The 144,179-nt window shown below is 39.3% G+C and overlaps 7 protein-coding genes and 1 pseudogene across 12 annotated transcripts in view; 3 read left to right on the forward strand and 5 right to left on the reverse strand.

Annotated features, from left to right (window-relative positions):
• Positions 1-44,089: 44,089 nt before the first annotated feature.
• LOC147222213 (dihydropyridine-sensitive L-type skeletal muscle calcium channel subunit alpha-1-like) lies at positions 44,090-75,720 on the reverse strand. 2 transcript variants are annotated; one of them, XM_086168298.1, is made up of 42 exons: positions 75,425-75,720; positions 74,772-74,877; positions 72,271-72,410; positions 71,899-72,041; positions 70,338-70,490; positions 68,377-68,582; positions 68,121-68,224; positions 67,884-68,029; positions 67,061-67,139; positions 66,265-66,425; positions 65,809-66,034; positions 65,117-65,324; positions 64,704-64,824; positions 64,485-64,599; positions 63,329-63,431; positions 62,736-62,805; positions 62,505-62,637; positions 62,158-62,287; positions 62,007-62,066; positions 61,677-61,783; positions 61,496-61,583; positions 61,293-61,400; positions 61,157-61,209; positions 60,657-60,803; positions 60,207-60,408; positions 59,773-59,931; positions 57,473-57,583; positions 57,003-57,086; positions 56,661-56,708; positions 55,878-55,904; positions 55,666-55,791; positions 55,009-55,074; positions 54,348-54,439; positions 53,609-53,768; positions 53,113-53,240; positions 52,843-52,939; positions 51,864-51,966; positions 51,450-51,551; positions 50,413-50,543; positions 49,809-49,931; positions 48,762-48,881; positions 44,090-44,800 (listed from the first exon to the last, which is right to left on the reverse strand). In XM_086168298.1, the coding sequence occupies exons 1-41, from the start codon at positions 75,610-75,612 to the stop codon at positions 48,765-48,767; spliced, it is 4,971 nt and encodes a 1,656-aa protein (XP_086024424.1). In that variant the 5' UTR covers positions 75,613-75,720; the 3' UTR covers positions 44,090-44,800; positions 48,762-48,764. The 2 variants fall into 2 exon arrangements, with proteins under 2 accessions (XP_086024424.1, XP_086024425.1); XM_086168299.1 differs by having other exon boundaries at positions 74,772-74,951; positions 75,394-75,558.
• LOC147222214 (uncharacterized) lies at positions 44,822-48,754 on the reverse strand. Its single transcript, XM_086168300.1, has one exon. The coding sequence runs from the start codon at positions 46,352-46,354 to the stop codon at positions 45,995-45,997; it is 360 nt and encodes a 119-aa protein (XP_086024426.1). The 5' UTR covers positions 46,355-48,754; the 3' UTR covers positions 44,822-45,994.
• A 1,199-nt stretch (positions 75,721-76,919) lies between the features above and the next one.
• LOC147222215 (sperm-associated antigen 6-like) lies at positions 76,920-81,637 on the reverse strand. Its single transcript, XM_086168738.1, has 11 exons — positions 81,607-81,637; positions 80,192-80,287; positions 79,941-80,107; positions 79,647-79,830; positions 79,316-79,521; positions 78,947-79,120; positions 78,717-78,869; positions 77,990-78,181; positions 77,793-77,909; positions 77,570-77,715; positions 76,920-77,176 (listed from the first exon to the last, which is right to left on the reverse strand). The coding sequence occupies exons 1-11, from the start codon at positions 81,635-81,637 to the stop codon at positions 77,113-77,115; spliced, it is 1,530 nt and encodes a 509-aa protein (XP_086024864.1). The 3' UTR covers positions 76,920-77,112.
• Positions 81,638-84,747: 3,110 nt separating this feature from the next.
• Positions 84,748-86,928, reverse strand: LOC147222216 (kinesin-associated protein 3 pseudogene; annotated as a pseudogene).
• A 2,412-nt stretch (positions 86,929-89,340) lies between these two features.
• Positions 89,341-96,889, forward strand: apobec2a (apolipoprotein B mRNA editing enzyme, catalytic polypeptide-like 2a). Its single transcript, XM_086168975.1, has 4 exons — positions 89,341-89,691; positions 92,365-92,589; positions 93,992-94,300; positions 96,503-96,889. Exons 1-3 carry the CDS (start codon positions 89,474-89,476, stop codon positions 94,293-94,295), a joined length of 747 nt encoding a protein of 248 aa, XP_086025101.1. The 5' UTR covers positions 89,341-89,473; the 3' UTR covers positions 94,296-94,300; positions 96,503-96,889.
• Positions 96,890-118,602: 21,713 nt separating this feature from the next.
• elf3 (E74-like factor 3 (ets domain transcription factor, epithelial-specific)) lies at positions 118,603-122,425 on the reverse strand. Its single transcript, XM_086168397.1, has 9 exons — positions 122,265-122,425; positions 121,928-122,088; positions 121,172-121,405; positions 120,950-121,057; positions 120,716-120,862; positions 120,511-120,597; positions 120,297-120,413; positions 119,951-120,146; positions 118,603-119,566 (listed from the first exon to the last, which is right to left on the reverse strand). Exons 2-9 carry the CDS (start codon positions 122,079-122,081, stop codon positions 119,455-119,457), a joined length of 1,155 nt encoding a protein of 384 aa, XP_086024523.1. The 5' UTR covers positions 122,082-122,088; positions 122,265-122,425; the 3' UTR covers positions 118,603-119,454.
• A 7,005-nt stretch (positions 122,426-129,430) lies between these two features.
• LOC147222219 (carboxypeptidase O-like) lies at positions 129,431-139,919 on the forward strand. 3 transcript variants are annotated; one of them, XM_086168611.1, is made up of 11 exons: positions 129,431-129,760; positions 131,430-131,509; positions 131,662-131,701; positions 131,785-131,886; positions 131,983-132,087; positions 133,213-133,329; positions 133,641-133,734; positions 136,704-136,906; positions 138,010-138,094; positions 138,247-138,510; positions 139,727-139,919. In XM_086168611.1, the coding sequence occupies exons 1-10, from the start codon at positions 129,758-129,760 to the stop codon at positions 138,504-138,506; spliced, it is 1,089 nt and encodes a 362-aa protein (XP_086024737.1). In that variant the 5' UTR covers positions 129,431-129,757; the 3' UTR covers positions 138,507-138,510; positions 139,727-139,919. The 3 variants fall into 3 exon arrangements, with proteins under 3 accessions (XP_086024737.1, XP_086024736.1, XP_086024738.1); XM_086168610.1 differs by lacking the exon at positions 139,727-139,919 and having other exon boundaries at positions 138,247-138,640; XM_086168612.1 differs by lacking the exons at positions 129,431-129,760; positions 139,727-139,919 and having other exon boundaries at positions 130,709-131,509; positions 138,247-138,640.
• A 1,824-nt stretch (positions 139,920-141,743) lies between these two features.
• plekha6 (pleckstrin homology domain containing A6) overlaps positions 141,744-144,179 on the forward strand; it is an 84,373-nt gene continuing 81,937 nt past the window's right edge. For all 3 annotated transcript variants that reach the window (XM_086168594.1, XM_086168598.1, XM_086168603.1), the window contains exon 1: positions 141,744-142,049. The gene's annotated coding sequence lies outside the window, so the exon portion shown is untranslated. The remainder of the gene's footprint in view (positions 142,050-144,179) is intronic.

The raw sequence follows: 144,179 nt of genomic DNA on the forward strand, positions 1-144,179 counted from the left end.
ATACAAGGACAAGTCTTTTGTGAACGACAAAGATCCCTGAATAACATAGCAGGCACATTTCTCTCAATACCTTATAATTAGCAAAAACATAGAATACAATAATGGTAATTTCTTCAGTCTGCTGGGCCTAAAACAGAAACTCAGTGGGGACACAATCTCCAACTTTTATTACTTTAATATTGCAATTAAAAAACACTAGTTGAGATGCATAGAGATCAGTTAACAGTTAGCATTTCCCAAGGATAGAATATAGAATTCAAATAACACTGTCAACTGTCTAGTTAATTTCATCACAACTCATGGGATCACTGACATTAATTCCTTGCCCCTTAACCTTTTCGATGATGAATGTCAAGTCTGAAAGCAAAGTTAACACCGTGTCAATCCCAAAGTCATCAGCTAACTGCAGTGCTCCAACCTCCTTGTCGTAAGTTGGGAATTATTTAGTCAGTAGTTATTTTGCACGACATGACCAAGGGGCAACAGTGGTGTCAAATAACATCTTTCACCAGGAAAAGCCCTTGAAGAATCTATCTTGTCTCAAAACTATGTTTAGTCATGAAAATGTGATGAAAACAGATGAAAGTAACATTGAGTAATATAATAAATTGAATGGTTGTAAAACACTGTTTATAATGATAAAACTTGACATGATGGCCCCATGAGGTCAGCACATCAGAAACCACCATAAAGTTACTGTTAATTGAGGTGTATTTATACAGAAACTAGTCACTTCATAATCTGCAACATTATTATTGATGTTTACATGCAGAGCAAGACAGAACCCCACTTAGAAGTAATAGAATAGCAAATTAACATTTCACCTATTATGTTTCAAATGTGTATGTCAATGTGACATCTGGAGGATGTGTCGTCCCATTTAACAGTTTGGTGTTCATTCATTGTTAAAATTAATACTGTGTTGCATTTTCACAACATGCATCCATCCATCCATCTTCTGCGGCTTATCTGCAGCCTATCCTAGCTGTCATCAGCCGAGAGGCGGGGCACACCCAATCGCAGGGCCACATATATAAACAAACAACCACCCATTCATTCATTCATTTGGGGCAATTTTTGCAAATTCTCCCAATTAACCTGCATGTTTTTGGACCGTGGGAATACAGATGAAACCCATGCAGACATGAACATGCAAACTCCACACAGATTTTCACAAAACAATATATTAATCATGCGCAGGATATTGCCACATTTATACTTTTTCGAGTCCTACTGACCCTTTATGCAGTACACAGAATGAAGTAAGGCTACATGAACTACAAATATCAGATATCATGAGTTTGAAATACCTCAAAGAATCAAATAATGTTTTTCGTATTTGTAATTTATTTTCAGTATCTTACAATAAAATGTTATGGTGCAAGTGGATTCTTTTCTTCAATTAATTTTGATTTATGCCCCTGCTTGGATTTCTGCTAATCATGATTTTTTTCAAACATTTGCAGTTAAGTTCAACTCCATCATATGTATCATATTCCATTGTAAAAAAGTTGTACTTTTTGTTTGTTTTTCAAGCAATTAGCAATTTCTTTCACTTTAAGCTAGGTTTGGAGAAAAATAAACTCACAAACAAATATATCCCACAATTACTTCAGAAAACAATTACAAGATATAACATCTATCTGTAATTGCTGTGAGCTCAGCTGTTTCCACAGATATTACATGTTTAATATTACAGCAATCAATTTTGTATGCAGGACTAGTTTGGATATATCCACTTTTCTACAGCTGCAAAGCAATTAAAGTCTCATGAAATATTTAACACTTTCACTGTGAATAAACAAATTGAATAATGGGCTAGAGTCATGTAATGTATATAAGTTTTCAATCTATTCTGCCACAAAGGTCAAATTAAACAACTGAGCTCGTAGAATATTCTTATTCTTATCTTTTTGACTTTTCCCTTGAGGGGTCGCCACAGCAACTAAACCTTCTCCATCTAACCTATTCTCTATATCCTCCTCTCTCACATCTACTAACTTCATACCCTCACTCACTATGTCCATATATCCTCTCTTTGGTCTTCCTCTAGACCTTCTGTCTGGCAGTTCCAATTCCAGCATTCGCCTACCAATATATTCACTATCCCTCCTCTGTACATGAGCGAACCATCTCAGTCTAGTTTCTCTGGCCTTCTCTCCAAAACATCTAACATGGGCTGTTCCACTGATAGACTCATTCCTGATCCTATCTGTCCTTGTCACTCCCAAAGAGAACCTCAACATCTTCATCTTTGTGACCTGCAGCTCTGCCTCTTGTATTTTCATCATTGTTACTGTTTCTAGATCATACAGCATCACTGTTGTCACCACTGTCTTGTACAGCTCTCCTTTCATTCTGGCTGCCATGGTCAATAGTCCAGAGAAATGGTTAGTGTGGAAAAGAAGTAAAGAAGTTTGGAATGGGTGGAGAAAAGTGTCAGGGTTACTATGCAATAGAAGACTATCAGCAAGAACGAAAGGAAAGGTGTACCAGACATTGGTGAGACCAGTGATGCTGCATGGTCTAGAAACAGGTACAACGACAAAAAGACAGGAGGCAAAGCGGGAGGTCGCAGAGATGCTAAGGTTCTCTTTGGGAGTGACGAGGCTGGATAGGATCAGGAATGAGTCTATCAGAGGAACAGCATGTTAGATGTTGTGGAGTGAAGGTCAGATAAGCCAGACTGAGATGGTTTGGTCATGTACAGAGAAGGGCTAGTGAGTATTTTTGTAGAAGGATGCTGAGGTCGGAACTGCCAGACAGGAGGTCTTGAGGAAGATGAAGATGTGTTTATACTTAATCCTCACCCAACCCAATCGTCTCTTTGGCAGTCTCCCCATCACACTTTGGCCCCTCCCCCTGGCACCCCCACTCCCACTCCCCCACAATCCCACCCACTCACATCTCCAACTGCTTTCTCCCACATAAGCATCCTGCTCCTGAGTCAAGGAGTGGCCTCACTACTGACCAGGTTAGAAAAGAGCTTATGAAGATTAAGGCTTGAAAAAGCGGTGGGTCCGGATGGGATCGGCCCGAGGCTCCTGTCCAGATGAACCTTGTGGGATTGTGGAGCATGTCTTTAGGCTGTGCCTGAAGCTGGAGAGAGTTCCACAACTGTGGAAAACATTTGTCGGTGCCAAAGGAGCTGAAACCAAAGGACCTAAACAGCTACAGGTTGGTGGTGCTGATGTCACACCTAATGTAGACACTGGAATGGCTAGTACTAGCCCATTTACCCTGGTGAGACCATCAATGGACCCTCCACAGTTTGCCTACGAGCATTGGGGTGGATGATGATGCAATCATCTACCTCCTGCATCGTGCAGGATCACATTCTTTGATTTCTCCAGTGCCTTCAATACCATTCAGCCTCTACAGCTGAGGGACAAGCTGGAACTCATGGGGGTGGACAGCCACCTTACCAAATGGAAATTGGACTACCTCACCAACCACCAACCGTATGTGAGGTCAAAGAACTGTGTCTCAGACATAGTGGTCTGCAGCACAGGGTTCCCACAGGGAACAGTCGTGGCTCCTTTCCTGTTCACCCTGTACCATGTGGACTTCATGCACAGAATTAAGAATCGAGATTTCTAATTGTCATTGCGCAGGCACAGGAACATTTCGCAAACAGAGCTCCTGCCTTGTAGTATGTACAGGATTAAGATAAATAGACAGACAAGTTATATACATAGTGCACAGTTATGAACATAGTGCGGATGGCATGAAGGGTGATATGAATATGACTGTGTTTAAGGTGCAGCTTCGTGCAAAAAGGTGTTGGGCGAGAGATTGTCAGGTGGGTGTGATGTTGCCTCTGCGGGGGTCTGAGGATGGAGTGGTTGTCAGCAGGGGGGCATTGTGTTTGTGTGTGGCTGAACAGATCAGGGTTGAGATGTGAGTGTGAGAGCTCTGCCGGGGCATGGGGTGTGGTAGTTTGGAAGGGGGGATGGTTTGGGGGAGAGATTGCTTTTACAGCTCTTTGGTAGCAGATGTTTTTCAGATGAGATGTGTGAGTATTGATTGTCCTGTACTGCTTTCCTGATGGGAGCAGCAAAAACAGGCTATTGCAATGTTCTTGCCCTTCTTCTGCAACCGGGCGTTGTAAATAGAGGCCAGATCTGGGAGAAGGCTGCCTACAATACCCTGTGCTGTTCTCACCACCCAGGAGGGCTCCTATCTCGTACCGTGCAGCCACCATATCACACTGTAGCACTTAGACAGAAGGTGGGAGTCTGGAACTTGGCCTGTCAAGAGGGGCAGGACTCTTTTTTTATTTTGGAGTTGCCCCCAGTGAGAGGCGCCGGGCAGGTGTGGGCATATTGATTGCCCACTGTCTCGGTGCCTGCACGTTGGCGTTCAATCCGGTGGACGAGAGGGTAGCCTCCCTTATGGTTATGACTGTTGTCTGTGGCTATGCACCCAACAACAGTTCAGTTTACCCACCCCTCTTGGGGTCCCTAGAGGGGCTGCAAGAGAGTGCTCCTATCGGGGACTCCCTCGTTATACTGGGAGACTTCAATGCTCATGTGGACAATGATAGTGCAACTTGGAAGAACGAGATTGGGAGGAATGGCCCCCCTGGTCTGAACCCCAGCGATGTTTTGTCATTGGACTTCTGTGCTCTTCATGGATTGTCAGTAACAAACACCATGATCAGGCACAAAGGCCTCCGTATGTGCACTTGGTACCAACACACCTTAGGTCCACCCTGGGTTCCTCAAGACTCTGCCAGATTGTGTGGATGTCACGGACAGTGCCGCTGGACTGGCAGAATGTGGTGGTGATCCCCCTTTTTAAAAGGGAGATCGGAGGGTGTGCTCCAACTACAGGGGGATCACACTCCTCAGCCTCGCTGGTAAGGTCTATTCAGTGGTGCGAGAAAAGAGAACCTCATTGAACCTCGGATCCAGGAGGAGCAGTGTGGTTTTTGTCCGGGTCGTGGAACAGTGGACCAGGTTTATACCCTTGGCAGGGTCCTCGAGGGGGCATGGGAGTTTGCCCAACCAGTCTACATGTGTTTCGTGGATCTGGGGAAGGCATGGTGCTCAACCAGAAATAGGTGGAGTGTCCTCTCTGGCTCGGAAGAGACGTTTGAGAGACTATGTCTCCAGGATGGCCTGGGAACTAACCCTAACCCTAACCCTTGGGATCCCCCCAGAGGAACTGAACCATGTGGCGGGGGAGAGGGAGGTCGGGGCCTCTCTACTCAAGCTGCTGCCCCTGCGACCCAACTACAGATAAACAGGGGAAGATGGATAGATGGATGGACATTTTGTACATCTGCAGGACTCTTGGTCAATCCAAAATGTTAACAAACCCTCAAACCTGAACATCTAAGTTGTAAAAGTGAGGTTTTGGCTTTCTGACGAGAATTTCTGTATGTACACCATTATTAGGCAAATATTAGTTTGCAGAATTATTATGAAACTAAGTAAAAAACAAAGAGTTTCCCATCTCATTTGTTTATTCTCACCTTTTAAAGAATAATGACCAAACTCAAAATTGAAAATAATCATAAAAAAAAAAAAAAAAACAGAGACCATTATAGCCACCCTTCTCTTCGTTAACAGTCACGAGCCTTCCATTCATGGGATCAGTGAGTTTGTTGTTCTGGTCAGAATTAACTTTTTGTGCAGCTGCAACCACGGCCTCTCAGACACTGTTTTGAGAGGTGTACTATTTACCTTCACTGTAAATTTCCTGCTTGAGAAGGGCCCAAAAGTTCTCAATAGGGTTTAAGTCAGGCGAAGATGCGGGGCATGTCATTAGTTTTTCATCTTTAAGGGCTTTACTGGTCAGCCATGCAATACTTAAATGCATGTGATGGAGCGTTGTCTTTCATAAAAGCTTTTATGCAGACTTTTTCCTGTACCACTGCTTAAAGAAAGTGTCTTCGAAAAATTGGCAGTAGGTCTGAGAGTTGATTTTAAGTCAATATTCAACTCAAAAAGGTCCAACTAGCTCATCTTCAGTAATACCTACCCATACAAGTACCCTATGTCCACCTTGCTGGCGTCTGAGTTGAAGTGGAGCTTTGTATCTGTTACTGATCCAACCACGGGCCCATCCATTTGGTCTGTCAAGAGTCACTATCATCTCATCAGTCAACAAAACCTTTGAAAATCTAGTTCTTGGCCTATTCCTGACATTTCAACTAATGTGTCTTGTTCAGAGGTGGTCGTGTTTCAGCCTTTCTTATCTTGACCATGACTCTGAGAACTGAACATCTCTTACTGGTTGCAGGAGTGGAAAAGGGCAGCACTGGAGGATAATGGGCTCCAAGTAGCTTCATGTTTGATTCTTTTCAAAGTTTTGGCAGTTAATTTACATCTTTTCAGGGTCGCCACATGCCTGGCGACCCTGTTGTCTTTTTGCAACAGACTGATGGATCTGTGATCACACCCCAATATCTTAGATATTTCAAGAGTGCTGCATTCCCATCAAAGACTTTTTACAATGTTTGACTTTTCAGAGTCAGTTAAAGTTATTTTTTTTCGGAAAAAAAACCTGCCTAATAATTATGCATGCCTTGATAGAGGGTGTTGATGTCCTTAGGCCATACCCTCCCTTGTTACACAAAAACCCATCACCATATATGCATTAAATCCAATAAGCATTCATGTTTTTACAGCTTGGAGTTGGAAATTATGGATAAAATGATGATCTTCTTCTTTCGGCTTTTCCCTTCAGGGGTCGCCACAGCGAATCAACTGTCTCCATCTAACCCTATTCTATGTATCCTCCTCTCTCACACAAATTACCTTTATATTCTCTCTCACTATGTTCATAAATCTTCTCTTTGGTCTTCGTCGAGACCTCCTGCTGGCAGCTCCAATTCCAGCATCTGTAAACCAATATAGTCACTATCACTCCTTTGTATATGTTTGAAGTCTGGCTTCTCTGACCTTCTATCCAAAACATCTAACATGTGCCGTTTCCTCTGATAAACTCATTCCTGATCCTATTCATCCTAGTCACTCCCAAAGAGAACCTTAACATCTTCATCTCTGCGACCTCTAGCTCTGCCTCCTGTCTTTTGGTCATTGCAACTGTATCGAGGCCATACAGCATCTCTGGTCTCACCACTGTCTTGTAAACCTTTCCTTGCATTCTGGTCAGTAATCTTCTATCACATAGTACCCCTGACTCTTTCTCCACCCATTCCAACCTGCTTGAACCCGTCTCTTCACCTCTTTTCCACAATATCCGTTGCTCTGGACTGTGGCCGCAAGTACTGGTACCTTAAAATGACAATATGGTCACAATAATCACTTACTTAATAATTGTACACAGTGTATTGTTGATAACTTCTCTTGCACTGTCCACTTCTGCTGTATGTGGTTGAAATTTCCCCACTTTGGGATGATTAAAGGAATATTGTATTCTATTCTATTCTGAAGCTTAGGTATAAGAGCAGATTATTACATCAAAGTAATTTGAGGACACAAACCGTGTGTGAATCAGTCTTTCAAAACCCCATTTTTTCCCTTTCCACATGCATACTACATTATCCCTGTCAAAGCCATGACCTGACAAATATCAACATTATTTTTTTGGTCTTCATCAGGTTAGTAGGTGATTGTTTTTTTTTCTGTTCGTAGCAACCTTAAAAAATTTCAGGTCTGCAAAAAAAAAAAAAAAATACAAAGAGCATATCATGCTTAGAAATTATGTGCATAGGCTAGGTATGTATGGAGTTTGTGTTTACTTTCATAACTAATGCATAGAATGTGAGCCAATAAAGCTTCTGTTCAAATCTGCAATGACTGCAATGAGCACTGAAACCCCAAGGAAGGTACTGTGAACAGTCACATTTGCTATTGGTGGAATCTGTGGAGGAACAAGTGAAAGTCAAACGGGATCAAAAGGTGAACCACACAGCAGAGAAAGTGAGCCAAACAGAGAGGAAGCCAGGATGAGATTGAAGAGGAATGCCATTAAAAGCAGCTGGTGAGAGCCCAATAAATAAATAAATAAATACAATAAAAATTACCCTGTGGCTTCAGTTGGCTTTAGACAACATGATGCCCATTGGAAGCTCAGAGAGGAAGAATTCACTCATCTGACCCTTTGTCACAGTGGATTGATCCAAGGTGACAGCACGCTGACACATACTGTTTCGGCAACACTGATCTCAAGCTTTTTACCACGCACAACCGCTGCCATGCCAAACACAATGTCCACTATGAAGAGGAAGGCAAAAGGATGAGGAATTACCCAATGAAAGTAACTGAACTTGCATACCCAGTGGATGGCTCGCTTTCTCTATATTACAACGAAAAAGCAACCAATCGAATAATTTGATAGACATTACAAGATGTAAACATTTTTCAGAATAAATAAATAAAACAACCAAGTAAATGCATAAATGAATATATACATGAAATACACATGTTCATATTTTGAAGAACCTCAAAATCTCATAGATCAAACCTATTTGATTTAATCAAGTTCAGAAAACTGGTCATTTCACAATGGATATGGCAATGATACTGATTTTTAACAATTGTCTATCGAGAAAAAGTGTTTAATCCTGATGACCAATGTTATCTTTGTAATATTAATTCTTGCATTTTTTCATTTTCTATATAGCTTATCCTGCAATCAGGATTGCAGCAGGTGTTGGGGTCTATCCAAGCTGTCATCGGACGACGGGGGTGTTACACCCTGGGCTGCTTGCTAGTTGATCACAGGGCCACATATTAAGATGTAACCTTCAGTCAGGCATCTTGGCATTTTAGGTTCCCTAGTTAACTTATTTCATGGGTTTGGGCTGTCAGAAGAAACGGGAGATGCTGGAGGAAAACCCATGCAGACACAGAGAAAACTAGTAAACTGTGCCACCATGTAATAATATGTTTGGTCTTAGAAAACTGCTACTGCAACTGCCAATGACTTTTAATTTTTTAAAAAAGTTTTAATTTTTGTTTGCAAATTTCTCTTCATTATAAAGACAGCAGTTTCACTGCCCTTATAGTAGTTTCCTTGTACTACTTTATGGCTGTGAGGTCCCATTTTCATTTACTCTTTCATCATGTTAGAAATACAGATCCCGGTGAGGTTATACCAGTTAGTAGCTATATAAATTATGTATAGATAATGTATATAATGCTTCACTTCCTCCAGTGAAAACAAAGATAAAAGTTTCTGCTTTCAGTTGAGCCCCTTAAACACCTAATGTGTATATTTTGGTCAGGACATCAGAGTATGAACCTCTTAGGACCAAAGTAAAGGAAACCAGTTGAAGAGGAAATACTGTTTGAAGCTTTATTTTCTATACACACTATTCATCTTACACTTATCTTATCTGGCTTCTTTGCCACCACGCCGAGCCAATATCCCCAGAGCAGTCATTTAAGTCTCATCTCGTCTGGCTTAACTAAATCTGCAGCCCCGTCAAGGCAACAGTCAATTCCCCTGCTTCCAATGGTTGTCATCTTTCCTCATCTGGCCACAACCTCAGTGACACTCAGGGTGGTGTTCACCATCGTCTGGAACAGCATCTCCCTTTCAATCACACTTCCACTTGCGATCTTCTTATTCTCTACGACATATTGGTACAGGGTGAAGAGGTGAGACTTGTCAAGAGAAAGGAGGAAAAAGAATACCTTCATTTCATAATGCATGGTTGCACTTTTTCCTCAATGAATCCTCCCAGCCCATCTCTTCACGTCCACTACCTGATGGATGATATTCTTATTACACATCATTTTGATTGGCTTCCTATGCCCTTTTTATTGTCTGAGTGACATGGATGGAAGGTGTGATGAGATGTGTGTATCTGTGTGTCACTCCGTTTGTGGTGATTCATATACACATCTATATGTGTGTGAGCTAGTGGTTATGTTGTGCAAATGCTGGATTTTGAGGGTTTATGTAAAGAGAGATTAGAAATGCAATAAACCTGTCACTTTGAGAATGCAGCTGTCATGGCGCCTTGAGTGCGCTTGTCATTCCTATCTACTCATTTTACTCATATTTTCGAATGTGAACAAACACGTGCGTATGCACACACAGACCCCTATACACTAACACAAACCCATTTGATAAGGAAAAGGAAGACGATTGCCGCTCAGTATTGAGCCACCTGCCCCCCATGTCATGATGGTTGCAGTGAAAGGGTACAATGTAATGTGTATTTGTGTGTGTGTATGCTAGGAAACAGTGTCACATGGGCTGCTGAACAGGCAGCTTGTGCCCCTATTTCTTGCAGTGCCACATCTTATTTCATGGACCTTCATCCTCTGTTTGCGTGTGAGTGTGTATGAGTGGCCTCCCACTAAGAGTCATTTGCCATGCCTTTGGAGCTCAATTGTGTAGATGTAAGTATGTGTGCACACATGTGCATGTGCCATTGCCAAGGCCCTGATGGGTCCTTAGACACAGAGGATGAGGTAGCCTCTGCCCTGGTTTCCATGGCAGCTGCTGGCTTTATTACTCTCACTTCAGCCTGCACAACCACACTTGCATACATCATCGTGTAGTGACAAGGCGACATTGCCAACCCACCCTGAGGCATGTTTGGGAGCAGTTAAGAAACTTGTCAGGAATGAGAGATGGGCGATGTGTGGCTAAATGAAGCGCAATGGAGAAACCATCACACGATTTCACACTTGAGTAGCCTCAGGCATTGCTGCCATCCCACACACCATCGTGGACATACACACACACGAACAGGGAGGCAGGGTGAGATGAGCTTGAAATGAGGGCCTGGTGAACATCAATACAGCCCTCTGTATCAATGCTGGGCAAAAAGCATTTTAGATCAATATTCCACAGTCCGAACCGATGTCACATTCTATATGGTACCAGCCAGACAGTATTAGACCTGGTCAAGCCACAGCCATCTGTCCAGACTCTGCGGTGGCTCATAACAAGCTTCATAAAGGCTGTCACCATCCATGCACACAATACACACACACAGAGGCTTGAATTGGAGATCTCTGTAAGGGTATCTCAGCTATATTTGAAACTAAATCTCTTTAATATTTTGGTGAGAACTTGCCACATTGGTGTCCTATGTATAACTGTGTTATTCGCTCAAACTTGTCTTGATAGAGACTGCAGTTATCTGTGCCTGTAGATGCTTTTCAGAGCTGCATTATTGTGCCATTGACAAAACTAAAGATTTACTTATTGTACACTTCGTTGTGTAAAAATGCATTTTTTTTACTGAATGTATTTACTGAATAGATTAGCAGCAGAATATACAGTGAGAGTAAAGGCTTTATCAGTTTTATTGCATAAGCCATTATGTTGGAAAAGTCTTAACACATCCAATTTCTGTTAACTCTCTTTTGATTCAGACTAAAAATAATGATACTAACAGCTACAATCTTCTCTCCGTACTTGTTTTCATCAGCCATCATAAATCATCATCCAAAAAGTGTTAAAACAGTATTTAGGTTGACGTGTATTATTTAGGAAGTTGACGTGTTTCTGCAAATAAGGGCATCTTTTTATTGGGCTAGTGGGTCATTTTGCTGTGTAGTAGTTAGATTATGCTATTTTTGTTTGTGGTAGCGCCTAACCAGCAATGGATTTACATTGTTAAGTGTAGATATATCTATCTTTTTCATGGCTTTTTTAATGTGTATTGCATGTCAGTGTAGCTCGTAGGATGAAAGATAAAAATAAAACTTTAAGTAGAAAACAGAATGGAGAAAGGGAAAGCAGTAAAAGGATGAAAATTGTGTTTTAAAGGTAGTTAGACATTAGCACTGACAAGAGGCTTAGAAACACTTAGGCTGCGCTTAAACTTTTGTAAAGACTGACATAAAGATTGAGTAAAATACACACACACAGAAGTGACAATAGATTTTTCACAAACAAGGTGTTGCTGCTTGCCTTGAGTAAATGTTTGTTTTCAACGGAATTGCAATTCTTTTATTTGATTTTTTTTCAGGTTGTTTGGATCTCATGGGACAGATACAAGAGCTAAAACCAGATTAGAGTCTTCAGTGCATTACACTTGGCATTATCCATTAATGGCAGCAAGGTCAGAAAACTTGTATTCTTCACCATAAGCTTCAGACACATTTTTGGGGGGAACAAGGTACTGTACTGGCTGCATTAACCTGGATACATTTTAAAGAGAGAGAGGCATCCCTTCAACAAGCATCCAGGACCATTGAGGGAACCAAAAGATAAACTGCTGAAAATAACTTGACAGAAGACAATGAACTTTCCAAGAGAAACTACCTTTAGATGTGGATCAATTTATTTATTTGTTTTATCTGTTTATTTATCTGTTTGTTTCATTGTACAAGGGAAAGAGACAAAAATCCATTATTTGATCAGGGGGAATTAAGTTCAATACACCATTTACACAATTTACATCAGATCATTGTTGAGCTGTAATTTTAAGCACATCGTCTTAAATATCCACTGAACAAGTCATTTAGTTACAGTGTACAAGCTGCAGGCATCATGGCTTTTTCTGTGGAGAGCGGTGGATAATGTGAGCTGGGGGAAACGTAGGCTCAAGGCAGGCATGACTTGCTGTATAACTTTACTGTATTCCACCAATCCAACAGATTTTAATGTATTGGTCCATCAAATCCATTCCAATTTTACATCTTTCACATTAAATTTACATGTTGGGCGGGAAGTCAACCTGCGTGCAATTTATATTTTTGAATGACATCGAGAACTGTCAATCTCCTGCTCCCAGAATACACTTTGCCTTGCATGCAGAGTAATCTTTAAATTACAGTTGTATGGAATTCAGTTTAAGACACAAGTGACTTCTACTGTCTCTTTTTCCGTTTGTGTGTCGTTCATACTAGGTTAAATTAATCAGACCTCAGACACATATAATTAAAAAAACAAAAACAGCAGAAAATGAAATGAAATGGAATTAAACCAAATATAGATCAGAAAGGAGCTAACAGCCACCTCCCAACCCATGTCGGAACATCCTTTGATGCTTTGTGAAACATTAACCAAATGAAGCGTGTCAAACAGAACTTAGAAACTTGAACTTGATATTTTACAGAAAAAAAAGGAAAAATTATGTGGCATTCATGAGTAGTTAAAAGATAAATTGTGGTTTTTGATGTTTTGCCATTGATGTGCCAAACACTGGGCACAGCTACAGGCAGGTAAGAGTGCAATAACAGATTTAAGAGAAACTGCATTCAACGAATAGTTGTGGTAAATGAAATGGTCGATGGAAAAGAATAATCTACTATCCTATCTGATCAGATTTCCTACTATTGATTACCTAGACCATTTATCCTGCTCAAAATGTCGCAAGGGGCTGGACCAGTTACTGGTCAATCACTGGCAGATTTATAGAGACAGGTGTCTTTTCACGGTGACACTTACACTTAATATGAAGTCTTTCAACTAACCTATTGCAAGGTCTTAGCATTACCTGACAGACCAAATTGTAGCGTGACATGTATTTTCTGTCCAATATTACCCTGTTATCCTGTAGCCAAAGCAACTTACTGTAGTTTTAGTTCATCATCAAACGAGTGGATGGCAATAATGCTTTTATATAACCAATTCCAAAAAAAAAAAAAATGTATAATTGATGTATAAATGAATGAATGACAGCAGCATGATGGCTCAGTGATCAGCACTTCTGCCCCAGAGTATGAAGGTCCATGGTCAGATTCCAGTGGTGAGCCTTTCTTTGTGGAGTTTGTATGTTCCCTCCATGGGATTTCCTATGGGTTCTCCAGTTTCCTCCCCAAAAAAATCAATGTCCTTTATCACATCATCAGTGATGTAACCTGGGCTCTCTGGGGGTTTTGGGCCTTTCAACAATCAGATCCCTTCCCCAGCCCCAGTTGATCAAGCCCAAGGCTTGTGTCCAGGTAGTGCCGCCCCACCTGATCCACAGCCACCTCTACACTACTTGTGCTGTGTGGGTGGCTGACTTGATGGCCTTTTGCTGTCTGTTTGCTGTGGCCTCAGTTCAGAACTGAAGAAGCCTCTCGGATTAGAGGTGAAACATTTTCAAGTGACGAAAATAAAGTCCAGTTACCAAGACATAAAGATTTTGACAAGAATTCACCATGACCTTGATGACTGAGAACCTCCACAGACATCTCAAGGATCAGTGACCTCCTCTGTTCCCCCTGCATCCCCTTTGTAGCGAAGTGTTCTACCACTGCCTAGGGCAGCGCTACTCTGTGCCACTGTGCCCACCAGCACCCTTTGGCGCCATCAATAAATTATGGCAGCAGAAAATAAATTATTTGGGGTACAATTAGAACAGAAACATATTTTAAAATTTCCAATCCCAATAAAATGATATCCATTTCAACATACCCATGCTGTTTTTTTTCATGTATCCATTTATATAAAAATACAGAATTAAATGTACTCAAGTTGAAAAAAGAGGAGATAATGTTTGGGCCTCCCAAAAACACAACCTCAATGCATGATAAACGCCTGTATTCTAAAATGAAAGCTTAGCATAATTTCCTTCATGATTTCCATCCATCCATCCATCTTTCTTCTACCGCTTATCCAGGGTCGGGTCACTTGGGCTGCAGTCGAAGCAGAAAGGCCAAGACTTTCCTCCACCTGGAAGTTGGTCAAGGTATTCCTGGGGGATCCCGAGGCAATCCCAAACCAGCCCAGAGACCTGGTACCTCTAGTACTTAGTAGCTAGTACCTAGTACCTAGTACCTCTTGTCATGGATCTTCCATGGTGTCCCCTCCTGGTTGGACACACCCAGAACACCTCACCAGGGAGGTGACTAGGATGTACCCTGACCAGATGCCCGGATCACCTCGTGTAGCTTTTCTCTATGTGGAGGAGCAGTGACTCTACCTTGAAGCCCTCTTTGATAGCCGAACTCCTCACCCTATTTCTAATGGAGATCATGGCCTCCCCGGGAAGAAAACTCATTTTGCCCCCTTGGATTCTCACATTGGATTTAAACATTGTTGGTACATTTACATACCCAACATGACATTTTCTGCTACATGACTAAACTCATGGCATGTCAAAACTGAAACTGGTTATGTCAACACTTTATTTTTCCCTGAGTGTACAGAGCATGACTCACATGTAGTGTAGCTCTTATATGGTTTCCCTTTTTCTTTTAGAACTGTGAAGAGGCCTAATTATTATCCCTCTAGACTTGACACATCTGACTTTCCACTGGAACCTTGTTATGATAATTAATGACCTTTGATAACTTTATGAAACTAAATTTATCAAGTGTTCCGTTTGACATTTGATAACTTTATGAAACTAAATTTATCAAGTGTTCCGTTTGACATTAAAATAATTGATCTTTAGTGCTTCTACCTCTATGGCGGCTCTCAGTCATCAAGGTTATGGTGAATTCATGTTGAAATCATCTTGTCGTGGCAACTGGACTTAGACCTAGTTTCTTCCGATCAACTCTTACATTTACGATACATGACATGCCATCATAACTTAGACTTACCCAAAACCCCGTCAGTTATATTTTGAAACTCCCCACAGGTCATTTGAACTAAAGAGGCCTCTCAGATGAGGGGTTAAATGTCTTCAAGAAAAGAAATTTAAGTCCAGCTGCAACGGCAAGAAGATTTCGACAAGAGTAGTGCTTCCATCATTACTTTTATGATAATCGAAGGCTCAATTTGTTTTTTTACTGAGAGGTTGAGTATTAAAGAGTTTAGTATCAAATTTCATTAAAGTTGTCTGTATATAAAGACAGGTACCCTTGATTTATTTTCAAAGAAAATATGTGAAGATTGCATGATGTCATTTACCCGTTAGAGTAAGAAGTGTTAGCATAGTGACAACCTTGAAAGAACGTGGTGTACAAGGGTTAACAGGCGCTTTAAGAACTAACACCATTGCACCAGGGTAATATCATTAATGTCTCGTTTCTGTTATCCACCTGAATTCCCTTTTATTTGTAACCCTTTTTATTGCCTCCTTTCTCCATCAGCTGTTGGTTTTCTCATTAGTAACAGGGGAACAGAGGTGGGGAGAAAATCACAGGATGCAAGGATATGTGGCGTAGAGAATACAGAGCACCAATGGGTGTTAAAGACAAAGCCCTGCACAGGCGCTGTTGAACACACATATATATATATATATATACACACACACACAAACGCACATACAAATACCAAATCAGACACACAAGGACACGCATAAAGGTGGGTGTATCAGGGAATACATTGCGAAACAGCACATAAATTTGCAGTCATACATGTAAACAAACACCTCTGAGTATTAGCAGACCCTTTGGAGCTTGTTGAAGAATAGAATTCATTTGTACTTCATGCTTAAACAGAGGATTATATGGGGGATATGAATAGACTATTAAAGACTGAATAGATGCTGAAGACCTTGGTATGGACTCAGGGAGAAGTAGGCTTTACTTGCTGTAATTATAGGGAGCACAATGTTCAATCACTGCTATACAGATCACCCCTGAAATCACGTATGACTGAATAGTAATGCTTGTGTTGTGCTTTTCAAATACTTGGAGGTTAGGAGTTTCATTCATTCATTCAGTATCCATAGAGCTTATCCTGAGCATCTCATGCTCACAGGGAGGCTGGATCCTATACCAGCTGTCACTGAATGATAGGTGGGGTTCTCCTTGGACCAGTTGCCAGTAGTTCACAGGGCAGAGTATAGAGACATACAACCATCCTCTCCTTTTTTCATATGCGTTGGTCTCCAAATAACCTACTTTGAGTTTTTGCTTGTGGGAGGAAACCAAATAACCCAGAGGAAGCCCATGCAGACATAGGGAGAAAATGCAAACTCCACACAGAAAACCCTCTGTTGGAGTTGAAGTAGGAACCTCCTTGTTGTTAGGTAGAATTGCAGAAGCACTAATTACTGAGACACTGTGCCAAGCATCAAGCTCAAAACGATGCAACATGTTGTATAGCCATGTCTGCGCTTGAGATCAGTAGCAATAAGTATCAATAATAAATGCATGTTCTTTTTCAGTACTTTATTAAATGTGTGTGAAATGGATGAAATGAAGGCTCAGGACAACACTGGCCAGTGTCTCCCTGAGCCACCCTGGAGAGGTGCACAAGCCAGGGTCTCCTTGAGCCAGTCCCAAGCCCGAATACATGCATAGCGTTGCATCAGGAAGGGCACCCAGTGTAAAACTTTTGCCAAAACCAAGCATGTGATTCAAACCTCACAGTCTCATACTGGATTGATCAACGCCTGAGTTAACGACGACCGCCTTTGGTAACGATAACCTACAGGGTACCAGTAAAATTGAGCTATTCTGGGCCGAAGAAGGAGAGGTGAAAGCCGTGCTCAGAAGCGGAGAGAGAAGAGGAAAGACAAGAATCTGGGACTGAGAGTAGAGACTTTGAATATTGGGACGATAATTGGAAAAGGTAGAGAGTTGATCGACATGATGCAGAGAAGGAAGGTGAATATACTGTGTGTCCAGGAGACCAGAGCAGGTTTTAAGTTGTACTATCATGGTACTGACAAGAAGAGAAATGGAGTAGGAGTTACCTTGAAGGACTTTGTTAGGAATGTTCAGGAGGTGAAAAGAATCTCAGATAGACTTATGAGTCTGAAACTGAAATTGAAGGTGTGATCTGATCTCCTTTGTTATGGCACTGTGCCTGCCTTTTGGCTCTGCTGCTTTTGGAACAATTTTGCCAAGAAAGACCTGGTCCCTGATTTGGAGTCCCTGATTAACCAGACCTTTCGGCTTGACAATTGTTAGAAAGCCGTTCAGGGACTCCTCCACTGGCTTCGTTGCATTATTTTGAGGTCCCCCACAGCCATCCCCGGCTCCTGTGGAGGCTATGCAGCTTGGTGGATCCCGTCTTAATCAACCCAAGGGGATCGTTGGATGAGGGAATCGCTGTTGCCTTTTTTGTGGGCTACTGGGCCACTTCTGTTCGACATGTCCTGAGCTTGCGGGAAAAGCGAAGCCCTGTCTTGGGGAGGAGAACTGACTGGGACAATGCTCACTACCTGCATGCAAGTTCCCATCACAATCTTCTGGGGACATGATTATCATTCTCTGGTACCGCAGGGAATATCATGGACTCCTTCCTAGCCAGCAGATTTCGCCTCCCTCCAGTCAACCTCATGTGCCCCATCTCTGCCCTGGGCGGAGTGCATTTGGGGATGAGGCACTGTGACCCAATTAACAGCTACTGTTTGTCTACCCATGACAATGCTCTTGATAAAGTCCAGTTTATGTTGGTCTCCTCTCCTGAGTTTCCTGCTTTTAGGCTATCTCACCATAGCCCCCACATCAACTGGGATTGAATGGGGTCCTGATTGTGAACCCTCATGCCTCCTCCAGAGCCAGGTCTCTTGTCCCCTGGTCCTCTCGGGGTATCCTGAGTGCATGAGGGTGTTTTTTTTTGTTTACTTTTTTAATAAATAAAATACCAAAATCACTTCATTGCCTCCCCACAGACCTTATGTTTGTGCTATTGATCTCTTACCTGGAACCTCTCCTCCATGAGGACAAATCTTCTGTCAACAGCGGAGACTCAAGCCATGGAGATGTACATCAAGAAGCCTCTTGAGGCTGGGCTCATCAGACCTTCAACCTTCCCTGCAGGTGCTTGCTTCCTCTGTAAGGAGGATGGTGGTCTCAGGCCATGTATTGAGGTTTGAATAAGCTGACTGTCAGAAACCGTTGTCCCCTGCTTTTGAGCTGCTCCAGGGAGTGACCTCTTCACCAAACTAGACCTCTGCAACGCATACCACCTGGTCCAGATTCATGAGCGAACTGAGTGGGATGAAAGCTTCATCCCTGTGTTGCTTTTCTGATGCCGAGAGGAACTATGTGGGAGATCATGAGCTCCTGGCATTCAAAAAAGCGCTGGAGTGGCATCCATTTCTTTTTATGGACAGATAACAAGAACCTATCATGTACAAGGGGCTAAGAATCTGTGTTTGTCACTTCCAGAGTGTAGAAATGAGTTTCCCTGCACAGTGAATTCCTACATTTCTGTCTGCAGTCTATTGTGAGATGTGCTGTAGAAGAGTTTAAACATTGTTATAAATATGATTATAGATGTCAACAGTGAGTAGAATACAGTACAATAAAATGTCTGAGTGTAGCTTGGTGTGTAAGGATCAGTGCAAATTAAGTGGCAGTAGACTTTACATGTGCAGGGAGAATAATGAGTGTCTGATGGCAGTCGGATAGAACGAGTTCTTTAATGGCGTCATTCTAAATTTCACACTCCTGTACCTCCGAAGGGTAGGAGTGTGAACAGTCTATGGTGGGGGTGGGTTTGGTCCTTGGCGATGGAGGCAGCTCTCCTGTGGACTCTGCGCTGGTAGATGCTCTGCAGAGAAGTCAGTGGGGTTCTGGTAATCCTCCCTGCGATCCCAACCTCTCGCTGCAAGCGTCTGCGGTCCAGTGCAGTGGTGCTGCCTTACCACACAGTGATACAGCTGGTCAGGATGCTCTCAACAACGCAGCTGTAGAAGTTGCTGAGGCTCTTGGCGACATGTACAGCTGCTGTTGCGTCTTCCTGATCGTCTGTGTGGTGTTGATGGACCAGGGAAGGTCCTCGCTTATGTGCACACCCAGGTATTTAAAGCTGCTCAGCCTCACCAACTTGGAGGAGAAGGGGTCACAACTTAAGTATAAGGAGAAGATTGAGTCCAAGATGGAGCAGAGCAAAAAAAAAGAGGTTTGGAGGGAGGTAAAAAAGATGACGGGTTTTGGGAAAACCAAAATGAAAGGAAAGCTGTACAAGAGGGTGGTGAGACCAATGATCCTGTATGGCCTGGAAACAGTTACAATGACAAAAAGACAGGAGGCAGATCTAGAGGTCACAGAGATGAAGATGCTGAGGTTCTTTTTGGGAGTGACGAGGATGGATAGGATCAGGAATGAGTCTATCAGAGGAACAACCCATGTAAGATGTTTTGGAGAGAAGGTCAGAGAAGCCAGACTGAAATGGTTTGATCATTTATAGAGGAGGGATAGTGAATATATTGGCAAACGGATGCTGGAATTGGAGCTGCAAGGCAGGAGGTCTAGAGGAAGACCAAAGACAAGATTTATAGATGTAGTGAGAGAGGATATAAAGGTACCGGTAGTTGGTGTGAGAGAGGAGGATACAGAGAATAGGGATAGATGGAGAAGGTACATTCGTTGTGGCGACCCCTGAAGGAAAAAGCCAAAAAAAGAGAAGAAGAAGAAGAAGTATGTACAAATGAGTGGCTGAGGGCACAATCACTTTTCCCATTCTTTTTTGTTTTGGTGCAGCCTTCAGGACAGGGGATGTATCATATGGGTATTACAAGTGGCAGGACAGAATGTGTAATCCATTTTCATTTGGGATTCTGTAATAGTGTGTGGTGCAGATGGTGGAACTGTGCTTTTTCTTCCTAAACATCCAAATGTTGGTGTGTGTATGTGTGTGTGAAAGAGAGCGAGAAAGAGGGGTGGGAGGACTAAAAGTTGGCACATCTGTGTAATAACCTGGATTGGATTTGTCAGGTCATTTCTACAAGTGTTAAAGAACCCAGGGAGGAGAGACAGGCAATCTGATGAGTGGAGGAGCATCTCGACTCATCAGTGGGGAAAAATGAGGGTGGAGGAATGGCAGGATGGATTAGGGGTGGGGGTCGAGAAATAACCTGGGATGGCTGGAAGGTTCGGCCAAGGTGGAACATTGAGGATGAAAATGAAGAGATGCGCGGCATAGATGTGGAGGTGAATAAATGACTAGGATAACAAACTAGAATCGTATGTGAGGTTAAATATGGGAAGAGTCAAAAACTGATAAAACAATGTGCAGATGAAAAGAGACAGATGTGGAAAGAAAAAATAAAGTTAGAGGAGTGATGGCCAGATTGGATGGGCCCCTCAGAGGATGGGACAGGGCTTTGAGATGGATGTTCATATTCATTCTTCTTTAATATTTTAATGTTAGTTTTTTAATTTTTGACCCAAAATGTTCAATACACATTAAATAATAGAATAAACAGACTGATGATTTATGAAGTAATTTGATGCAAAACGTATTGTAAAGAGAATCAGAGAAGCCAAAATATGCCAAACATAGTATCCTCCGTGGCAGATGTGTTTGCTCGTTCCGCAGCTGCGTGCCAGCTTTTTTTCCAATTAGAGTGGACTCCTGCACTCAAAAGACAACTTTTTCTACAGTACACGAATGCCTCTACTATCCTACAGCAGGCAGACACTTGAATATTGTCAACAATCAAACACGGTGACCGGGAACCTCAGCACTTGTGTTGACAATGTTGTGCCCACCAGATGAGTCAGGAAATTCCCCAACCAGAGCCTTGGCTGAACAGTCAGGTACGCTACATGCTACATGCTACATGCTACATGCTACATGCTACATGCTACATGCTTCAGGCTACATGCTTGCTCTCATGCTTTTAGGTCCGGCAATGAGACAGGATACAAAGCTGCTAAGTACAGGTGAAGGTGGCCAGTCTTGTGAAGTGGTGTGAGGACAACAACCTCACCCTCAACATGGACAAGAATAAGGAGAGGATAGTGGACATGAGGAAGGAGAGGAGACCTCATCAGCCGCTGTTTCTCCAGTGTCTTGAGGTTGAGAGGGTGAGCAGCTTCAAATACCCGGGTGTCCATATAAGTGAGGACCTCAAATGGTCCCTCAACACCACGCAGGTGGTCAGGAGGGCTCATCAGCGACTGTACTTCCTAGGAGGCTGAGAAGGTTTGGCATGTCGCCTAAGATCCTCAGCAACTTCTACAGATGCATTGTTGAGAACATCCTGACGAGCTGCATCACTGCCTGGTACAGCAGCACCTCCGCTCTTGACCGTAGAGGCTTGCAGTGAGTAGTAAAGACTGCAGAGAGGATCACCACAGATCACCACAGAGATGTCACAGAGAGGTCTCTGCAGACCTTCTACCATCGCAGAGTCCATTGGAGAGCTGCCTAAATTGCCAAGGATCAAGCCTACACAGCTGACCCTTATTCTTCTTGCACATGTAAATTCTACTGCCCACTTATATTGCACTCATCCTTGCACCTGCACTTTGTGAGTTGCACACCAAGCTGCACTCAAATGTCTTATTGCACGGCCATAGTTCTATTGCACTGTCTATATTTTTCCCCCTATGATCATATTTATAATGTTTACACTCTTCCTATCATCACATATACAAATGCATTGCGGACAGCAAAGTAGGCAGCATTTCACTGTACAGAGAAACATGTTTCTACACTGTACATATGACAATAAACACTTTGAATCTTGAAAAGTAAAAATTATGAAACATTAAAAGAAATTAAATGACACCTCTCTATTAGAAATGGATTTGTTAAACAGTAGACGTAACAAAAGTAGATGTAACACCTTTCATATTTCAGCTTTAATTTAGCTTTATGAGCTTTTGGAAAAGTTGGAAGACAGTATTTCAACAAGCAAGGCTATGAGTAGAGGCTGAACACATTGATAACCAATTAAAATATAAACATGAACAGAGGCCAATGACTCTGACATGCTTGCTAAAAGGTTAGCTGGGATGTGTTACAGACCAACAGTCACTCAGAGTAGTTCCACTAATGCTGACACTAATTAAAAAAAATTGTGTCACCAAAGTGAGGGCAGTTGAACAGCAAGTCCTAAATCTGAGGGCCAGGCTGACTGGGCTGGGATTGGTGGAACTCTCTCAGTTAGTCTGGATCCAGGATATTTCACCTCCAGACCCACGGCCTGGCCCTCCAGGCCATATCCCTCCCACTTAACAAGATATTGCAGCTCCTGTACCATTGGCCCAGGGATGGAACCCCCTGATTTTTTCACCTGACTATGAGAATAGATGACAGTGGCAGCCAAATACACACTAGAGCGGGGTCAATCCAGTGGTGTTTTTTAATGTGGGATTTCTGAGAGTATTCTCCCTAGGGGAGTAATCAGGCTTATTCATGTTGTCTGTGATGGAAAAAAGTGCACAGAAAGTGTCTGATTTCTTGGACCTGGCATTCTGTTGGCCGTTTTACTGTAGATGATATGGATGTCAAGCTGACTGTTACTTTAAAACACTTGAAGAAGGCCTTTGAGAAACGAGAGATGAACGCCAGTTCTCTACCAGAAACTATGTCCTCAGGAAGTCCATGTGTAACCCACCTAAAGGCCACTACACAGGAGTACTACACAGGTTGAGTTATTCAACAGAATGGATGAAGAAAGGAAGAAAGCCTATGTGCAGAAAAAAGTCAGTTTTATTAAGTTATAATTCACGTAAAATTGTGCGTTCATAAGTTGATTTCTGATAAAAAAAGAACAAAAAAAAAAAAAAACAATGGCGATGACAAGGATGGAGAACCTAACAAGAAAGCAAAATAAGTGTAACTTTTCCACCCTAGAGGGAATACTAAGTATTACACCTACCCCTCAACCACAAACAAGCAACCTTTTTGGGAATTCACTCCACACAAAATGTAGCCAGATAACAATGGCAAGTGTTATTCACTGCACGGCAAGCAGGTGCCACAGCATAGACCAAACTAAATAAAGAGAAATAAACACAATAATGAAGTGGAGGTGGTTTCACAATATAGCTGGAGCTACAGGACAGAATAGCAAGTACCTGATGGCCTACAGATTAACACATACTAAACATCACAAGGTAGAGGGCTTTCGGGGTTATAACCTCAACATAATGATGGGAAAAACACATTGGTTACACTAACTGTCTTGACCTCTGTAGTTTGCGTTAGCTTTCCGCCAGATCAGTGCAAGGAAATGTTTAGTAACCTCTGTAAAGTTCAATCCCTCAGGAATGTTGTTCTAAAGTGCTGTTTTCCCTCTGTTTCACGTTCAGGCCATATCACGTTGAGTTGCTAAAATCCATGAGGATAACGCTGTCTTGGCATGCTGTTTCCTCACCGCCGCCACAGCTAAGTTGTATAGGACCTTGTCTTTTGGCGTTTTGCCGCGTGAATACAGTTTAAAAAACAAAAAAAGGAATCCTGGACTGTGAGCTACTGGTGTCACGTCATATCACATGAAAATACCGTTACCAAAAAATTAAAGGGCCAGCATTTCCCGTCACACATGGTGTTTTTTTTTTTTTTCTGGAGCCGGGTCTTCTGTAGTAGCTTGTGTCAGTTCATCCATTAGGGCCCACTGGATGGGACTGACAACCAACTGTGGAGATAGTGTTGTGTAGGGGCAATCAGTGTTCTCAGGATTACCATTCAGGCAGGATGGGGCGTCAGCCTTGCTGTTCTTGGGCTCAGAGGGGTAGAGGACGGATTTTGACAACAAATGGTCGAGACGGGTTTGGTAACTTCAGCACAGGGGAAGTAGTGAAGGTTTGTTTAAGGGAGTCAAGCCCTGCGCCAGCCTCTGAGGTCCTACTACTTTCTTGGGCTTCATTCAGAGCAGGGGGGTCAACAGGGCATGGTCATAATATTATTCAGAATAAACCGATGGTAGAAGTTTGGAATCCAAGAAAGCACTGCGGATATATTTATGTTATGAGGTCTTGGCCAGTGAACTGCCATCTCAATCTTGCTTCGGTCCAAACTGAATTCTTGAGTGCCTCTCCAAAAATTCCGTTTTGGAAAGATCAAATTGGTACTTCCCGACCATTTGTAATAGATTATCTGGCGCAGGTAAAGATGGTTCTCCACTCCCCTCAAAGCCCCCTTCCTCAACAAGCTCATGGTAAGTGCACTGTGAAGACATTGTCTTCCTGCTCCTGCATAGCTCCAGATGTCATCCTCAGTTGTACCTGGCCAATGCTTCACTCCCCAATTATTTCCTGGGAATCTGGCAAGATTCTCCGTTGAGGTCCAAGGTACAGGGAACGTTGCTTCCCAAACCAGCCAAGGCCTGATACTTCTACAAGGTACCCCCATCGAGAGTCTGCAGGAATTGTACTACACAGAGCTTCCCTCAGAGTACTCTGCTTACCGTGATATATTTTCCCTGCCTGAATCTCTTAGTTGCCCCCACATCGTCCCTGGGACTGCTGCATAGACATCCCAAACTCACCCTTCCCCATGGTCCAGTCTTTCCCCTATTGTTCTTGAGCAAGAAGAACTTGTCAAACAAACAAGGCCACAATACAATACACAATACAATAGAATACAATAAAGTATTCTGATTCTGATTGATTCTGATATCCCTTGTGAGGGGAGTGGAGAGCCAGCTGAGAGGGAGTTGGAGCTAGTGGTACAAGTTGTGAGAGATGAAGTTGCCAGCTGAGCCTTAATCCAGGAGACCTGTGGTGGAGAGGGACTCATGGGTTGTGGAGAGGGTCAGGTTTGTAACAGAGGTGATGCTATTAGTTCTGGTTGGCTGACCGTATTCCCTTGAGGCTGTGTCAGGCAGTTGGGACATGTGACAATGGCATGCCCATAACCCCCACAGCACAGACACAATTTGAAATTATGCAGTATTTCCTCTCCAGGGCTTTGATCTTCATAGGGTTTATTTGCATGGGTTTCTCAGGACTGGTCAACTGGTCCCAGGTTCTCCAATGATGATGAACACACAGCGAAGCACGCCTCTCGATTCTGCATGGCCCGGCCAACTATGAATTTCTTTAGGACTATCCAGGACTATCTTCATAGGTCAAGTCTTGCAGACTTAGGGCCGGATCCAGACCTTGGTGATATCTGGTTAGGAGGGCGCGTTCATCCCAACCTCTAGGGAAGGCAAGTGTACTTGTTGGAGAAATCTGTGATGCTAGACCACTCCTGGCCCCAGAACAGGGCCACCGTGTTGCCAGATGTGGTCTGCTCACTGAAGTGACTTTTCCGTGAGTGGAGAAATAATGTACACTTTGTTTCCTCGTGCTGTTGGGATCTTTGCGCACTACATCTCAATCGTCAGAGAACATTGCTTTAGGAATCCATTGCAGGTAGAAGGCTATCTGCAATACGGCAAGGGGTGACTTGAGTAGAGTGGGGAGACTGCAGCAGTACATGTCGAGATTCTGCCACCAATTCATTGACAGGATCTGGGTTGGAATTTCAAAGCCCTTTAATTGTTGCTAGTCGTTTGGTCTTTAATTACGGACCTCCAGATACTCATAGTAGTTCCCTTCTTCACGTTTATTGAAGAATCTACAAAATCAGCCACACTTTTCTCTCAGCATTACATAGCAAACAGTAACCTTAGACCTAGTTGTGGGCAGTTGAACAGCAAGCCCTAATCAGCTGGAGACAGGGAGCTGGGCTGCCTGGTGAGTGGGTGTGGCCAGCCTGCTGGAGCGTGATGAGGATACACGAGCTTGTGACAGGATCACTGGAATCACCTACCAAGGTGCTTGCAGTCATTACACGTAGTCCTATTATTCTGTACAAAATATTGCCTACCCCAACAAAATGTGGGGTTGTGACAATGTTTCTGTGTTTCTTTACTCCCTTTTTCAATGCTCTATCAACACAAACCTTGCCTTGGTTAGGTGTCAATAACTAGAAAGAACGGGATGCTGGAATCATTGTAATTTTTGTCTGCCTCTACCTACTTAGCGTACATGATTACTAGCGGTTTAAAAAAATCGATATGTATTGATATATCGATCCGACAGCTGACGATCCGATGCATCAACACGTCCACAAGAGTATCGATCCATGTATGCATTTTACCTGTCTATTTCTAGTTTGCTCTGAGGCGTAATTCTCACTCCGTGCTGTGGGTGGCGGTAACCCACTTTGTCTCCACCTACTTCGCTTCCCTTACCCTCTTTCAGCACAGTCTTTCAGCGGACACACCCTCTTTGGCATAGCACTCGCATTTAAACATTCGGGAGGCAGACATTGATATGGCTGAGAAGGACGTGGACTTACACACTCCTGTAGGTTTAAAATCGTTCGTGTGGAAGTATTTCGGCTTCCACAAAAACGGGAAAGAATTGGTAAAGGATGTGGCGATATGTAAAAAATGTTGAATTGAAGTTAATTGAATATATATGAAGTTATATAATATTACAGCTTCCGTTGATTTATTCAAAATTTGAAATAGTTAAAAAAAATCGTATTAAAAAATCGTATCGTAGTTAAAAAAAATCGTATCGAATCTAACCGTGGGGCATTTTTAAGTATCGAAAAAAAAATCGAATCGATCGAATCGTTGCCTTGAGAAATCGAATCGGATCGAATCGTCATGATGGCTCTGATTTACACCCCTAATGATTACATTACATTACAGACGCTTTTATCCAAAGCGACACACAAAAATTGCAATTCAATAATCGAAAATCCAAAGTACCAGTAGTTGTTATTCAGAAGTCACCACTCCACCAAATAGCCATCTCAAAACCATATACATACATACATTAATTTCTTTGTTTTGTTTTTTTTTTTTTTGCTCAATGAAATGCATTGCAAATTAAGTTTGTAACTAATGTTGGCAAATTGTTTCTGGACCTTGGCAACCATTTGTCGGCGTGTTGACAATCCACATTTTGGAAAAATAAACCAAAAAAAAAAGGTTAGCAAATGTAATTTTCAATATGGGCTTGGTATCTCAGTTTCAAGGGGCTTTTAACATATATATATTGAATGATTCTTGAAACCACTGGCTAAAAGGGTAGTGTAAGAGATAAAGCAAGATATATTATCCATAGAGCCCACTTAATTGTGGCGTGTGGGGAGCATTTGACATTAAGGTAAGTTGACCAGTGAAGGCAAACTCCCTCATATTTCCCTCACTAGTCTTTAAGGTCAGTTTGTCCCCATAGCAACAGGGATGTCAATGAAGTGTCTACCCTTCCCCAAACCCCATATACCAAATGCCACCTCCTGTGTGCATATGTGGGTGTGTGCTTGACACAAACTTTAAAAAAAGGCCACCGACCAGTATCACAATCACACCAAAACACCGTTATTGTTTTTTTGATCATGTCAGGATTGCTGTTTACAACAAAATAAACACACTTTTGAAATATCAGTTTATTTTGTACAAGTACGAACATTTCTTTGTATACAACAGTGTGTTAGGTGCCCTTCGCATATACACACCTGAGATATCATCAGGTATTGAATTAATTGGACTCTCGGCTATGTGTTCATGTTATATCAGTGTCCCTTCTCATTTGCCTGCAGTGACAGGCTTGCTTTTCTCACTAATGTGACCACGCTGCTGCTTAGCTTCTAATTAAGATGTATGAGTCACCACGCCGGCGTGTATGTGTTGTCGTCCCCGTCTGCCACACATGAATGGCGCTGTCTGCATTGTGTTTGGCAGAGCTGAGTGGTTTCACGGCCAGGAATGCTGTCTAATTTAAGATGTCACACATGCTTGATAGCTCATGTACGTAAGCCTTACACACACTCATTTTGCCATAGTGACAGGAAACACATGACGTCCAAAGGCCACACACACACACACACACACACACACACACACAAACATCATGGTGGATAGGTGATTGGGTGACATGTTTATTAGCAACACATATAAAAATCATCTGTTCAAGAACCCCATCTCAAATGAATCCAAAATAAAAATACTATACATAAATATGTTTATAATTCAAAATTGTAACATAAACCATGCACCTCCTTTTTTTATAATGGTAAGGACACATGCATGTAGACACTCAGGTTTTCAAGAACACCTGAGTTCTCGAACACGATTAAAGGGGTTTATATAGATAAATAAATATCATGAAACTGATCATTTACATCGCACAAATCACAAGTGCAGATGTATTGTTTGTCTGTTTTTAGTCCAAAGCAAAAAACTGGCTTTTAAATCACAACTACCTTCACAGATAGATCTTACAGTAATACAATCATACAATCAATACAACCAGCATACTCAGTATAAGCTGTCAGAGTTTTCCATTTCATGTAAAACTGTACAGATAACCTTATTGTGACTTTGGGGCATTTAGTGAGTGGCTACTGATCCAGCATTTACATGATAAGTTGGGTTTGGATCAAGCCAACAACGACAAATGTTGAACTTGGGTTTAAATGAGCAAATCCAATTTGAAATCAAAAAGATGGGGCTATTATCAGGGAGAGTATGTGTCAAGCCCATATCAGAGAGTGCCTATGATAGCAGATTAGCAATGTCACCTGCCACGACAAAAGCATATACAGTTCAAAAGGGCAAACAGTAGACATCTTTATTCTGCTCAGTTTCACAAAACTCTTAAGCTAATGCTTATTTTGTCACCATGACATCAACAGGAATTGTACTTTATGTGGCAGACCTAAAATCTCAAGCCGGTTTGCTGTGTCTTCAACAAAAACACATGCATTTGTCTGCAGCAATTTCAACACGAGTCTGTCTTTAAGATAAAAATATGATTACGTTTTGTTTCCAGCACTTAAATTCTTCATATCACTGAGACCAGACATCTAGCTCACACAATCAATCTTACACTATTTGAAGAGTTTTCTTTTTGTTATAGGCCCCCAGTTCACTTGAGAAAAACAAAAAAACAGAATGGAAAATCAGTTTCCGAGCCATAGTCCAATAAATCAAACTTCTCAAACCCTTCCATGTAAATCCATTAGGGGAAATTTGCCCTGCCAGGACTCAAGCAGCACGTGTATCTTTGTAACCCATACAATCAGCTTCTCAGACCCATTGTATTGAAAGATTATCATTGTATTGAAAAAATACAGTGTATCCTCTAATATTAAATGGAATGTATGAAACTTTTATAAATCAGATATACTAGTGGAAATCGTGACCAAATACAGTTTTTTTGTTTCGAATAACTAGAATTAGGACAAAATATCCTCATCGATCATATTAATTAGCTTTTTCCACACCTTTATTTTTATTTTACTTCCAATATATGAGTTAAATTGAAGCAGTCTTCCATAAAAACAAGTACAATGAAGAAATTTATTTATAATTAATGAATTTATGAATGACTGGATTAAAGAATAAATAACAGATGCCTCATTGGAATCAATAAATCAATTATTGGACCAAACGCCACTGGTTTTGAAAATGAAATCATTTCAAAAATATCTTCTAAAAACTGTGTAAAGAATGGCAGCACAAAGGTGCATTTGTTGCCGCTTCCGCCTCTGGTTGAAATCAGTTTTTTTTCTATGTGGAGTTTGCATGTTCTTTTATTGTTCTTTCCTTGAGTGTGTCTGTGTAGATTTTTTTCCCACAATCTGAAATCATGTAGGTTGCAGTGGAGTCCGCATATTGCCCACACGCGTGAGAGAGTGAATAGTTTTATGTCTTCTTATGTGGCCCTTTGATCAACTGGCAACTGGTCAAGGACAAGCCTGCCTCTCATCCAATGATAGCCGGGATATCCCATCCCCTGACTGCAAGATATACAGCATAGATAATAAATGAATGAATACATGAGATATTTCTATCCTAAAACCTACATAGATCACCAAGCCATAAGGTAGTTTTAGCAACTTAATCTTGTGTGGAGGAAAGTTAACTCTTAGATTTGATTGATTGGACGTATGAACTGCAGAGTGATTGCTTGCCAGACAGTTTACTATCCACTGGGGGACTTGTTGTTTCAACATTATGGCTGTTTTACACCTCAGAGGCAGCTTGGCAAGCTGCTGCAATGGCTGACTACTCAGTTTACCCCGGAGCCTTTAAACACGTGCACCCACACACAAACAAATGCATCCTGCCTTTTATACCATCTCCATATCTTTCTGCACTCATACTGCAAAGACTTCAGCCAGACTTCAAAAGTAATTGTATGCAAATTAGAAAAATAACTTTTTCTTTCCTCTTTCAGGCTCTTTTCTCCTTGAGACATTTTTAGTTGCTCCGCTTTTGCTACAACATTCAATCAAAGGCCCCGCCTGTCTTTTGTCATTGCACGCATGAAACACAAACACTTCAGATACTCCAAATAGATGGTGGACAAAGGGTTATTGATAAGACAGTACCGATGAAAATAACATGAATGTAACATATTAGAATATTTATTTCTTCATATGCTTTTAAAATATTTTTGTGGTACTTGATTATGATCATGTATAATGAAAAAAATGTGCTACATATGGCAAGTGTGTGTAAAGAATAGACATCCGAACAGTAAAATAAAAGTGTTGAGTCATCGCATATATTCACCTGTTCTACAATCATGGAAAGATGGAAAGGCATTTTTTTTTTTTTTTCTGGTAGGAAAAACACATCTGAGTGATGTTGGGCTGTATTTGGAAAGAAAATGAAATCAAAATATAATATTGGTAAGTATTCCCGCTAGCCTGTATTAGAGCCTGCTTTGACACCATTATTCGAGCATTTCTCATACAATGGAAAGGCATAGCCACAAGACAGAAGCCCCTTCATTGTTCGGATGTATACAGCAATACCGAGATTTTTCTTCCTGGTTTTTTGTTCCAAAAAATATAGATTCATGAATGGGTGTTGTGATCAGATGATGATAAAGTAATGTATGGTAATGATCCCTTTATAAAAACTGGAAATTTAAAAACACAAACATCAAATGTTTGGACCCCCGTCTGAGGATCAGGCTGCCCAACGCACAGCATGAGTCACTCATTGCTATGCTGCCATCACAAACTGAAAAAGCTGAACATAATGTGAATTGAATATGCGGAAAATACATGTTTCCTCTTCTCACAAGAATGTATAAATTGTTATTAATACATTATTTTTTAATATTTGTTTAATTCTCTCCTTGTGTGACTCAAAATACCGTAATATACTACTGATACATCTCTATTTTGTTCTCTGTAAAATTAAAATATTTACACTCTGAGCAAAATCAGCAAGCATCTTTTATTGATGTGCTCAGGCCTTACGTGAAAGTGTCGCAGGAGGAAGGATAGCACAGCAGCACATAACATATTTGACATGCAATCGAGGTCAGAGTTCATTCACAGTTTTCCAGTTTTTGTCTCCATTGTTAGAACTGTTGTGAATATTCTGACTGACCTTAGATTGTCTAACCAGGTTTACAAATCTGAATAATACATTGACGCACTAAACAGCTGCACTTAGGATGATGCAGTAGTTAGCGTTTCTGCTTCAAAGCAAGAAGGTCCTTGTTGTTATTTTTCTTAGATAAGATACTTCTTTAATAGCCCTGCAATTCACAGGGTTAATGGCAGCCAGGAAAGTAAAGATAGAGAATAATGATAAAAAGAAACATGCATTAATGTACAGTTTTCCCATCTATGACTGCATTTTACAACGATGTGCAAAGTACTTTACTTTAGAGAGTAATAACATACAGAAAACCATTACCATCCATAACTATTCAAAATATTGATTGTAGTTACTTTAATGTACAGTTATACCATACAGGTGTGAATGTATCTTTTTTAAGAATTAGTACAAATAATGACTATAATGGCTATAAATAGTATTTGATACTGTGTATAGAATGTATTAGCCAGAACACACACATTATGGACTGTATTAAGAATTTAATGATGATTACGCAAAAGATATTGTCCATACCTGGGAAAATATTGTCATATTGGACATAGAATGAGTAGGATTTTTACACCTCGTCTCCTGAGAGCAATACTGTTGTACAGTTTAACAGCATGAAGGAGGAATTACTTTTGATACTGCTCCCTTTGACATTTGGTATATTTCGGTCAGTCACTGAAGGAGCATCCCAGTAATGTGATGTCCTACAGCAGGCAGGGAGGATTGTCCATCAGAGATGGTAGCCTGGCTATTGCTCTCCTCCTTCCCACCACCTCCACTGAGTCAAGGAAGCATTCCAGGATCAAGGCGGCTTTCTTTATCAGAATGTTGAACCCCTACCTGTTGTCTGCTGAAACACCACTTTCTCAGCAGGCATTAGTTTTCAAAGTCCTGTATCAGTCCTTTGTACTCTCTGTTTCATCATCTGAGATCACGTTGACAATTGTAGAAGCATCAGGGAACTTCTGCAGGTGGTAGGAGGGGGTAAAAGAAATCTGTTGGGTGAAGAGGAACGGGGCCAGAACTACTCCTGCAGAGCCCCTGTACTACTGACAACCACATGGAACAAACCACCCTCACATACTAGGGTCCATTGGTTACACAGTCCACTATAAGATTGTGAAGATAAGACACTATAAGATTGAAGTCTTTGGTGTGTGGAGTCTAAGGCACCAGAAAAGCGAACCTCTGTATACAGCAGAGTTGGAATCCTGTCAGGACCTGCTGCAGAATCCAAGGCTGTAAGAGTGGTCTCAGTTTTAGGACTGATACAGGGTTTGCTGATAGAGAAACACCACACAGTCCTGGTGGGTATAGTCCATGTTTGTAAGAACAATATTATCCACATGACCCTCGCAGAGGTCTTCTCACACAGTAGACTTGAAACATTTTCTCACAGTCTTGTCAGTCTCCTCAAATATCTTCACTGTGAGGATCACAACTAGTTTCCTGTGCACCATGGATTTGTAGACAGACGGAAGAGGGTAGCTTGTATGCATCTGTGGTGTTGGCATGGAGAGGCTCTAATGTTTTATTGTGCTGGGTAAGAAATGTGACTTGCTGGGTTAATGTGTGGAGAATCGAGGAAGGACTGGCATGGTCCAAGTGTTCAGGGATGAGGAGGAGAGCCTGGAGATGCTGAGTAAACAGTCGGCTCACCATGGGGTGCAGGACATCTCAGAGTACCTCAGAATTAGCACCGGGGCCTACATGTGCAGCCAGAATTCCTGCACCAGGTAGTGTGGCCTCATGCTACCTGTTATTAATTCCAAGTCCTTACAGCAGTGTTGCTCCTTAATAGGGATTTGGCAAGAGGCATAATCATAGTCAATCCCCTCCCTTCCTCCTACCGCTCTCCATCATCCTATCAGTCCGTACAGGCTGGAATCTGCATGGTGACCATGTCTGGTTAGCCATGTTTCCATAAACATACAAAATTACATTCTGGGTACATCTTGACATACTGAGTCAATGCTGCTAGTTAATCAATTTTGTTATGGAGAGACCAAACATTTCCCATAATAATTGAAAGGAGAAGAGGCCCGTAGTATTCCCCACTTGGAATCCAGCACAGCATCCCTGTCGCTTATATTCCATGGGGGACATCTAGTAGCATCTGGTGGTGGTGCTGCCATGTAGCAGAGCGCCAACCATTGATCCCTGTTGTAAACGATGGGACCCATTGCTCGCTATGGAATCCCAGGACATTGTCATGAACAGAAAAATGTGTAGCAGAAGGGCAAAGTACAGTTTATCACATTTCCATTGTATAGCTTTAGGGGAAAAAAAGCAAAACGACAAACCAAAATATCTCAAGATATGAAAAGTGAGAGAGCAAGAGCTGCTTCAACAAGCAGCCACATGGGAGGCGCCATTTGAAAAAAAGAAAATCAGTGTCAGACTTCCTAATAAAACTTTTGTGAAAGCAATTATAAAGCAGTTCGAATGAATAAACAAATATAACACATCTTATATTTTCTGTAATTTACTTTCTGTCAAGAATGGTTTTATATAATGCTGTTGGTACTCTTGATTGAGATTTTAGTAATTTTGGAAATGTGTATTCATGTATGAATGTATCTATGTATACATACTCATCAGTCTTTTAATTCTTTTTTTATTTGCTTCTAACAGTAGAGGCACATTGACAAAGTGGTTAGCACTTTTTTGTTTGTGCCTCACAGCACAAAGGACCCTGGTTTGCGTGTTCTCCCCGTGTCTGTATGGGTTCTCTGGAAAAATTGGAAAAATTGCCCAGATGTACGAATAAGAAACAGATGATTGTCTCTCTGTTGATGCGGCCCTGCGATTTGCTAGTGACCAGTCCAGGGTAAACCCCACTTCTCGCCTGATGACTGCTGGGATAGGCTCCAGCATCCCCTGTGACCTTGAGTAGGATAAGCGGTAGACGATGGATGGATATTATCTACAGGGCAGGTCTGGATTAAGTCCCCGTTCTGTTTCCATTATTCATCATATAGCATTGAGATCTTAGCAGCACTTGTTTTGAAAAAAATATATATGTGGAAAAAATATCTCTAATGTTATAAGTACAGTAGAAACACTGCATTTCAATGGAATTGACACCCAAATCCTGGTCATATTTTGCATGATTAGCACGGCATGTAAGGTAATTAAACTTTAAAATTTTACAGCACAACTTCAAGAGGAAATGACGCTATCAGGCTTTTACAATTCAACTGGCCAGTCTTTCTCAAAATTCCAATATCTTTGTGTAACCTCCAACAGCTTGTCTATTTTTGTTTTACCTTTACACTATTCATAAGGATGTTTTTATAGATCTATTTCTATAATTAGCCATATATTTCTGTGTGCATGTTTATGCAGTTGTGTGTCTTGATACTAACAAATTATTTAGGTTGTCTGACTAGATTTTCATCTGAAAGTCATGACCATTAAAGATGTGCAGCATGAATAGTATGACAGACCTACAATTATCTCTGATTACATTTGCAATCACAATCAGACAGGCTCCATGTTGTCCATAACAGGGCTGAACTCAAACAGTGTCCTTGTCAGAGAGCAGTGCCTGATAATGATGGCAGTTTTATGCCTCAGGTGGCAGAATATGTGTTGTGTATTTGAAATATGCATGCTTCCCACAGCAAACATCAGCCATCAGAGGCAGTGATCACAAATGAAAAGTTGTTTTTCTTCCAAAACTATGAGGATTGAATGGCACCCATTTGTGCAAATCACCCACATCTTAATTGCCTACGGGTAGTTTATTACATATAAATTAATTCTGTGGCTGATTTGATTCGAGCAGCTTTAGAGATGCCTTTTAGTGGCACAATTATCCTGATTGATTCTGCTGGAGATCAGAGTATCCGACCAGCTCCTCAGCTATACCAGACAACTAAAACTATTGAGCCAAGTGAATCGCATATTTGGTTAGAGGTGATCAGCATGACTACAAATTAGGGAGTAATAGCTAATGGTGGGGGATGTGCATCCATTTTGAAATACTGCTCAGGATATAATGTGACAATGTTCATAATAATTTCTCTTTTGGCTGACTAAAATGTAATGGGTCACCAAAGATATGCCATCAGAATTGATTAGAACCAAAATTCTGCGGCTAGAAAAAGATACATTATTTAAGAAGTACATTTCAAGCTTGTATAAAATCCCTTGCTTTTTCTTTTAAATGACACACAGCAGGAATAATGCAATAAATTAATATTCTTTTTGTTATCCAACACTTTTATTTAAACCTTAGTAAATCAGACAGACGTTACACTTGCAATGTTGATATTTGTAAGTACATGTGTAATTTTTCATTAGACGATTGGATAAATAACTTTTTTTAATCATAACAAATGAACAAGAGACTATATCAGCCAAAGCTTCATGTAATTTGAGAAATATGTCTGGTTACTCCTTAATGAAATATAATTGGAAGTGCGATTCTGTGCACAATAATTAGGGTTTTGTTTTTACATTGATTAATGCTCCACTTTTCTTTTTTTATTCAAGTATTTTCCAACCAATAAACAGTTGGAAGCATTTAGGTCACACAATGCTTCCAGATGAGATTAATTTGAATTCAATACTTTTAAGAAAGGATTCACTGGGGCACTTCTTTAAATCAGTGTCTTAAAAAAAAACAACAAAAAAAAAAATTGTCTATGTAAATGTGTAATTTTCAGTCAGAGTACATGACAAGAGAGTTGTCTTGCAATAAATTTGACTACTTGGAATGGTATTTTAAATCATGTTCATTTATTTTGCAGCAAGTTGAAAAATAATATTTGATGATTGCTGGATTTGTTATAGACAGATGAAAAGATGAAATGGAACCATGGGAATTTCTCGTATATAACCGCAGGGGTTGGGGGTCATCCAAGTTATGAGGATTCATTATGTTAACAGTTGAGTTGTGCTGCAACAACGATGTTGACTGGGGTTGTTAAGTTCATGACTCCAGTGTTTTGTGTATGTCCATTGGGGAACACAAGAACAAATTTGAAGGACTCAGAGTTGGAATCTGAATGGGTATTTATATTTATATTTGTAAGGTATTAATAAGGTATTTATAAGGCTAATGTTTATGCAGGTTCATTGCCGTCAAGATTGTGATCAATATTTGTAATTCTCGGCAGTCTAAGTTGCAATGAATTGTTATGTTAATGGAGGAGTTATTTTTCAGAAACTAGGTTGAATAGGGTTAGCGTGTTAATGCAGTTGATATAAGGAACAGAGGTACAACTTCTGGGGACTTGAATTCAAATGTGAGTGGGTACGGCTGAAATTCAGATTATGAGAAAAAAGGACAAGAACCTATGAGATTATTTGGGCATAACCTTTTGACCACGAAGAAGGCTGTACTGGGATTTGTCCCAAGACAGATCAACTCACAGACATCAGGTCTATCTGCACATTCCAAACCAACCGATGAGATCTCCGCCAAAACCAGGTCCCTGTGACTACCTGCTGAGCCTCAGTCCAAGTGATATAAGAGGTTCCTCTTCTTTGTTTCACATGATCTGCATTTTTTAGTTGTCCCTATCCACATTTTAACTCAGGTAAGACCCCAGACGTTGCACCTTTGTTCCCCCTCTGTGGAGTTTCCATGTTCTCCCTGCGCCTGTGTACTCCAGGTTCTCTGGTTTCCTTCTGCAATCCCATGCAGTTAGATAAATAAGTTAAACTTGAAAATGTAATTCATTTTTCCCTTTGCCTCACTAAAGCGTCTTTGCCAAGTTTAGAAAAATTTTGCGAATGTGATTAACATGAAAATGATTGTTCCTCATGTGATTAATTCATTTACAGCTGTAAGGGTTGGAAATATCTCATATTTGTTCAAATGTTAATGAAAAATACATGCCACCTAATAGAACTAAATGTTTAAAGTTCATGCGGGTGAGTTGTTGAAGAACATTTTTGAAGAAATACTTGAAGAAAAAGTTCGTGCCCAGGACAGAAAAAGTTTTCTGCAGTAGTTACTGTTCTGACCTGGATACTAAGGCTAGATCGATAAGCAGACAGTGAACTCTCATGTGGTTTGGTTTGATATAGTAGTTAATTTGCCAAAGTGTTGCAGAGTGCAGCTGGGATATCACTGCACAAAGCTTGTGCCTTGATGGTGGTGATGGGAATGCCAACGATGATGATTTTATTATCATTTTAATGTAATTTATTTCATTGAATAGAAAATGGAAAAGGAGAGCAAGTCATTTATCTCAACTGGTAGTCTGAATAAGTTGTGCAGTCACTGATCTACAGTAGAAAGAACATGTCTTTCTAGAGACCCTTCTGCTATTGCTGTTGAATGTTGTCAACAGTTTCACAAATCACTGCAATGTCAAAGGACTCGGAGAAATGGTTAAACTCACAACCAGAAGTACAAAATGACACGTTTGACATTCTTTCACAAAAGCCATTCCTCTGAGTGACAAATGTTACAGAAGGCAAACTGCATTTGTCCTTTAAAATATTCATAGTCATATTGTATTGACAAACACACAAACAGCTGATGCAAGTGTTTGCTTTGGAATATTGGAAAGGAGAGGTGGCAGCATCTTCCCCTGGTGGGATGGGGAGATTCAATTGTGGGATTTGGAACAAATCCTGTCAGGTGAAATGGATCTGATCCAATTGCAAACGCAGTGGTTTCCAGCATTCTGTTGTTTCCCTCATTTCTCTTTGCAAGTGAATGTGTGTGGTGTTTGTGTGTGTGCATGTGTATGTGTGTGCGTGTGTGTGTGTGTGTGTGTGTGTGGGGGTGAGACTGTCGAGTCAGGGGGCGGGTTATAAATTCTTAATCTGCCAAACCCCCAGAGCAGCAGAAAGTACTGACAGTTAATGTAGTACAGTGTACTGAACTTTTATGACAATAACTTGCTTGCTCCTTCAACAGTACAGATTTGACATACAGTGGTCACATGTTCTTTTTGAAATAGTGAAAAAAAATGAAATACCTATCTTGTATTAGCATGCTATGAATCCCAAATCATATCAAAAATTCAGAACAAGAATATATGTCATCTGAAATTGAGGTCATTGCACACAAACACACATGGATGTATGTATGTATGTATGGAAAAACAATGTACTTGTATTTCCTCTCATATTTTTTTTATTTCAACAATTGATCTATAATCACATTTTTCTTCTCCACAAATTCCTTGTTATTGTTCTTATTTTTCCCTCAATGATAATACAAATGATAATAATGATAATGTATATTTTTGAATAATTTCCTTCAATATGATGTGCAATTAAAACAACCTTAAAGTGACCTTAAAGACTGATGAGGAAAGAGCCATCTGTTGTCAGTGGTTTTAACTAAGAATGTCTGTACACTCAACAGATGGCGAATTACTGTTTCCAAGCAAATTGAGGATGATAAAGCATAAACATGATGAGAGAAAATCAGGTTCTCCTCAGAAACTCTTGACCATTGACAATAACATTTTGAAGACTAAGGAAAATGGTGAAGTATAAAGCTGAAATTTATAAAATAGTCTACAGTATCCTGAGTCCTGAATTTGAAGAAATGGGTTGTGCACATTTCCATGTGAGCTGAGTTTAATCCTGGGAGATGGGAATAAGAATCTAATAGTTCTATAGTTCGGCCCAGAAATATTTGGACAATGATACAATCTTTATAATTTGGGCTCTGCATGCCACCACATAGGATTTGAAATGAAACAACCAAAATGAATTGAAGTGCAGACTTTAAGGTTTATTTCAAGGAGTTGAAAATATATGATTAAACATGTAGGAATTGTAGCTATTTTTATACAAACGCTCCTCATTTCAGGGACTCAAAAGTAATGGGACAAATAAACATAACACTCAGTAAAATGTTACTTTTCAATATTTTGTTAAAGAATCCTTAGCAGGCAATGACTGCCTGAAGTCTGCAACCCATGAATGTTACCAAACTCTGGGTTTCCTCATTGGTGATGCTTTGCCAGGCCTTTACTGCAGCTGTCTTCAGTTGTTGCTTGTTCGTGGGTCTTTCTACCTTAAGTTTTGTCTTGAGCAAGGGAACCCTAAATCGGGTTCAGATCTGGTGATTGACTCGGTCTGCAGAATATTTCACTTCTTGCTTTAAAAAAACCCTCGGTTGCTTTTGCAGAATGTTTTAGATCATTGTCCAACTGTACTGTGAAGTGCAGTCCAATCAACTTTGCTACATTAATTGGTGCAAACTTTAATGCACATGTTTTTAATGCACAAGTAGTAGAGGTGATGAAGAAATGATGGGTGGGTTTGATATCAAAGATAGGAATGCAGAGGGAAAGATGGTGGTAGACCTTGCAAAAAGGATGGAAACGGCTGTAGTGAATACTTTTTTCCAGAAAAAACAGGAACATGGGGTAACATAAGAGTGGAGGTAGGAGCAAACAGGTGGACTATTATCTCGTTTAGAGGTGGAAATCTGAAGGAGATCAGTGACTACAAAGTAGTGGAGGGTGAGAGTGGAGCCAGAAAGCATAAGATGATGGTTTGTAGGATTACCCTGATGCCAATAAGAGCTAACAGCCCTGGTCCCCCTGTCACCCACAGAAAAGTGGCGAAAGACACTACGGCCATTGAGCGGCGGTTCGTCACGTCCAAGAGCAGACCATTCCCGCACAGGAAGTTTGCAGATCTTGGGGACCATGATGATCACAAAATCCCACTTAAAATGGCGGCTGTGAAAAAAAAAAAAAAACACCGCTCTTGAGCTGAATGTCGCAATGGACGAACCCTTAGCAGTTCACAGCTGCCAACTGCATGCCCACTCACATCAGAGGGAGCAGGATCTTCTGCCAGCCAAAGTCGACCAGAAACTGTCTACCTGACCTTGAGTCCCAGAAACCACTAGCTCGGTATGTTCCCTGGCATCACTTGAGCACCAGCCTGGAATCTTCTTGGCACCTTAAAGGATCATGGCGGAAAGCAGCACCACACCTTGCTGCAGAATTACTGGTGGATAGAACAGAGGCCGTTCCTGTAGGGCCTCTGATGTCATGCTCGATGACTGGCCGACTGGTAGCTCTGCCAGAGCCTGGCAGTCACAAGTGGTCAGACACTGGGAGTTAGCCAAGACTGCGTGGAAGCTGGTGCAGGAAGATGTCCAGGAAAAGGAAACCTCTGTCGTCCGATCCGCGCGGCGACAAGTCCAAAGCAGTCTCGTCACCAGAACCAGACAGGATCAGGAGTCTATCTGTCTGCTCCGTGGCAGAAAGACTCCTGACCCTGTCTGGTTTGGGTACCTCTGGAGCAGAAGTTGTTTGAAAGCACCGTATTTACTGTCACGCGGTGGGTCGTGCTGCAGCTGTGAAACTCGCCTTGTGAGCAACTAGTCCAGCGCAGTGACATCAAAGAAGTACCTGCCGTCTTCCTATACAGTTCCCGCAAGTGGTTAAGTGCCTTGTCATGCAGGAACTAGGAAGCCAGGTCGCTCTGCAAGAACTCCACAAGCGCCAAAGCTGCAGTGAGACGGATGGCCGTAGGAGTTGGGACAATGTGGCCGAAGTGTGGTCACACTCTCAGTCCTAGTCAGACAAGTTCAAAGTGTGGGGTGAGAAGGAAGGATTTTCAGAGACAAAGGCAAGTTCTAACTTTATTCCTAAGCACCAACAACAAACTCAGTGAATATATGGCGAATATATCCCTCGCTTAAACCATGCCCCCCCCGCCCCCAGACCTGTGGGGTGAAAGGCCATGTCCATATGTGTCTGCCACAAACTCACTTATATTGACCTTTACTAATACTATATTTAGTGGCATATCATTTAGTTTTGAATGGCAATGGGATCAAGCTGCTAATTTCAGGTTTTTGTTCAATATTCATTTTTCTCCAGGCTTCAGCGCTTGTGAAGTAAACCCAAATCATTAGCTCCTTTGCACTAAGTTAAAGACAGAGACTGGATCAAATACAAGGTAGCTCCCTGTGACAGCTGTTACCTGAAGGGTTAATTTAAAGACAGACCGAAAAAACCCTGAAACACTGAAAAAAACATGTGTTTGCTGACTAATGATGAGTTTTATCCAATCTGTGGCTGTGCAATACAGATTGTTGCAGTTTGATTCATTGTGCTTTCTGTCGTATAGTTTGTCTTGCAAGCTATGTCTTGGTGACAACATGGCAACCTTATCAATTTTGCCTGGTGATTTGGTCTGGTGATGGCAGTCTATTTATTCTCAATTTGTTCTCCTTTGGGATATCAACACTCCATTGGATATCAATATCACATCAGAAATATGCCAGTTCAAAAAAGAGATTAAACTCCACTGCATGTCAAAAAATGCTACCAACCAATAAATTTGTCTGGCTCTAACTCTGGTTTTCTTTCTGTTGTGGCCAATTACTCTGGCTGCTATACATTGTTTGTCATCATAGAAGAGGATGAAAATTGAAAATGTGAGACCCATTAACAAGACAAACCACACCCAAAAAGAGCGTATCGGTGATCCCATATAAAGAATCTCATTTTTCAAAAAGCAAGTTGAGACTGAAATCAAATTTCAGGTCAGTGTTATTTTTTAGGAAAACTAATTTTGGTCGATGGATTTGGACAATAGGTGAGGATAGGAGCATTTATCAACTGGTAAATTGAGAGCTCCACCTTTTGGTTAAGCTCCTTTGTTGCCACAACTAACCGATGCAGAGCCCGCATGACTACTGACACTACATTATCCACCTGTTGATCTCCCGCCCCATCCATCTCTGACACGTGAGCAAGAGCCTTATATACTTGAACTCCCCTACATGGGGGCAGCCATCAACCCTAACCTGGAAGGGGCACTTGATATTTTTCCAGTTACGGACGATAGTCTGGGATTTGAAGGTGCTAATCTTCATCTTGGGCCGCTTCACATTCGGCTGTAAACCGCTCCAGGGAACAGCTGGGGGTCACTGTCTGATGAAACTACAGAACCACATCATCTGCAAAGAGCAGAGATCAAATCCTGAGGTCACCAAACCATAAAAATTATGAATAGAATTGGTGACAAAGGATGGACCAAGCTCTGACACCGGACATACAGGGACCAAATGCCCTGAATTACAGTACTCCATACTCCCAGACGACCTCCCACTGGAATCCCCACAGGACATGGATGAATGCTTTCTCCAGATCTACAAAATATTTACAGAACAATTGGGCAAACTCCCATGCGCCCTCAAGAACACTGCTGAGTGGGTTGAGCTGGTCAACTACTCCAAGATCAGGTCGAAACCACAATGCTCCTTCTAAATCCGAGACTTAACAATCCAATGGAACAGCATCCCTGAATACACCTTTCCATGGAGGCTGAAGAGTGTGACCTCCTATTCGTTGGAACAAACCCTTCGATCCCCCTTTCTATTTCCCTGGGTCTGCTGAACCAGAGGCACTGGCCCTGAGGGCCACGCTGCAGAGGAGTGTCATCCAAGACAGCCCCACAATGTCCAAAGCCTTGAGGTGCTCAGCTTGGACCTCATGGCCTGCCATTGAGGAGCTTTTAAAGCACCTTGACCACTTCAGCCCGAGAAGCAGCAGAACTCACAACCAAGTTCACAGACTCTGCTTTCTCACTGGAAGGAGTATTGGTGGAAATAAGGAATTCTTCGGAGTACTCCTTCTGACCTAAAATGTCTTGAGTCAAAGTCAGCAGTGCCCCATCCCAACAATGATAGTGCTCTGTGTTACCCTTGTGAGCCGTCCCTCTTCTCAAATCTATTAAAAAATGAGTGCAAGTGCCACTAAATTATTCTATAGTAAAATAGAAATCAATAACAAGTAATATGTGCAACAAGAAAGTTAATATTTTTTGGAATTGGCTGGGTTCTCCTGCATGGAATGCTTTCCTACTTCCTCTGTGCACAAACAAAAGCTGCTCAGTCTACTGACAAGGAAAAGAGCAAAGGCTGCCTTTACTTTGTCTGTCCCACCTACTTGAAGTTGTAAATGGACTTAAAAAGAAACACAATGCCAAATTAGAAAACAAACAAGCAAACAAAAAAAACAGCAAAGAAACAAATGCTCAACCTTTTTTCTTCACAAATAATGAATCAATTAAATCAAGGAAACTGTAGCTTGCCTCAGGTGGAGTATACCCAGATGTGGGTGGATCCTGATTGCCACCCAGTGGTTGAACCACAGTATCACGTTACTTGACACTATTTTTTAGCATGTGAATGTATAGAATCTTTATTGATAATTATTTATAAGATAAACTTAAACTTGTAGTTTAAGTTTATCTTATTTTATATGACTTATTTAGTCGAAAACAACCAGAGAGATCATATTAATCCATCAAAATATTCACATGAGGTAGAGGAAATTGGTATTATTTCCACATAAATAACAAGGACATAGGTCCTTTATGGTATGCAGGTCTTGGTGCATATAGTAACAACTGTACGGATTACAGCCTAAAAATCAACTGATTTGCAGCAGAGATTACCTGTTGAGGCAAATACTAAATCAAATACTAAGCCAAAACCTCTTTTGTTTGTTTTGTTTTTTTCAGACCCAATTTCCAGGCAGTGTTAAATCATGCTCTTTCACAGATAAAGGGGATAGTGTTATTATGTTGAGATACTTCCAGTAGTTGAGATCTGGTTGGTTCCTGATGAACTAGTGACTTAAATATTTTAGTGTGGATTAAAAAAAGACAATTTAGTATTTTCATTTTTATTGGAAATTTACATTGCACATTAACTTTGTATGCTTTATCTGGAATTTGAATCTTACAAACAATCAGTTGTGTTGAAGAGATAGTCAATATATCTGACTGAAAAAGCTAAGACTGAAGCTGAACTTCAAGGCAAATGTGATTTACAAAGAAATAATCTTTCACATCTTTAAACAGTGGTCAAATATTTCAAAGGGACATCCAGACGATAACTATGTTTATCGCACATCCTTTATTTTGTCAAGAGTAACGAAGCTGCCAACATGTTGCCAACTACCCCTGCTCAACTGAAGTATTTTGCTTCACAGGGATGAAGGTCATTTCTCACAAATGTCCCTGCAAAGAGAATGTAAAATCATTTAGGACGAGAGAAAGACACTGAAAAACTCACTTATCAAGGTTATCCTGATCCCAATTATTTGGAGACGTCAGCTGAAGTTTAAGTAAGTTTAAAATTATTGTTTTCTTGGGAAAATCATTTTTGATCTCCTTTGATGTAGCCTTTAAATAGAAACAATGAGCAGGAGCGTGCTCTTTCCAGCTCTTTTAATTCAACAAGGAGCTTTGGCAAAATGACCAGAGAACAAATTAAAGGACACAATCGCAATCAGAAGAGTGGCTTCAAAAAATATAGAATATGTCACTCTATGCCTGGTATAAAGACACAATTTTAGTGATGACAATGACAGGTTGTAATGCTGTAATGATTGGAGTGCATGCAATGGGATTACGCCACTGACAATAGGACATTGACACCACAGTGGAAGCCTTTCCTATCCTTATATAATTTCATATCATAATGTGTAAACTTACGTCGTTGAGAAATACTTTCCTATTTACATCTGTTGAAATTACTGAACTGTTCGAAAATGAGGCAAGGTGGTCTGGTCTCATATTCATATTTAATTTGAAATATTCTTTAGTTTCCCAAAATCTGTCTGATCACCTTTTTAGGGTGAACCTTGCCCCTCATCAAAGGTTAGTTGACCCAAGGTGCAGGATTAAATAAATAGATAAATAAAATAAGTTCAGGATCAGGGTATTTTATGAAAAATAATTTTTACCAAATTGTTTGATTGGAATTGAATCTGGAAAACATTTTCGTTTGGTGAATTGTCACCCTCCTCTCCCATGCAACAGATTGTAATATTTATGTAACAAGAGTCTCATCATTCTGTCACTCTGTGAAAACAAGGCAATTGGATTATTACAGAAACCTCTGTGATGTCTAGCATCTATCCACCCATCCATCTTCTAACGCTTATCTGGAGTCGGGTCGCAAGGGTAGCAGCTGGAGCAGTGAGGCCTAGACTTCCCTCTTCCCAGCAGCATGGTCCAGCTCTTCTGGGGGTCTCCAAGGCATTCCCAGGCCGAGAGACATAGTCTCTCCAGCGTGTCCTGGGTCTTCTTTGTGGCCTCCCCCAAGATGGACATGCCTGGAATACCTAACCCTGAGTGGCATCCAGGATGCAACCTGGCCAGATGCCCGAGCCATCTCATCTGACTCCTCTATGGGGAGGAGTAGTGACTCTACTCCCGGCTGCAAGGAAAACCTATTTCGGTTGCTTTTATCCGCAATCTCGTTCTTTTGGCCACTACCCACAGCTCGTGACCATAGGTGAGGGTAGGAACGTAGATCGACTGGTAAAATGAGAGCTTCGCCCTCTGGCTCAGCTCCCTCTTCACCATGACATACCAGAACTGAGTCCGCTGCACTGCATTGATCCACCTGTCGATCTCCCGCTCCATCCTTCCCTCACTTGTGAACAAGACCCGGACATACTTGAACTCCTGTAGTTGAGAAAGGACCTCTTCCCCAACCCCAAGTGGGCACTCCAATCGTTTACTGTTGAGCACCATGGTCTCGGATTTGGAGGTGCTGATCTTCATCCCAGCTGCTTTACATTCAGCTGCAAACTGCTCCAGCGAGAGCTGGAGATCATGGCCTGGTGAAGAACCTTTTCATCTGCAACAAGCAGAGACTCGATCCTGTGGCAATCAAACCAGATCCCCTCGACGCTTTGACTGTGCCAGTCCATAAAAGTTATAAGCAGAATGGTGGCAAAAGGGCAGCCCTGGCAGAGTCCAACTCTTACCGGAAACAGATCAGACTTACAACCAGCAGACTAAGCGTTTACACCGATCATATAGGGACCAAAAAGCCTGTATAACAGGGGTTCAGTAGCTCATATTCCCAGAGAACCCCCCACAGATTGCCTGCGGGACCTGGTTGAATGCCTTCTCCAGATCCACAAAACACATGTAGACTGGTAAGGCAAACTCCCATGACCCCTCAAGGACCCTGCTGAGGGTATAGAGCTGGTCCAGTGGTCCATGACAAGGACTAAAACCACACTGCTCCTCCTGGATCAATGGTTCAACCAAATCAGTCTGCCAGTCCAGCGGCACTGTCTCCGACATCCACAGAATGCTGCAGAGGCCAGTCAGACAGGACAGCCCTACTGCGCTGAAAGCCCTGAGGTACCCAGGGTGGTCCTCATCCAAACCCCCTGGGCCCCGCTACTGAAGAGCTCTGTTGCTGCTTCAGCAATTTCAGCCCTGGAAATAGGCGCGTCCACTCCAGAGTCCCCCAGCTCTGCTTCCTCATTGGAAGGCATTTTGACAGGATTGAGGAGGTCTCGGAAGTACTCTTGCCACCAATCTACAACATCTCAAGTTGAGGTCAGCAGTGCCCTGCTCCCACCTTACACAGTGCTGACGGACCACTGCTTCCCCCTCCTGAGCCACCAGATGATGGACCAGAGTCTCTTTGATGCACACCGGAAGTTGTTCTCCATGGTCTCCCTGAACTCCTTCCATGCTCAAGCTTTTACCTCGGCAACCACTGAAAGCCATATGCCGCTTGGTCTGCCAGTACCTGTAAGCTGCCTCTGAAGCCCCACAGGCCAGAAAGGCCTAATAGGACTTCTTCAGTTTGACGGCATCTCTGGGGTCCGGCAGCAGATTTGAGGGTTTCTGCCCCGACAGACACCGGCTGCCTTACAGCCACAGCTCTGGTCTGCCACTTTCACAATGGAAGCCAGGAACATGGCCCATTCATACTTGATGTCACCGCTTCCCTCAGGACATGGTTGTATTTCTGCTGGAGGTGGGAGTTGAAACTCCTTCTGAGTCGACAGTTGACAGCTCCACCCCCTCTTCACCCGAGTGTCCAGGACATGTGGTCACAAGTCCGACGATACAACCACAAGGTCGATCAAAGAACCATGGCCTAAGCTGTACTGATGCCAAGTTGCACATATCAACGCCTTTATGCCTTAACATGGTGTTTGTTATGCACAGTCAGTAATGAGCACAGAAGTCCAATAACAAAGAGCCACTCAGGTTCAGGTCGGGGGGGCGTTCCTCCCAATTACACCCCTCCAAGTCACGCTGTCGTTGCCGACGTGAGCATTGAAGTGTCCGAGTAGAACAAGGGAGTCCCCGGTAGGAGCGCTTTCAAGCAGCCCCTGTAGGGACCCCATGAAGGATGGGTAAACTCAACTGCTGATGGCCGCATAGCCACAAACAACAGTCAGAACCTGTCCCTCCACCTGAAGGCGGAGGACGGCTCTTGTCCACCGGGTTGAACCTCAACGTACAAGCACTTTGTCAGGGGGCAAACAATATGCCCGCACCTGCCCGGAACCTCTTACCGGGGGCAACTCCAGAGTAAATGAGAGTCCAGTTCTTCTCAAGAGGCCTGTTCTAGACCCCATGCTGTGCGTCAAGGTCAATCAGACTATATCGAGTCGGAATCTCTCAGCCTCACACACCAGTTCGGGCTCCTTACCAGCCTGAAAGGTAATATTCCACATCCCAAGAGCCAGCTTTTGCAGCTGGGGGTCATCCCACCAAGCTCCCCTGCTCCGACCACTGCCAGGCTCACCCTCCACCCGACCTCCTTGGCCTTTCCTGTTGGTGGTGAGCCCAGGGGAAGAGGGAGCCATGTCATCCCTTCGGGCTGTGCCCGGCCAAGCCCCGTGGATGCAGGCCTGAAGGGATGATTGATTGGCGACCGGTACAGGGTGTGTACATCGGCCCCATTTTCCTCTCAGTCAATGACACCTGGGATAGGCTCTAATATCCCCGCGACCCTGAGTGCCGGATAGGCATAGGACAATGAATGAATTAATGAATGTTGGAGAAAGAAGACAAAACATGAATAGCAATTGCAGATCCAAGGCATGCTGAACTGAATTGCCTGTTTAGCTTCATTGTCATCCTATTACGTTTTAAATGGCAAAAGATCTTATAAAATTATCTGCGTAGTACCCATTCACACAAGTATACCAACCCTTCATGTTTCTGTCAATGATTCCATCTGCAAGGGGCGCTGGCTGGTAGCTTGGTTGCCATTGGCTGTGGTACCTTCTGTGGAAAAAGGGTCTGTATTTCCAAAAAGGGTTCCTTGTCTCTGTTTTAGAGGGAAAAAACATAGTTGCAGTGTCATGAACATAATGCATGTAGTCACAACTGTTAAAATGTGTTACTACTACATATAGTTTGAAATATAGGCATACCTTTGAAGAAGAATACAACAGAAAATTGGAATAAATATAATGACTTTCTAGCCTGTATAAAATAAAGTAAGGTCAAGTAAAATAAAAAGAGAAGATTGTTTAGACATACACACAGAGGAGGAATTGTATCTATTGATGGCCTAGTGCATGACTGATAGTAGTACCAGTACCAGGGTGGAAGGCTGAGGTAGGAAATGGCAGGCAGGATGCCTGGAGGAAGACCAAAGGGCTATTCATGGATGTGGTGCAAGAGGATATGAAGTTAGTTGGTTTATGAGAAGAGCGTACAGAGGATTGGGTTAGATGAAGGCAAATGATTTGCTGTGCTGACCTCTGAAGATAATAGCCAAACAAAAGACATAAGAAGCCAATAGACAACAATAAGAAATTGACATAAAACAAATAAATAAATAAAAATCTCTGTTGATGCAATGAAGGAGTAAAAAGCCTTTTTGTGCAAGTGAGTCTGAATTGTATATAATGTGAATAAGTGATAAATGTTTTTTATTATCTTTGGTAACGACCATAGTCGACTTGGTGCCTCTGCAAATGGAGCATTTTTCATGGGCGTGGTGGAATTTGTTTCAAAATAATTTTGAGCAGGATTATTCTATTGTTAATTTTCTGCTCCATGGCACGGGTATATTGCAGTATAACTGCAGGGGCGATTTAAACATGCTGAAATTAGCAAAATTAAAATGTATTATATACTTAAGACAAGTTTTCAAATTGAAAACAGAACAATGTACCTGCTATTCATTTAGGAAAGTTGTCTTTCTAAATTGCCCCGCCCTATTCAAACTTCCATCCTTTTCTGTTACCCTGAAGATTTCCTCCACTGCTTCATTTACAGCTCTGTCCATCTCATCTTCATTCATCAGATCTCCAGAAATGGCCCGATGCAGCTCTGGAGCTGCTTCCTCATCAATGTTCCTAAGGCCGGCCTAATGAAGGCAAAAAAAAAGATGGTTTGAGACAGAAACTTAACTGAGAAGCTTTAAGGTTTGATTTGCGCTTGTGGAGTTTTAAACCAGACAAACCAGAACAACATTATATGTACATTTTCTATCTAGTAAGGCAATTTGTTGAACTGTAGGCTTCAAGTATTCTGATATGTGCCTGTTAATTCCACAAGAATTTATACAACCTACAAAGTTGTATAAACTGGCATTACAGATTTGTAAAGGGTAGCCCATTTCTCTAAAATTGTAAATCGCTTTATTATGGGTCCGATTTACAATGTAAGGAAAATAAATTTAATTTTTAAAACTATATACATATATATGCATATGAAGAGATAACGGTATCCATTTGACTTTGTCCTTTTGTTGGTACAAACAACTAACTGTACTGCATTTTTAAGCTAACTTTTCACTTTAAAAAGATGATTGATAAGCCATGACAAATTTTTACTTTACTACTAACCTGTATCTCATTAGTAGCACTTTTCTTGGTAGGCCTGAAGCCATAGTATTCTTCCTGTCTCTTCTTCAATTTCCTGAAATAGTCCTGGATTAGGAAGGTGGCGTAGAATTTTCCAACTGTCACCTCATCATCTGGTGAAATACAGAAAGACACACTGTACTACCTTAAAACAGCCTGGGCAATGTTGCAGTCTATGTGATCTTAGGGTGTTGGAGCACTCATATAATTTGAAATAAATTTTTGTTTTTTTTATTTACCAGATGTGCTTAGTCTCACTGTGAGATACCGTTTTACCATTTGCAATTTACCACAAACTATAACATGAGCCAATAGCCTATTAAGCCATATTAAGTTAAGGTAACATTATGCTCCTTTTGATCAAAATAAATTCTAAACACCAATAGCTGAAATCTAATGTTCCTTTAAAATTATTATATCAAATGTGATACTAGAACGTTCAAAACTTTAGAAGGTAAAGTGGGGTCGATGGTCACAAATAAAGATGGGTCTGTGATGTTTTTTTTACTTAGTTTATATAGACAATAGTTTCCAATCTGTTATCTGCTGTTAAAGTCAGTGTGGCGTTGTAGGGATATTTTTACAATGTCAGTTTTTGGTCACTGTAAGAAGCATATTTGACTAATCTGCTATCATAAAACACAATGACCACATTGTTCAACTTTGTTATGTAAGACTTTGTCCTGAAGGCTCACTGAGCTGTGAAAACTCAGTGTAGAAGGGAAGTTTTCTCAAGAAAGATTTTTACACGCACCAAGAAGAAATTAGTTGTTTTCTCATGCTCATTGGTTTCTTAAGCTTGGCTGAGAATGAGGGAACACAAGAAGACACTGATTAGTAACATTCTTGACACACCATGACCATGCTTCTGAATGGCTTTTATATGAATGTTATCCTTATGCCACACTGCTCCCCCAGTCTATTAACTATTCATTCAATTAATGACACAAAAATGTGATTGGCACAATATCGTGCACCGCTGATCTCTTTTATAAGGCCATTATGTTTTTGTTTTTTACCTCCAATAGATGGGATGACTTGATCCAGTAGTTTCATACTTGTGCGCTTCCAAATCTTCTTGATGATCGCTCTCAGCTCCTCATTCGCTTGTTCAAAATTGCCTGAAAAAGGGGAGAAGTGCAATATTTGGGAAAAAAAGATAAATGATAATTATAGTCAACCTGATATAATTAGCAGAACTGGGGTCAAAGTGGGGTTTGGGAGTTTCCAATATATTTCAATTTCTTTTTAATGTTGTGGACTGTGTGATTTTTTTTTTTTTCCATCAAGATTCATAAGACAAAGATAAAATTACACCTCGCACAATTATGGTATCCTTTAATAGCCATAATTAATGAGTAGTAAATCCAACAATGATATGAATGGACCTCCATAACACAGATGTTACAAAAGAAGGAGGAATGACAGCAAACCTTCAGTCTTAATTCTGAGTGCAGTTCTAACCAAAGCGAACAAAGTAGCATTGAAGGTCACTGTTCCATCACTGTTAAGAGGCATGTTCATGGACACCAACCTCTGTGAAAAAAATATGTAGACAGCAAGGAATTTATTACATTCAAGCAATTATTGAGATGATTCCACAGAAACCTAATTTTGTCTCTCATTAATTTAATTCTGTTTTGAACTTTGTTTCAGAAAAAAAAGTAAATGTAATTGAGTTCTCTGATGGTCGCTGGTCGTCCTATTGTGCTTTCTCGCACAGCACATTGATTTAAATTGGTTCATTGCGTTTAGTTCTGACGGAACAGGTTAAAGAACTTGATAAATGATTGTGACATGCAAAATGCGGTCTGGTGGACCATTTAGTTACTCATTCTGTTAAGTTTGATATTTATTTTCAATTTATTGATTGCTTGCTCTCTAAATCTTTAACTGGGGAAACTTAATGCAGAAACTTGATTACAATGCTTAAGTATCGTACCACATAGTATGTATTTAAAACAATTTCTGATTTGTTTATTTAACAAATTCCTGGATATTTGTTGGCAGTGTTTTAGCTGTACCTTGGCTGATTTATTTGGAATATTCTACTATTATTAAGAGTGGGACGTTCATGGACACATTTCCTGAGGTGTATTAAATAAGGAAGAATGGTGCGGTTACTTAGTCATTAATCATTTTGCGAAGAAAGTCCTGATGAAGATCCATTGTTTCAGTAGCATCACTTTCCCACTGACCTAACTGAGCACGTTACTGACAATAGATAGATAAATAAATGAATACAGTAATAAATATATAAATAATTAAATACCAAAAAAATGCAAGGTTATCTAATGGTAATACGTCTCTCATCTTAGGGAACACTGCAGGGTCAAACATTAAGTACAAAATAAGTAATTTTATTATTTTCATTTCAATTTTATATCAGCTATCATCCAGGTTTTTTTTTACCTTGCAGGCAATGCGATGAGGGCAAAATTTGCCAAAACCAAGGGGAGGTGGTATTCGGCGCAGGAGTGTTACCACATCCAGGTGCTTTATACGCCCCCTTTCGAAAACAAACAAGATTTTTTTTTTTTAAGAAAGAAAGATACATAAACTTTATACTGGTACTGCCCACAACAAGTTTCCAGGTGTATCTTTATGTTTTCGATGTTTATGTTTTAAATGTTCAAAAATTTATCTCCTCATGGGACAGCAAACATACATGCACAAACTCACGTGGCCTCAGGATCATATTCTGCCCAGATTTTCTTGAACTCATCCAGATGCTGAGGCCCCAGGATTGACCAGTCTCGTGTCAGATAGTCAAAGTTATCCATAATAACAGCCACAAAGAGGTTGATTATCTGTAAAGGGTGAAAGAAACATATTGATTTACTTTGTACTTGTCTTTTTGAAACGCTAATCATGTTTTCACTTATTGTCAAAGTATAGACATACCATCCATTTACATGGAATTAATTTACATCAGATGAATGGAATACTGTAGTTTTCTGATGTTATATATGAAACAAACTGTATTGTTAATGCTCACACTGAAACAGCATACACACACACAGACACACACACACACACACACAAACACACACACATAGTTGTGGTGTATATAGTGTCATTTTTAAAGAGTACAACTCTAAAAATGGAAAGCAATGCTTGAGTTTTTATATTCAGTGGATCGGACCATTTACTGTCTTGTGAGAGTCTGCAGCTTTACCAGAAAAGCACAGAGCATGTAGAAGCTCATGAAATAAATGATGGCGAAATTGGAACCGCAGGTATACTCTTCCCCGGGTAGGTAATCTGACTTGGGGTCACACCTCTTTCCATACATAGATGCAAGCATCACTTCATGCCATGCTTCTCCTGTAGCACATCTTGACAGAAACAATGGGGGGACATTAAGTAAATAAACAAGTAAATACATAGATATGTACCTATAAAAACCAAAAGAACACAATTTCATCCATAGCCTGATTTTTTTTTACCTGATGATGACTTAGAGTAAGCCAATACAAACCAGTTTTGCACCCAATGCGAAGTCTGAGTCCTGTCGGTCGTCCTGGGGAAGCTCATTTCAACCACAACCTAATTCTTTCATGTCCATGGACCTTTAAGGTCATGAGCATCTGCAACAGGTTGCTTAAGTGATTGTACTCCATTGCAATTCTCAGCTACTCTCAATGGAGGAATTATGTAACAATTTTCCAGCATGGCTTCTAGAAGACTCCAACTGTCATCCAAGCAATTTCACTAGATGCACATCACAATTGATGAGGCCAAGAAGCCATGTTGCCATACGGGGCAAATGATCAGCAGAGTTGCTACTTGTTCCTTGTCTAGCTTTTGACCACTTTGCTTTGGGAGACCCAACCAAGTCCCAATGTCGATAACAAAACAACACCCAGAAACTTAGAAAGACCTCTATCATGATAAGATGTTTGTTCACTACAAACCTGAATAACAGCAGCACAGCATGTGGAAATGTCTGAAAGTTATTGTTCCTGTTGATGTATGTTCCATCAACCAAAGCAATTTTACCAAATATCTGCAGAGAAAACAAACAATTAATATAATTGGTAGTGACAGTGTAAATATGTGTTTTTAGACAAAAAAATGTACAACAAAACTGAATGAAAAACATTTGGCCAGTATTCACTCCATGTGACATAAAGCTTAAATCATGATCAATGTATTAGCATCTATCATTAAGTTTTGAAACAGAAGCATTCACTTGGTTTCTGACAGACAAAAGGCATCTTTTATGAGACTGGAGCAGGAATATAAATAATGTGTAGACAGCATAAAATATTGTCAAAGCACAACATTAATGGCCAAAAACAGCCAAAAATTGTAAAGTTAGCATATTTATGTTGCCATCTTCAGCAACAGAACTTGCAACTGGATGGTGCATAGCTCTGCCAGAGAAGGCGCAGAGGAAACATCCAAATCAGGGCAAGAAGAAGCAACAATATCTGACATGAGAACAGGTAAAAGCTACATGCACTAGTTTAGTAATGAATACTGTGCAAATACAGAACAGTTGTATTCAATTCATTCTATCACTATGTGTGTGTGTGTGTGTGTGTGTGTGTGTGTATGTGTGTGTGTGTGTACCTGCATTCCAACCACAGCATATATAAAAAAGAGCATGAGAATGAGCAGAGCCACATAAGGAAGTGCCTGTAACACAATAACAAAGCCATCAAATTGAACTTTTTCTAAACCCCTAAATGAACCACACTAGTGATGTGTTACAACAACTGCTAAGTTGCTGTGCCTGAGTATGGACAGAGGTATTCCTGAATCTTAGATAGCATGAGACAAAAATGTGTCTTGATTGTCAGTCTATGGTATGATATAATTCATATAGTGGATATAACTATATTTTTTTGCACTGCAGTTGGGGGTGGGTTTTTTTTTTTTTTTTAACTCCTTATGATTCAGCATGATTGTGAGGATTAGAACTAATGATAAAGATGTAGTTTGTCAGAGTTTAACCGTAGAAGATTTTGTGACAGCCAGCATACCACAGCACCCCGGCAGGCACCAGAAGTGTCCTTTCTGTTTGAATTTGGGGGTCTTGAGGAAAAGATAAACTGACTGAATGTCATCTATACAGATGTCAAATGAAGTGTCATGCGGCCAATTTATTCAATATTACAGAAGAACAGAATAAATCCTAAAAGTAAATAACTTGTTGAGCAGAAGTGCTGGATAAACATGAGTTCTATGTCTACCAGAGATGAGTGTTTCCTGTGTAAAGACACTTACTTGGAGGGATTTGATGAATGTCCACAAAAGATTTCGTATTCCCTCAGAGCGATTCAAAAGTTTTACAAGACGCATGACACGGAACAGTCTGAAGAATGTGATCGAGACACTCATGTTCTCAGAGGACTTTTCAGGGAGAAAGAGTAAATTGGATGTTATCTGGTACCCCAAACAAAAGCTAAATTGAAATAAATGTGTTAAATATAACTCACCGCAATAGCTTGCATGTGATCTACTTCCTGTGGAGATAAATATATGTATGTTGTATGATGTTAACTATTAGTAGTCTATGTTTTGTTGAATTTCAAAATAGTTAAAATCTTTTTTTCTTTTTTACTTTGTACAATTCACATTTTCACAGAGACACATGTAAGCTTATAAACAATTTTAATGTCAGAATGACATCGAGTCTCAGTTTAATAGACAAACAAAGCTGAAAAGATCAACAAAATTAATGTCAAAAAGAAAGCACAGCATACACACTGTTGTTCATCCACATGATACTACACTTACATCCATTGAGAGCTTGATATATGCATTAAACATGCAGGTTCTGCACACATCATTAATAAACATACAAGAATGGAGTGTTGTGTGTAAAAATAAATTAAATGAATTAATCACATTGACTTTTACCCATGACAACACCTTGACACCTTGAGGTAACCTTGCTCAAATGAATTCGACAATACAATATAGCATTTTTTTATATGGTGTAGCAGCAACTGCATGTCATCATGTAAAAAATTGACTAAAATCTTTTGGGAATGCTTCCAGCACCCATTTGAATCTATGGAGAAGAAACCAATACAAAAACATGTTCCAGTTCTCTACCGTAATCTTACAAAAGTGAGGTTTTAAATTGGAATTTCACACTGTCACACTCTGCAAGTGTGACTGCGTTAAAACAACTTTGACAGTTAAGCTTTAGTCAGTCAAAACAGGCGAGTTCAGCAAGCATAATATACCACAAAAAATAAAAGGAGATAATTTACCTCACATCCATGGAGACAGTAAAGACCTCCAGATGACACCAGGGCTGCCTTTGTGAGATAAATGAATGAATGGTTGAATAAATAACTAAATAAATGGATAGAAGTCATTTTACTGATTTCCTTTATGCAGCCTTCAAGGTACAGGTCAATGATTCAGTGACTTCTTTTAATCTTGGGAACATTCAGTCTACAGCTCTATCTATGACAACCCTATTAGGATAAATCTGGAATGTTCCTTGGATATTGCATCAAAAGAAACATGCACATTATGAGTGACTAAACTGTGAAATATTAGCACTGTGATAATGGTTCTTGCGAGCTGGGGGGAAGGGGGGGTCTTACATCAATTTCACTTAGGATCACATCCACAACACTTCCAATGACGATGACAAAGTCAAACACATTCCAGGGATCGCCAAAATAACCCTTTGAAAAAAGAAAAGAGAATTGTCTTTAAGAGTGGGTTGCACATGTCAGTTGATTTTTTTTTGATTCGCATTGGACTACATACATATATTTTAATGGTAATTAAATGTATTAGTCTTATATCCCTTTTCTTCATCTTATGTCTGAATGATATATCATAATATAGATTCAAATTAACTCAAGGAAGCAACATACGAATGGCAGTTTCAATAAAAAATATGCATGTAAAAAATAGATCACTCTTGCATTTTATATGCAACACAGAATAGTTACGGCATAGAGATACTTATATACAGTATCACAAACACCGATTGATGTTCAGTAAATATGAAAGGATAACCCCTTGCCTAAAAAAGTGAGTGCGAAAGCAAAGTGAAATGACGCACCTTAGCTTTGAATGCCATGAGTTTAAGGATCATCTCCACGGTGAAGAGCACCGTGAAAATGACATTCAACATGTCTGATAGATGAGTAACGTGGTCTGATTGGTTACAGTGCTGTGATTAAACACAAAAGGAGAGACACAACATTAGCCTGTTTAATCTTCGTCCATCTTGCCAAAGTAAAGGTACACCTCCTTCTGACTACCCATGAGTCAGGATGGACTGGTGTGGGACATATTATTTTAACTTAGTGTTCTGATCGTAAATTATTTATTCTCCAATATCCACCGTTGTGGACTTCAATGTAGTAATTCCTTTCTAAATTGTAACTTTTCTTATAGAAAAGAAAAAGGAAAACAGAAAAAAAAAACACCTTTTTTTGTGACCGAACTGATTAGTTGTCACAGCTTTTCTGACCTGAATAAAAAAAGTCAAACTCTTTGTGTTTTGCTTCAATTCAGAACATGATAAAGACTGAGATTTAATCCTTTTTGACATTTTCTCAGGTTTACATCTTGAAATAACACGTAGGCTTGTTATGAATGTATGTATGTATTATTATTTTCTCAGTGTTTGATATTGCATTTCTACACCTTGATCCTGGGATGATTAAATGACTGAGATTTAGAGATTTCCAACTACTTCAAGCACATTTGTTTAACATATTTCCTTTGTGTGACGGGAAACTTTAATTCTTAGGTAGTCTTATGGTCATGTGACCTGACGTGGCACCAAGACGGAGTTAGCTTCTTGGATTCTAGTGACTCAAATTCAGGTGAACGAGAAACAGAGGGAAAATGGCACTTTCGGACAACTTCCTGAGGGATTGAACTTTACAGAGGTTGCAAACGATTTCCTCGCACTTACCTATACGGAAAGCTAAGGCGAACTACCGTATTTTCACGACCATTAGGCGCACCGTACTAGAAGGCGCAGTCTCAGTTATGTGTGCCATTATTGTATTTAACACACACCAATGGTGCACCTGATTATAAGGCGCACATTTTATATATGGTGTCCTCTATTACACCCGCCTTACAACAACAACACACACACAAGTATACAAGTGTGCGGATTTAAAAATAGAGCGGGAGCTAAACTGAGTTTGGTATTCACATTTTTTTTACCGGTAATCGTCATCAATCAAACCAATGGAAGTCCTCATCCTCTGTTTCTGATTTGAACAGCTGCGCTTAATCTCCATCAAACATGGCAGGTTCAGGTTCTTCACTGTCAGAGTCACTTTCCGTGCCGCGCGGCTCCTCGGAAATGATGCCGGCTTTTGTGAAAGCTCCAACAACAGTGCTGGACACGTTAGCCCGAGCATCTACAATCCATTCGCAAATTGTGGCATTACTCGCCCGGCGCTGCCTTCTACTCCTAGTAGAACCGTGGTCTCCACGGTTTCCCCTTCAACGTTCTCATGGTGTTCTCTACTACGTCCGCCTCACAACAACAACACACACGCACACACAGGGCGCACTGCACTATAGGGCGCGCCGCACAATTTGAAGAAAATCTAAGACTTTTATGTGCGCCTTATAGTCGTGACAATACGGTACATTAGTCAAGACCGTAAGTGTAACCACTGTGTTTTTTCTCACCTTTATTTGAGGTTATAATACTTAAAACCCACAACTCAGTAATGTTAATATGTGTTGGTATCTGTAGGCCATCAGGTGCTCGCTATTCTGTCTTGTAGCTCCAGCTATATTGTCAAACCACCTCCAATTCAATTTTGGATTTATTTCTCTGTCTTCTTATTTCTACATTTATTTTGGTCTATGTTGTGGCTCCTGCCTGCTGTGTTGTGAATAATCTCTGTGACTTGGCTCCCGCTGCTGTATAGTGAATAACACTTGTCATTGTTATCTGGCAACATTTTGTGTGGAATGAATTCCTAAAAAGGTTGATTGTTTATGGTTGGGGTAATATTTAGTATTTCGCAGCCACAACTGACTGGTTACACTTATTTTGCTTTCTTGTTAGATTCTCCATCCTTGTTATCTCATTTTTTTTTTTTTTTAATTAGAAATCAACATGAACGCATAATTTTTATATAACTGAATAAAACTGACTTATTTCTGCACATAAGCTTCCTTCCTTTCTTCATTCATTCTATTGAGTAACTCAACCTGTGTAGTACTCCTAGTGGCCTTTAGGTGGTTTACATTTGCAATGAAAATATTGTATCCATTATGTACGCCCTCACGCACATCTCAAGACATGAGTCATAAAGATGCATGAAAAAAAAAAATTGTGTAAAATGTATGTGTAACACAAATAGATTTTTACATTCTTACCTGCATTCCTAAGCACATGGTATTCAGCATGATAAGAAGGAACATAAGGTACTCAAAGTAGCAGGAGGTCACGATGTACCACACTTGATACTGATAGGGATTCTTGGGAATATAACATCGCAGAGGTCGAGCCTTAAGAGCGTACTGCACACACTGGCGCTGGAGGATTCAAAAGGATTAAAGGATTGGGATTGACTGAAGTAAAACATTCTTTTAATAGTATATTTCTATAGTTTTTGTGTCCATAAATTATTACGTTTTCTTTCGACACTCTCCTAAGGTGCGATCACACCCAAACGTGTGTGTGTGTGTGTGTGTGTGTGTGTGTGTGTATGTGTGTGTGTGTGTGTGTGTTTGTGTATGTTTGTGTGTGTGTGTGTGTGTGTGTGTGTGTGTGTGTGTGTGTGTGTGTTTGTGTGTGTGTGTAGACATACCTGGTTTTTGTCCAGCTCGCAGTTCTTGTACTCCTGCTCTCCTTGCTCCTGAAAGGTGACAATGACGAAGCCCACGAATATATTCATCATGAAAAAGGCGATGAGGATGAGGTAAATGATAAAGAAGATCGAGATGGCGACTCGGTTGTTGTATACTGGGCCTTTATCCTCTATGTTTGAATCAATTGCTTTATAGAGAATCCTGGATGGGAAAAAAATAAATGAAATGATAAAAAGAGAAAAAAAGAAAAAAAAGCATAATCACAATGCCACCTGCATATCCGCATATTGCATAAAAATTCACTGATACTAGACAAAAAAGATTAAACCTTTGAATTTGTTTTGATTTTTTTTCTGCAGCTTTAACAACAACAAAAAAAAATCCTGGTCTTTTTCCAACTGCAAACAAACAAATGTGCAATGACTGGCACACAAAACAATATGACTCACTTTGGCCATCCTTCAAATGTTGAGATGGTGAAGAGAGCCAGCATCCCATTCAGGATATTATCGAAGTTTAGGTCAGAGTTGGTCCACTCCCTTTTACGGACCTCCATCTCATGAAGTGCTCCTTCCTGGTACTTTATATACCAACCTCTGAATCAAAATATAGGGTATTAAAAACTGATGAAGAGTGTAGTCCAGAATTTTTCTTCCTTTAGATAAAGACAGGGAAGCTTGTGTGTTTCAAATAAAGAGTGAATGAGCCATTCAGTCTCAACTAATAAGAGATGAACTATAAAGAACCTGGATGATTTTTTAATTTAATAATTATATAAACAAACCTGCTGAAAAAAATGACATTAGAAAAGAGGCAAAGATCCTGTACATTAATGTATTATATTAACATACATTGTCTTAACATAGGCTGATAACCTCTCAGAAGTGTGAAACATCGTTTTCAGCAATTGTTCCCTTTTTTTTTTCAATTGAATGAGCTATATGCTTACTTGCATGCTTCTTCTGTCATTTGGTCAGGATCTGTGCAGGAATAGAACTTGCCCTGGCAATGCAATCAGTTGAATATATAAATTACACTGAACAATGTCAAGCATCCCCCTTGCTGCCTTTTTATTTCCCTCTCACCTTGAAAAGTTGGACTCCAATGCAGGCAAACATGAAGTCAAGCAGCATGGTGACAAGTACAATGTTTCCAATGGTTTTGACAGCAACAAACACACACTGGACCACATGCTAAACATAGAAATTGCAGGTAAGTCACTGACCAGGCCAGAATGACACTGCTTTGTAAAAGTTGAACCAAAATATGTGCCCACAAAAAGCCTTACCTTGAGTCCCTTTGCCCTATTGATAGCTCTCAAGGGCCGGAGTACCCTCAGCACTCTCAGAATCTTTACCACAGAGATAGCACTGGACCTAAAATATTTAAACACACATTCACACAGTATTTAATTGTGCCTCATTTAATGCTCAAGACTGAGTAATGAATTGTACTCAAGATCTACTTACTCCATGCCCATGGAGAGGAGAGACACACTGACCACAAGAAGATCCAAGATATTGAAAGAATTACGGCAAAAAGACCCTTTGTGGAGAATGGCACCATATGTTGTCATCTGAGGGAAAATGATTGTATGTTACCAATGACATGACACAAACAACAGTAGTATACATAATTTTGCTGAGCTAAGAACAGCGGTGCCTATACCATTTTTTGGAATTGAATTGAATTGAATTGAATTGAATTCTGGGCTAATTATATATACTGTATATGTGTGTGTGAGAGTGTGTATCATCTTATTTAGTTGTATTTGCATATTGTTTGTTTTGTGTCGTTACCTTGAGCACAATCTCTGCAGTAAACACAGATGTGAAGACTATATCAGCATAGGCCAGCACCTAGAATTATAGGTATTTCAACATATTTGTCATTTTTATTGATTTTTAAAAAAAATCTTCCTTAACATCATAACACTTTTTATTTGGTCACCTGGTTCCTGAAGGACATGGGGTCTATTGGATCCTCTGCAGCTAATGAGATAGATGACAGCAGGATGAAAAGGAGGATGATGTTGGTGAAAGTAGTTGCATTGATGATGCGATGGCAGAGTTTTCGGAACCTAAATTTTGTTAAAAGACAAAAGAAAAAAGACTCCTTCGTTCAATCTGTCCTTTATAACAAGAAGAATCAGTGATCAGATATAGATTATGACCATTCATTTCTGCTTCAAGCACTCATAATTTGCGCGATTCTGTATTATTAAATGATAAAACAATATTGCACAAATTATTAAAACAATTATTTAATGTGTTATCGTAACTGAACTTGAATCCTACTTGTTCTGTGGACCAAATATAAAAAAAGAGCTGGCTTCTGGCATTGGGACTGCTTCTTCCTTTAACTGAAGATCTGCCATGGGACGCGGTCTTGGACTTTCTGGGATCTCAGGGTCCTCCTCCTCATCATCACCTAACAAACATCAACAGCAATCACCAAGGATTTTTTTTGGCAGATTATTGGGATGGACCATGTATTTCACATTATAACCTTGAAGCACTGTCGTTTACCGGGAAAGTCAGCTGGAGGGAAAGGGTCTTTGATTTCATTCACATTGGACTCAAATTCATCTATTTTAAGCTGGAAACAGAGACAGACACTCAATTTGGATCAGTTAAAGTTAATTAAAAAAAAATACATACGTGTATATATATATATACTGCTCAAAAAAATAAAGGGAACACTTGAACAACACAATTTAACTCCAAGGCAATCACACTTCTGTGAAATCATAATGTCCACTCAGGAAGCAACACAGATTCATTTTGACTTGTTTTAAGGACATTGCATCAAAGTTGGATCAGCCTGGAGTTTGTTTTTACACTTTAATTTTGAGTGTGATTCTTATCCAGACCTCCATGGGTTGATACAATTGATTTCCATTGATCATTTTTGTGTGATTTTGTTGTCAGCACATTCAACTGTGTAAAGAGCAAAGTATTTCATAAGAATATTTCATTCATTTAGATCTAGGATGTGTTTTTTAAGTGTTCCCTTTATTTTTTTGAGCAGTGTATATACACTCAATCTCCCAACACAAACATACACATGCACACATGCGCACTCGCACACAGATGTACACTCACACACATTGCTACATTACCCTTGCAGTCGTGGGGATGCCCTCAACACCCTTTGCCCTTTGTTCAGCCAACTTCTTCGCAATATTAGCTTTTTCCTCTAAAGTCTTACTTGGCAAATTGGACCTGTGATTAAACAGGGATATGCATTCCCAACAAAATAAGTTATGTTGAAAAAGAATGCTCTACATTAAAAACTCCCATCACTCAGTCACTGTAGTAAATTTAGAGCTGACAGATAGTGATCTAATAGAAGAATAGCTTAATACAGCTCCACGAAGCCTTATTTATGTATCTTTAGCTGTGTATAATTAGAATGTCATTTAGCATTTGCAAAAATCCATTGTGAGACTACAAACTAATGACAGCTCATGGGGGACAATTAAAGGATTGCTTTCTTGCTCAGACATTTCTGAGGATTTAACAAATAACCCTCCTTTTACTAAATTTCCGTATTATGAATGGCCATGGTTACCCTTTGTAAGAACCGCATTAAATGATATGGATACAGAAAAATTGACAGTCCAATACTATCTGCAAATATTAGGTAGCAATGAAACCATGGTGGTGTAGAGTTATCTATATGGAAATGGGCTTCCTTTGAAATGCGTGTTTTTAAAAAGATTTGTTCAACTATTCATATGTTTGTCTGTTGTTGAGATACTAACTTCCCTCAATTGTCAGTCCCCCTGTCCCTATTTAATTAATTTCTCCTCCGCTTCATTAATTTCATGTTAAATCTATATCCAAGAAGAGTTGCATTTGAAATAACTGCATCACGGAAGTGGCCAACGGCCGTACAAAACACATTTGGTGAATATCGACTCTTTTTGGCCCTAAAGCCCCTAAAACTGCACCCAGAGGAACCATTGTTTTGCATTCAGGCTCTCTGAGCGTCTTTTTATTGAAATTCGTGGAGGCTCCCATTCCATCACAGGCTGTGGGTTCTATTACAACTCTGGTTCGATGCCATGCACATACAACTCAATTGGAAAATGCAAGAAACCAAACCATGTTTCAATATCTGATTGAGAAAAAAAAAAGAAATTTATTAGGCCATGTTCTTTCAAAACATGGAATTATGCTGCCTTTGATAAATATTCATGACATTTCCCTTTAATTTACATATTTATGGGCTTGGGTAAAAAAAAGTCACATATTGAAAAATGGAAAACTCACCTTAGTGCTTTCTTGTATTTTTTCTCTTCCGCTTTCTCCTTCTGTGCTAAAGTTAGAGACTCAGCTTCTGCCAAATTATCAACGGCAATGGCCAGGAAGACATTCAGAAGGATGACTGAATTAGAGTCAAAGATTGTTTTACTGAATTGATGTTCCATTGCGCCACTTGTAAATACAGTATTACTGAAGTAAATGTATGCAAATGCTCTTAAAGGATACAATTTCCACAGACAAAAAGGATGATGAAGTAGATGCTAACTAAGATTCCTGGCATGCTGGGACCTCCATGAGCCATGATGCCATCATACATGACAGCATTCCAGTCCTCACCTGTCAGGATCTATAAAGAAAAAAAAATGAAATATTTGTCAGATAAAATCTTTTTTGATTTTTTTTATTAGGCATCAAAGTACATGACTAAATATCAAATATATCTAAGAACAGAAAACATGATTCCAAATTGTTTAACTAGTCTCAAATATCTTAGAAAAGTGATGGGCTGAATAGAGGGTTACACCTAGTTTAGTATTTCTGTATTCCTTCTTCTCTTTTTTTTTTTTTTTTTTTTTTTTTACTTTTTTTAACTATTTAATAGCTTGAACAACCATTATCACAAGTCATATTTGTAGTACCTGGAAAACTGTGATCAGGGCCTGAGGAAAACTGTCAAAAGTGCTGCGAGGTTTGGCCTGGTTGGGAAAATTGAACTTTCCTCCAAATACCTGCATGCCCAGCAGGGAGAAGATAACAATGAAGAGGAAGAGGAGCAGCAGCAAACAGGCGATGGACCGGACTGAGTTCAAGAGAGATGCTACCAGATTACTGAGAGATGTCCAGTACCTGAGAATAAATTGAATATGTGGGTTACCAGGAGCAGCAATGCCTGCATACTCCACAATTTAGTTTTTAGGGCTTGGGTGGCAAGTGCACTCGTCTGGGAACCAATGTTCCTGGTGAGACATCCATGTTCCTCCTAGCCTGTCGTGGTGCTCTTAAACAATACACAGAGCACCTAACGAGGATTTAGGTGCTCCCAACCCTAACCCCAGTCACTGCTCAGTGGTTGCCCAAAAGGTGTGGTTCATCCATGATGGGTGAAATCCATAGGACACATTTGGCTGATGTTTTGCTATTTCTTTCATTCTTTCCTTCTTTCTTAGTACAGGTGATTATCAGCTTTTGGGATTTGAATGAATAATTACAATAGTCAAGCTCTTAACTACCATGTCAGTTTTCAGTGTGTTTTTAGAAATTAAATTTCATATCTATACATACATATTGTATATTACAGTATACCAAATATGTGTTGTGTTGCCTGTGTTACCTGGTGACTTTAAGCAGACGAAGCAGTCTTATGCAACGTAGCACAGAGATGCCCATTACTGACATGATGTCCATTTGGACAAGAATGATCTCCAAGATCCCAGTGGACACCACAAAACAGTCAAATCGATTGAAGAGAGACATTAAGTAGGAAGACAGGCCCAGGGCATACATCTTCATAAACATCTCAATGGAAAACATCAACAGCAGCACCTTATTGGCAGTGTCTGGGTTTTTATCAAAGGGACCAAAATAAAACAGAAACAGGAAAGAGTTATTTGATTGTTCCTAAAATATATGGAATACATATATTTTTATTTGAAAATTGACCTAAACACAATGTGAAGTGATACCTATTACTACTAAGGTTAGTTTGTGTATACTATTTTATTATACCAGTAAAATAAGTGCTTCTATTAGTCACAAATGAATGCAAAAAAGTGTTGATGTCCCTGACCTTGCCAGTTTGTGAGACTCTCACTCTGCCTGTGGTGTTCTGTGGCAATGGCGAGTGTATTGAAGAAGACAAGCATGATCACCCACCAGTAGAACAGTTTGGACTTAACAAACACCATGCATTTGCGACGCAACCAGCGATTCCACTTTCGTGCCAGCTTACTGCACAGGAAAGGGAGAGAATGATTGAAGATTTAATTTTTCGTGACTTTTATGGTTATCGTAAAGCAATTCAACCCTTATCATTTACAGATTTTTTAATGCACATTGTATTACATCTCCACTAAATATACTGTCTGTTTCTTGTAGAGCTGCCACTGATAAAACTCATGCCACTGATAAAACGTGCCACTTTGATGAGGGTAAGAGATGCAAGAAGATCACAGACAGGATGCAATATTATGTATTCTACATTTGTTAAACCTCTGCAATAATATCTCATGCTATGCCATACTGTATTTGCAAATGATGCATGAAAGAAATTGTTTTCTCTATGCTTGTGCATTATGAGCTTTATAATATGCTGACTGAATTGCGTTACAATTAATTGTTAAAAAAAAATCAGTTACTCTGGTTTACCAAACTGCTTTTCTTGAAAAACATCAAATATATTGTGTATCCTGGGAGTCTACACATTTTTTTCAATATGCACTTATCTCTTTACTTACCTCTACAAAATGTTACAAATAAATTGTTTTCTGTTGAACTCCAAGCATCTTTATACCATCATTTTACCATTTAGAAATAAACAAATATTTAAAAGAAGACAAAAAAACATTGGTTGTAGAACCACTTACTAGTAGTAGACTATCAGCTGCATTGTGTCCATTTTACCAGCACTTCCTGCTTCTGATTCTCCATTTTCAGGAAGTAGACCTGTTGAAAGCACATAGAGGCACACATGGGATCTGATTTACTCCATAAACACATATAAACTCAAATGAAGGCTTTATAAAACTCACCTATAGTAACTCTGTAAATGTTTGCAACACATATGTGTGACTACTCAAATGTAGCCAACATACAAAGTTAATTAAAAGGATGCAATAATAATGTGTTGACCATGTGTAGGGTGCAAAGTTTAGAAACTCATTACATAACAGTCTAGATTAAAATTTAATGTTATTGAATCTGATGCTTTCATCTTATGATAATGATTCTTAAATTTATAAGTCAAGCACTGTTTTTTCCTTCACTGGGCCTGGTTTTTAGATGCCCAGTGCTCTCTGAGCCAATTTTCTGTTGACAAATCTCTAAAGATGTAATGATTCTTACTTTGAGAACATGAAATTGGGCACTGTAAATTACATATTCATGATTCTCCAGCTTGGGTTTTAGTTGTTATTTTACATTTGTGATAATGCAATTAACAGGAAATTTTAAGTTTAATTTGTATTGAGCTCCAAATAATGGTCAAAAGCAATCACCAATTTAAGACAAAGGCTTTTGCACAGGCACAACCAGCATGCATCCAGACCGACACCATTACCTGGGACACTATTGTATATCGTGATGTGAGGTACAAAAAGTGGCAATAATTTAACATTAGATTTTAGCCTGAGTTTCAAAGAAGGAATTAGATTTTGAAAACTCCACTCTTCTTTTTTTAATATATTTTACCTTGTCTGTCCTGGTCATTGTCCATGACTTCAGCCTGAGTAATCCAGTCCATGTAGCCCTTCAGGTCTTCATCCAACTGCTGGGTTTCCCTCAGTTTCTGAAACTCTCCACGAGACTTTGCTTTCTCACGCTCTTTTGTGAACTCACTGATGGAAATAAAGGTTAAAGATTAATGAGTGAATTATGATGATATGTCAAAGTAATGAATGGAAGTAGTGAAACAAAGGCTACTCCTACCCGCTAAGGACACCTAGAACAAGGTTGAGCACGAAGTAGGAACCGACCAAGATGAGTGTGGTAAAAAAGATCCAAGGCCACTCCATTCCAATGGCATCATTAACCTGTAAGACACATCACCATTATTTCATATTTAAAAGGGACCATGGCTCAACAATGTTTTCCATGTTCAGAAAAAAGGTATACTGTAAATAGGACATACAATTATATCTTATTCAGTAGAATCTTACATACACAAACATATGATGTCTCTTACCCAGTAGAGGACATCTGTCCACCCTTGTGTGGTAATACACTGGTAGACAGTCAGCATGGAGAAGCCAAGGTTGTCAAAGTGTGTGATGCCATGGTTTGGGCCTGGCCAGCCAGCTCGACACTCTGTACCATTGATGGTACAGCGGCGTCCATTCCCTGCTTGGGCACAGGGAGCGGGCTTCTCATTTTCCACGGTGGCAATGATGTCTGAGGGGCAACACAATGGAATGTTAATGGGATCAGACAATTTGATTGTATGGGCTAATTTCAATCTGTGGCTCTTTTGTGCCACCCTAATATTCTTTGCCTGATTCTTTCTGAGGTGAGAAAAGTTTAGAGGGTATAAGAGTATCCAATCTGATTTATTTTATTTTATTTTATTTTATCAAGGCACACCTTTAAATCACGAGTTGAGAGAATTCTCCATAAATTCCTCATGAATTATAGTCAAAGGATAAATTTTTATTTTTCATGAGGAACTAAGAGAACTATTCTAGACATTGGGTTGTCTCAGTTTAATGTGGTGTTAATAATCCAAACAAAAGGAATTGGAATATCAATAGCCTGTATCAGCAGAGGATATAAAGATATCCTATTTAATTGGAATACAGATACAGTAAATTATAATAGTGTTAATTTAACATGATTTTATTGCAATTAAAAAAAATCACAAAATACCTGCTTAGCAATACATGTTCATGTTTGCTACCTTGCAGCACTACTACCCATTTACAATGGTCTCTTTTCTTTCATGCGACCAACCCCACACCGCGGAAGCCAGAATTGGTGTAAGAAAATAGGGTGTGCAGTGAACAGTGTCTCTGGTCTGATGTAAATATGATCAAAGGATCATTTTCAGCGAAGTCTATTTCTGTTGAGTTAGGCATGTTGAAAAAAATAGAAACAACTAAGAATCTTCAGATGGCACATTGCTGAAGCCAAGCTGCAGACAGCTGCTGACAGATACTACTTGGCTGCTCTAACTTGATAATATTGCTGCCTGAATAAATGTAATATCTGTTGTCACTGAGATGTGCCCGCAGAATCACACCCACAAGTATTTCCTACCAATGTGTGGTGTCTACATTGGTGTCGAAACAGCTAATTAGTAGAAAAAGGCCAGTTAAAAAACAATGGTTTTAATCCACAGCTTCTCAATTGTATAACAGGCATGTACTGTATGTGAAGAAGGTCTACTTTGGCAGCTCAGCAAAGATGGGAAATACTATCAAATAATTAATCTTACACCACATGAAGCCTGCTTTAAAAGAGGTCTGCATAAAATTCTAAAAATCCAGCCAGGGAGGCAAATAAGGCATTGAGGCTCTATCAGAGCATTTGAATGATAAAAATAAATTCCCCACAATGTGAATTAATCTTGATCATAATGTTGTTTGTGTGCTGTACTGTACATCAAACATTGGTCGGAAAAACTGATTACTCATTACCAAGGAAAAGAACTAATATGAAAAAAAAGTTAATTCTGGTGTATCATCCGCATTTTCGAAATGGTCAACAGACCAGTTATGCCATTGTGGAATGTTGATTCCTCCCTTCCGCTCTCTCTCCTCTCTCTCTCTTTCACACACACACACACACACACACACACACACACACACACACACACACACACACACACACACACACACACACACACAACTGGGGTCAAAGGCACACCAGTTCAGTTTGGCCCATGTCTCAAGACTGATGTATTCAATGAAATACTTTTTCTTTTCTTATATCAAATGCATCTTTTGGAGAAACGGAAGGAAAACAAAACAAAAGGAAGCAAACAAAAAATAAAACAGACAAACCAAATTCCTATATCATTGTTGAAAACCATCTTAAAATGTAGGGTTTATATTTTTGTAAGTTCTGCTTTTCAGTGGAAGATGATTTAATGTGTGTTCATCCTACGGATGCATCACAAGCGACACTTTCATTATTTACAGCACTACCTACTTGTTCCTGTGTAGTAGCAGGTTTTATGCATTTTGCATTTGAAGAGCTCCAGTCCCATAATGGAGTAGATGGTGACCATGAAGAAGACTAGTAGAGTGATGTGAAACAGGGGTAGCATGGACTTCAGGATTGAGTTCATCACAACTTGCAGGCCTTGGAAGGACAAGAAGAATGCATTTCGGAGTAAACAACATCGCAGTACTGATATTTTATCAAGAGATAGTATCAGAATATACAAAGTAAAAGAAAAGCAAACCTTTATAACGTACAAAAAAAAACAAACTTCACAACCAAATCCATTGTGTGATGTTACTATTTTATGGAATCAGTTCCCTGTTTTACAAGGAATTCTCAAAGAAAATCACCCAGTCAAGTGCAACCACCATGGTTGGACTGACAGTGATCAAGTAGTGTATTCCATTCTGGGAAGCTGTCAAGTGATCCCCTGTTTTAAAAAAAACACATGCACTAATCCTATGGCTACAAGTATCATGTACAAGTGGGATGGGGGTTGGGCATTCAACTAGTGTGATGCAGATTGCACTTTTACTTAATCTGGATATTGAAAGAGGTCCTCAACCTAAGATAAGATAAGATAAGATAAGATAAGATAAGATAAGATAAGATAAGATAAGATAAGATAAGATAAGATAAGATAAGATAAGATAAACTTTATTTATTCCAAAGGAAATTGCTGTGCCAGAGTTTCAAGTAAAACATAACAATAATAGATAATAGTAGGAAGGAGGGAGAATAAGAAATACAATAAAATATAAAGTGTCAAAGTTAAGGCTATCAAGTGTTTTAAGATCTTAAAAAGGTCTAAAACCCCAGACCTAAACCTTTGAACATGTATTTACCCTTTGACCAAAATGCATTTAATACCTGTGCATCTTCAGGAAACATTTTTTTCTTTTTTTTCTTTTGCAACATATTAGTAATAATAAATGGTCATACATATTTTTTTCCTGGCAGGCTCATTACCATTTACAGGTATATTAGATCTGACCTTAAATCTGCAAAGTGTATTGCTGTCTTCCCCAATCTTCTACATCCCCAATTATCACCAAGATAACTGAATAACCCCAAAGCTGTCTTCTTTTCAGTACACTCTCAACATCATTGGGCCCGTTGACAAAACTGTCAACAATTTTAATCTTAGGCTTTTCTGTCTTACTCATCAACACCTCAGGAATGTCATGAGTTGAAGGTGTTCATATGTATAAACAGCTCTTTTGTATCTTTCTATCTAGCCTAATATACAAAATACCAGAGAAGACTTACATCAGTATACCACAATACATTTCAAAAATATACTCCCAGTCGAACCCAACGTCCTACTCCATTTGTGCACAATTATCCATGCATATATCCGGTTATTTTGCAATACATCATCTCCAATGGCACAAAGCATTGGCACAGTGTTTTGAGTGAACATGATGCAACTGTTTTGGTTTTTTTTTGCAAATCGAGTCATATGAAACACAAGGAGGGCAAAGAAAATCTCAAAATGAAACAGTTTGCTAATGGTGTCTGATTTTATAACCAACCAGTCTCTTACTGGGGACTCCGGATACCAGCCTAAGAGGACGGAGAACTCTGAATGCCCGCAGAGCTTTCATGTCGAAACCACCACCTTTTTCCCCTACTGGAGCCTCCACCCCGCTGATGTGATTAATGGCATCCACAGCCACAGTGAACAGCCTGCAGAGAAGCAGAGAAGGCAACACAATACTAGAACCTCAAGGCAGTTCATTTTCAAAAATGAAAAAACTCCACAGTCGCTGTTACAGCATTGTGGAGTTTTTTGTTTTTTTTTAGCTTTCTTACATACATAGAAAATCACCATAAGGGGATATATTGTCATCTGTTGAAACAATGCTCAACCCTTTCTACATTTTCATGTAATTTTCAACAAAAATTATCAACTTACCCAACAGACACACAAACAAAGTCCAAAATGTTCCAGCAGTTTCTGAGATATGCATCCGCATGAAAAAGAAATCCGTAGGCAACTATTTTCAGGAAACACTCGACAGAGAAGATGATGAGGAAGATATACTCCAGACTTTCCTGTGAAACAATCACAATGTTTATTTACTACAGTTGGTTAAATTATGTGTTAGCACAGTTGAAGTATAGTAATGTAAATTTGCTCACAGTTTTTATTTTCTTATATTTTTAATACATTTATTATATTGTGTTGTCTGATTTACATGGTAGTGACATAAATTAAGAAGAGGTTATTTTGTTAATCTTCTGAAAACCAATGTTACCAATCAAAGGAGTTATGAACTTTCATTTTTTGGTATGTTTATTTTCTTTAAGTTTGGAAATTGTGAAGAAAAATTGAAAGAGTGCTTAATTTAAAATGGTTGTATTCACACGGACTATTGATTAGGGGTTGAGTTGTCAAATCACCTCTGCTGCTCTTGTTTCTTTTTCCAAGTCACGGTGTGTTTATGGTGTTTATCACACTAATCTTTCACTCATCTATTCATGTCTCTTACAAATGCACAATCTCCCTGCTCCAATGTCAGCAAAGGCATGTGCTGAATGCTTTTATGCCGCCAGCATGACAAGTCTATTTTAACTCTACAGTGCCTTGACAGTGCGCTTTAGTGGGATAAAACGGATACATGAGACAAATTTTGTCCTTGTAACCTTGCAAATGTAGAGGAGGTTGAGTTAGGGTTATTATTAGGTTAACGTTACAGATATCTGTTAGAAAAGTGTCTGTCTCTCTCTCCATTTATATGGGTCTTTTTGTGTTTTATTTGTTTAATTCTTTATTTCTTTGATTTACATGTATGCTTTTATTTTCTGCATTATTTTTATGCATTTATTTTTTATCTATTTATCAATTTATTTTGTTTTATTTTTGTATTTTTCTTAAGGGAGCAACACCTTACATGCAACACAAACAGTGATTTAAGCCTCTCAAACCTGCCTGCTGACAGTTTGCTTTCATATTATTAAGGGGAAACTCACCTTCAAGTGAGAGTCAGTGAGAGATATCATTCATGATAATTAAGTTGTTTTTTTTAACTCTGTTGTCAAAAGCCATTGCCTTTAAATTCTGTACAAAAACAATTGATTGATCAGAAGATATTAGCTACCTATCCAGTTTGAGCTTGAAAGGGCAATCACTGATTTTGATAATTTATGATTTGAGTTGATGAAATTCCCATTTCTATTTATGACTGTTTCATGCTTCCAAGCCTCATTTTGGACTGAAAACACAAATACCTTTATCTCAGCCAAAAAATACCTGATCAAACACAATTGAAATAGAGCACAAACTAGCCACACATTTGCAATAGGGTTCCTGTTGATGTTTTATAGATGTGCATTGATTTTCCTTTACATTGGAATAAAACAAGAGTTTCTGGGGATGGTAGAACTTTGACAGTAGATGTGTTTAATACACTAATAGTATTAGATCCTCAGCTTGTAAAGTTAAAAAATAATAAAATAGAGGTAGGGATCCAAAATCAGTTGAATATAAAATAGGTGCCAGGAGAGGGAGTTACCAGGCTGTGCCAGCACTGAAAAGATGTGTTTGTGTGGAAAAAGCAATAAAATGGCCCGTGACTTATCATGCTGGTTGAGATCTGGGGAACCATTAAAGAGTTTTCTACCTAAATTCTTGTATGATGTTGCAGTGAAGCCAACAGTTACAGCTCTCAGGAGGCAAAGTAAATGAGATGAAGTTATGCATGTGTCAGTCCAGGGACTCGGGTTTATATAATTATGTATTGCTAATCCTTGAATACAGTATCATCCAAATGTGATACTTTTAACATATCATCTGGTTGTAACTGAGTTCAGGTCAAAATCCCATCTGCCCACCAGAGAGTAAGTGGAGCCAAAATTTCTTAAAATTTCTTAAAAATGTTCATGGACAAAATTTGTATTTCTTATTCTCCCCCCTTTTTTATACTGTTTATACAATTTCCTACTATTATTTATTATTGCTGTGTTTTACTTGAAACTCTGGCACAACAATTTCCTTCGGGATAAATTAAGTTGTTCTTATTATTCTTATAAAATTTAAATTGCACATGTGTATGCAGGCATCCATGGCAGCAACATAGCTCAAGCGGTGTAATTGTCACATAGTTAAAAAATGAAAAAGAGTGAGCTAAAGGACTGAGATAAAGGACACATTTGCACATTGCAATTTGTCACATCTTTTCTTTAGTTAAAATAAGAGTTACAAGAAGCAGTTTTGGAAAACGTGTGACTTTTTCTTAGATATTGTTGTACAGATAGATATTGTTGTAATGTACAAATAACAGTTACCGGTAATCTTATCCTGTGCTACAGGGTGATGCAGTGCATTGTCTTTTAACACGACATACTTAAACCAATTCAGTATGAACTTTGAATATTGATATTGATTTATGAACAGAAACAAGCCCAATGACATACCAGGTTGCTATTGGTGTTGTTGCTGTCCTCCTCCGGCATGGGCAAGTAGACAGCCAGGGCGACACAGTTGGCAAAGATGGCAAGTAGGATTATGATTTCAAAAGGTCTGTGTGTAATTTTATAGGATTATCACAGTGTTCCACATATAGATGATCCTTTCATCCTATTATCTCAATGTGACTACAGAACGTAGGGACAGAATCATTTTAAATACTAATCCAACAAGTACTTGGTATTTATCTTAATGCTTTTTAAAAATTGTCGTCATTATTTTATTCATTTATTTATTCATTTATTTTCCATCAATCTACAGTTTTTCCACATGCTGTTTTGGTATGCACAGAAGGCTGATGTATTAAACTAATCTTTTGCAAGAAAGTCTCTTGTAAGTTTCAAATAAATGCCAATCATTATTCAAAATAAACATATATGCAGGTACATTTCACATTTCACATTTCAACTACATTTTACAGTCGAGTAATGCAATGGAAAAGAGTAATAGCTGTTGTATTTCAATGACTACCGTATTATTCTTTATGATGGATGGAAGACTACAGCAATGTGCTCATCCATCCCATCAGGCAATTTCTTATCTGTCTGGTCCAGCTATCCATCACTCTACCTAGTAAGTCTTCATGTTAGCCAGAGGATACTTCCATTCCACAACACTGATACAAGCTTTGCGGAAAGGATTCCTCAGTGTCAGGAAGAGGAGAGAGCGCGCAGGCCTTGGATTGCCTCCTGTGGCCATCAGCTTCTTTAGCTTCTCCTTCTGTTTTCTCTTCAGCGTTTCTTCATCCATGATGAAGGATGACAAGGGGGGAGCGCCGCTGTCTGCCATCACAGCTTCGAGCCAGTATTTGCCTCAAAATTGAAATGCTATTTCACAAGTTCTGACGGAGCTTCCACTTTCCACTGTCACTATCTCCACCGAGTGGCAGCCGTCCTGCCGGCTTGCAAGGGATTGCTTGACTGAACAGCTGTTTGGTCAGGAGAATAAATATAGACAATGAGCACTGCTCCTCCCGTCCATACTGATACGGGTGCAGAATATTGTTTTGTATCTCACGCCACAATGTCTTAAAAAAGGGATGAATTGCAGGGCAACAACCACTGCAAGAAAGTCAGCTTCATCCGCAAGACATGTCCAAATTCTGAAAAAATGTTAACAAGTAGGGGGATTGACTGTCTGATCCTATCTATACCTGCACATTTTTCCAAAGTAAAAGAGAGGGCGTTCATGCTTTCATGGGCTTTTGGCATAACAAGACAGCCTGGTAATGTAGCCATGCAGTTTGAGATGAACAGCAGTATACCATAGTGCTAAATGCGTTGAGTAACAGCATTATAAATAAAGATGACTGTGACGCAACAATAGTGATATAACAACATTGTAAAACAAATGTTCAAACAGCGCAGACCAGTCTCAAAATATAGCATATTTATCAGGATTTGCATTAACAGTTAGCATAATGATATATTGCAACTTCTTGTTGAATATCTGTTCACCTCTGGAATATAATATTTATAATGTAAAAAAAAACTTATGGAAGATATCCAGTCAAAACATTTTTTAATTGTAAACAGTACGAAGCACATGGAAAAATTCACTACACAACACAATTACTAAGTTATTTGGTAAGATGGTGGTATCAGCCCAAACTTATTTTACAAATGACATAATATTCAAAATATGAATTCACAAATCCATTCAATTAAATGAAATCTGAATATCCTATCATCAGGACAGTATCTTTCAATGTCTCCAAATCCTGGGATGTTCCAAATGAACACCACTGGGTGGTGCCTGTTACACATAATATGCCCACTTACCCCATCTATCCTTCTGCCTGAAGGAGAGGAAAATCATCTTATTCAGAGTCACTTTGGTTTAAGATTTATTAACTTCAACATCATTCTTACAGCAGTGCAATTTAGGTAATAGAAAGTGTGCACCTCAAAGATGTTGGGTGTAATAAACAAAGGGTATAATAGAAATCACACGAGAAAATTAGTCCTCCTCAGACCTTTATTCAATCTTGAAGGTTTCTACACAGCATGGAGTTACATAATATATTATTCTCTTCTTAAGTCCAAAGTTTGTACTTAAAGGTGAACACAAACATGAAATGAAAAATCCTGTTTAGTTTAACTTGAGACAGCACATACTCCTTCCTAATAATCTTATAACAAAATAAGATGACAGAAAGAAGGGATATAACAGAATATAAAAAGTACATGATTCAAAATTTAAAAATATCTAGCTTGCAGATCACAGCATTTAGTAAATTAGAACATTTATGAAATAAGAAGCCAGATTCAATGTTTTCTTTTTTTTCTATCATGATGGCAGGTAGTTCTCTAACCGCTCCAACAGAACCTCTGAGTAGCCGGGGGAATAGTACCTGAAAAGCGAACAGACACACACACACATGCACACACACACACGCACCCACCCACGCACACACACACACGCACAAAAACAAACACACACACGCACGCACGCACACACAAACTGAGTTATACTGAAGAATATTTAGTAGGTGACATCATGTTATCAGATATTTTATTAATTTCATTTTGATTTTCTGTATCTTAAGCTTTAAGGAACAAAAGATACATTTTGCACAAGTTTCAGATGATCCCAACAGTAGTTGGGATACCTAAATACCTTCAAGCCCTGCCATCAAAGTTAACTTTAACTTGTCATCATGTAACACAATATATCCTTATTGGACTTGCATTCCACATTATACCAAAAAGATACACATGTTTAAGTGTTTAAATTGCTTACAAACCTAACAATCTCTTCTGGGAAGCAGTTGTTGATGGTATTAATGTACTCTTGAAGTAGAGAGCCGGGTTCAGCTTCAATCTCTTGCAATTTCTTCAAACCTCCACTTGTTACAAATAGACGACGAGCCTTACTGTCATGAGGAAGCACCTGAAAATGGAAAGCAATGGTATGAGTCTGTTTCAAGAGCGCTGAGTACCACACCATGATTTTTACCACCTATTCACCTTGCTGAACTGGCAGGCTACATATTTGAGTATGTTACTCGGTGCATCGTATAGAAGTGGCTCCAAAGATGGCAAATAAGTACATTTCTGCAGGATAATCTTCAGCGCCTGCTTGCTCTGAAAAAAAAAAAAAGACTGAATTTGGCAAAGTCAAACCGACAGGTTATATAAGGTTTTACTTCTGTTGCTCATTTTACTTTGGCCTGTAGATCTTCGGAGCTGTTTGGATCCATATAGAGCTGCAGCAACTTGGGCAGCAAATTGGCCGAGGCCACAGCCTTTGCGTGGTCCGTGGTGTGATGTCCTATCTGGCCAATGGACCAGGCTGTGGCTGCCCTGATGTGATCTTCAGTCTCTTCTGATAGACAGAGAGCCAGCTGGAGCAGCCCCTAAAGGACATGGGGGTACACATCAATGCAAGACACAAATAGATGATGATTTGCTATAGCAATTGCTATATTGCTTGCAACAGAAAAAAACACGGTCATAAATGTTTACATTTACATAAGTTGCAACAGTGTTTTCATTTCACAACAGCTTGGTGCAGTATTCCATAATCTATTTGGGGACATTGCAGGACAGCTAATGGCTGTTTTGCACTGTAGTGAAATTTGTTAAATTGTTCAATTATAACACATTCTATTTTGATTTGTTGCATTGCTATCTTTCTGTAACAGTTTGCCACATTTTGCAACAATATATATATCATGCAATTTTCTAGAGTATATTATCTTGTATTTGTTTATTACAGTATTTTACATGTCATCGGAGGTTTGTTAAAGTGCATGAATTTGCTGTTGTGTGAAGAGTTGCTGTTGATATATTAGGACATGATGTGTTTCAGTCAAAATTATATAGTTCAGTCCAGGAATGAATGTGCGGGGTTTTAATGACTTATTAGGAGAGATTAACTGCTTCACACACCTTAGAGAGTATGACACCCATGGCGAGGATCTCTCCATGAGCTGCCACATACCCCAGCATCATGATCCCTGGCAACCGTAAATTCCCACTTGAATCAGCCAGATAATCGACCACTGCTGTCAGGCCGCCACAATTCACAATCAACTGGGACAGCTAGAAAACAAAAATAGATATATAACATTCGTACTTGGATATGTCCTCAGGAACTTAAGTGGGATTCTGTGCAGTACCTCTGGTGTATGTTTGACCACCTCCCTTATAAGTGTCGTGAGATTTTTCTTGACATAGTCATCGGGATCCCTGAGGCACACCAATGCTGCAGGGAAGATCTCAGCCTCAATTACCATCTCTGCCAGGTTGACAGAATGCTTACAGATCTGACTGAGTGCAAAGAAAACCTGCCTCTGAATGGAAAAAAAATTGTGAACAATTACATAAAGCTACAACCACATTTTAGAATTTTTACTTTTGAATGAAGTGTGTCTGGCAGCAAAAATTATTTAAATTCATTTTTTATGTTTTTATCACTATTATTCTATATGTGATACGTATATAATTTTATCAACAGCTGTCATAGTCGGTCTTATGAGTCAGCTCACTTTAAGTTTTGCATCCGGGTTCAGGATCATTTGTGCTAAATTTGCAATGGCACCGATGTCAACAATTGTTTCTGCCAACTCTGGTGAGTGTTTGCAGATATCCCCAAGCGTGGACGCTGCGATGCGCTTAAGGCAAATCTCAGGCTCCTGCAGACACAATAGCAGCAAGGGGCCCGCACCTGCATCTATGACTGACTGAGCAAGATCTGCAAGTGGACAGATTCAGAAAATGTATGAAAGGAAGATAATTTTGAATCGTTGATTCACATCATAAAGGATATTTAGTTAGCTCTGAGACTTGCATATCTAAAAAATGTTTAGTCCTCTGTACCTGCATTGTGCCGTGCAATCAAGTCCAGAGCCCAAGCAGCAGTTTCCCTCACACCGGGGTCAAAGTCCTCAAGGCAAATAACCAGAGCGTCAACACCCCCGTTGGTTCGCACTGCATGAGACAGCTCTGGGGAGTGTTTAGCTACCGCTCGAAGCACTGACGCCGCTGCTTTCTTATAGAATCTCTGCTTGTAAATACGCAGATAGTTAAAGATGTCCAACACACATGTGCTTATACATCTGAAAACAACATATTATATAATATATAATCAAATCGGTGAGCAAATATACACACATTTTGTGAGGTCAGAGAGTGCACCAGATGTCGCAAGACATCTTCCTTCACCACAGCTTCGGCGAGGTCGGCACTGTGGTCTGCCAGGCGGCTTAGAGCCAGAGCTGCTGTGTGTTGAATCCTAGGAACAACATCCAGGATTAGGGGCCGTAGCATGGCCATTACACCTGCAGGAGAGGAGGGGACTTAAAATTGACAATAACAGCTCATATCAAGGAAAATTCTTAGTTGTTTTAATCTGCTTTTCTTACCAGCTTTTTGAAGAATATCTATATTTTGTGGTCTTGCTGCCAAATCAGCAATAGTTTGCACAAACTGCCGCCTTGATTTATGATACTCTTCAAAAACTGATTGACATACAGACAGAAAGAGAGAGCAGATGAAGCTTTGTGTATTAGGTCCCATCTCTAGGCAGAAATGTGAAATCACAGAAATCACAGCAAAACAGAGGTCACATCACTGTTGTGCCTTCATAGATAATTCATCGATGCATTCATGCGGACTCATGTTTTTGTTTTTTTTTTAAATACTTTATATTTATTTTCCTCTCACAGGGTACAAATGACCACTGACCCACAACTTCAATAGTCATTGTTGTGTTGTGTTGCTAGCTTATGGATGTCAACTTCTTTAAGTCAATATTTAAGAAGCTCACTGGCCATGATATGGCTATATATACATTTTTTTAATTTTATATCATTTGGATTATACTAAGTATTGTCTAATTGCAATACAAGCTTCTTAAGAGGAAACAGTGTGTCTAATCTCAGAAATGTGTTTAGCAATTAATTTAGTTCTTTAGTATAACTAAGTACATGTGAATGAGTGGAACTAGGGTGGAACGGTGAGGCCACAGGGAGTGGAGATCAAGAAGCTGGAGGATTTCAGGTACTCGGGATCAACAGTCCAGAGCAACAGAGAGTGGAAAAGAGGTGAAGAGACGGGTCCAAGCAGGTTGGAATGTGTGGAGAAAAGCGTCATGGATACTATGTGATAGAAGACTATTGGCCAGAATGAAAGGCAAGGTGTACAAGACAGTGGTGGGACCAGCGATGCTGTATGGGCTGGAAGCTGTTACAATGAGGAAAAGACAGGAGGCAGAACAAGAGGTTGCAGAGATGAAGATGTTGAGGTTCTCTCTGGGAGTGACCAGGATAGATAGGATCAGGAACGAGTCTATCAGAGGATTAGCACATGTTAGATGTTTTGGAGAGAAGGTCAGAGAAGCCAGACTGAGATGGTTTGGTCGTGTACAAAGGAGGGATAGAGAATATATTGGTAGATGGATGCTGGAATTGGGGCTGCCAGGCAAGGTCTCGAGGAAGACCAAAGAAAAGATTTATGGATGTAATGAGAGAGGATATGAAGGTGTGAGGAGGAGGATACAGAGAATAGGATGATATGAAGAAAGTTGATTCGCTGTGGCGACCCCTGAAGGGAAAAGCCAGAAAAAGAGGAAGAACAAGAAGGAGAAAATATAACTAAGTACAGCAAGATGTTGGGAAAGCTGGAAAGTACAAAGACACACTAGCAGGGAGTATTTAAATTTGAGCTTATCTTGTTGAACAACAAAAGCCAAACTTCAACTGTTCTTCTAACAGGAAGTCACTGCAAATAAGAGATGAAAAAACATCCTTTTCTAAAGTCAAACAGACTCCTGTCTTACCTTGGATGACTGTACAATGTCGTTGATTCATTGTCACACTAAAGAAAACAACAAACCTTCGCACGATTTGACACAGGCCAGTGATTCTTTGGGTTTGCCAGCAGTAGTGTTTGTCAAGGGACATTTACAGATCCCGGAGATTACAGCTGTGGAAAAGTGGAGCTGTGATGTCACATAGGGGAGTCAGACCGACCATTATTTTACTGTGAAGGGGGGTTGTGATATAACAAGGGAAACCCAGAGTGTGTCATGTCATTTTTTGCTGTTATTTTACTTATTATGAGTTATTTTATTTGCTTGATATGACAGCAAAAATACACAGAAGACATGATTTAGTTTTCATTTTTTTTCTCAGCCTCTCTTCAACCATTTAATCGTGCTCTTTTAGCGCCATACATTCACTCTTCCATTGTATAGAAGTGAAGAATGGGTAGAAACAGGTTGGGAAATTTCTATTTCGATATAAATACAATATTCAATTTAATATTCATACAAATCTTCATGTTATCACTGTTGTGCTGTTTATTTATTCATTAAATATCAGCTCAGTCATCCATACAGCTGCTTCCATTGTCTGATAATGAGATCAAATCCAACTGCATTGCATCCAGCTTGGAAAAAAATCACTTACTGTTGGCTGAAATGAAAATGGCATTCTATACACGGTTTCTTTTACCTGAATTTGATCTTTTATTTTTATTTTGTTTCTATCTGTATTGACATAAGTTGACAACCCTTAGGCTATTTTACATAGCATATCTTTTTTTTATTTGTGTCCATGCTAAAAGAGCTGAGGGACTGTGTATAAAGCTCCATTATCATTCAGGTATCCATTGGTGCCGACATCTCTGTGGCTCTTTCCAGTTCTGAGAACCATTACCTTTGGTGCCTTTATCCCTGCAACAGTTTGCTTCTCTGTTTTTTTTGTAATTTAAAGATAACAAACTGCAGTGGGGATAAAGCAAGAGTTCATGAATCTGAAGACCACAGCTTAAGATACTGACTGGAGCTTTAGTAAATGTGGACTGTTTGCTAAAGCCCCTGCACTGTGCTATCAATGAAAATCTTGTTTTGAACACAATTCGGGTATGATTTGTTTTATAACCCAAGAGCAAGGAAAATGTTCAATATCCCCAGTTTGTTTGGTATGCTCTGTCATCTGTATTTATATGAGTGATAGAATGGTCCATCTTCAGACACAAATAAGCAAGGTATGCGTATGGTCCAAATTGTCTCTAAAAATAGTTTTTATTCATTTAAGCACATGACATCTAAAAACTCTTGTCTGCTCTGGAATCCCGGTCACAAAATGTTAAAATTTAGTTGATTAACTCCTGTTTGCAATGTGTTTAAGCCTACATCGTGTCTATTTCTTTATCAAACATGATAATTACTTGTCATATTTGGCCAGAGCCTAGATTAAGAAAACACTAAAAATACACTGGAACAACCAGTTCATGGGCTTGATAATCAAATAACATGTATGACAGTTGTGTCACGTCAAGTCAAAAGAAAAGTATTACCATTTGTGCATATTTACACATTGGGAAAACTAACACCTGAAAGGAGGCATGACACTTAACCAATTTTTCATTAAATTTCATAGCTTAGGTTTCCTGTTGCTGGATCCTAAATTCAACATGATGGCGCTTTGTAATGTTAACAGTTTTTAGCTTCAAGGCATCAGGCTGTTTCAGTAGTTGGTGTGTCCTCAAAATAAAAAAAAAATAAAAAAGTTACCTTGGATTAAAATCTAAGGGGCCTTTAATTAAGCAATTCATCTGGATCAAATGAAGCAATTGCTATTTGCTTTATGTATCATTATTAGGAGAAATTCTCATTTAAGTCCTTTAAGTCCGAAAATGTATTTATGTATTTATTATTCCATCCATCCATCTTCTGCCACTTATCCTGCACTCAGGGTCAGTGATGCTGGAGCCTATCTGAGCTGTCATTGGGCGAGAGGCGAGGTTCATCCTGGACTGGTCGCGAGTCGATTGCAGCGGCGTACAAACAGCAGACAACCTTTCATACACACAATTTTTGGTGTGTGTGAAATAACCTTCTACCTGTTGGATTGTGGGAGGAATTTGGAGGCCCCAAAGGAAACCCACACAGGCACAGAGATAATAAAAACAGAAAATCTCCCTATAGGATTTGACCCTATAGGGTCCTTCTTACTGTGAGGCAGAACTGCAAAAAACTGCATGCCTGTGGCAATACATTATTATTATTGTTGTTATTTAGTATCATCATCTATGAAGTGGTTTCTATCAAAGTGGCATACAAACAAGATAAAATAAACAAAAACTCAATGAGATATAGAATTATTTTCTCTATCTTTTAGTCAGGGATGCAGTAGGACTGGAGGTCTCCAATTAATATACAGTATATTTTTGGACAGTAAGAGGAAACCGCAGCATTTGGAGATCACCCATGTAGACCAGGGGAGAGCATACATACTCCACACACATTTGGGCAGACCACTGACAATATAAATTTAATTATTATCAATCAATATTATATCAGAGAGTAGTTGTATATTTGCTATGTACAATGTGTGTTGTCAAACTTAATCCAATACTCCAAAACAATGTTGAGGAGGAAGAGATTCAACTGTCCCCCTGCAACTCTATGTGGGTAATGTTGCCACATTGGAGCTACACTGTATTTCTAAATAAATTAAAAGCAGTTAAATTAATTTAATAATATATACAGAAATAGAAAATGCCTTCAATACATCAATTTACATGGGTTTCAAGTCATCTGCTAATTTTGTTAAAAAAAGGTTTTAAAACTGATGGCAAGTATAATTAAGCATTATAAATAAAATGTACACTTATATTCATGACTATAAAAGGTAGGAGATGTAAAACTGAAATAAAAAAAGAAGTAAATACATTTAATAAAAAAAAAAAAGAATAGCATAAAATAGAAATAAAACCCTTTCAATTTGGAAGAGTCAGAATTTAATAGTTGAATTATCATTTTTAAAGTTGTATTATTGTTTTGAGACAAGTTTGCTATTGCATCAACATCTGTAGCATTTAGCAAATAGTACAAACTACAACATTAAATTACATTACAGTCATTTAGCAGAAGCTTTTATCCAAAGTGACTTACACCAGGAAGGATGTGAGTTTATGTAATTGGTCCACAGCTACCAGACAGCTCAGTATCTGCAACAGAATTTATACTCTCTGAGCTCTTAATTCTGGAATTAACTGTAGAACTATAAACTTTTTCCATTTGCTGGTTCCCCACCATCTCTAGCCACTGGCTGTTGTGCCAACGAAACTTTTCATGCCGGATCTTCCGACCCCATTCGTCATTGTATTCAGCTATGATATCCAGTGTGCTGTCACAGACTTTGCGTATGTTTGTATTGGTGTCATGCATCAGGTCGACTAAGTAAGCTGGTGCCTGTGTGTCTTTGATAATTACTTCTCTGGCAGCTCTATGAAAGAGCATTTGGTAGAAGACATAGATTATTTGGCACACAAACTCATCATCTTCCTGTTGAGCAATGAGCAACTTAATTAGAGCAGGAATAATGCCGGCCCCACAGAGTATACCTGCGCAAGCACAGTCCATGGACATGGTGCCAATCAGTATCACAGCCTCGAGGATAAGATCATCTTCTGCACAACCTGGCTTGAGGTGTTCTTTCAAGTATGTTAACAGGTTGTAGTCTTTTAACACTGGCGCCCAGTCTAAGTTGGGTATGGTCAGATTGCCCAGTGTGCCAACACACTCTATGACGAAGTCCTCAGCTTTGTCCTCCCTTATCTGAGCAGCCAATTCTCCAACATGGTCCAGGAAGAGGATCTTTGTGGGTCCATTGTGCTGAGAAAGATTTCTGATCATCTTCATTATCAGAGCATTATCCAGTTTCAGGGAATGATTTACAAGTGTCCTCAATCCACTATCTCGACAGATGACCTGGGCATTGCTCTTGTGAGCAGCCAAGTTGATGCAAAGTGAGATGATTTTCACATCAATACTCTCATTGCCTTCCCGGAACATCATTTGCATGAGTTGTGGTATGCAGTCAGTGTGAGCAAACAAAGGTTTATGTGTGTCATCCATGCTGATGTGGTACAGGATGCAAATGCTGAGCTGTTTTTGTCTCTCATCGCTGAGCAGTGAAGAAAGCTTCATGATAAGTCCAGCCTGAACCATCTGAGTGCGCAGACCTTTGTCAAATGAGAGGTTAAGTAGGAGGCGCAATGTGTTGTTCAGCAAGTTTTGGTGCTTGCAGGGAACTAGCTGGGCCAGTTTCTTAACTGCCAGGCTTTCTGCTATGTTATTCTTATTGCTTAGGAAAATTGAGAGGTTTTTGAGGAAGGAGATGGCCACGAGTAGCAGCTCCTCATCTTTCCGGTCTAGCATCTTGACAAGCATATGAACAAAGTTGTTTCTCATTTTCAGCTCACTGGTTGTGTCCTCTGCAAGATTGAGCAGCAGGTACAAAGAGGGTCTGAGAAGCTGCTCTTGTTTTGTCAGCAGGCTCTGATATTTTCTAATTGATTTCTCATATTCCTTTTTAAGACTGTTGTCATCTGGAAATTCTTCACAGGCTGTCTTCTTCTTCTGTAGCTCTTCTTGCCAGATGTCATATCGCTTCAGCTCATGTTCAATGATGTTCATACATATGACTTCTATCTTGAAATGTGTAACTAGGCCATGAAAGTCTGAGAAGTTTGAGAAGCAGAAGAAAATATAGATGATGGTTGTTGCCAGGCTCACACTTTGCTTCCAGTCTTCCTGTAGAACTCTGGACAAGGCTCCAAGGATGGTCTCATTCTGCCTGAGTGTCTCCAGGTTGTCTGAGTTACGAGCCAGTTTAAGAATTAGCCTAGCGCCTCTGTTTTTTTCCTGGATGTCTTCATACAGAAGTTCCAAGTACTCATCCATACTGTGAATACTTGCCTCCTCATTCAGCTCCAGTCCTGCATAAGGTGTGAAATCTCGAGGCGATATGCACATCTTTTCATTCTCATCGTTAGTCTTTTTGCGGGTTTGGAGATAGAAAAGCAGCTGTTCTACCTCACAGATTTTAGATGGTTGAATCAAGCAACAAGCCTCCACTACTTTCTGGGCCAAAGACGCTATGTCAGTATTGGCATTCAGGTTATTCACTCGGATGCTTTTCTGACAGCTTTTGCATTCTCTTGCAACGGATTCACCATTTTCCCCCAAGATCCTTGCCTCCAACTCATAGTGAACCACAAGAGCTCTTTCAGTCGGGTGGACATCCAGAGTGCAGCCCTTCACTGTTTTTTTCAAATACCATGGATCTTCTGCTTGCAAACTGTTCATTTTAAGTAAAGAAGGAAATCCTTCATCAGATACATTTCCTTGGTTAAGGTTTTTAACATGTTTGGTATCCATGGACCCGCTTTACCTTCGCTTTCAGGTTATATTCTTCTTCAGTGTTCATTGGTTCCAAAGATGCCCTTAGACTCCAGGGAACAATTCTTGAAGCACCATCTTTTTTCTCCCAGAGAATTTTTCCAAAGCAGATGAGAGTAAAAGCACAGCAGCAGGCTACGATTCTGTGATGAGACAGGATCATTTAGATCATTTTGGAAAAACTGAAGCGCCATAGATTAACTATGTTTCCACATGTTATATTTACTCAGAAATTTCAACCTCAAAATAAATAAAATCAAATAAACAACTAAAATCAACTAAACGTGGATCCAGGATTTATAGTGATCTCTGTTGTCCTTTTGTAGTTGTGCTTTTAAGTTAGGGCCACATGCAACAAGTAAAATGACAAAAATATGATGTCACAAGGAACCAAAGCAGAGGATATATGCATGCGTCATCCTAATGAGTTGTTATGGAACAATCAAAATAAAGTTAATGAACAGTTATTATAGAGTGATATCACTGCTGTGATGGTTTGCTGTGATGTCTCACAAGGTAGACATAGGATTGATATTGATCATACATGCTGGTATAGATATGGACACATAGATTTTCAATCTCCAATTTCAAGGAAATCAGATAAAGTCTTTATTTTTTCTTGATTCCCATAAAATCTTGACGAATAATTGTGGCGTATCTCACACGAGTATTTGTCATTTTTGTTGGTAGGGGAGATGTTGGCTTTGAATTTGTTTTTGCACCAGGCAGAGCATTGAAGCCCAAGTACGGAAAGAAAAGACAATTTTAGAACAGGAGCTCAATCAGGTACTGGCAGACTTACTGCTGACAAAAAATAAAAAATACAAATATTATGGAATGGGATGGGTTGATTGACTAGAATCACAGAACAACTTGTCAGTAACATCATGAAGGGTTTAAACAAGCCCAAACCAAACAAGCTGTTCATGCTAAGTGCATGTTACACCTTACATGAAAAAATAGCACTACTTTTAAGAGCTGACAAAGCCCCGTAGAGGTGTGGGGATGCACAAAACCAGGAAACTAATGTTTAACATCCTGTTCCCCAAGCCTTTATCGATTCTTGCTCCAAATCATTATCATGCTCTCTACTACAGCGAACCCTCGACGTCTATCTGTAGGTAACAATAAAACAATCAATTTAAGATTTTAATGGGTAGTACAGTAGATATTTATATGCCTTTCTATTTATATAGGATAATATGTAAGCATTTACCAACTGCTCACTGTCAGGCCAATACCTGGCATCTGCTAGTGCTAAGCAGAGCAGGACTAGTGCATGTAACAACCATATCTTTTGTAAGATCAGCTTATCAGACCATACAACTCTAATGTATTTGTTGACCAAATGGACATCTTGTTTTATGTCTCCATAGTAGCTTGCTCAGATAAGTAAACGGCAAATCTCGTCATTTCTTAAAGAATGAAGGCAAGCACATCTCCAAGGACCACACGTTTAATGAATGATGAGGATATGCTTGGTGATGGTCTCATTGTGCTCGTGAAGGCCATGACTCTGGGTTTTGGGTCTCAATATTGAAATAGGTACCAGTTTGAGGCTGAGGCTTCAGTATCATCACTATTTGGTTGTTTTCTTATTATGGTTTTAATTCTGTTATTGCTTTTCTCAGAAATAGTGCATCATGAAATGTTTTGCATAATTTAACTTAAATGGATATCGGTGCACTTGCGTTGTTTAAGTGATGGAATGTGACATTATTTTTCACAAGCACACATTTTCTTCTCTTTATATTAAATTCCTTCCATACACAACTGCTGCTATGGACAGAACATGTGTTTTTACCTCCTGCACATATATCATGTTTAACAGAAAAAAAGAGATAATTCAAAGCTAACAGACACACACACACACACACACACACACACACACACACACACACACACAAGTGCTGACACACTGACCCCCCCATCCTGGAGGTCTTTAAATAGACCTGGTGGGTCTCTAATCTGCAGCTGCTTGAGTGTGTCCATCAGACTTTGACAGATATGGGCCTTTAAGGGCCAATGCCAGAAGTTTTATTTTTAGACTGAAGCCTCATGATATTCAGTGTTTGAAAATTAGGGAAATTCCGCTCATCATTTTTAAGGAATCTGAACTGTCGAGTTGCTGAAACAAACTAGGTTTGTTACAAGACTCTATTTTGTTATGCCTTGGAATGATACAGAACACATAAAATGTTTACAATTTTAAATAAATAAATCTCTCCCTCTCTCTCCTCTCTCCCTAAACCCCTTTCTTCAACCAGACCCTTTTTTTGCTCACCCCTCCCCTGTATACCATTCCACTCCTCCCTCTTCACTCTTTCCCCTTTTCTTCTTTGCTTGTTCCCTGTTATTTATTTGTTGCTTCATGTCTTCTGCACTCATCCCTTGCCTTTAGTGTGACCTTACAGAATTATTTTCCTAAATTCTTTAGATATAGTCATTGGACATGGCAGACAGAAGTCGAATGCTCCTGAGGAGAAAAGAGAGGAAAGAAAAAGAGGCACCAGAAAAAAAAAAGGATGTAACGGAAGTGAAGACTGAAGATGAGAAAACAACTGAGCCATCAGCTGAAGGAGCAGCCACCAATGGTGCAGCTGCTGATGGTCAAAATGGAGAAGATCAGGTTGAGCCAATGGAACTCCCTCCATTTGAAATCATTGCAGGGTAGGTACATATCTATATTATCCACAGACAAGCAGATGAGTGCGCCTGAGTGACTGTTGTGCATTTCACTGATTTACAAAGTGTATTTATTATCACAATTATTATCATTGATAATAATAATAATAATATATCTTTTTTTTTCTGTCAGCGTTACTCTAATCCAATTCCCTGATCTCATCAGCTTGCAAGAAAGGGGACCTCAAAATGGCATCCTCTGACACATAGTATATGAGGTTGATGTGAATTGACTGTGTGACATTTAGGAGTGCTGAAATGAATCCTAACCTTTTCTTGCCAAAGGTGAGGCACACTTGTCACCAACTGAACATATTTAGGCTAAAATAGATGCGGTGTGCTATAATTTGGCAGTAAACATCTCACAGGAAATGCAATGAGACAAAATATCTATTTAATATTTAGAGTGGAGAATAATTTGTTTATAAATCTAATCAGTAATTCTTGTATCACATTAATTTCAAACCTTAAGAGGCTACTATTATGAGGAGATGGGGAAATGAATTTGTCACTGAAAATTCATACATGAACAGGTTGAGCTTTAGGCTGTCTGCAAATCTGTGTCCCAAGTAAAACATCAATAATTTCAACAATAACATTGTTTTCATATATCAAGGCCGCATGTGCAACTATTTGTTAAGTGACTACCAGTGTCTTATCTTACAGCACCTGTAGTCAGCACACACTCAAGAATATAGGAATGAGATTGGTTGACTCAAGAACAAGCTTTAAATCAAACGCTTTCGTTACCAAGGGCGAGGTCTCTAACTGTGTTTTCCTTGGTGACACGTAAAGCAGCAGTGTTTAATCACTGTGCAATAATTGTGGGAGGGACATGCAAAAAGGTTCCTCTTTAGATAATGGAAAGCAAAAAGTGATGGACAACTTGCTGAAATTGCGATCAATTGACATTGTTTTACAAATGTTTTTCTTAAAATATCAATGTCTATACTGCAGGACAGACAAGGCATTCTTTCTAACAAGCAAAAACTAATGTTGGCTCTGCCATCCCAAGTTGTTACTTTTGGCATCGACAAGGTGACAGTGTAATATAGTTAACCATATATCGCTCTGTTTTGATACATGTGCTAAATGTACATTAGTAGTTTCAACTATATTGTAACCCCATCCTCATGTACATTAAGTTCAACGGCTGTTCCATGCTACTGAGTCCCTCAGCCATGGTGACAGAGGGGTGCTCCATCACTACCGCTGCACACGTCTCATTGCTATCCAAGATATCGGACTGGCTGCATTTTGGGGTCATTGGCTATACATAGTGTGACCATGTCTGGTCTCTTGCAGTTAAGAGACTCTGTGTCCCAGCAACCAGCTATGTCAGGATTAAATATGGAGGGGTAGACACATTCAGTCAGTGGATGGGCTGTTTTTGTGTGACAGGCAATCAGTTAGGTAAGCTCAGAAAGTTATTGTGCGGTTACTGTTATGTGAGAAGTTGAGCAGTCCGCTCTAAAATTTGAGGGAGTATTCACTTCTAAAATATTGTGTCAAAACTCATATTTTAGTTATATTGTTATGGATATATTGGATGTCTGGTGCGTTTGACCAGCCAATAACACCCACAGCTCCTCAAAACCCTGTGTGAAATATGCTTTATAACTAACATATTGGCTCTGAATTTTCTTTAATTGTGAAATATTATGACATGTTTTTTTAATGTTCAGTTCAGAACTACAATTTCTGTCTTCAGTAACCAGCATGTGTTTGAGCAGAAACAATTATAACAAGCCGTGGACTCACTATTTGTGCTAAACAGTAGTGAACACTACACAACAGTGACTACTTCTACAAAATCTAAAAATCCCAAATTCCTCTGAGATCAGAGAACAACAGCACAAGGTGTGGTGCTTGATAGAGTGAAGTGGCAAAGTCTGGGATGCTAAATTATCTAGTTTTTGCATTGCACACATCACATCACAGTGGCATTCCACAATTGTTTAATTTCCACATCAATGCTTTCATGGACTATCCGATAAAATGCCCTTCTCCCTGTAGATAGTCCCAGCTGCAAAGAGGATGCTCTGATCTGGCCCTGCTTTCAATAAAGGACATTTTAGGACCTTTACCATTATACAATGGTAAGATAATTTTTTTAGATACAGCATTTTTGTATGACTTCACTATCTGAAGATGAGCAAGGTGTGCCACTGAACTATGATACATGGAGGAATAAAGAAAAGGTGAAAAGGTGAAAGCATATTTTGGGATTCACTGTGCTAGTTATAAGAGACAACGCTGTGTCATATTAAAACAGGTCTAATAATAATACACCGTAACTCTAGTCTGAGCCTTAAGATGATGTAAAATTAGCTCAGCCTAATGCTGTTATGGAATCCCCCTTCTAGCAGGAAGCAGGACATGTTACAATTCCATCACCTTCATGTTTTCCTCTGCCCCAACAGTTGCTGCGGTTACATATTATCCTTCTATACAACTTTTTTAAATTAATAAGTTGATGAATCCATTTTTTGAGCAACTACTACAAGAAAAATGTTTTCCTTCTCACTAATGTTCCAACTCAATCCTAGTTGTTGAGGTGAAGTGAACATGCATTCTTTGATAATGGTTTTCTGTGGGCTAATGTTTGCATTAAGAGTGACAAAAATGTATTTTGCATATTTGTTTTCTTTTATACAGGGACCGCATTGATCCTTTTGCCTTCAGGTTCCAATTTAAGAATGTGGAATACTCATCCGGTCGTAATAAGACATTCCTGTGTTACCTGGTGGATAAAGGAAATGCAGCCGATGGGCTGCTGAGAGGCTGCCTCGAGGACGAACATGCAGGGTCTCATGCTGAGGAGGCCTTCTTCACACAATGCCTGTCTGAATATGACCCGGCCCTGAAATATACCGTTACCTGGTACATAGCTCTCTTAAACTGTCACATGGTACGCTGCCTAGAAAATGTGAAAAATTAAACACCTAATTGTCAACCATGGCAGTATTTAACTCATTGCTGTAAACCACACCAACTGTTTTTATCGACACCAACTGTTACATTGTAAAACATTCTAACTAGTGTATCTTGGTAATCCCTCGCAGATTTTCAATGTTTGCTTGCAGTAATTTGTAACTACAAACAACTTAATAACTGCTTAAACACATAGTGTTACTGCAAATATTTTTCTGATTTTCATTCATCTGTAAATCAATTTTCTGCCATAGCTTGAATACATCATTCATCAGCCAAACCTTCCAAAATAATTCATTAATAGAAAAACCTTATCTGAAGCAATACATGTTAGCACTCAGAAATCAAAATATTTATGAAACAGACAAAGCTTTTATTGCTGATGTCTGATTTTCCCAGCTACGCAATAATATTTTATTTAGTTCATTAAATAACAAAAAGATAGTAGTGATAACGTCTGGACTGTTATCTGTAATTCATTTGAGCAAACATTTTTCTTCCTTTCTTCCAAGCTCAAGTGTCAGTAAATACCATGAAAATAGGAACTTATGAGACATTTACAACTTCTGCTTTTGAGAGGAATTCTTTAAATCACTATAAATAATCAGGCCTGTGACTAAGGCTCTGTGTTATGACGGCAATGGTGGCATTGGTGCTGCCAACGCAAAAATAGTAACACTCAAGTGCACTTGTCTGTCTCAGTGAGAAAAGGGTTCCTCTCCTACTCCTGTTGTGCACACTGAAGTCCTTCTGAAACTCAAGTTAGCAGTTAAATCTTGAGTCCATCACATAGAACTGACCTAAATCATGTCTTCGTTTCTTCAGTGATGTGAAACACGAGCTCCCTTCTTTGTGTCTTTTCAAACTATTTTGATTGCGTACCATCAGAATTCACACACGACGAGGGGTTCTAGACTTTCATTACCCCAATACTTAATTAGATGTGCCAAGGACTTGCAAACCAATGTAATCATTGTGCAGACATTGCGAAAATTAACACATTTTCAGATTATTACATTCTTGATTAATTATTTAAAAATAAAATGATCTGATTCCATAGCCTTTATATTCATACCACGTACAAAATTGGATTAATACAATGCTGTCTTCTTAATGTTTCGGCAATAAATGTATGTATTTGTGTATTTGCATATTTATTTATTAATTTTATCCAAAATTATTATGTCAAAACTTGGTGATATAAAACTCACTTCTCTAGATTAAGTTAGATTAAAAAAAAAACTAAACCAAAAAAAAATATATACACTTCAGACATATTTTTAATTCATTACAATGTCATGATTAGTAAATGAAAGTACAAATTCATTTACCCAAGCCATTCCTTATCCAGGTACGTCTCATCCAGCCCCTGCTCTGCTTGCTCAGCGAAGATAGCAGAGGTACTAACGGCAAAGAAAAACATCAAAATGACGATCTTTGCATCCCGTCTGTTTGAGTGGGAAGAAGCAGAGATCCAGGCTGGGCTGAAGGCACTGCACTCTGCCGGTTGCAAGTTGAGGATCATGAAACCGCTAGACTTCGCCTATACCTGGGACACATTTGTTGAAAATGAGGACCAAGTTCTAAACCTGTGGGAGGACTGCAAAGACAACTGTGAATATTACCAGGACAAGCTGGCTGAAATTCTTCAGTGAAAGCAGTGAGTGGAAATTTCTCCCCCTTTTGGCTTTTTATTTTCTGTACATCCTTGCAGAATCAAAAATTGAAATGTAAATTATGTTCTTTTGTTTCCCCCCTTTTTTTCTTTATTTGATTAATGAATGGATTCGCTGATTATATATTGCTTATCCTGCAAGTAGGGTAGCAGGGATGCTTTTTTTTGTAACCACCGAATAAGCAAAAAGCACACAAAGTACCCCATGAGTGTATAATTTAATAAATAAATAAATAAATAAATAAATATATAAATGGAGCTTGAAAATTAAAGTGAAATTCACATGTCTAATGTAAGAAGGTCAAGAGCCAATGCTACTGATGACATGTAATAATATATTATTACGTTACTTGAATATATGATTCCTTTGTCCCTTAGGAGGCGGTTGAAAACAAAGAAAATAAACCATTGGAAATAGTTCATGAGGTGTTTAATTTAATTTACTTTTTTTTAACCAGCACATCAAGGGTGTGGTTTTAATTTATGTCTTTTTCCTTTTTTTAATTCAACCACTTTCCATAGTGAAAGTGGAATAGCATAAAAACATTAAAGAATGTAATCCATACATTCATTTATAGCTTAATAAGCTTAACAAATATTCAACACAATGAATGGAGAGGATTTTCTTAATATGGTGACATAATCATTGTAAAATAATGCAATTTAATGAATAATTGCATTAAAGCCTAAAGTTTAATCTTATCAGGCTGTACCTGGGAGTATTTTCCGAAGAGCACTGGTGACTTTCACTTGACATAGACATACACAGTCACGTTGAGAAGTCTGGCATTCAAATCTCTTTGCAGATAATGAAGGAGGACCTCAATTCTCTGTGAGAATTTCCATTTCACAAAATGCATCCATGTACAACCTCAATACATATTGGGAAATTGAGGTGACCATGATGAAAAGTTGACCTCCCTCAATGCATCTTAAAAATCTCTTATTTAATTGTTATACCAGCCCTTCATGATATTTTCCTATTGTTCGGGAAGAGCTTGAACTAGTTGTCCGACTAAAATATAAACACTCTTTTGGATGGGTTTGTTTTTACCCATTTGTTTGTTTGCCAATTCCCCCCCTGTAGTTTAACTATTTGGAATGATTTTAAAGTGAATCCAAAAATAAATGCATCCAAGTTTGTGCTGACCAAAACTTATCTGTCAAAACACAATAGCAGCCATCTGCAATTACTTTCAAGTAATTGCATCCTTCCATTATGTGCTTCAGATCTGTTCGGGCTAAATCCTAAAGCAAAGTTTACTGCCTTTGATGTAAGAATATTGCAGATCAGGTCAGTGATTATGTACCTAAGATATGCTTGGCCGACTGACCTGAGGGTTTTTTACACCATAACAATCCTGTGCCTCTGGCAGGGTTTATGAGCCTTGCATTGTGCATGTCTTTCCAGTCTGTGTTGCAATATCCTGTTTAAATGGAGCTGAAGGTCTGTGGGGACTTAACAATTTGCGGTTAACAATGAGTCTCTGTGGAGGCACAAGTCTGCAGGACAAGGGACAATTACCACCAAATTGTCTTTTTTTCAATCTCACTCCAGATCCAGTGATCCATATTCAATGTATTGTAAAGCAAGGTATGAGTTAAATTTAAGACAAAATAAATTGTCAAGAATAAGAATAAGAATTAGTTGAACATCTATTGCTGCAAAATCTGAAATCACTATCTCAAGTACTGAATACATTTAATGAATATTTAAGCTCCTGGCAAAATCTTAAACTTGGAGTACACATTCCATACCAGCTATGGAATGATATAAAACACGGATTTAAATACCTATCTAATTTTTGCACTATATAAACAGAGAGAGGCTCTCTGTGCACCCTCTTGTTTCTTCCAACTGTCGCAAAATTGCCTTAGCTAAACTCACTCAATTTTTGATACTTAAGAATGAGGGTTTCTCTCTGTATGTGTCTTAATATTTTTAACAACATGTATCCGTCTGAGAAACAATTTTTTTCATATAAGTTGCACACAATTCAACTGGCTGGACAACAAATTGAAAACGAAAAAATGCAATAAATTCTATTAAAAAAGGTATACCTTTCAGGGAGAAATTCTTGGATCTTGTATAATCAAATCCGTTATGCAGATCCAATAACAAAGTCTCTCTCTCTGTCCCCATATCTCTCTTTCTCTCTCTTTCTCTCACTGTCTCTATTGAAACAGGAATCCTTGGGGGAATTTGTGGGGCTCAATCATCATCACCAACTGATGATAAGGGAATTCCACAGCTTCTGCATGTAATTATTTTCATCTAGGATATTTTAGTTCTAAAGTACCTGTTAGTTGCAACTCTTTGTTTTGCTAGAAATACATTTTTGGACACAAATAAAAAGTTTGCCCATACTGTCATATCCCAAATGAAGGTTCCGTTTCTGCCAACTTATTCTACTTATAAAATGTACGCCTTTCTATAATTGATACTATAGCCAGAAATTTCTTATTGAAAACCATTGGAACTGTGAGATGCATGGCACCTGGCCCATTCTTCAACTCTTTGCTAGTTCAGCTCCATTTGACTTTGTTTTCTCAGCAATAAATTAATCTCACTTATGTCTGTATTGTTTGTTCACATACCACACCACCAGTCTTTTATATTCTCCAGAGTAGGTGACTAATGCAAGAGCAATGTAGTTTGCCACATGTCTCTCCTCAATGGACTCAATCTAATAACTAGAGAGGATAAAAGCTTATTAAGCTTTGGTGATTTTGCATGAAAGATTTTAGCTGAGTGGTCTGAGCACGATGGTGCAATGGTTAGCACCTCGGCCTCACAGCACGAAGGACCCTGATTTGATTCCGACAGGGGGAGCTTTCTGCGTGTAGTGTGCATGTTCTCCCTGTGTCTGTTTAGGTTCCCTCCATAGTTCCTCCATAAAATTGGGAAAATTGCCCTGAATGAGTGAGCAAGTGAGCGAGTGAGTGAGTAAGTGAGTGCACAAGTAAATGTTGTTTGTTGGTATTTGTGGCCCTACGACTGACAGGCGACTAGTCCAGAGTATATCCTGCGTCTCGCTTGACAGCAGCTGAGATGGGCTCCACCATCCCAGGCTGCTGGGATAGTTTCCACCATCCTAGGCCTCAGCAACCCCCAGTGCAGGATAAGTAGCAGACAATGAGTGGATGGATTTTAGATGAGATTTAAAACAGGTTCAGCAAAATTGCAGGAGTTTAACACACATTAATTGGTGATAGTAGTGACATTTATGTGAATACTGCTATTTGTCATGGCTGATTGCCATGAAAACATTAGGACATCGCGGCAGTTTGTGAAATGTGATCAGAGACTATCTTGCTCAAGGCACAGGTATATCTTTGGAGACTGTGGGCATTGAACTGCTGTAGCCAGATTTTTCATGACAACCCTGGTAAAAGGGACTAATGTTCAAATGAGTAGGAGTCTGAAATTCTGTATATGTTTAACATACTTGATCTAAAAATAAATCAAGGCATGACAAAAAAAGCCTAAGCTTTGGTGCCACATTTTGCTACATTAAAAAGACAAATGAATTAAAAACAGAAAAATACAATTATTTATGAAATTTTATATTTGAGTCCAGTTCTAGACAATATAACAAAATTACCCCTTCACTTCCCCGCTACCAAGTAGCTGAATCTCAAAATTCCTTGTAAAAAAAGCTCCAGGCATGCATCTATCACAAATAAAACAAATTATACTGACAGGTTTTTTGTGAAATATTCTGCTGTACAGCAGCATACGTTGCAGATCCAGCAGGTTAATGCAGTTCCAGATTTCAACCACAGAAGGGCAGCAGATGTGACTTTTAGTACTGACTTTTAAAGTAGAACCGCTTTTGACTTTTAAAGGATATCTATCTATCTATCTATCTATCTATCTATCTATCTATCTATCTATCTATCTATCTATCTATCTATCTATCTATCTATCTATCTATCTATCTATCTATCTATCTATCTATCTATCTATTTTTTTAAGATAGATATATATTTAAACTAGTAAGTTGTTGGAATTTGCTTCACAATTTTGGCTGCCAAGGATTCACATGTAAAAAATTTCCAAAGAAGACCGTATTTGCCTCTGAGTGCTTTCCAACCACTCCAGCCGTCAGTAAGAGCTGCCTTGTTGGCAGCCTTGTGCTTGTAGACTATAAAAAATAATAAAAATTATATATATATATACATATATATATATATATATATATATAATTCAAAAAAACAAAACAATAAAGAAGCAATTAATGTGGTTATATTTCAGAGTTGATCAATATTATTGTTATATTTCTCAGTGTTAATTATGGTTCCCCTAATCCACCTATTTTTTTATTTTGTGTCGGACAACATGCCCCCGTCTCGGCTCACTGGTGAGACAATTATGGTTTATCAAGTTATCTGTTGGATTCTCCTGCAGGTGCCCAGACCTTCCCCCGAGGGGCGCCATGAGAACAATGTTAGAGACATTGGTTCAGTCTATGTTCTTTTGGTTAATCTTGACAAACTGCTCCATACAGGGCATTTCCTGAAGCCTTCTAATCTAATATAATGTAGATTGACTATCCATGTATATCAATTCAAGTTTGTGGGAACAACCGAGGAGAGGAGAAGAGAGGAGAGGAGAGGTCAGTAGGGGTCAGTAGGGGTCAGGTGAGAGTCAAAATGAGCAGAGATTGAGAAGGAGAATGAGGGGAAAAAAAGATGGTTCCATCAGTGTGAGATGTCCAGAAACATGTGATTTCCACCACAAAGCTTGCTATTCTGCTTGCTTGTAGTGGGTTTTGAGAGAAGTTATGTTTAGTTTAGGGTCTCACTGAAGAAAACACGCAATCCAGATGAAACCTGTCCAATGGAACAATTTGGTGCTGTGACCTGGATCCTCAGGGAAGCAACTCTACACTGAATATGTGGCCCTGCAACGGCAAATGGTAAGCAGTATACAAAATGAAATGAAATGAAAAGAAATTAAATTAAATCTCTTCAGAAAGGTCGCTTTCACCTCAGGATTCAGAAATATTCTGCTTTCTCAAGAATGAGGGTATATAAAAGGATATTCAGTTTTGAGGACTCTTCCTATTAGGGTCAATTATACTTTTTACCTGTATTCCTCTTTTGAGTTTATAAGTACTTTCCTTCAGTGATAACAATGAAATTGTCACCTGAGCTCAGAGCTGTGACTACACAAAAACCTGACCTCTCAGGATTAGAGAGGCACATTGCTATTCACTGACCCTCAGGACCCACAACTGAAAGGTGGTGTCCAAAGACCAGATGAGCTTCCATTCAAATGGACTGACACTTATAACCTCACAATTTGCATACTTAAAGAAGGTCAATTTAAAGAAAAGGAAAATTTGTATGAGCATGCTACATAGGTTTACACAATTGGTCCTCTGGGTTAAAAGTTGTAGGTGGGGAAAGTGATCAAATGCAAATTTAAAACTCAACTGTGCACAAACACTAATCAAATAGAATATTGAATGTTGCTGCTGTTTCATATCCTTTACAGTTTTTATGTCTCCGATAATTCTTATCTGTAGTGCGAAAAGCACTTTGAGTTTGGGTTTAATTCACATCACCTGCAAAATCTCCTGCGATCAACTTTCCTCGAATTACCACATACAGATATAATACTGAGCCAAAAATATTGGTTAGGCACTTACATTGATCTATTATCCATTTTGTATACTCAATGGGGTCATCTTAAGCAGATGTCATGTTATCAAAAGTTATGTACATACACACCAGTGCAACTCTAAATGTATTGCATTTGTTAAATATTTATTCCAGTCTCAATCATTATTGCATTTATTGCATTTTGCCATAAATTTTGACAAAACTGGTCTCCACTTTGAGATAGTGGTTGACACTCAGAGCTGTGTCACTTCAAATCCAGGTTTCTGGTCTCTGGCTTTATTGCATGCAGTTTGCACATTTTTTTGCATGTTTTTCCCGTTCTTGCACCGTATTTGTTTGGATTTATTTCCTTCCGAAAACATGCTGTCAGTTAATTGAAGACAAGATTATTCATAGCTGTAAAAGAGATAGTGAATGTCTGTTATGTCTAAGTGATCCCGTGATAAACGTAGATGTGGACCGGGTTAAATCCCCCTGCTAACCCATGCCAGCTGAATTTGGCTCCAAAAACCTTGTCAGTAAATAAGCAATATAGTGAATGAATAGATTACTGGATTTGTCAGATATGCATACAGTAAGTATGGCAGTCACTTGAACTAAACATACATGCTTCCTAAAATGAGCATGACAACGTTACTCATTCTGTGGAGTCCTCAGTCATCCAGGTCATGGTGAATTCTTGTCATGGCAACGGGACTTGAATTTCTTCTTCTTGTGCCAACTGCTGCCAGTACAAGAAGATTTCAACAACATTATTCATTTGACAAATGATAATTTCACAAACTTGTACTTTTTGAAAATGACTTGTGTACAGTGGGTCTATGCATTGCTGCAGGTGGCATAGGTGTTATCATTTCTTGAAAACCTAGAGCTACCTCTTCAAACATAAATTAAGTTGCACTTTTCCTCTGACACACTTTTTGATTACGTAAGTAATAGCAGAGTCATCCATTCTTTGGCAAACTGCGCATCAGGAGTCGAGTCGGTTTGGAAGTAAGCTGAAAAGATTGACCCAGTTGTCCTTTTCCTCAGTGACACCACCTTAGTGTCCCCCAGTGGGACACATGACTGACTGGATATATAATCCCTCCAGAATGTTCTGGGTTGACAACAGTTTTTTGAAAATGGAGACCACCACCCTGCTCTGTCACTCCCAGGGCATTGTCCCCAACTTTGATACATCATTGAGGATGCATGTTAGCTGAGCCTGTTCTATAATATCCAGTGCCTTCAACACCTCTGAACCAATCTAATCCTTACTCTGTGTTTTAATAGGCTTTCTCTAGCATGGGTATAGATGAAGCTTGTCAGACTTTTGCAGCTCTTGGTTGGAAACTTCAGTCATCCTGTCCCCATCCATTATCTACTACATATCCTATATTTAGGGTTGTGGGGGATACTGGAGCCTATCCCAGCTGCTATCGGGCAGGGCTCAACCTTGACTGGCTGCCAGTCAATCGCAGGGCCACATATAGAGACTAGCAACTATTCACTCTCTCATTTATATACCAGGGCAATTTTTTTTTGCTATGAACTCAGAGGAAACCCGTGCAGGCATGGGGAGAAAATGCGAACTCCACACAGAGAGGTCCCCTGCTAGAATCGACTTGGGTCCTCCCTGCCGCCCCTTCATCATGTCACTCATTTGATAATTAATGTGATTTCACATTGTGTTTTCAACATATAAACAATGGATCACCATTTATTTTAATTTAAATAGCCAGCATCAGATGTTGTTGAATTTTCAGTCTAATTCTTCATTTTACTTCAGTTTGATATTTTCTTCATTGTGTGTCGTGCAATTATTTAAGTGATAGCAAAAACACCCAAAAAAGAAACTAATCCTCTAGAAAAAAAAACCACCCAAAAAAACAAAAAAAAAAACAAAGAACTAAAAAATAAAAAATATATATGTCTTTCTGTATTGACCAACAATTGTATGCTTGGTGGTTATTCCCCCTGGAGGAGCTGGGCATCGTGGCACGGGAGAGGGAAGTTTAGAGAGAGAGCAATGAAAAGCAGAACATAGATTCCATCTGGTAAACTGTCACAATGAACATGTCAACAACAGGCACATAATCACTTCAATTACATCACCTCTCTTTTCTTCACATTTTGTAAAACATTCAACTGCTGACAGCAAGGGTGATCAGCTTGTCATCAATAGTCTCTGAAGCATTTACGTGTAGCTGTAGACACAGCTGACATGTAGTCACTGTTCACATGAGCACTTTAAACTTTTGACTCTTGTCCAAGCTTATCAATTATCATTATCTCTAAGCCGTGGACACAAACACAAAGACGACACAATGCAGGTCTTTCTTTTCTGCATGAGACAATGCAAGTCGAAACAATGAGCAGCTTTTAGTCATCCATTTAACCCCAAAACATTTTGGATCATTACTATTTCTAAATTCTACCCTTGTCTGTCTTGAAAGAGAAAACTCGTCTGAGAAGATGTTAAAATATGCCATTATATCTGTGTTCTTTAGTGACCTGTTCTTATGCTTCCTTCTTTTGAAAAACTCATTAGGCATTGCAAAAGCAGTATGTTGAGTTGATACAGAAGATTGTAACTTATGTCATCAAACAAAAAATAACACATGAAACAAGGAAAAAACAGGATATAATGGCTTCATCAACATAACAGGTCCCATTTGAGATTTTATTTCATTCATTTATGTGTATAAATGAATTAATATATATATGTATGTACACTGGGGCAAAAAAGTATTGGATCAGCCACCAATTGTGAAAGTTCTCCCACTAAAAAAAGATGATAGAGGCCTGTAATTTTCATCATTGGTACACTTCAACTATGAGAGACAAAATGCGAAAAAAAAAAATACAGAAAATTACATTGTCTGATTTTTAAAGAATTTACTTGCAAATGCCGATGGAAAATAAGTATTTGGTCAGCTACAAACAACCAAGATTTCTGGCTCTAACAGACCTGGAAATTCTTTTTTAAGAGGCTCCTTAATCCTCCATACATTACCTGTATTAATGGCACCTGTTTGAAACAGTCACACTTCAAACTCCACTCCGACCAAGACAAAAGATCAAAAGGACACCAGAAACAAATTTGTAGACCCCCGCGGGGTCAAAATGGTCACAAAAACAGTGAGCAAAAATCCCAGAACCACGCGGGGGGACCAAGTGAATGACCTGCAGAGAGCTGGGACCAAAGCAACAAAGGCCACCATCAGTAACACACTACGCCACCAGGGAGTCAAATCCTGCAGTGCCAGACATGTCCCCCTGCTTAAGCCAGTACATGTCCAGGCCCTTCTGAAGTTTGCAAGAGAGAATTTGGATGATCCAGAGGAGGATTGGGAGAATGTCCTATGGTCACATGAAACCAAAATAGAAATTTTTTGGTAAAAACTCAACTTGTCGTATTTGGAGGAGAAGGAATGCTGAGTTGCATCCGAATAACACCATACCTACTGTGAATCATGGGGTTGGAAACCTCACGCTTTGGGGCTGTTTTTCTGCAAATGGACCAGGACGACTGATCTGTGTAAAGGAAAGAATGAACGGAGCCATGTATCGTGAGACTTTGAGTGAAAACGTCCTTCCATCAGCAAGGGCAGATCAAACGTGGCTGGGTCTTTCAGCATGACAATGGTCCCGAGCACCCTGCCCGGGCAACGAAGAAGTGGTTTCATAAGAGGCACTTCAAGGTCCTGGAGTGGCCAAGCCACTCTCCAGATTTCAACCCCATAGAAAAATCTTTGGAGGGAATTGAAAATCTGTGTTGCCCAGTGACAGCGCCAAAACATCACTGCTCTAGAGGAGATCTGCATGGAGGAATGGGCCAAAATACCAGCAACAGTGTGTGAAAACCATGTGAAGACTTACAGAAAACATTGACCTCTGCCATATAAGAAAGTATTGAGATGAACTTTTGTTCTTGACCAAATACTCATTTTCCACCATCATTTGCAAATAAAGTCTTTAAAAATCAGACAATGTGGGTTTCTGGATTTTTTTTCACGTTCTGTCTCTCATAGTTGAAGTGCACCTATGAATAAAATCACAGGCCTCTATCATCTTTTTAAGTGGGTGAACTAGCACAGTTCATGGCTGACTAAATATGTATGTCATGTGTATGTATTTTTTCCTGTGTGTGTGTGTGTGTGTATATACACACCTTAGTTTTATGATAATGATTATCTTATATTTGCTAATAGGATTATCTTTCTCAATCTAAATGGTTTAAAATGGTCCAAAAATTGGGGGGTTAATATATTGAATGAAAGAAAAAGTCATGTGTGTGACAACATTTACCCTCCTTTTTACTTGTCCACTTTGTATACTTGATCACGGTCATGATCATGACAGTCATAAAGTAGACTGAAAGTGCTGGCATGGTTTTGCTTTATTGTTTCTTACATTTGTGGAAATGTTGGATGGTGTTGATGTTTGAATTCCTAATGACTAGATTCATGGAGTGTTATTCTAAACACAATTGCATGTAATAGATAATAGATAAATTTGTTTTCTTTTTTTTTTTTTTTCTTTTTCTTGTACACTCCGCTTCTTTTTTGGACATGATTGACGTAAAGTGTTTTCTAAATAACAGTATTATCATTATATTGCTTTGGTAGAAGCTGATGGAGGTTTAAGTCATTGATGTGGTTGAAGTGACCTACATTATGAATTCAGCTGATAAAAATGATATGATGAGTAATGATTCTGTGAGAGCAGCGGCCTAATTTCTGAACTTTGTCAAGGTACATATTCCATTTGGCTTTTGTGGAGATGCCTCACGTGCCTGAAGAAAACAAATGATCTGTATTGCCGCTGTAATCGGCAAAATGCTTTGTGTTAGATGTTAAATATTGATTGCTTTCCAATACTATTTCCAATAGTCTTTATTTGCATAGCGTCTTTTCGTGGAGTTATTGAGGTCCTTTGTGTTTTAGTATTCAAATTCATAGATGAAAATCAATTTTTATACTGAAAAGCTGGAATCAAAACAAGTAAGGGAGGTAATAAATCAAGTCACTATAAATAATAAAACAATTCAAATCTATAAAACTTTTGCCGGTAAAGGTCAGAATAGATTAAGGCTGAAGATGAATAATTCTATGACCAACAAAATAGATAATGAAAAAAAATGTCGGTACAAAAGCTAACCTCAAGAGATACTTAAAAAAATAGGATAAGTGATGTATTTAGACTGCTTTTATTACCAACAACATGCCTGTAACAACAATGAGTGTCATTCTTGGAATTATATGCTTTGGCTGCTACAAACAGGCAGCTCCTTCCATGTTTCAGTTTGGTAAATAGATGCTCAACTTTCCAAATACTTTCATTCTTGTAATCTTACCTCCTTTAGATGACTTGGGAACAAAGAAGAGGAAAAATGAGCCATATTCCCAAAATAGTGGACCAAAATCTAAAACCATCACTGTTGAAAATAACCAACAACAATAGTTATACCATCAATTGTCTGTCATTTTCCACAAATGAGTGTCCAGTTCGGGAAAGTTGTTATATAATACTCCCTGATGGAAACCAAACAGGAGTTAATGCATTCCAACTACTTAAAATGTACACATCCTTACTCTGGGATCTAAATAGACCAGCATTTTGTAGGATGCAAATAAAAGAATCAATTCACCAGGCATCGTGTTTAATGTGTTGGTAGAGTAATCTTAAAGTTGTTTCCCATCCGATATTAGTGTGCCAACTAAGTGTTGTATGGGACTCTACCTACTATTGTTCTCAGTAAGCCAGAAATCTGACACTTTCACCTTCTGTCTCCACAAAGCCGATTCCTTTGTGTTCAGTCGACTGGTTCGGTTTCTTTGGATGGACAAGAGAGATTATTACATAATTATGTCATGGTAAAATTCTTGGTCTCTATGAAAAAATGTCGTCATGTATACTGGTATTATTTAGAAAAACTTTCAAATTCATTACATAGCAATATATTTAAACTTGCAGTAATGTCTGTCACTACTGCAATATATATGCAATATATATATATATATATATATATATATATATATTGGTCATTTTACTTCCTTTTGCCCAGTGCAGCATCTCACACAACCACATGTGGAGGATAGCAAAGATGATATCTCAATCATCCCCCTGTCAACATTTTTCCAATACAGAGCCGCAACGTTGCTCTTGCGTTGTCAATGTTTGGGTTGACCTCCAGGGCTTGGTTTCTGGAGATATCATTTTGGGTCTCTCTCAAGAACGCCTCTACGCCTTCTCTTGAGCTGGTCAGCTGCGTCCCACCAGGTGCTGCCGCTGTGTGCTGCATCTGTGACCCCTCCTTTCCGCATTTGATCCTGCATTGCTGTATTTTAGGGCCTTTGGTGTTCTTGCAGATCTTTCCGCAGTGGCACATTACTTCTATTGCCTCCTCAGTTAGCGTTGTTTGGGCAAGCTGTCTTGTTATACGTCAGTCCATTATCCTAGACGCTACCGTTGTGTCTGTTCTGTTGCGTCGCTCATCCTCCCCCCCTCTCAGGCAACTCCGGGGGTATTGCTTTATATTACATACCGTAGCTTGAGTTGGTGCCCTCTGCTGTGTATCAGGTTGCCAATTTAATACACTCACTCACAGATGACCACCAGTCTTTCCTGGAGGTCATCTGTCTCTCTAGAGTCACCGAACTTCCTCGGTTGCCATCCAGACACTGACTGCTATCCAGTGACAGGAAGTCACTGGTTGCCCAAAGGTTCATGATTACTATTACGTCCAAAGATGTTTCTCCTCATTCGCTTTTTTTGAATGTAGCCTCAGCCAAGGAGAGTTGATGTCACCAGGCAGTATCCTATGATAATTGGGTGTTTCAACCCTGAGCCAGCGGAGAGTGTGGAAAAGAGGTGAAAAGATGGGTTCAAGCAGGTTGGAATGGGTCGAGAAAAGTGTCAGGGTTGCTGATGCGATAGGAGACTATCAGCGAGAATGAAAGAAAAGTGTACAAGACAGTGGTGAGACCAGCGACGCTGTATGACCTGGATATAGTTACAATGACAGAAAGACCGGAGGCAGAGCTAGAGGTCGCAGAGATGAAGATGCTAAGGTTCTCTTTGGGAGCGACCAGGATGGATAAGATCAGGTTTGAGTCTATCAGAGGAACAGTAAATGTTGGATGTTTTGGAGAGAAGGTCAGAGAAGCCGGACTGAGATGGTATGGTCATGTGTAGAGGAAGGATAGTGAATAAATTGGATCACCTCACATTATCACTTAAAAAAGGGCTCATATCAGACATACAAGAGGAAGAATAAGATAATTCATACTCTGATAAATATGGTCACGTGTGTATGTGGGTACAGTATTGATTTTTTTTTTTCCTTTTTTTTCTTTTTTAAATTGTCGGAGCTTGGACTTTTGTTTCAGGGGTCTTCCTGTAGGAGTACATGTTCTCCCTAGTGTCTGCATGTGTTTCTGTGTTCACTGGGTTCCTCTCAGTGCAAAAACATGCAGTGGATTAATTATAGACCCTAAATTGTGCAGACCTGTGAATATAGAATGTGTGTATGTCTCTACGTGTGGCCCTGTGATTGACTGGTGAACAGTCCATACAGGCTAACTAATATAGATAATGAATTAATAAATGAATGACATTCAAGTCATTAGCAGTGCAAGTTTAAAACATTGGCCTTGCTGCATGATGTTGCATCAATGGAATATAAAGTACTAGTCCAACAACAGATGGCGACTGGTACGTTTTTTTAATAACTTTAAGTACATGTGATTCTGAAGAGGACAAACTTGATAAAATAATGTCACTGTCAAATGTCACAATATATTGCACTGCAGTCCTGCTAGTAAGTCATGCCCCACAACTAAAACTTTATCTTGTGATGATTTGTCCTTGCCCTAGATATGACCTGTGAGTAAAACTATTTTGAATATTTTTGTAAATAGTATCATCGACTTGTAATTACACACCAAAGGCTTTTTTCAATATCCTGCGCTATATTGTGTGAGAATGTCTATGCCGGAAATAATCCCAACAAACCAAAACTATGCCAGTAAAGCTCGACAGCAATTTACTCGACAGGAATTAATTATAGCCTTCACACAATCTCTTTTACCTCTTGCCTTTTCCAGTCACTTGAACAGTTTGTTTTGGTATCTTAAGACATGCACATGGACCTCCTCACCTGAGTTGCTTTATTGCTTCCAGTCTTTGTCGTCACTGTGCTGATAACATACAAAAGCAGAGGATAACTTGCAACAGTACCACTCCTTAGCAATGACAGTCATTACCTCCCCCTTTTTTAAACCTTTTTTTTTGTTTTATGACAATTACCGCAAACAATAAAATCTCCTTCTGGGTTTATGACCTTCTCATCAAGACAGTATAAAGCTAGAATATTTAAATTGTAGTGACCTTAGTATGGGTAAATTATCACCCCTGTGGAGTTGGAGGAGGCCAGATCAACGTGACTGTAAACCTTGACTCAAATGAAAGATATTCTGAATAAACAGTATCTTTGTAAAGTCAGAATCTATTGCAGTGAAAATCTTTTGCTCCTATTTTTTCAAAATCAGATTTTATCTAAGTGTCCAGTCAATTTTAATGTTAGTACATTTTTCACTGCACTGGATGATACAAAAAGTGTTTGATCAGATATAGTATCTAAGCCAATATTAACAGCAAAAGCTGTTTATATATTTATGGTTTGGATTAATGGATTATACTATCCTCTCCTTTTTTTACTCTTTAAGCAACACTACTACCCGCCAAGTGCCATTGCTATATCATCTTATATGTTTAATTTGCTTGTGTACAAATATGTAACAGTAGCATTTTGGTGTTACTAGTGCACACCCTGTATTGTCTATTTTTAATCAATTCAACAGTTTTGAAATCAAACAGTAACGGAATTAGTAGTGCAGCTGTTTTACTTGTATGCTTTATTTTCCATCTACATTGAGTAGAACAATGTATTCTCAATTTTTTTTCTCAGGGTCAAACTGGAGTTCTGTGTCCATTACTTATCCAACCACAGGCCCATGCATCTGGTCCATCAAGTGTCACTCTCGTCCCATCAGTCCACAAAACATCTGAAAAATCTGTCTCCAGATATTCCTTGGCCCATTCTTGACTTTCCAACTTAATTGTTTCAGAGGTGGTCGGGTTTCAGCCTGTCTTACCTTGGCTGTGTCTCTGAGAACTGAACACCTTGTACTTCACGTAGGTTTCATTTGAGGAATATGGCAGCATTGGAGGATAATAGGTTCTTGGTAGAGAAGAATCTGCCTATCAATTATGCACACCTCGATATCGGTTGTTGATCTCCTTAGGCCACATCCTTACATGTCACTCAAATACACATCACCGTATATGCAATAAATCCAATAAGCATTCAAGTTCCTACAGCGTGGAGTTGGAAATTATGGATATGTTCAAAATAATTACATACCTTATAATTGTGTATATCTATATCTATATCATTGTGCATGCAGTGTACATATACAGACATTATACTAAGTGGCCTCCAAAACGTATTTCACTAGTGCTTATTTTGATTAATGATTTGTTAGCCATTTGAAAAAACAGAAAAACCTTTGCTTACGTCAGATTTCAGTTAAAGTGTCTCACAAAGATAAGATATCTATACAGAGTTTAGTAATAACATTGATGCAAGCTACTGTCAGGCTGTCAAGCTACGAAGTATTGTAATTCAAAAACAAAAGAAGTTAAACCCTTTAATGGAATAGAGTAGAAGCTTTATTGCCATACAATGATATATGAAAAAAAGAAACACAATCAGGGAGGGCTAAGAATCACAGCAACTCCATGCACCCTTCTTGGATGATAATAATAATGATTTAGAACATAAAATTTCAGCTCTTCAAGTACACACACACACACACACACACACACACACACACACACACACACACACACACACACACACACACACACACACACACACACACACAGAAGCACACATACATATAAATGTACGGATATATGAGTATGTATATGAATATGTGCATATATATGCGTATATACATCTATATGTGTGTGTGTGTATGTGCATATTTACACACATAGATAGATGTTAAGTACATGTCTTTTTAGTGTTAATGTTTATATCCAATATGTCATAAACCTTCCCCCATGTTCGGTATTTTGTTGAACTTTGTCACGTCCTTACTCTCTGATGTCTGACACTCCCATATCAAATTTAATTTCCCAACTATTGATCTCCATTTCCTGGGCTTCCCTCATCTTTTACCACCTTCTGTTTGTCTTTTGGCTTTATTTATTTAGTTTATCTGTCTTGTCTTCTACAGATCATCTCATTCAGTTTTGAAATTTTCCTGTAGGCTGCTTTTGTTCCCTTGCATGTGACATGCACTCGCATAACTGTTAAACACATCTTGGGTGATGAATACAAAAAGCAGAAAACAAAGAGAAGACAGGTCAACAGATTTAAAAGATATGAAGTTTTGGTGCCTTACTGGAAAAAAATGTATCTGAGGTAAACAGATACATGCATTGTTTACGTGGTCTTTGTTCAGTGCGACATAACAATTCTTCTTCTTCTATTGGCTATTCCCTTCAGGGGTCGCCACAGCGAATCAACTTTCTCCATCTAACGCTATTCTCTGTGTCTCCTCTCTCACACCAAGTACCTTCATATCCTCTCTCACTACGTCCACAAATCTCCTCTTTGGTCTTCCTTGACCTCTTGCCTGGCATCTCCAATTCCAGCATCCGTCTACCAAAATATTCTCTATTCCACCTTTGTACATGACTGAATCATCTCAGTCTGGCTTCTCTCCAAAACAATTCATATGTGCTTTTCCTCTGATAGACTCAAACCTGATCCTATCCATCCTGGTCACTCCCAAAGAGAACCTCAACATATTCATCTCTGCAACCTCTAGTTCTGCGTCCTGTCTTTCCATCATTGTAACAGTTTCCTAACAGTTTCCAGGCCATACAGCATCCCTGGTCTCACCACTGTCTTGTACACCTTTCCTTTTATTCTGGCTGACAGTCTTCTATCACATAGTACCCCTGACACTTTTCTCCACACATTCCAACCAGCTTGGAGCCGTCTCTTCACCTCTTTTCCACACTCTCCGTTGCTCTGGACTGTTGAACCAAAGTTCCTGAAATCCTCCAGCTTCTTGATCTCCACTCCCTGTAGCCTTACCGTTCCACCCGAGTTCCTCTCATTCACACACATACAGGTATAGTCTGTCTTGCTGCGACTAACTTTCATTCCTCTCCTTTCCAGAGCATACCTCCACCTCTCTAGATTTTCCTCTACCTGTTTGCTGCTCTCACTACATATCACAATGTCATCTGCAAACATTATGGTCCATGGAGATTCCTTTCTAACCTCATCTGTCAACTGTCCATCACCATCCCAAGAAGGGGGTCAGACCTGATCCCTGATGGAGTCCCACCTCCACCTTGAACTTCTCTGTTACCCCTACAGCACACCGTACCAGTGTCTCACAGCTAGCATACATGTCCTGCACCAGTTTAACATACTTCTCTGCCACTCCAGACTTCCTCATACAATTCCAGAGCTCCTCTCTTGGCACCCTGTCATATGCTTTTTCTCTTCACAAATGCTGATTTCTGCTCTCGGTCTAGTTTCCACTACTCTTTCCCCTAACTTCATTGTATGGGTCATCAACTTTATCCATCTATATTTGCCGCAACTCTTTGCTTTTTTTCTAGACTCAGGATGGTTTGTTTTACATCCATTGAGAGCTCTTTTGATTGCATGTTGTGTGTTCACAGCAACAGCTTCCAAATGCAAAAGCCAAACCAGGAATCAACTCCAGACCTTTTAACTGATGACAGGTCACCGAGGGAAGAGCCCATGCAGTCTTATTTTTTTTTTTTGCAGCCTTTTGAGTCAATTGTCCAATTATTTTCGGTCCTTTAAAAAGACAGGCAGCTATGTATTAAAGAGATGTAATTCCTAAACCCTTGCTCCAATATGGATGTGAATTCTCTCAAATTTACAGCTGAGAGTCTGCACTTTAGCCCATATTGATTATATAATTGCATCCTGGATTGGTTTTTATAAACAGCTAAAATAACAACACTTGTGTCCAAATATTTCCGGTCCAACTGTAGTTGCCATCTGGCAACAGCTGGGTTATGACCCCTGGGCCACATGTAGAGACGGAAAGCCATTCACTCTCACATTCACACATCGGGGCAGTTTTCCCATTTTTTCCAATTGCTCACAGAAAGGTCCCCTGTCAGAATCGAAACAGGATCCTTCTTGCGGTGAAGCAGAAGCACTCACCACAAGGGGTAGCCTCCCTCCACCTTCAGGTTGGAGGATGGGTTCTAACCGTTGTGTGTGCCTATGCACCCAAGAGCAGTTCAGTCTACTCACCCTCTTTAGGGCTGCGAGAGAGCACTCCTGTCGGGGGACTCTGGGGGACTTCAACGCTCACATGGGCAGTGACAGCAAGACCTGGAAAGGCATGATTGGGAGGAATGGTTCCCCCTGATGTGAAACTGAGTGCAGTTCTGTTACTGGACCTTAGGCAGCAGTTCAGTGACCGACTTTGTGGCCATGTCATCAGACTTGAGGACGGGTTTTCTGAGCGCTTGCGTGAAGCAAGGGATGAAGCTGTTAACTGACCAAGTGGCTGGGGAGAGGGAAGTCTGGGTCTCTGATCCAGCTGCTGCCCCCATGACCCGGGTAAATGGCAGACAATGGATCATCTGCCACTTATCCTGTCCTCAGGCTCGCAAGGGGATGTTACAGCCTATCCCAACTATAATTGGATGGGAGGCAGGTACAGCCTGGACTGGTTGCCAGTCAGTCGCTGGGCTGGATCCATCCATCCGTCTGTCCGTCTGTCCATCCATCCGCCCATCTATCTATCTATCCATCTATCTATCTATCTATCTATCTGTCTATCTGTCTGTCTGTCTGTCTGTCTGTCTGTCTGTCTGTCTGTCTGTCTGTCTGTCTGTCTGTCTGTCTGTCTGTCCGTCCGTCCGTCCGTCCGTCTGCCCGCCCGCCCGCCCGCCCGCCCGTCCGTCCGTCCGTCCGTCCGTCCGTCCGTCAGTCCATTAAAAGATAATGCTTATTAATTCAACACACAGGTTGTAACGACTGGAAAAACCAGAAAACCTTGGGCCTAATTAATGAAGCAAACAGTCCCGTTTGTGATCCCCCACACAATGCCCTTCTGTCATTCTAAAGTACAGCACAGGTGCACCTGCGCGAGAGAGGGAGAGAGATACATACATAGATAGATACATTGGTAAATACATGGAGATGCCAACTTTAGAACTGTGATTACCAGGAAACTTCCCCGTGATGTCACAATCTTTTGGTGTTTCCTTTATGCACAATGGAATTTTTCGTGAAGTAGTCTTACTGGTCCTCTTAGGCATATCTTTGATGACCAGAGAGGCAGATACAACATGTTTGTGTAAAACAATATTCAGAATCCGACCTGACATGAACAAATCATTTTTTACTTGCATCTGTGATGAGCCTGCACTTTGATTGATGTTTGTTATTTGTGCTAATTCATATTTAAACTCTGTATTTTTAACTCCTTCTAATTGATGGCGACACTCTTAATATCCGTTACCAACGTTCATATCCATCTTGCCCAGTTATTAGCCACTACGGCCAGTGATAATGTGGGAATTCTTATTTTTCTGTGTGGTAAAATAAATCCACAAAATTGCTGAAAACTGGCAGTTTTTTCCGAGTTAGTGAAAGGCTAACTTTTCAGACGTATGTGTTTATAAGTAAAGTTCCAAACAGGCTATGATTAATACATAGACATTACTTTACCAGACTTTACACCCCAGAAATTGAATATGATGTCAACTTTCGTATCCACAGGAATGGAATGCAATTTTAAATCGGAATACTTTGCAACATCGCTCTCAAATATTTAATGAATAAGTAAAACAGAGAGAACAAACTTGGGTTTTCAAACAGGTTTCTGATATTACTTTTTAGGGGTGATTAGGGATCAATCAGAAAGTTGGTGGGCTGATCAGTAGGTGATCACCTCCTATCTGTATGCTGAAGTGTCTTTGAGCAAGACACTTTGCCCTAAGTTGCCTCTGGTGGTCTGGTAAGACCTTGCATTGAAGCTCTTCTGCCAAAAGTGTGTTCGTATGTGAATTTAAAAATTGAGTATAAAGCCTTTTGATACGAAAAGGTGATAAAAATGTTCCGTGAGAGTTGGTAAATGTGAATTAGTTAGTTAGTAAAATAAAGTTTTGGATGAAAGGAGCAATAATGTAATATAACTGTAAGTGTAAGTATAAAAAGTATTTTCAAAGAGTTACATCAATACTTACAATACTTACAATGGTGTAAAAGATTGAGCGACTGAAACGTGCTCTTACCAGCAGGTCAAATTTAAAGAATTGGAAACCTTGAGCAGAGTCAGAAGTCATTTTTGATGTAGAAAAATGGATCACTTTCTTTATTCGTATCGAAAATTATGGTGGTGGAGGATAAAGAGAATATCATATAATAATAATTCTGACACGAAAGAAATTACCCCTGAAACACCTGCACATATTGTATTGTATACTTACTGTGTATCACTCAAATATTCATAACTTAAACACACAGCTGAAAATACAGTTGTAACTTCAAAATGAACAGGGCAAAATTGGTTTGGGTGCTCAAATCAATAAGCCTCTGAAAATGTTCTATAATGGGAATTATACAATATGTGTGGAACTAGTTGGGACCACAGTTACAATGAATAACAAAAGACTGTGTAAGATTAAACAACGGACATAAGTGAGAGGAACAAATGGCTTTTCAGTGGGCATTTCCCCTATTCATGCTGCAAATACCATTCTTCTCCTGGTTTCGGGAGTAGGATGATTTTTCCAACACAGCAAGTGTCCCACCCACGCTCTTCTCTCCTTGTGTCTTTCCACTTATGTTTTAATGCCCAAACTTCTCAGTTCCCAAAGCCCAAGCATGAATGTATAATGTAAAAGTGTGATGAGAGGCTTGCCCTTCTCAGATGCTGACACTTTAGATGCTCAGATGCTGTTTTTAATTCAATATTAAAATCAAATTGAAAATAGTAATGGAATATTACATGTACTTGTAAATGCTGAAGAACATTGAGCATGGGTGGACTTTTGACTCTTGTGCAGCATTATTGTGAGATTTAATCCAGCATAATTGAATTGTTGATGATGTGTCACATAAAATGAAAGTATATCAGGCTTGTTTAATAAGTAATGAAGGGAGGGGCCTAATGGCAGTTCTTATTTATCTTCAGACAATGTGTTGAGATCACTGCAGTAAAAAAAGGGCCCTCCCGCTTTGTTTCTTTCTTTTTCTGGCACTTACCACGCCGTTTACTGTAAGCTGCGTGGCACACACACATTCTACCTGCTAGACAGGTATGTTGACCTAGAAGGCGGACTCTACAGTCATGTGTGTGTGTGTGGGTGTGTGTGTGTGTGTGTGTGTGTGTGTGTGTGTGTGTGTGTGTGTGTGTGTGTGTGTGTTTAGGTGCATTTGTGCATGTAAAGTAGTCCAAATCACAAATAGTCCACTCAAATTGTTCATGACGGTGCAAGTTAATAACTAATAAAGTTTAAAATGATAGATAGATAGATAGATAGATAGATAGATAGATAGATAGATAGATAGATAGATAGATAGATAGATAGATAGATAGATAGATAGATAGATAGATAGATAGATAGATAGATAGATAGATAGATAGATAAGAACTTGCAATTTCAACAGATCCTCAAACACTTGAACCATTAAATGCTAATTCAGTTGGGGTTTGCTGGACACAATTACTCTGTGGTCAAAGATTGACCAAGATTTTTTTCTTTTTTTTTGATCCAAGTATTTTACTGTGAGGGATTCAAGACAGATTAAACATTGACACCAACCTTCAAAATCACATTTCTACTCATTACTCGGTGGAATATTGGTTATGCGAGTAAGAAAAACTTTATTTAATTTAACTTAATGCCAGTGAACAAACTTTCACTGGCAAAAAACAAACAAACAAACATGAAGAAAAAAACATTTTCTCGGTGGGGGGTTTTTGTTTTAGTCATGGGTGAAAATAAGATATTAATTGTACATTTAAGCAAACTTTGATGAAGAGGGAGGCAAACAAGTTTCTGTCCTTTTTTTCATTTTTCTTTGTTTATTTTTTCGTTTTTTTTAGAGGGACTTCTACCTGGCATGGAATGTCCTCTCTTCCACCCTGCTGGGTCAACCTCAGATACGGTAATCCTGAATGACATCAGCTTGCTTATTTTGTCAGCTTGTTAAAATTCTAAAGCCACATTGGCCATAAACTATCTTCATAGAATGATTAACTGAGAGAGAGAAATGAGCAGGACTTGTGGCATCAATGATGTCGCTTTGATACAGTTGGACAAAGCAGAATGATTTGGATTTTAATTTCCTGAAATATTCCAATTAGATTAGAGACTGTATATTAGAACGGTTTATTATAATATCCAATCCGTAACGAATGTAAGTCTTGTGATTTGCATATCGGTTTTGAAATGATTGCAGGATACACATTTAAATAACTGATGAACCTGTCAGATATTATCATGCCATGTCATTTTTCGCACAGAAAGACTGAAGTGCCTCATCCTCCATTGTTTCATGCAGTTCTACTTGAAATGGATTTCTGAATATGATGTACATTGCTTGAATAATAGATTTACCTGTGAGTAGTTGGTCAAGTACAGTCCAGTGACTTTTTTTTTACAAAAAAAAAAATGTTTGGAGGCTACTCAGCACCCCGTTCATGTTTGTTAGGCAGGCTGTGAAAGGTACCAGATCTCTTGAATCTGCAATCTAGATGCTTTCATACAATGCCATCACCAACAGGCTAAACCTGTTGTGAGTAAAGATGAAACAAGAGTAAACAGTCATTTCGAAGAAGCAGACAGCGGGTAAAACGCAAAAATCCATTTCCTTGCGCAATCGCAGCAATCAAACAATGGTGTATTAATGCGAGTGACAGATTAACATTCTTGCATTATGCACAACCATTTTCCTTCAGGTTTCCGATGTCTTCCAGAGAATTCAAATGTCTAAAAGCAGTCTAAATGCCCCTGCAAACACCAGTGTAGCTGCTCAAATCTAATGATTTTACACATGGGTTAAAGAATCATGACAAAAGTGACATTTCATATGGTATATTTCATATGAGTATTATATGAAGCTGTCAGGAAAGCAGTTATCAATTAAGCAAGTTTGTAGATGATGACTGTTGAAATTCTTGGCCATTTTGTAAAATCCTGCCTGCTGACAGGTTTTACAAGTCTTTTGTCTCCTTCATTGCATGTTTTGTTAAAGAAATCAGGAATTCAATAACTCTGTTAATATAGAAATGATATGGAAAATTACACAATTTGAGTATAAAATTATTGAATTGTGATTTTAATTACATTTTTTTTAAATATAATAACGACATAAACAACATTTTAAGTGTAAGTACATTTTTGCTTACTCTAGACATTACTGGTGATATGAATCAGCCTGATTTAACCATTTGGTTTTTGCAATAATCTACATTTTGCAGGTTTAATGCAATGGGAAAAAATCTACCACACAAGTTTAAGCAGAATAGTTTAGCAAGATCAAATGCAAGGTCAGCTGAAATGAAATAGCATTGTTAGAGCTGGATAAAAACGAACAAGTATAATGACTGACAAAACAGAAAGCAAAGAATAATAAATTGCCTACAAGAGACAAGTGAGTAAAGCTAAAATATGTAACTAGATAGATAGCCTACCTTTGTAACAACACCGAAAAAAGATGTCTGAAACCTAGAAATGTGTATCAAGAATTATCCAAATATAATCACAGAGGTTTTTATTGCTTACTACAGGGTTGAATCACATGGTTCAGGCGCTCATCCCGTGGGTACAGAAACTTTTTCTAGCTTGGTTTACCGCATGTCTAGATCGATCTAAATAAATTAAATATTTCTTGACGATTGATCCAGAGGCAAAATTTGTGAATAATTAAGGTTTTTAACCCATCTTGTAAGTCATATTTATGACGTAAAGAAATTAGACCTCATTTCAGTGTTACTCTATGGTGAAAGTACTGTGAGTCCACGACAATAGAATCTTGACAGAAATTCAAGTGAAGAGTACAAGGAATCACTGAAACACCAAAGAAGGACTTCATGTTGAATCAAATGCTTAAAGTGGGAAAAATGACAGAGAGAAAGGAAATTACCTATGAAGTTGTATGTTTTTAAATTAATGATTCTAGTATGAATCCATCCATCCATTATCTTCTGCTTTTTCTACTTTGGGTCACCAGAGCCTATCCTTGCTGCCAGCGGGCGAGAGGCTGGGTACACTCTGAAATGGTTGGCAGTCATTCGCAGACATATAGAGACAGACAACCATTCACTCTCTCAGTCACACATCTGGGCAGTTTTTCCAAGTAACCTGCTGCATGTTTTTGGAATGTGGGAGGACACTGGAGAACCTGGAGGAAACCCATGTAGACATGGGGAGAACGTGCAAACGCTACACAAAACGGTCCCCTGTCGGAACGGAGCCAGGCTCTTTCATGCTGTGAGGCCGAAGCGTAAACCACCTCGCAACAGTGCTGTCTCTTTCATGAATTCATTTCCCACATTAAAGAGAGAAAAATCCAGTCATCAAAGTTGTATAAATTTATTTCTATAAAAAATATTTTATAAAAGACAATATGCCATACAAAGTGATAGACTATAAATTATTAGATTCACCCCAAAAATGCATAAAATTGATCCTTTATGGACATTAGATAGGAAAAATTATGACATTAACAACAGTATAACAATCACGCAAACAAGGTGCTGATGATTTCCAAAGCTGTCAAAGGTGGGTATGATACGTAAAGTTTGTGATTTAGTTAATCTTGTACACACATACTGTGGTAGAACCCTTTGTCACAAACTAGTGATACTAATAGATATGTACTGCACATCATTTCCAGAATAATTTGTAGCATCTACAAATACTTGTAGCACGTAGCATCTTGACACTCCACATTCACTTTACATGACAAAGATGATGTCCAAACTCATCTACAGATATCGAGCAACACATCCATGATGAAAAAAAAACAACTTATAAAATGCAATGAATAATAAATGTGCCCAGTGCCATTACAAAATCATCCATGCTCAGTTACCATAATAAAAGAAATGCCAAAATGTAAGAAATTAGTAAGTCACTTGATTCATTTAGCAAAAAAGATAAATACAATAACAAAGGAATCCAAAATGAAAGTCTCATTTTAGATACCACAGTGACATTCAAAAACATAAGGCAAGCAAAAATGTATTATTGGTTCATGAAACCTACTAGAGCCAGAAACTCTGGCTTACATGTTCTGCAACACCTTCCTTCAAAGAGGAAGTTAGAGTCTTAAATTTTGGATCAGCGGGATTTCCCCTCACAGATACACAGGTATTTCCAGTTCCTGACTGCGTCTCTGTTCAGTGTTTTAGTTTCGGGTTGATTTCTCACATTCCCATCCCAATCTCCTCAATCTTCCAACCGCTGGAGTTCTTTCCAAATTTGTACACGAGCCTCCGGCCATCGACCCGCTCCAAGATTTCTCTCTTGTAGTAATACCTGGGGGTGGGGGAGAGGGGTGAGACTGCTGTCCTTACCGATACATGCTGGAGTTTGACATTTTTTATTTTAGAAATAAATGTCACCACATAATGTGGAAAGTGGGAAATAAAGCAGTTTATTATGCATTCTGTAGTTAGGAGCGACCATGCTAATATCTTTGTGATGTTTTAGGCAGCAAGTACCATCAAGTCACATGAACATAATTCTGCCATATAGCATTATAGATAAACCCTTTATTAATTTATCTAAACAAAGTATAGGCGGTTGTTTTTGAGCCTCCTGATAATGAAAACAATACTGTATTGTAATGCAGAACTGCCAGTAATGCTAGTTCACTCTTTTCTGCGTCAACAATTTAATGTTAGCTGCATTGTAACATACCTCATGGCGCGGCTGAGCTTCTCATATGTCATGCTGCTGTTCTTCTTCTTCTGGCCCCACATCTGAGCCACAGCCTCGGACTTGAGGAACTTGAAGACGCCCTCACGCCGATCCTCCCACTTCATCAGACCCTGGTTCTTTTCTGGGTGAATCAGAATGTCCCGGATGAACTCCCATAGGTGAGTACCTCGAGGAGCTGCACAGGAATGTGAAAAGGTGATTGAAGCTGTGAAATCGAGCATCTCAGTGAAACAGATGTGAATCCGAGGTCTGATAATGATGCAAAATGAATGCAGAGCAAAATGTGCATTTGAATAATATCCTTATCCTCTAAGCATTCCCTTACCATGTTTATTTTTCTTTACACTTTCATAAAGGCTGCTGCTGGGGTCTCTGCTGATTTTAGGAGGTCGCCCTCGTCGCTTGGCTTGACACTCTACTTTCTCCATTTTGATTTGTGCTTCTGTCAAAAAAGGTTTGTCCAGGTCATTAGTGAAGTGACACCATTGGAGTTTAGGAATTCAAAATATGTCATACACAATTAGATCTCTAACACTCACTTGAAATCATAGGATAGGAGAACTCTGGTTCCGATTCACTGCTTCCAGACTCGGGGGAGCCAAGGCTCGAGAAGCCAAACATGCCACCTGATGGGACAAATGATACTGTTAGATACTTATATTCCTGAATCATTAAAGACATGACATTTTAAAGGGAATGTGAAGTTGTGATAGGTATGAGGAGATCTTAGAATAAGATACTGACTGTTGGAGGAGGAGCTGTACTCGCTGTCAGACTGGTTATCAGACAAGTACTCGTTGTCTCCCACGGGTGTCATAGGCTCCATGATCAGGCTGGTAAAATCACAACTATTTCTGTAGTCAAATTCATTCTTGTGGATTGCTTCTTCTCCTTGTGGTGAAAAGTCGCAGCATTAATAATCTGACCGCACAGTATTTTCTTGTATATTGAAATGTTGTATTTTTTGTTAATGCATACCTTGGCCAAATTTGATAGTGCTGAGCAAAGGGAAGTTCAGATTGTCCAAAAAGTTGTCCAGGAGCTGACAAGTCTCATTCAGTTCTGGCATCGACAGGCTCTGTAGTGCTGTATGAAAATACGAGAAGTTTTGGTTGTGAGCATTTGTCAGGAAAAGGGGAGGAGAAAAGTAATAATAATGGTTTGATTGCAAACGATAGTTCAGGGCGAATGCAAACGTACCATATTTGGTCTTGTGCTCTTGTAAACTCTGGTGAAGGTGTTTGCCAAGCTGTGGGCCATAAATGGCAATCATCTGGTCCAGGTTCATCTGGCACAGGTTAGGGCCATCCAAGGTGCAACAAGCCAGACTCAGAGTACTTGCATCAAAAGCAGTGTTCTCCACATGGTCACTGATCCACTCTAAAACATTGTCTGCTGTCCAGGACTGTGGGCTTATGTGTCTGTACCACTGACCTGCACAGAGACAGGACTTACTCTCTGCACCTCCTACACAAGTCAGCTATAAATGCCAATAAAGCACAGAAAAGTGAATGCATGCAATTTTTTTCTCTTTATTCACCGATGTCTATGTTATCAATTTTCAGTTTAACTGCAGACTGCCTACCTGCTTGGCTACTTATGATGTGTACTGATAACACTTTGCATCACTGCCAGATCTAGATTTGTGTCTAAACAAAGACCAGGCTGTTTCAGCTATGAAGTGGCAGTATTTGGCGCTTAGGCATGGTTAAATATTGACTGCCAGGTAAATAATTAAGCCAACAATGACTAAATGAGGTCAAAGCAAAGTTTCCTGCTGCGTGAAGTTCACAATTAAAGCATCGTGTTTACTATGGGATTAGGCTTTAGATGTAAGTAACTATGAAACTCAAGCTTTAATGTTTAACAAAGGCTTCACAGCTCACGAGCAGAGCAGTTTCAGTCTCTTCAGTCCAGCGCCATATATAAAACAACCCGACCGGGGAGTCATCTTACCACTCATGGTGGTGGTGTATGCTGAGGTGATGTTCAGCTGGGTGCTCGTGATGGGAAGCACGCTGGTCTGTGGTGGGAGGACATCAGGGAGGCTGTTCTGGTACATAGTGAGGTTAGCGTGGGTCAGAACGCTGCTGAGGCTAGGCGATGCCATGGAGATACTGAGGGGTACATTGAAGAAAAACAAGATCCTTGTTCAAAGGTTGGCTTGCATTTTGAGTCAGTTTACATGTAAACCCATAAATAGTAATGGGGCAGCCTATGTATATAACATCTGCACAACATATTCAAAACACTTTTTTGAACAAGACACTTTTTTGAACAAGACTGTTCTTACCTGGTTGTAGCCAGAGTGTGATGTAGGAAATAAGTCCAGGGCGATCCTTAGTGTGAACGAGTGATATGTTCCACTGTTTCCCCTTTTTCGCTTTTTTTTTTTTTTTTTTTTTTCCAGTTTCAAGTCTGTCTTCAAGACAATGATGCACCTGCTGCCGCACTTTACTTATCTGGTTTACTTTTATAGTCTGTCAGGGAGTGGGGGATGGACTCAGGTAAGCAGGGGAATTCCAAACCAAGCGAGCCACACCTCCAACCCTCCTCTACTTTCCAGTGAATTCAACACAAATGCCAAAACAACTTTGTTTAACCATCAGTCTTTCCCACCAGCCATTTTGGTAAATGTCTTCTGTGAGATTTACTTGTGTCTCTATACCCAAAAGTACACACAAAAGTATTTGATTAGAGATTATTTCTCATTCTCTGATGTACCTGGTGGAAAATGAATTGCAAAATAAAAATTTGCAAAGGGTGGAATAGCATGACTTCCTGTGTCACAGCTACTTCTCAGTTCAATCAAAAGGAATGTGGAGTTTTAAATGTGGAAGTTGGTAGCTTTGGCCGACCGAAATGTGAGGGTGGTCAAAGTTTCCAAAAAAGCTGTAGTGAATCACATTTGCTGATCCAAAAAAAAATCAAAAGTAGGCGTGGGTTTTATAGAAGATTTTATCATTTAAAAGCCAACCAGGAGCAAGGAGATTCAACAGTATCATCCTTATGTGTTTTTCCATTGGAATAAGTGTTCTCTTCATAATACAGTTGGGTTAACATTCAAAATCAATATCTAGCACACACTAAAATAATATATAACTGGATCAAACTATATCAATACACAATAATAGTGGAGTAATTTATGATTGACATGCACCTTCATCCTCACATGCAAACAAAAACTGACCTTTTTGTTTTCCACCTGAGGCAGTTTGTGGATTCAATGCTGTAATGTTGATCTTGAGCCTGTGACCTACAGTTTATAATTGACTTTACCCGTCATTTCAGTGCCAAGTGTTTCTTTCTCAAACAAACCAAACTAGCCAAGCAGTGATGAGATAAGCGAGCTGGTTAGTCTGCTTTTGGTTAATTCCCTGTCAGGCAAGTGTGCTGATAAACACCACCTCCTGCCAGGTCATTTAGGTGATGTTGTGTCTAAACATTAAATGCAGAAATCAACAAATGCTGCTAAGTGAACTAGAAAGAGAATTAGCTGAACCCCCTTTTGCTAAATTATTTAATAATTAAAAAAATACAACTTTTTTTTTATGGCAGTAGTTTTGAGAGCAATATGCTTTCCAGAAGAGATTAATAAGTGTGTTATAAAAGCACAATACTGTAATACTGGATATTTTTCTGGAGGGAAAAGTAAACGAGCCAATTGGTATCGTTATCATCAGGTTCTCACAGGAAAACTGTCCCTTAAGTCCATTATAACTGACTCTATCATATTTGATGACCCCTCCTGTGAGTTCCAGGCAGAAACACATAAAATAAAAGTGTGTGATAAATGTGTAAATGAATAGGTGCTTCCTCACATTGCAACCATTACGTATCTACAGATATATGAGGGTAAAAATGAGTTGAAGGTATTTTGAAATCAGTATCATGTTGCATGCAGCATGCAACACGTTTCTGTACACACTAATGCAGCGCTCTGCTGATACCTAGTGGTCAGACATCTGCTCAGCTCCTCTACTGCTGTGATCAACATTAACTGATCCCTTTTACAGCTAAACGAAACTAAACAAATCCGGCAACCACACACAATTGCTGGAACTAAAAATACTTAAAGTGCAACAGAGATCATTATTCATTATATTTTAAACTCTATATTTCACCAAATTCTCACCTTTTTATGTATTACTGATAATATAGTTTACTGGCAGTATAGATAATGATGAAATATATAGAATACTTACTTACTAATCTTTCATATCTCTGTCTCTGAACCATACATTGCTAGTCTCATAACTGGAGTATATACCTTTCCTTTCATACTCTATACTCTTCAAGCATTACACTGACACTTTTCTCCAGCCGTTCAAACCCGCTTCATTCCGTTTCTTTAATTCTTTTATACACTCTCCATTTACTGTATCTCTCTATATTTTGTTTATTATCTTTGATATATATACAGTATATATTCTTTATGGTTTGTTTTTAATAATTCTTGCTTCATGTTGGCTGTTCATTCTTTTCTGCAACTAAACATATTTAGTTGCTTGTTCCTTTAATCCATCATCTACTGCTTATGGTACTATACTATACAGGCGAGGTACACTCTGGATCGGAACAGTCAATTGCAGGGCCACATAAAAAGACAGAAAACCATATACTCTCCCATCTGGACGTTTTTCCCAATTTACCTGCCGTATGTTTTTAGACTTATGTGAGGAAACCCAGTGGATTGTTAGAAATCAAACATGGGTCCTTCATGCTGTGAGGCTGAAGTGCCAACTACTGTGCCACAGTGCTGCCCCTGGTTGTTCCATGTTAATTATTTTCTAACAGGCCATCCTAACAGGGTGGCCTGTTAGGATGAATGGTTAGTTTTGCTTCTGTCTTCTATCTCACACAGTCAGACATGCTTGATCATCCTTATTGAACAGTGAAAGAAATGACTTTCAAACTCCATTCTTGATTATCACTTTTGCTTTTACAGCTAACATGATCACCGTGGAGCTTGCACAAATCTCAGTTGTGATTGGTTGAGACGTGGGGTTCAGGGTGCCCAACATATAGCCATTTACTCCCTTATTTACACCTGCTGGACATTTAAAGATTATCAGAATCATGTTTGGATATTAATTTGTAACTCCAACTGAGATGGTTTAGAAGATGATCCAGTCCAACACATTATGGCATGTGGGTCCATAACTCTTTGGTCATAAGATGATATCAATGTTATCAGAAAATAAATCAAACTATCTAAATAATGAAATTATACAGGAGGTAGAAAAAAATAATTGCCTCAGCAATTGTGACTCTGTCTGTAAGACCAAAAAATGCCTTTGCATTTGTGCCTAAATTTAAAAAAAAGATGTTCTCTACGGTAAATAAAGAATTTTGAACATCGATAAGGTCAAAGCCCAAACCTTTGAAATAATGCTTTACAAAAGAGCTCAGGCTCAGTTTCACAATTCTAATGGATGTTGATTGGGCGGCTCTCTAGCCTTAGGCTGCAACAAGGTGAAGAACCAATTGTCAGACAAATAATTGACTTGTTCACAATATCAAACATATTTAGTGCATATAAAACAACTGGTTTGTCAGTCTTCCATATCTTAAAAAACAAAAGAGACTGCGCTGCTCTTGCTATCTTATGTTTAAGGCATAGATAACTTCGTGTTTCGATTGTGAAATTAAGTTTTTGTAATGTAATATCAGTCAGGCAAAGAGAGATTCATATGAACGAGGAGGATGACACAACAGTGGGAATGTATAGATTTTGAGGTGAGATTTGTGACTGATGACCCCATTCAATAAACACAGTCCCCTATGTGTTCTTTCCCAAATTTCACAATTCCACTCACACCCTTTTTTTTCCACGTGTAGGAGGTGAATGACAGGTCGGAATGCAGTCCTGCAGGTTTTTACCTGCCGACAAGGTACCAGCTTTCATGGCCTGAAGACAAATAGGCAAATTATATCATCACCTCTCCTTTTTTCTCTAACTTTCATTATTGTCCTACACCTAGGCTGTTGCTTAATAATGGAGCTTTTCACAAAGACTTGTTTGTGTACAAAAAAATACCGTGCGAAGGATGGCGTAATATTGAAGCGTCACGACCCGGGCAGTGTGTAAATCATTATAAAGGAGTGTTAAGCCTTGGGTCATTTGATAATCTTACTCAGATATTGTTCAAAGGACGTTGGTAATACAGTATTTACATGGAATCATTATTATTTTGGGTAGGTTACCGATAATTGTAAAATGTCGATCAAATTAAAAACCATTCAATTTTTGCTATGCAGATTGGATTAATCATTCTTATATTCCTCTGGAGCAATATCTGTTGGAATCCTGGGCTAGGCGTCTGCATGCATTTCCCCTCACCTCTCTTTTTTTTTCTCCAGAGAGCCTGATTTGGATGTCAGCTGGGCGCAGTGTACACCTGCAGTTCATCAGGCCTCATCATGCAGAGGATAGAGAAGCCGCTGCTGGCCCTTCAGTGGCAGATCGTTTGTTGTTCTTGGCTAGTTCCTTATCCCTGTATTCTACATCACGTCTTTCCTCACCAGTTCTTAGTCCCAGTAGTTGACGCCTCAACTCGCAATTTCCTAGTTCCTGAGACCCCTGTGATGTGACTCAGGAAAAAGCCAGTACAGCTCTCCATTCATCTCCCTTGGCACATCTCCCTTGGCAAATAAGCCCCTAAGATGCCTAACCACCTGAATGTCCTTGCATTTGGGTCAGGCACACCCTCCGAAATCATGACAGAACAATTTGGCCATTCTGACCCAGCGGATGCTCTCAGGAGAGCCCTATCTGAACAAAGTTCTCTTGTCCACTCATGACGCTGTTCTTAAGTCTCTCAGTAAACAACAAGATAACACAAGCCAGCACTTTGATCGGCTGACTCAGCTGTTTCCAAGTTTTCAGTCAAATCCATCTCCTCCTACAGAGGTCCCCACTGCACCGACAGTCTCCCAGGCCCTCGCCACCTCCCGAGATGTTAGCTCACCCATTCCAGAGAAATTCTCAGGACAGGTAGGCTGTTGTGGGGGTTTTCTTTTACAGTGCACCCTGGCCTTGAATCACTTACCCAAGATGGGCTGAGGCCCAATTCCAGGGCCCTTCTAGCTTTGGTTGTACCTTCAAGGAATTATTTCAACCTCTCCATCTCGTATTGCCTGAATGCCCGAAACTCTAAGCCAGACGCTCTTTCCTGCCAGTTCTCAGCAGACAACGTCACAGAGCCCCAGCTCCAATTCTGCCTCCTAACTGTATCATTGGGGCTCTTTCCTGGGACATTGAAGATGTCATCAACCAGGCACTCCAGACGGAACCAGACCTTGGCACTGGTCCACCAGGCAGGACATCCCCACCTCGGTCCTCTCTTGCCTCATCCACTCTTCAAGATACTCTGCCCATCCTGGTATCAACAAAACTGTTGCCTTAATAATCCGTCACTTCTGGTGGCCGTTAAGAAAGTTAGGACTACATTCTTGCTTGTCCTCTTTGTCCACACAAAAATCCTCCAGTCGACCACCCACGGGACTCCTTCAACCCCTAACCATTTGTGAGAGACCCTTGTCGAATATTGCTATTGATTTTGTCACTGGACTTCCCCCCTCTAAAGGTATGACCACCATTCTCACAAACATAGACCGTTTCTCGAAAACATGTCACCTCGCTCCTCTCAGGAAGGTCCCCTCAGCTTTTCAAGCTGCTTAAATGTTGATCAAGCATGTTTTGCGTCTCCACAACATCCACCAGGAAATTCTGTCCGACCGCAGACCTCAATTCACCTCACAGGGGTCGAAACAGTTCTGCCTCGCACTTGATGCCAAAGTCTCTCTCACCTTGGGTAGTCATCCCCAGTCCAACAATCAGAAGGAGCGGATGAATCAGGATCTTGAGGCCACACTCAGATACCTCACGTCCACCAAAACCTCTAAATGGAGCCAGTTCCTCAGGGTGACAGGGTGCCAAGAGAGGAACTATGGTATTGTATGTGGAAGTCTGGAGTTGCAGAGAAGTATGTTAGACTGGTGCAGGACATGTATGCTAGCTGTGAGACAGTGGTGAGGTGTGCTACAACAGAGAAGTTCAAGGTGGAGGACTCCATCAGGGATCAGCTCTGAGCTCCTTCTTGTTTGCATTCACCTCTCTTGATTTTCCTCAACCTGTTCTCTGCTCTCACTATAGATCACAATTACATCTGCAAACATAATGGACCATGGCGATTCCTGTCTAACCTCATCTGTCAGCCAGTCCATCACCGCTGCACACCTTAACTCTATCTCACAGCTAGAAGAAGATACAACTAAAATATCAAAAGATCATTGTTATGATTTTTATTTAACTGAGTCATGGAACTACTAGAACTGCAAGTTGTCTTTTACTATCATCAGAGATCATGCTAAAAAATATATATAATGAAGTCAATCAGGGACCTACTGTTTCAATGGAATGGTAAAATCTCATTCACAATCCAATTCATTGGTATATTGACCTATGACATAGGTGGTGGGTCTTCTAATCATTTGCTGAGTTGTTGATTGCGGACTATTGTGATCAGAAAACCCTCATCCAAAGCGCTTGAATAACTGCTCACAATCAATTTTATGACCACTTTCCTTTTTCACCTGCAGGTCTTAATTGATTTTTTCTCCTCCTCCTTCCAGGGTAGCAGGCCAGAGAGTGTGTCCAACAGAGATAAGAGGAGGATATGCCCAATGTCTTGGGGGTAGCATGCAGTCAAAGCCATTTTTACCAAAGGCAGTAGATAAGTAGCAGAAATTTGTATTTCCATTAAGAAAATAATAAGCATCTTTCATCACTTTTCTTTCAGAGCAGAAATATTTTCCTGTCAGCTAATGTTACACACCAGTTGATATCGCTAGTCACCCCATTGAGTGTGCCCAAAAGTCTTGACAATTTTTAGCAGAGCTGATTGGCTATACCACCTTATGGCTAACAGAGCATGAAGCCTTGCAAGATAACTGACACTGTAAATGTGTCTGCTTCAAAAGATTAATACTTTCAATACATTTTTCACAAAAGGTTTATACATTTTAAGAAGACACTGGTTGTGTTTGTGTAATTTTCTGTTCCTGTTGTCAGCTGTGGTTAACAAATAGCACTGTCTCTCATTCTCATCAGCAAAAACCCTGGTTTGTCTTACAGAATGAGAAGTGTGCCATTATAGCTTTGTAGACTTATGCAAACAGTTTTAACCATTTTACCCTTTCACACCAATGTGACCCATCTGTGGATTTCTACAGCTACTTTAAGACTCTACAAAAAAACTTCTATTGTGCAGAAACCATATTTATATCCGCATTTTGATTCTTGCCAACAGCTTATGCTGAGTGGTTTCCTGTTTGCGGTCAAAATAATGGAAAAAGGGGTGTGAACAATTCTGTCTGACGCAACCGCAGGCAACTGTAAAAGCAAAATGTCTTCCTGTACGCCTTACATTGAATCCCAACGATGTGTAAATTTAATGTGACCACTGAAGGCGTCACTTTTTGCGGACGTGTTATTAGTGTAAATATATTTGATCTGTAATTAAACCTGAATTAAGTACTAAGTACTAAAGACAATAGTTATTTCTTTTTTAAACAAATTTATTTCTTGCCAAGAAAGGAATGGAAATTGTTCGACAAACATGGTGACAAGGATGGCATCACATATGTGATTTTAACTATGTGGAGGGAAGGAAGGCCAAATACCCGTAGATAGTAGGAAGATTCCTCCCTCATTGAGAAAATGTACTTGTGAGACCTCGATCACCACTCTAATCTTGAAGTAGGAAGGGCGAAGGACAACAAATGGTGAGAGAAGTATATTTTGCAATTTTAACCTCTCTTTATTTCACATTGTTGTATTTTTGAACCGCTGGATCAGAGGAGAATATTTGAAATAACACATGGAAAATAAGTCTATGTGCACCAGAATATATAAAGAAAAGCCTGAGTATGGAAAGATCAGCCTATGCCAGACTCAGACCCAACTCGCTGCCTGTTATTAAATTTAGAGATTCATAAGAAAATTATCCAGTTTGTTTTGATCAGTTCTGATTATGTGAGCTTTCAAGTTCACTGAGTCACGGTTTTAGTCTGAGATCATCAGTTCACTTTTAGTGTTTCACATTTCTCGCACAGTTTACCCCAGTAGCCTGAGCCTGATCTGGAATCCCCTGCATCTTATTCATACACTCCAAAGATGGAATCAGCACTGGTCCAATCATAACCACAGACGGCAAAAAAAAAAATAAATAAATCTATATATGTAATCACCAATTCAACAATCCTTGCTTATTATGCTGTGACATCCAAACATCAAACAATCATAGAAAAAGCTTGATGAACTGGATATTTGGTACAAATATTTCCTCCCTAAATTAACACTGTTAATTTCTCCCTGGGCTCTGTGGATTGATGGCAGGAGGAGGAGTGGAGGGGAGTCTTGAAAAGTCTGACAGTAGCTAGAAAAGAGCTAAACAATTATTCAACCATACGCAGTATTGTTAGTAATAAAATTCATGAAAATAAAACAAATCCAGAACAACAAATAAGTTAATTAAGTTAATATTGAATCATAACAGGGATTGCAAAAGTGACAATTCATGCAAAATATTTTATTTTTATGCAAAGTGGAAGTTGAAAGATAAATAAAAGATAAATGTTCAGTTGTATCCAGTCTATCAATATCTTGGGGTAGTCCATGGCTGATTGATGAGTTTGATTAATGAATGTGCAATGGAAGCAATGAATGTATAAACATGTGCAAACTGAAATGTGTACAGTCAAGTGCTGCATTGTGTGTTTATACTAAAAAAGTGCAAGTTAAAATGTAAACTATCAAGATTGTTCAAAGGTGGTCCATGATTGCAAGCTCCTGCCAGTTGTTTTAGTCTGATGGTAGATGGATAGAATGAGTTCTCAAACTGGAGGTTCTACATTTCACACCTAAAGCCTGAGGTTTGAAATGTGAACAGCTTGTGCCGGGGCTGGGTGCGCTCCATGAGGTAACCCAGGTCAGTAGCCAGAAATGGCACCTTTGTTTTGAAAACAACTTGTACCGTACATAAGAACACACACATTAACATAATAACCTTTTTGAACCTAGTTGCTGAAAAACAAACCCTGTTAATTTTGACCAATGTCCAACTCCATCCCAAACCATTATCCCCACAGTCAATCAGAACGGAAGAAGCCTCTTGATGGGTCTTGTTGCCATGGAAAGATTTGATGATTAACCAGAACCTGGATGACTGAGACCCTCATAAAGACACTACTGTCTTATCTACATAGACTGTAATACTTGACAACACTGACAGCAATTATCTTATGTACTAAAACATTTTATGTGTCCTGCCCATTATTGATTACAGATTAACCCATGTACCATGATGATGACTTAAGTTATCGCAGGTCTGTTTGACTATCAAAACCATCGTTCTTCGCCTAGTTTACTACTTCAGCTTTCCAACTTTTACAGAGCCTTTGTAGAATAAAAATGATTCTGGGACTGATGCTTGTGGTGCTGCTTGCAACAATGACAGATGCAAGGACACAAAGGTGAGTTCTATTAACAATATTTCAAATTATTTTTTTGAATTTTTTGAATTTAAGATCTCCTTTTCAGCATAAGAAACTTAATGTCTTGCTTCCATAACTTGAATAAAAAAAAAAAATGTTGTGCTTTTTTGTTTCTTTTTTTATTGCAACAGAGTGGAATATGACTATTTCAAATACCATCCCATGTCAGAGGTAAGAGGACCCCCTTCAGAAAAACACAACATCTTTAAGAATCACACCTTGTGATTTTCTACCATAATGTTCCACTGCAATAGATCAGTGAGTGGATGACGCAGATTGCAAAGGATCACTCCGATATTGTAACTAAAGTGGAGTTTGGAAAGACATATGAACTGAGGACAATAAGCTTGCTGAAGGTAAATTACCATTTCAACCACATTTATTGTCAGATTATGCATCACCTTTTTAAAAAGAAACGCACAATGAATTCATTTTCAGTATATGTTTCCTAGATTGGCTATAGTACAGGTGCCAAAAAGAAATCTATCTGGATGGACTGTGGAATTCATGCCAGGGAGTGGATTTCCCCTGCCTTCTGCCAGTACTTCGTCAAACAGGTAATCATTCTAAAAATAAATAAAATTAAACAAATAGATGATATATACGTGTGTGAGTATATATGTATTTATAAACGTATGTGTGTATATGCATAAACAAACATACACACACACACACATATATATATATATATATATATATATATATATATATATATATATATATATATATATATATATATTAGAAGATATACTGCATAGAATGTGAACCTTCTCTGGATTTATTTTCCCTTTTTCTCTTTCACCTATATCGACACCTATATATTGACAAAAAACAGGCCATGTAATGGAAAGAAAAAAAAGATAAAAAAACATGATGAAAAAAATTTCCTTCAGAAATAAAACAAAGTATTTTCCACAACAAGATTTGTCAACAAAAGATAAACTTTACTGATACCCATCAGGAAAATTCCTTTGTCATAGCAGCGTAACAATTATAATGTAAAAAAAAAAAAGGAAAATAAAGACATATACAAATAAATATAAATAGAAAGACAGAACACAGAAAATAGCACAAAATCCATGAATAAATAGACAGCAGATAAAGAGACACCAGACAATAACAACAAAAATAACATCAGGGATAACTATGGGAAACATCAAGGAACAGTGAGGGTGAAAAATACACTACCAGAACTAGTAAACAAAAATATGAATAGAGTGACAAAAATAAATAGCAATGAATAAAATAAATAAATAAAAATAGGCAGGACTTGAGCAGGCTGGCACAAACAAGGATGAGAGAGACAGCAGAGTTAGGACATGATGTGAATGGGTGAGATGGTGAATGGCGTAGGGTAGTGAGATTGAGGAATTGTGACTGAAATATTTCTTAAAAATAGATATATAATCATGTATGTTGATACTAACTTTTAGATAGAAGAAATGAGAAGAAGAAACGTTTGAGCGTGTTAAAAAAAAAGTTTGGTCAGCCAGTTTTAGCTCATAATGCAACCAACAGATCCTTCCCCACTCACCCCAGTGGTCTCTAGGGATTTCATTTTATAAGCAAGTCTGATAGTAACTAATGAGTTCTTTAGGACTGAAATCTTCATTGAAATGGGTGACAAAAGTAGAAAGCGGACCATTTTCTATTTTAACCATGTCTTGGCTCTCTCACATTAGATCCTGGAAAAACACAAAACAGATCCAAAATTAGGAGAAATACTGAAGAACATGGACTTTTATGTCACCCCAGTGTTAAACATGGATGGCTACACATATACATGGAAGGACAACACGGTAGGAATTGCAGTTGTTTCATACACTGCATATATTTTTTGCGAAGTTCTTGGTTGCCTCTCTAGCTCTTGCGCAAAAATATAGAAATTATAATTTGAGATGGACAAAAGCATTTTGGGTAGTGGATGTAAAATTACAGAGGAGGAGCCTGTTTACCAATGACCTTTTTTAAGATGTTTAAACTGAATACTCAAGATACCTAATGAAAAGAAAGCTACATTTAGCTCCATAATAAGATACAAGTGCTTGTTTATTATATTGCTAAAGTTTAAAAGGTGAACTAACTTGACTAATCCCTTTGACCCATTAAGACCCGGTTGTGGAGGAAAAACATGTCACCAGGGTCTGGTGACTGCAATTGCACTGGCACTGATCTCAACCGCAATTTTGATGCCAAATGGTGCAGTAAGTGTTTAACTCAATTTTCTCATTTATATTTTATTCCTAAAACAAATTGCTTTGGTGACAGAGTAGCAATTCATATACTTGAATGCACAATTACTCACACACACACTTACAGGTGATTTTTAAAAAGGTTGTTGTAGCTTTCCATCTGTAAAATCCATTTATGCAGTTAGATATTAGAAGTTATGATGAGTCGTAAAGACTCTTTCTTGACCCTGACAATAGCAGGTGCTCCGTGAATAGCTTCACTATCTTGGTTGGATCTGTTCCTGGTTGTCAGATAGGGGTGATCACAATCTGAGCCTCAGTTGAGAAACAAAATAAGCAGACTGGATGGACTTTGATGTCGATATAAATCTTTTCGTTCTACGGCTTTTTCATTGACCACTATTAAGCAAGAGATGGAAACATTTTACTGCTTCTTTGGTTGAATATGGTTGATGATTTATCATATGTAACTAAAGAGTGGTTAAGCTAGGCATATCCTTCTAGAAAACCAATAGTTTAAATAAATAAAATGAAATTAAAGTGTATATAGATTGCACCTGGTGTACTAATGCTAATATAGTTATGCAATTGTGCATATAGTTATGCAATCTTGCAAATATGATGTTCAATGCACATTTACCTATACTATTTTCTTTTTCTTCATCTACTACCTTTACCTTGGCTATTGTTCCTCCAACTAATTATTTTCTGCATCCTCCTCTCTCACACCAACTAACTTCATGTCCTCTTTCACAACATCTGTTCATCTCTCTTTTGGTCTTCTTCTAGACCAGGGGTCAGAAAGCTGCGGCTCTTTCATCCATGTATTTTATTTTTGTTAGTTCAGTTTGATTTTAGCAATAAATTTGAAGATTATTGTGATCTTGAAATATTTAAATAAAATTATATTTATTATTTTTCGATGCTCAAAGTAAACGTCACACTCGGGAGAGCCAATATACCTGCTGAAACGCCGTCAATTTGTCGAGACTTTCAACTCCAGGTAGGCAAAATATAGCTGTTGATACAAAGTGTAAAGGTAAGAAAAAGCGATATATACAGTGGTACTTTTATCTTAGACGTCAAAAAGTAATTGCGACTCCCAGTGTTTTCTTTGCCGTGGAAACTGGGTCCAAATGGCTCTTTGGGTGTTAAAGGTTGCCGACCCCTGTTCCAGACCTCCTGCCCAGGAGTTCCAACCTCATCATCTGTCTAATAATATATTCATTATCCCACCATCTGTACATTTCCATCCATCTCAGTCTGGCATTTATGACTTTATCTCCAAAACATCAAACGCGCTGTCTGTTTGTTGGACACAATCCTGATCCCATCCACCTGTAACCTCTCCGTTCAACTTGGGTCTCTGTGGCTAACATTCATTCCTCTCTTTTCCAGGGCATACCTCCAAATTTTGAAATTTATGTCTGCCTACTCCTTTCTCCCTGTGATCTACAGATCACAAAATCACCTGCAAACATCATGGTCCATTGAAATTAACTGTCAGATCTCGTCTGTGTTTTTGCCTGTCTATCACTACTGCAAAGAAGAATTCCTCTGTCACACCTACAGACACACCTCATCATTGCCTTACAGTTCTTATACATATCCTGCAGCACTCTGCCACTCCACACTCCCACATACAGTACAAAAGATCCTCTCTCAGCAGCCAATCATATGATTTTTTTTTCTAGATTTACAAAGGCACAATGCAGCTTCCTCAGACTTTCTCTATTAACATTCTCAAAGAATATACTGCATCTGTAGCACTCTTTCTAGGCATGCAACTATATGGCTGATCAAAAATGCTCAGTTCTGTGGTCAATATAGTTTCCAATATTCATTAAAATTTATTCCTCTATAATTATCACAATTTGGCACATCTTCCTTATTTGTAAAAATCAGCACTGGCAAATTTCTACTCAAAAGTTTAAGAGAGGGCCATCCTCACTTTACATCATGGAACATCATGGGAACACCTTACCCAGTGATGTTGCTACTCTGGAGGGTATCACATTTGGCTCTAGTAGCACTGTGAGAAACCTGTGAGCTATATTTGACCACAATTTGTCATTTAGCTCCCACATAAAATAAACATATATTCTGGACTGCCTTCTTTCACTGGATAATATTGTAAAATCAAGCATATTCTGTGTCAAAAAGATGCAGGAAAAAAAAAGCCTTTTCCTCTTCAACAGACTGTCCAGTATTGGTTTCTCTGTACTGGTTCCCTGTACAATAAAATTTAAAATCCTTCTCCTCACGTAAACATCCCTTGATGCCCAGGCTCTGTCATATTTCATAGGACCTTGGAACATTACTACCCAGTCAGATATTGACACTCTCAGGACACACGGCTAATTGTGGTTTGTGGATTTGTAAAAGCAAAACAGAAACCAAAGCATACAGTTCCCAAGCTACTCTTCTGTGGAACTAACCTCCAATTTTGAGGAAGCTTATTGTTAAGGCTCAGTTAGCCGAGAGTTATGCTATAAGATGGTTACCGTTACTTTGCTGAGGGATTTTCCATGATGCACTTCTCTTTTGCCTCCCACTTATTCTGTCCTGTTTGCAATACAGCTCCCTCCCTCCCTAATCACCCAAACCTTCTGACTGTCCATCCCATTTCCATCTCCCTGTTTTGCCAAACCAACCAGTATAAATCAGTCTGTCCCTCCTTAATCTCCAATCTTGCATACAAGTCATTGTGTTTGTTGGCATTTGCCATCTTTCTTAGTCCCCTTAGTGTCCCATTTCTCCTGTGCCATCTTCTTTCTCTATACGCTTACTTTCTCATTCCACCTCCAAATCTCTGCAGCTTCTTTCTATACCTATATGTTTTGAATGCCCTCTAATGGAGAGGATTTGAAAATCATGTTAAAAGAGAAGTTCTTCAATTGAGGACAACCTGGGTGTAACCTGGTATATAGAGGAAATATTTGATACAGGTTATTCTGAATCTCCCACTGTAACTTCCACAGCACTTGGAGCGTCTACCGACTGCTGCTCAATCGTCTACTGTGGGAGAGCTCCTTTGTCTGAGCCCGAGTCCCAGGCCGTAGCATACTTTGTTGGAGGCAGGAAGGATGAAATCCTTTGTTTCCTCAGCATCCATTCCTTTGGCCAGATGCTCCTGGTTCCTTATGGACATCCCGACCTTACTGCCCCAAACTACAAAGAGCTGGTATTTAAATCTACAAACACAGTGATACATCATTCCAGCAGTTCAGAGACTCGATAGCAGCAATGCCAATGCTATAATTGACAATCTAATTGTCGTCAAATCTTGTCGTAGCGAAGTGACTTTTTTTCTCAGAGACGTTTCACCACAGAGGCTTCCCAACCTGTGTGAGACCGTGGGGAGTTTTTGGTAAACGAATGCTTCGGTTGAAGTTGGTTGGTGGTCCAAGTTGAGATGGGCCACTATGTTGCTTTTCAGAAACTCTGTTTGTTATGTTAATTTCATCGTGTGTGTCGTTTGGGGGACAAAGGTCAGATTCGAGGAGACTCACATGAGTTGAGCCTTGTCGAACCTTGCTTCTCCGTTACAACTCACTCATTAATATAACAAACAATCTCATCTTGGACCAATGCTCAACTCAAATCCCAGCAGTCACTCTATAATTGGGAAATTCCCCTTGGGCTATAACAGGGGTCTCAAACTCGCGGTCCGCGGGCCAATTACGGCCCACGGGACAATGGTTTGTTGCCCCCGCCTTAATATGAAAAGTTTAATGTTAGTGCTGTCCACAAGTTTGATGTGTATGGCACTTTACAGAGTAAAGTGCGGGGGCAACAAACTATCGTCCTGTGGGCCACAACTGGCTGCGAGTTTAGAATAACTAAAAAAGCCTCTTGGATGAGAGGTGAAACGTCTTTATGAAAAGTGCAATGGCAAGATTTATCAGCGATTGACCAAGACCCGGGTGACCTGAAAACCTTTGTTGACTCTTCAATATGTTATGTTGTCTTTAACATTTTGTCAGGGCTAATCTGAAACATGGATTGAAAATAAGAAAAAGACTGTCTAAACTCGCTTCCCAAAACTGATAGACTATCCATAACACTTTAACTTAACAGTTGTTATTCGCTCTCTCAAAACACACATTTTTGTTAAGATAACTCATACCTCAAGTTTGCTGCTTATTACCCACAAGAAATTCCTTTGTTACTTTTTTTTCCCCTGAGAGTAAATCTTGGGCAATTTCATTGTTTTCTTTAACTTCTCATTTCAGGTTGTGTTGATATCTACATACATAAATAATTATATGATGTTTCATTATACAGATGGATGTGGGTTTGGCTGCAGCTGAGGCCATGGAAAAAGTCCATGGGATGAAATACACTGTTGGTAAACCCCCAGATATACTGTGTAAGTCATCACATCCTACCAGTAAGACATTAGTATTACGAAGCCTGACCAACAGACACACACTTGAAAAAAGTAGTAGGGGACTAGATAGCCTAAATAAGTAAATGGGGTCAAAAAGCTGAACATTAACCATTTTAAAACTCTACTGACAGACAATTACTGCGGTTCATCTCAAGACTGGGCTCAGCTACATGGAATCCCCTTCTCTTACACCTTTGAGCTGAGAGACACAGGAGAATATGGTTTTGAACTTCCTGAAAACCAGATTCAATCCACCTGTGAGGAGACGTATAGCGGAGCCCTGCACATCATCAACTACGTCCATATGAAGACTTTCAATGGAGCAGTGGCTGCTGCTGCTGCGACACTGTGGACCCTCCTGTTAGCAGCTGGAGTCACCACCCTCATATGACATGGTAAAAATTTTGTATAAGGAAAACCCAACATTTAGGATTTCCTTATAAAGCACTACGTAGGCATTTGATCACAATTTTCACTCTCATAGATACTAGATACCACTTTTTTTCTGTGACACTTTTACTTGAATGTAATTACCACATTTTTAATTGCTATTAAAATGCAAATTGCAATTGCAAATGGCTGTTTTATGGCTGTTTAATGCATCATGTAATGCCCCAAAATTATGCAAAATAGGAAGACTGCTGAAGATTCTAAATATCTAAAGAGGAGAAGGTGTTCCTTGCAGATTATTTAAAAATGTGGGGAAATTGAGTTGTCTGATGCCGGATTACATGTTAATATGAAACAATATACACAATGATGACTTAATATAAGAAATATCAGCCATATCATCAATTCAAATTTCAAACTCTAAGTTGAATCAGTAATATATTATTCCCCATTAACCCTCTCAGGCTCAAATTAAGTTGTAGTTGCAGGAAAAATCTGATATTTGGCTGTCGCAAATCTGCAACATCTGCCTGGAGAAGGTTAAATTTATAAATGGTTGATTTCAAAATTATATTGCTGTTGTGCAGCAAGGGCACAGTAGTGGGGACACACAATTGCTCTTTTTAAATTTAGTTGATTTCCATCATGAGTAAGAGTATTAGTGTGTGACAGTTTTATATATATATATATGTATATATATATATATATATATATATGTATATGTATGACTGGTCTAGGGTTGTTGGGTTTGTCTATGAAGTGGATATGGATGAATCAGACAATTCTGTCTCTGCTTTGACCCAGCAGACATCTTTATATTGTAGTTTTAGAAGCACTTTACTATTTAAACCAGGGTATTGTGTATGTCCTCATGAAATGACGAAATACAGACAGAATCATCAAGGAATCCAAATTTGTTTCAGCACTAGGCAAAGATGTGGCATAGAAAAGCGGGTACATGGCCAGAGGGGGGCGCTCGTACACCTCAAAGAACCAGGGAATCAACTAACAACACTCATTCAGTCACATTAAAGGACAAAGCATGGATGCACCTTAGTGATTGTTGTAGGGGGAGTGTATACATACAGTATCATAATCAATATAATTAATTTTTTGATTTTTTCTTTATATATTTCAATGCCAAATGGCATCAAATGCAGAATATCCAGAGACAGTCGTCTGTGTCTGTCTCATTTCTTGTGTTTGCTATTTGTCTTTCAGAAATTGAACATAAGACTATTGCAGATCAATTGTGCACAATTCAATTCATTACTTTCCCTCTCTATCAAGCTACATGCCCCATGTGTTGTCTGCAACTTCTCTTAAATCCTGTAAATGGTTATATAGCTATATATTGGGTTTGAATGATTTGCGCAATAAAGGATTTTAATATGGTATAAGCTAGATAAATCTATATCCATATCTATACACAGTTGTAAACCGCTGATTCCACCATTTATCCACAAAACCCTGATGAAGGTATTTATGGTATTACTAAAGTGTTTAATAAATTTCTCAACTTTTTCACACACCTTATGGTCTCGCCCAAGGACACTTTGTCATGCTGTCAGGAATTTAACTACCAACCTTTCAATTGGAGGAATGACTACCAACTAAGCCAAATTTGTCCCACAGCCTCCAGTTATTCTATGGTTCAAAATGATGGAAGTGGTTGACTGATTTGTAAGATTACTGTATAAATCCTTGATGAGCTCTTGTTACATGACACCATCTTAAGCTCCAACTCAGATTGCATTTTTCTCACAGCAGTCTTGGGGGAAAAAATGACAGATTAAGCAGAGACTGTGATTTCCTATCAACTTGGATTCATCACACTAAATAGGATTACTACACAAATTCCCCAAGTAATACAAGCCCCACAAATGTAACACATTTCAGAGTTCCATCCTCTCCCTGGCAAAATAAAAAGGCTAGGGAGGTATGTGGAAAAAAAAGAGTAGGAGGACACGCAGAATGTATACAGCATGTGGAGAAAAAGTAATGTTAAAAGCTTAAAGTAAAAGCTTGAGGAAGCTGTTGCAGCTATTTGAAAAGCATAAGAAGAGAGGGTGAAGGAAGTAATGAAACATCTTGGAAATATATTCAGCCTGGATAAAGTCTGAAATTTGACGGCCTTAATGGAAACAAGACCTGTAGCTAAATGGCAAAATCAAGAAATATATTATTTCTAAGTAAAACAAACAAAAAAAAAATTACATTACATAGCATTTATTTATATTACAGGTTTTACGGCCAGGTTCTGATATGTGTCTTAGTATAATATTTTTTCTTAAAAAATTAAATACCAAAAACAAAAGCACCCTTTCAGTTGTCTTATCCTCAAATATAAATGTCAGTAACTAGCACCAGCTATTGGTTTAAAATGTTTCTTACAGCAGATCCAATAGTTTTGATTCTATTGCATATATTTATTTATTATCATCCCCCCCACCCCCCGCAAAAAAAACAAAAACAAAACAAAACTATGTGGCTCCTGTAAATTTACAGTCACATTTGTAAAATGTGGAATTAATCCATTTTCAATAATAATAATGACCTGCTGCAACAGAGCAAATCAGATATATCAGCTCGGACAAACCATCCTTTTTTTTCTTTTTTTTTTTTTTTTCAGTTCAGTGGTGTCGCGTAGAGCTGGTATATCAATATCAATATCAATGCATCTTGACTCATTTGTGCAGTCACTTTTATTATCTATCTATCTATCTATCTATCTATCTATCTATCTATCTATCTATCTATCTATCTATCTATCTATCTATCTATCTATCTATCTATCTATCTATCTATCTATCTATCTATCTATCTATTTATTCATTTTCAAACTGTCAGTCAATTTCAATTCAGCAATTGATTTTCTGCTCTTTTTAATGTGTCTGAATATTAATCTCATGTTATTGTTCCTGTTTTCATCCTGCTTGTAGGCATTTTCTCCTGTCTTCTATTGTCTCCCTCTCTACGTTTGCCTTTGCTTGTGTTGGCTCTCAGGCTCAGGGAGGGGCTCAGACCAGCAGACAGTCCTCATATCTTATTGGCTCCTGTCTCCTTTCTGTGCCTCAGCCACTGTAATGAAAAGAGGGATTGAGCAGCTCAGTGACGTCTCCCCCCCTCTCTACCCATTCACTCTTGTCCTCTCCCTGCCCCGCTCTCTCTCTCTCTCTCTCTCTGTCTCTCTCCCTCACTGCTTTCATCTCCTTCACTTGCTCTGTGACTGACGGCAGAGGAGGGGGGGTCATGTGATGTTTTAATACCCGGGGATTTTCTGCCGGGCATGCACTCTACAGCCTCCATCCAGCCCCATCTGAGGAGAGATTGCCTATTCTTGTAAATCCAGCCACAAGCTCATCTCTCCTTCCCGGAGGATCTAATCTTAGCTGATAGTGACGTTTAACATGGATCTACCTGGTGGCTGGATGATGCGGTAGAGCTTCACCATTTCACACGCCCAGTAATTAACACACATGTCGGAATACATGCGCAGTTAACAGACATCAGCAGGACGTGGCGAGATTTCTGCAGGCGGTCGGTAAGTATTACACTGTGTGTGTGTTTTCTTTGGGTGTATTTGGGGGCGCTCAGGCGCTGATGCAGTTTATTGCTATTCTGCAGTTGCTGTCAGAAACAAAATCAACTGTCATAACCTGTAGATTCCAATATTGTGGTTCTAAGCATGTGCATTACTGACAGACTGCACAGAATAAATAATCAAGGATCAGCCCAGTTTTGTTGGTACCAGGCAAAATACATCACCTCAGTTCCTTTACCCGTACAGTCTGTATGCTTGGCATTCAAGTAATCAATCAATTATTGATTGAAGCAGTACAGATGGCTGTATGGATTCTCTCACTGCGGCTTTGCATGTGCATATATATATATATTTATATATATGTATATATACATAAAGGGTTTAAGCACATAGCATTAATAGGCTGCTTGTTTGCTTAACCTGACAGACAGTCGACGTAAAGCTTTAGTTTGCTCTCCTTCCTCCTTCTCATCCATACACAAAATCAACCATGCTGAGGAAAGACCCTTGTGCAAGAGCATGGCAGTTTGTTGCTCCCTCCTGATCTGACTGGATGCCCATCATTCAAATTCACCATGGTAACTAGCAGATAAAAGTCCTTCACCAGCTTGTTTACTTTATGGAGTTGACATTTAAACTATTGTGACTCATTATCTGTCAGTATAAGAGACAGTCTACAGATATAATTGACAAATTTAGCCTACTAAATGTTTGACAAATGTTGACAATTTTCGGAACCTCTTGAATCTTTAATGAGGCACCCCAGGGCATAAATGATACCTCTCTGAATTATATCACTGTAATTGTTTTTATTTTTTATCATTAGATAATATCACAGTACAATATGTACCTCTCTATTTCTCAGACAATTGACCTGCCTGGAATGATATTCTGCTTTAAGGTTAAATTGATTTTTTTTTTTTTTTTTAATTTTGTTTTTGCTTTTGCTTTTTCTGTCCCTCAAGTTCCTGGCCATGTAGCAGTCAAATTCGGGAGGCCAAGACACACACAGCCATAAGTCTACGTCACATATTTGCTTAAAGTGTTATAACAAGTAGGGTAAACATTCGCCTGGCTCTGACACAGAAACTTGCCTACTTGCCTGATTAACATTCTGGTACATTCTGGTAAAGTATCAATATGGAATGGGGATTTAGAATACCAGGAATTTAAAGCTTATATTATATTGTGAAAATAAAAATATCTTGACCACAAAAACACATGCATCCAGAAAAAATAAATCATACAAGTTCCAATTAATCACAATTATTTGAAATAATAAATAGACAACCAAACAAACTGACCTTTATTTCTATTTACCCTTTGCAAGGGCAGCCATCTCATGTGGTCAAAATGAATTTCCTCACTTTATAATAAAGTGGCCTTTGTATTTTAGCTTTCCAGATTGTATGGCTCAAGTGGTAGACTGGCAACTTAGAAATTATTACCTTTTCACACTCTTCTATTGAGGCTGTGTTGAAGTGCCCTTCATGCTGAATTCTGAGCCTCTTACTGGTCCTGATGCTGTGCGATCAGCACAGGAAGTGCTGGCAAGTGCTGTGGAGTGCTTTAAAACGTCAGCGGACCATAAAAGCTTGATATAAAAAAAAATCTGCTATTTAATCTGTAATGTTTGGGATGTATTTAGATTTTTTTTTTCATAACATGCTGTGATAAGCTATGATGTCATTTTTTTAACAACATTCAAATATATTTACTTCTAACACCTTTATGTCCACTTATTTAGAGATTACAACAGGTTAGTAGAAATGATAAACAGATCTTTATCAAATTTGAATACACGGCAATAAAGGGGGAAAACCATTAGAAGGATGCGCCTGCATTTTTCTAAAATTTGACTGAAATCAGTTCTATAAAGCCTTTTCCTTGCCAGGTATAGAGTAATTGCGCACGCTAAATTTTCATAAAATCGTTCAACAATGTCTTCCGAGACAAACAGACTGAGAGGTGGTGCTGTGGGTGTGTCTTCATGCCATTTGTGGTGATTGCCACATGGCAGCATTCAGCTAATCCCGGCCAATTCCACTCCAATCCTCCCGGCAGAGCTGATCAGAGGCAGAGGCAAAGCAGGATGAGAAGGCTTTGATTCAAGCTCCCAGCCCCACTGTC

This window comes from Fistularia commersonii, chromosome 21, assembly GCF_037954325.1.
Source record: "Fistularia commersonii isolate RoL2024-O1a breed Wild chromosome 21, RoL_Fcom_v1.0, whole genome shotgun sequence".
Classification (NCBI taxonomy): domain Eukaryota; kingdom Metazoa; phylum Chordata; class Actinopteri; order Syngnathiformes; family Fistulariidae; genus Fistularia; species Fistularia commersonii.

Excerpts from the sequence above, each read along its gene's own strand:
- LOC147222219 (XM_086168611.1), top strand. Across the intron at positions 132,088-133,212 it reads GCCAGTACTTCGTCAAACAG|ATCCTGGAAAAACACAAAAC; the intron begins GTAATCATTCTA and ends CTCTCACATTAG. Across the intron at positions 133,330-133,640 it reads ATACATGGAAGGACAACACG|ACCCGGTTGTGGAGGAAAAA; the intron begins GTAGGAATTGCA and ends TGACCCATTAAG.
- LOC147222213 (XM_086168298.1), bottom strand. The coding sequence starts at position 75,612 with ATGGCAGACAGCGGCGCTCCCCCCTTGTCATCCTTCATCATGGATGAA. Across the intron at positions 61,401-61,495 it reads ATAGGGCAAAGGGACTCAAG|CATGTGGTCCAGTGTGTGTT; the intron begins GTAAGGCTTTTT and ends TTCTATGTTTAG. Across the intron at positions 53,769-54,347 it reads GCTGTGCTGCTGTTATTCAG|ATGTGCTACAGGAGAAGCAT; the intron begins GTTTGTAGTGAA and ends GTTTCTGTCAAG.
- elf3 (XM_086168397.1), bottom strand. The coding sequence starts at position 122,081 with ATGGCATCGCCTAGCCTCAGCAGCGTTCTGACCCACGCTAACCTCACT. Across the intron at positions 121,058-121,171 it reads AGAGCACAAGACCAAATATG|CACTACAGAGCCTGTCGATG; the intron begins GTACGTTTGCAT and ends ATTTTCATACAG. Across the intron at positions 120,598-120,715 it reads GTACAGCTCCTCCTCCAACA|GTGGCATGTTTGGCTTCTCG; the intron begins GTCAGTATCTTA and ends TTGTCCCATCAG.
- LOC147222215 (XM_086168738.1), bottom strand. The coding sequence starts at position 81,637 with ATGAATCAACGACATTGTACAGTCATCCAAG. Across the intron at positions 78,870-78,946 it reads TGGTCAAACATACACCAGAG|CTGTCCCAGTTGATTGTGAA; the intron begins GTACTGCACAGA and ends TTTGTTTTCTAG. Across the intron at positions 78,182-78,716 it reads TGGGTGTCATACTCTCTAAG|GGGCTGCTCCAGCTGGCTCT; the intron begins GTGTGTGAAGCA and ends CATGTCCTTTAG.
- apobec2a (XM_086168975.1), top strand. The coding sequence starts at position 89,474 with ATGGCAGACAGAAGTCGAATGCTCCTGAGGAGAAAAGAGAGGAAAGAA. Across the intron at positions 89,692-92,364 it reads CCATTTGAAATCATTGCAGG|GGACCGCATTGATCCTTTTG; the intron begins GTAGGTACATAT and ends TCTTTTATACAG. Across the intron at positions 92,590-93,991 it reads CTGAAATATACCGTTACCTG|GTACGTCTCATCCAGCCCCT; the intron begins GTACATAGCTCT and ends TTCCTTATCCAG.
- LOC147222214 (XM_086168300.1), bottom strand. The coding sequence starts at position 46,354 with ATGAAGATCAGCACCTCCAAATCCGAGACCATGGTGCTCAACAGTAAA.